General features: G+C 33.3%; 5 protein-coding genes and 1 pseudogene across 9 annotated transcripts in view; 1 reads left to right on the top strand and 5 right to left on the bottom strand.

Moving 5' to 3' along the window:
- Positions 1-2,993, bottom strand: part of LOC143080462 (uncharacterized) — a 9,261-nt gene extending 6,268 nt beyond the window's left edge. Inside the window, exon 1 of one of the 2 annotated variants that reach the window (XM_076256320.1) lies at positions 2,893-2,993. The gene's annotated coding sequence lies outside the window, so the exon portion shown is untranslated. The remainder of the gene's footprint in view (positions 1-2,892) is intronic. The other variant, XM_076256326.1, reaches the window with a different exon arrangement.
- A 55,740-nt stretch (positions 2,994-58,733) lies between these two features.
- LOC143080435 (universal stress protein in QAH/OAS sulfhydrylase 3'region-like) lies at positions 58,734-71,551 on the bottom strand. 3 transcript variants are annotated; one of them, XM_076256283.1, is made up of 4 exons: positions 71,363-71,551; positions 64,804-64,899; positions 60,490-60,596; positions 58,734-59,854 (listed from the first exon to the last, which is right to left on the bottom strand). In XM_076256283.1, the coding sequence occupies exons 1-4, from the start codon at positions 71,442-71,444 to the stop codon at positions 59,600-59,602; spliced, it is 540 nt and encodes a 179-aa protein (XP_076112398.1). In that variant the 5' UTR covers positions 71,445-71,551; the 3' UTR covers positions 58,734-59,599. The 3 variants fall into 3 exon arrangements, with proteins under 3 accessions (XP_076112398.1, XP_076112405.1, XP_076112414.1); XM_076256290.1 differs by lacking the exon at positions 64,804-64,899 and adding an exon at positions 64,970-65,065 and having other exon boundaries at positions 71,363-71,549; XM_076256299.1 differs by lacking the exon at positions 64,804-64,899 and having other exon boundaries at positions 71,363-71,549.
- Positions 71,552-76,536: 4,985 nt separating this feature from the next.
- Positions 76,537-81,556, bottom strand: LOC143080424 (uncharacterized). The gene is made up of 4 exons (XM_076256271.1): positions 81,357-81,556; positions 80,823-80,918; positions 77,485-77,594; positions 76,537-76,862 (listed from the first exon to the last, which is right to left on the bottom strand). Exons 1-4 carry the CDS (start codon positions 81,448-81,450, stop codon positions 76,662-76,664), a joined length of 501 nt encoding a protein of 166 aa, XP_076112386.1. The 5' UTR covers positions 81,451-81,556; the 3' UTR covers positions 76,537-76,661.
- Positions 81,557-85,907: 4,351 nt separating this feature from the next.
- On the bottom strand, positions 85,908-94,460 carry LOC143080417 (uncharacterized). The gene is made up of 4 exons (XM_076256260.1): positions 94,241-94,460; positions 90,089-90,184; positions 89,390-89,496; positions 85,908-86,275 (listed from the first exon to the last, which is right to left on the bottom strand). The coding sequence occupies exons 1-4, from the start codon at positions 94,320-94,322 to the stop codon at positions 86,066-86,068; spliced, it is 495 nt and encodes a 164-aa protein (XP_076112375.1). The 5' UTR covers positions 94,323-94,460; the 3' UTR covers positions 85,908-86,065.
- An 11,819-nt stretch (positions 94,461-106,279) lies between these two features.
- On the bottom strand, positions 106,280-130,050 carry LOC143080403 (uncharacterized). 2 transcript variants are annotated; one of them, XM_076256247.1, is made up of 5 exons: positions 129,962-130,050; positions 113,694-113,819; positions 111,291-111,386; positions 107,269-107,375; positions 106,280-106,791 (listed from the first exon to the last, which is right to left on the bottom strand). In XM_076256247.1, exons 2-5 carry the CDS (start codon positions 113,815-113,817, stop codon positions 106,582-106,584), a joined length of 537 nt encoding a protein of 178 aa, XP_076112362.1. In that variant the 5' UTR covers positions 113,818-113,819; positions 129,962-130,050; the 3' UTR covers positions 106,280-106,581. The 2 variants fall into 2 exon arrangements, with proteins under 2 accessions (XP_076112362.1, XP_076112354.1); XM_076256239.1 differs by lacking the exon at positions 129,962-130,050 and having other exon boundaries at positions 113,694-114,093.
- A 3,492-nt stretch (positions 130,051-133,542) lies between these two features.
- LOC143061482 (uncharacterized) lies at positions 133,543-135,273 on the top strand (annotated as a pseudogene).
- The last annotated feature ends 8,906 nt before the right edge of the window (positions 135,274-144,179 follow it).

Here is a 144,179-nt window from a genome sequence, read left to right as displayed (position 1 = left end):
CGACGACGACGCCAACGTCATACCAATATACGACCAAAAAATTTTCAATTTTTGCGGTCGTATAAAAATGATTCAGACCAATAAGGATATATATATATATATATATATTATAAGTACATCTGAGTCAGTGACAACTCTACAACAGATTTATCCATCGGATCATCAGCAGTCATGGTGATACATGGCTGTGTACATTATGTATATACAACTCGTCTAAACATCAACCCAACAATGTTAGATCTGTAAATGCGAAAGCAAATTTACAGATCTAACATTGTTGGGTTGATGTTTAGACGAGTTATATATATATATATATATATTATATATATAAAATGGATAGCCAATTAAACATATTTGCAGCAATTTTGACCCCCACCCCCAAACTATTTGAATTAAGTTTTTTATCCTTCATTGGTTTTTTTATGTTGTCCCTAAGTGAAAAAGTCTTCCCATCTTCTTTTCTTAAATTCTTAGGATTTCTTTGCTCTAATAGAATTTTAAATTGTCTGCCCTTTGCAGATGTCTTTTCTTATCATTGAAGTGTATTATTTCATGGACAAAGAAAACCCCATTTGTCTGTTATCTTCAGAACACTGGAGCAATTTTTGAAGGCCTTGTGCAAATACTTAAGATGGAAGCAGGACAAGTCGCCCCACTGGCAAATCGCCCACACCTAATCGCCCCACTTTTTCACCAACTCGCCCCACTTTTAAAAAATCCGCCCCAAACTGATTTACCAAATCGCCCCACTTTTAAAAAAATCGCCCCACATGTGAAATTGGTTAAATCATGTTTAATATTACCCCTGCCAACTCTCCCCACTTAATGGAAAACGGTAATATTTAGATTAATATAAAATTAAAATTAAAAACTCGCCCTACTTTAATGAAAACTAATCTACACAGAATACAAACAAATTGAAAATTATTAAGGATAATTCAACACAAACGAGCAATCAGAGAAAGGCAAATGTTACTTTCAAGTAAATATCAAAGAGAATGCCTATTCATTCATTTACCATAATTAGCGTGTGTCGTGTTTTTGTTAGTAAATTGGAAAGCCAACACGCATTACAGTTTAATTATTTTATTCGTAAGTCAGGGCTAGTTGGTAGCCTTTAACTCTCTTCATACTTGTACTTTTCATAATTGGGGCTAGTTGACATTCACGTTACCGAAATATTAATACTCACTTCTTACTGCTATTTAAAAAAAAGGAATAACATAAGATGTTTCTATAAGGTTTTCAATGGGATAGCATCTTTTTTCCATAAGTGGGTCGAGTTGGCAGGAGTAATATTCACGGAATTTAACTTATATACAACGGGATAACATCTTTTCCCATAAGTGGGGCGATTTGGCATTACTAAATTCATCCTGGTTAACAATATATTTATCTAGATATTATCGTTTTCTTTTAAGTGGGGCGAGTTGGCAGGAGTAATATTCACGGAATTTTACTTATATACAATGGGATAACAATCTTTTTCCATAAGTGGGGCGAGTTGGCATTACTAAATTCATCCTGGTTAATAATACATGTATATTAATCTAGATTTTATCGTTTTCCATTAAGTGGGGCGAGTTGGCAGGGGAATAATAACGGAATTTAACACATTTCGCAAGTGGGGCGATTTTTTAAATAGTAGGGCGATTTGGTAATCCAGGTTTGGGTGGTATTTTTAAAAGTGGGGCGAGTTGGTGAAAAAGTGGGGCGATTAGGAGTGGGGCGATTTGCCAGTGGGGCGATTTTTCATGGATTCCTTAAGATCTTTGCGCAATCAGCTTCTTTGTTGAATAAATGAGATGAAACATTGAACCCTTATAAAAAATTATGAGCTAACTTGGGAAAAATCATTAAAGGCATGTTTTTACATTTCAAAACTTGAGAACTTTTGTGGGATTGTAATTCTTTTTTACTTCAACAAGTAATTTTTTGAGAAAATTAAGGGGAGATTATTTCAACATTATAATTCACTTACATGTATATAAGTATTTTTTTTTTTTACCTCTTCAAGTAAATAAAAATCACTTGTCTCTATACTTATGTACCAGACGATGACAAATATAGAACTATATCTATACGTCTGATCTTTGATAGTTGATATATATGACTAAGTATATATTTTTGCATCTTCGCCAGCCAAGGGTTACGTAAACTGGACCCCTGTTGTGTTCACTTATCGCTACACTGACAACAGGTATGGCCTAAATCCCGTGGTCAGAATTCTGACCACGGGATTCAATAATTCGACGAGACTAGTACATCATGGGCTATGTTTAATTATTGTTTAATTTAATTATATACTTATAGCAAATCAAAAAAAAATTAGCACATTTATTACCCTACTGAGTTCTTAAAGGAACAAAAGATACCGGCTCAGTTTGTCAAGAACATGTTAACACGCTCGTTGGTCATTTATCTGCGCTACTACCATGGGGGTTAATCAACAGATACTTGTTTATTTTGCGGCATCGCAGTATTAATATTTAAGGTCAATTTCCTATCACTTTAATTGGCCAATTTTATTAGCGAATCGTTGAATTTGTAAGACTCGTCCAATTAATGCCAATGTGACAGTGGCACCAACCCGTTCCTTCAGTGCAAAGCTATAGATGGAACGGCGGACCAGTTTAAGGGTTACGATCCACTCCCCTTCTGTGAAGAGAACGGGAGTGGATCGTAACCCTTGGCTAGCGAAGATGAAGAGAACGGGAGTGGATCGTTACCCTTGGCTAGCGAAGATGATATTTTTGATAAACAAATTATATGAAAAAGAGTGGCCGGGGTACTTCAACTATTTGAGGTCTCAGCTGCTCACCCCACCCAAAAAAAAGCTTGAAGTGTGTTTTCGATTATTATGACATAAAACATTTGCATTCTTAGACTAACAATTTTCTGTTGACTATTTTACTTGTCTTTGCTCTGTTTACCTGCACTGTGTACAAATAAAGGACTATAAACACACTAAAAGCGGGAGAGTATAAGTAAAGGGGAGAGAAACATTCCGTCGTCTGTCATCTGTAATCGTAATTCTACCAATCAAGGCACACCTCCATTCACATAGAGGAAACGATGTCAGTACAACAGAAAAAAGGTGAATAATTTACAATACAATGCGCATCACTTTATAATTTTTATATATTAAAATATAAACATTTCCGACACCTAAAAAATTATTATATTACGAAATTAAGCACATATAAAACAATAAAATATTTTCATTGATAGTTTTAAATAAATTAAAAAGTTCTTTCAATGCTGATTCTGGCACCATGTGTGCCCAGTTTATCATGTTTATGTCATAACAGGTCCAAACTACATGTACCTATACGACACTAGTTAGTATTTTTTAAAAAAGTTAGATTTCCTACTGCCTGTCATGGGTTATCTAGATTAGCCAGAGACATTTATATGTCTCTGATTAAGCTAATAAAGCATAGCGCTGGTTGTGCAAATTATAAAGCAACTGTCTACACAGGGTTTCTAAAATATTACTCTGTCGGTTTCCTCAAAAGCAGTTCTGTTAACATCAATGTCTACATAACAGAACGGTTGATAATGAGTTGGATAAGCTCAACTGGAAACAAAGTTATAATTTTAGCTATCACCAAGCTGGATCCATTATTTAGGATTTTTGACATAAGTGGTATTCTTGCCTCTTCTTACTTTTCACATAACAGGATACAGTGTTCCACTGTTTCATCCGCTTTACTAAAAATTATGTATGTAGTTTACAAAGTGAACTGATGTGATTCTTGGAAAAAGAAGTTTTGTTCGACGTCACGTGTGAAATGGTTCAACCAATCAAATGTTGATTTCTCTATCAAAATCAACATGCAGTGCATGGAAGAAATTTTTAAACCTTTTATTTCATCAATAATTTCATGACACAATTCCTTAATTTTAATAAACCAGCTGTGACTATTGTGGGGTTTTATCTGTAGCTGTCTTTCGGCTAGCCGCCATACAATTGAATCACATTTCGCTCTAGATATGTTTCAAAGAAGATTGATAGCTTTGGGATGGATTTTAGCTTCAATAGGGAGAAAACTTGGGCCAGATTAGGTATAAACTGCAGAATCAGCTACATTGGAATTTAAAGACAAAATTTGTTTGATCCATTTTGTACACTGAATAGAGATATCATTTAGTATTTTTCCTTTTGGTACTGTACTTTATCAAGTAGTTCCTGTAGAATTTCAGGAGATTTCCAAAATAATATAGTATCGTCTTCAAATAGTATTAAGTATGTCATAACTTCATTAATATTAACTATGTCAGCTGAAGGACTAATATTCATGTCTTCAAGCAAGTCTTTTATAAAAAAGTAAAAACAGTTCCTTGTTTTACACCAAGAAAATTTTCGAATGAGTCGGACAGTAAATCGGTAGTTTTAACACGCATTTTTACAGATGAATATTATACTGATCTAACCATAGTTACAAACTTTGAGCTAACACCACTCCGTAATAGTTTATAAATGAGAATTCTCCTGCTAATTTTGTCGAACGCTTTATGGAAATCCACAAACGAACTATAAAGTTTTTGTTTATTTTAAAGTGTATGCGAAATTATTCCAAGTAAAATAAAAATAGCGTCAACAGTTGACTTGCCTGGTCTAAATCCAAATTTGTTATCGATCAATTTGTCTTCTTCTTCGGACCAACTAAGTAAACGATTTGTCAAAAAGTAGTATGAAGCTTCGATAAAACACTTATGATCGATTAATACCATCGGACGATAATTATTAGGATCGGATAGATCACAACTCTTTGGGTCAGCAACCACTAGACATTCTGACCATGAATCTGGGTGTATTCCCGAACTATAAAATTAATGTAATTAAATAGAGTCTTTAATATTGGCGCAAATACGTCAGGACATGCAGAAAACATTTCACTTATTAGTCCATCGTTACCTGAACTTTTACCGGACTTCATTTTTTTATTGATGCTACTACTTCGTCTACAGTTATATCAGAGACTAATTGTGTAACATTTATATCGTCAAATACCATTTACTCATCTTCGCTAGCCAAGGGTTACGATCCACTCCCGTTCTCTTCACCCTTGGCTGATTCGGAGACACAAGGTAAGGATTTTTATTGGTTGCAGTAGAAACTCGCTGCATCCAATCAAAAAGCGCCTATAACATGATCACATGTAAATGTAGAAAGTGTTTGTAAACAATTGCCACGTGTTTATTGTGCAACAAGTCTTTACATCACTAAACATACGACTATATTTAGTGACAACTCAAATGTTTTTAATCAACTAATAGAAGTTCCTGTGTATGCTTCCATGCACAAATGCATGAATGTTGATGTATATTTTCGTTTCCGGCTTTACCAAGTGTGTAGAAGATAAACTGGTCCGCCGTTCTATCTACAGCTTTGCACCGAAGGAACGGGTTGGAGCTATTGTCACATTGGCATTAATTGGACGAGTCTTACAAATTCAACGATTCGCTAATAAAATTGACCAATTAAAGTGATAGGAAATTGACCTTAAATGTTAATACTGCGATGCCGCAAAATAAACAAGTATCTGTTAACCCCATGGTAGTAGCGCAGATAAATGATCAACGAGCGTGTTAACATGTTCTTGACAAACTGAGCCAGTATCTTTTGTTCCTTTAAGAACTCAGTAGGGTAATAAATGTTCTAATTTTTCTTTGATTTGCTATCAGTATAATACATAATTAAACATAGCCCATGATGACTAGTCTCGTCGAATTATTAAATCCCGTGGTCAGAGAATTCTGACCACGAGATTTAGGCCATACCTGTTGTCAGTGTAGCAATAAGTGAACACAACAGGGGTCCAGTTTATGTAGAAGATAGACGCTTCCTTGTTTTTACCTCCAAATTGAAGAGTTCAAGTGCTACCATTGGTCAAGAATAATGTATTCGGAATGGGCGTGATTTTAATCTTCCGATAGATGGCGCAACATTGATATCACAAATGTTAGCTCAATCCGCCAAGGGTGAATATAACGGGAGTGGATCGTAACCCTTGGCTAGCGAAGATGCCATTTACTATGAGATTACGAACTTCGTCACATAGATCCTGCGAATTATCTCCTATAGTATTGACTCAAAATGTTTCATCATGGTTTCGTTATTAACTAATCATTTACTAATGTACTGTGTATATATACATTTCAGGTATCAGTCATCCTTATAAGTAAAGATATTAACTAGAAAGATGTTGACTCTCATTTATGACTGATACTCAACTAACAGCTGAAAACAGTGAATTGATCAATATGCCAGTTCTACAGTGCCCTATAGACGACTGTAACTGGAAATCTCAGGACCTGGATGAAGCATTTGCCGCTGCTCTAACCACTGCTCTACAGATTCATGACCGTCCATCCACCTCTGGCTCAACCGTCAACGCACAAGTTAAAATTGGAATCACCTACTACATGTATAGCTGCAGGATGTGATCCAGACCAATGTTCAGCATTCAACAGACATGCAGTGGAAAATGCATAAAACAGGGATGACAATCAGAGACATTGTCTTGCCCACCGCCCTTTTCTACTGATGTGACACTAATCTTCGTACTGACATTATGCGTGACCTTCAAGGTGATGTTGCGAGTATGATAGAGACAGATCTTCTAAAAGCTATCAAAAGACTGGCCGTCAAAGAAGAAAGCACACTTGTCCAACGTATAAAATTAAACAGAATGACTCAATCACCTGGGTCAAATATCCGGACTTTTTTTGCCAGTCTCAGAGGCCAAGAATCACTCTGCCAGTATATATAAAGCCACGTGCAAAGAACTAGGCTGCAACCACATATTTGATTATAGTGATGAGATCATAAAGGAAAATTTATTGAGAGGTATTGCAGACACAGAAATTATGTCTGACCTGTTAGGTGACTCCAAGACTGATAGAACACTAGAAGAGACGGTGTCATTTATTGCTCAGAAAGAACAGGGTAAAGTCACAAGGAGTGCAGTAGGAGATTCAGCTAGTGCAATGAGTGCTTTATGTAATACTAGTAATCCAAAACGACCCCAAGCAGCTGGAGCAAATGTTGGGCTGGTGGTGGTCCTGCTCATTGACAGAAGAATTATCGCAAGGCCAGGTCTAGATACTGTGAGGCGTGGATATTCACATGTGCTAAATGCACAGTTAAAGGTCATTACACCAAATCATGCAGCAAATGCACTACATGTGGAGTATGGTGCCACCGTGTTGCATCTTCTAGAATCTGCGCTCAAGGTAAGGGCAACAGGAACCCGCCCAATCAAGGTAGATCAAATAAAGATAGAGACCAGGAACAAGTTGGTTATATATATGAGCAGCTGTGCACTACATCAGAACAGACAAACCAAGCATCACGTCTCGAACATCACATATTTGATGGACAGTGGGTGGCTAGACCCTCAAAACCCCATCCAATGCTTCTGGTGAACATGGCATCTCTGCCTGAGGACCATGCATTATTTGGGCATCCCATGCAAGACACCTCTCAGCTTAAGACAATCACTATGTCCATGGTGGCTGATACAGGGTGCCAAGGTTCAATCATACCGTCGTGACGATCTGCAAACAACCTTGGAATAAATGAAGAGGATCTTCTTCCAGTCAAGCTGGTCATGCTTGGAGCTATAAAGGAAGACATAGATGTAATTTGGGCAGTTGCAGTAAACGTTACATCAAAAGACAGTACCAGCAATGCCATGTCAACACGTTTATTGTGTTATGTCTCTGATACCATGGAGCTTTCATTTGCAGAGAAGCACTCATATCTCTGGGGATTATTCATACTTACTTTCCTAATGTGTCAACAGTTACATTTCCAAACATTGCTGCATCTATGGAAAACTAAAGAAGTAACCTGCTCTTGTCCTAGGCGTCGATCTTAACCACCACCTGTTCCCACAACTTTACCTCAAGGTTTGAAGGCCACAGAGAAACATGTGGAGTCTCTAAAAGAGTGACTTCTTGATTACTATGGTGCTACAACATTTAATGTCTGTGAACATCAACCTTTTTCCGCTTATGAGTTGTGAGCCTCTACAACTCCATGTTGATCTTAATGCCATCCACAAACCAGCACTTGTTCCTATCCATTGGCAGGATAAAGTTTATGCTGATCTAGAGAGGAATGTTCGAATTGGCGTACTGGAACGAGTAAGTCAAAACACACCTACAACTTGGTGCTCAAGGATGGTGGTAACCAGCAAGGCTGATGGCACTCCAAGGCGGACAGTAGACCTACAACCACAAAATCGACATTCTGTTCAGCAAACACATCATGTTCCAATTACCTTTCATCTGACTGACCGCGTCCCTCGAGGCATGAAAAAAACAGTGACAGACGCTAGGAATGGGTACCACTCAGTGCCTATTCGTGAAGAAGATCGACATTTCACAATATTCATAACACCATGTGGACGCTACAGGTACAAAGTTGCTCCACATGGGTTAATGGCCAGCGGTGACGCAATCAACGATTTGATGCTATAATATCAACTTTCAACGACAAGGTTAAATGCGTAGATGACACATGTATGTGGGCGAACTCTATTGAAGCAGCATTCTTTCAAGCATATGAATGGCTTGACCTGTGTGCACGTAACGGTATTACATTAAACCCAAATCAGTTTCAATTTGCTCAAGACAATGTCAATTTTGCAGGACTTACTTTAACCAAAACAAATATACGACCAAGTACCAAATTCCTAGATGCAATTAGCAACTTCCCAACACCAACTGACATTACTGGTGCAAGAGCTTGGTTTGGACTTATAAACCAAGAAGCATATGCATTTGCCATGGCAAGACAGATGAAAACTTTTTGTGCTTTATTGAAACCAACCACAACGTTCTGCTGGACATATGAACTAGATGAGGTATTTCATAAATCTAAAGAGATAATTATACAGGAGATGAAAGAAGGTGTTCGTCTTTTTTACCCTTCTCGTATGACATGCTTAGCTACCGACTGCAACTGTCGATGGAATTGGATTCTTCTTGATGCAAAAGTACTGTCAGTGCTCCAATAACACGCCTACATGCTGTAATGATGGTTGGAAATGTCTGGTTGGCAGCAGATTCACGCATCCAGCTGAAAGCAGGTATGAGGCCTTGGCTGTTGTGTATGCACTTCACCAAACACGCTACTATGTTCTTGGTTGTGAAGATCTTCTTGTTGCAACTGACCATAAGCCACTACTTCAGATTCTGAATGATCGATCACTCACAGACATCGACAACAGACGACTCCTCAACCTCAAAGAGAAAACTGTATGGTACAGGTTCACAATCATTCATGTTCCAGGTAGAAAGAACCTTGAACCAGATGCAGCTTCAAGGTATCCTGTTGGACCACCAGATCGTCTGAACTTATCCGGTGAAGCACCTGAACTTGATTCCCTTGTTAACATGACTGCTCATTGTTATGATACACTCACCAGTTTATGTCTACATACAGAGGATAATGATACAGCTAATGACACCTCCACAGTCGATGCTAAAACCTGTGCCTTGAATGCTGTTATCACAGTTGTTACTTGGAACATGGTCCGTGAGGCACAGCATCAGACTCTACATTTGTTAATCTCATCAGACAGCTGGAGGCAGGGTTCCCAGAAGACTGCAAGGAGCTACCAACAGACTTGCTTCCTTACCATCGCTTTGCATCCAGTTTATGCACCGTGGATGGTGTAGTTCTTATGGCCCAACGAATTGTTATACCACCAGCTTTTCGAAAACCAGTACTTTTAAAAAATGCTCTACGTATATACATGCACCCCACCAAGGAGTCAGTGCTATGCGTATTAAGGCCATGGACTCTGTGTATTGGACTGATATCACAGTAGACATTTCCCGAGTGAGAGACCAGTGTGTTCACTGCCATCAGATGGTTAAGTCAAACCATATGCAGCCACAATCTGACATAACACCTCCAGCTTATCCGGATCCGTTCCAGATGATTTGTAGCGACTACTTCACTTATAACAGTAATGACTATGTAGTTATTGTTGACAGGTATTCAAACTGGCCAATGGTATACAATATAAAAAAAGAAGATGTGGTATGATTGCCAATGAGACAACTGTCCAAGAGACCAAAATGACACAGACATTAACAACTATAGGTCTCCGTACGGCCTTCAACAATGAGCAAAGCCCATACCGCATAGTCAGCTATAAAAGGCCCCGATAAGACTATGTAAAACAATTCAAACTAGAAAAATAACGGCCTTATTTAAATTAAAAAACGAACGAAAAACAAATATGTAACACATAAACAAACGACAACCACTGAATTACAGGCTCCTGACTTGGGACAGGCACATACATAAATAATGTGGCGGGGTTAGACATGTTAGCGGGATACCAACCCTCCCCCTAACCTGGGACAGTGGTATAACAGTACAACATAAGAACGAACTATAAATTAAAAATCAGTTGAAAAAGGCTTAACTCATCAGATGGACAAAAATACAAGTGGACGTGGCCGGGTACATCAGGTGCATAGGGACTTGTCAAGAGACTTTGTGAGACAAATGAAGCAGGCTAAAGCCGCTACAAGGCAGCACTCGCACCCGCAAAGTGGAAGTTCCCTTAATATAAGTTGCAATAACTTGTTTCCCAATCCACTATAAATAAATATGTTTAAACTAATTACACTAGTCAATGATAATTGAAGCAGCCGGCGCTAGCTAGGTGTGTGGCACTCTTGTTTATGTATTTGCCTGAAACAACAACATTTTCAAGACGGGATCAGACCCATAATCCGACAGTCCCACAATCCGACAGTCCTATACTCCGACAGACCGATAGTCCGACAGTCCTATAATCCGATAGTCCGACGCGCAGTCAATTGTCTCTGAAAAGCATGCCTATAAATACATGGAACGGTTTTAAATTGATTTATTTTTTACACAAAAAAAAATCATGTGTCGATCAGTACGACGTCTTCATACCTGTAAACTGATCCGTATCCTGCGTGTTTGACCTGAGAAAAATAAATAACCCGGCAATTCTGAAAATGACCCGTTTTCACCTGGATTCAAAGCCTTCAGACTGATTTCATAAATGATTGCGATACCGGTAAATTCGTAATTCTCCTTGGACAAGGAGTTCAACTAGCTGTGTAAACTCAAATTAACTGACCCATTTCAGTGCATGGGTTCACTATTTTAAAATAACTTACATGATAGCTGAATAATGATCCCCAGTCAATATAAGCTCCAGATAATTTAAAGTCAAAGGTACGAACCATTTGATTTGAGAAGGCAGTCTACGACTTAGGTATTTGAGAGAGAAAAAAATCTGACTTTTGATTTTTGCATTAAATAAAAATTCTGGCCGTATCTGGATTGAAAACAATTACCCAAACAAAAAAAATTGAGGAACAAATCATGGTAACAAATGATAAACAAATCGTATGATTTCTTTGTGATTTGAAAGTGATAAAATTTCACATGCAAATGAGCTAACAAATCACAATAACAAATCACGAACAAATTGCTTACAAATCATAAGCAAATCATAAACAAATTGCCAAGAAATTGTTTTGAAATCATTTACAAATCATAAGCAAATTGTTTTCAAATCGTTAAGAAATTGTTATCAAATCTGTAACAGATCAGAAGTAAATCATATTCCTACCTCAAGCAAATCACAAGCAAATCGTAAATAAATTGGCATCAATCATCAATTCACAGATTATATCATTAACATCCAGATCAAAAATAAGTTCTACTTAAAACTTTGAAGCGCAAGTGTCTTCATTTTACCTTTAATAGCTACTCCACTAATTGTAAAAAGAAGTACTATCTTTGGTTGCGATGAGGGACAAATTGTTCTTTGTGAAGTTTCTCTTACTTTTTACCCGAAATTGGAAAAAAAAACCATAGGCAACCACGTGTACTTAGTAGAATAATGTCGAATAGGTGATGGGTCTTAGTCCTGGTCCAAATCTGCTACATTGTAATATATATAGCTTTGTCCATTTTGCCCGGGACCTTGTCAGTAAACAACAATTAAAACATTAAACTTGCCAGTGAATTTTATTTGCTGGCGCGGGAAGCTAGTCTTGAAATGTTTTGATCTGTTTACACATCTTTTACACATTTTTATTTTTAAAATTAATCCTAACATCACTAAACTATCATGAGTATAACGAGATACTTAAATGCACAGTTTCTGAATTTTAAAGGTTAACATTTGAATAGTATTAGTTAAATATGTGAACTTATAAATATAAAGATTCCTTACCACCGTCATCTTTCATAGACTGAATAAAACTCCCCATCTTGCAACCTTCTTTGTTCAGTTCATATAGAACAGTATTTGAAATTTGAATTTGACCTCAACCGGAAGTCAGAGAGATAGATAAACAAAGAAACCTGGAATGCATTAACATTTTATTCATTGTAGCAAATCATCAATGAATCACACCAAGATAGCTAAGAAAGTTAACAAATCATTTTCAAATCATTTCATATGATATTCAAAGTTAACAAATCATAACGAAATCACACCGTTCTAGCTAACAAAGTTAACAAATCTCTTTCAAATCATTTCATACGATATTCTAAGTAAACAAATCATAAAGAAATAACACAAAAACAGAAACAAATGGCTTACAAATCATACCAAAGAAAGAAATCAGATTTAGGGAATTTGGAAAATTCTGATTTGTCTATGATTTGTTTAATGAATCGCAAGTAAATGGTATTAACAAATCGCAGAATCACGATTTGAAAGAGATTTGAATACGATTTGAAAGCAATTTGTTCATTTGTTTTTCTGTTTGGGTATCTTGTCCACTTTTTTGCTATTAGAAACGAAAATTTCCAACAGAATTATTAAGCATTAAATGAACATGTTGAATAAAAAACGGGCGTATTTTTTTAGGCCGGGGTGTGCATGTCTGACCGGAATGTCTCGTTTCGCCGAACTGATATATTGAATACTTATTTCAAGACCAGACTGCAGCCTGACTGCTGAGTGTGGCCTTTACATCTGCATGTGTCGATCGTCATTCATAAATTCGTTGTCATTTAGACTCATTCGTATCCTTTGGTTGATTTGGAACCCCTAACCTCCCTTATTTTGTTGGGTGAAACATATCAGCCAAACATTTGGAAACAAATCGCTTGTTTGACTTTTTTTTTAACTCGTGTCGGTCGTATTGTAAATTTCATCGAATAGCCATGATATATGACGATATCAATATCCTTTGCAGCAGAAGATCGAGCCCCCTCCCTCTCAGCAGAAGTGATTCGTGTCGGACCATCGGACTGTCGGATTAACGGACGGTCGATCGGTTTATAGGACCGTCGGACTATCGGACTGTCGGCCTACTGGACTGTCGGAATTTAGGGGTGTCGGATTAAAGCTACGCCCTGACTTCAGTGGTACAGGCATTTTCCTATGTAGAAAATGTTGGATTGAACCTGGTTTTATAGCTAGCTAAACCTCTCATGTGTATGACACTTGTATGGAAATTATTCTTATAAGAAATTAACCTTTCTCCTGGTGACAGTTTTTTGCACTTAACACAGTTTCTCTTTGTCTTTTCTTATAAGAATAATTTCCATACAAGTGTCATACACATGAGAGGTTTAGCTAGCTATAAAGGTTAAACCAGGTTCAATCCAACATTTTCTACATAAGAAAATGTCTGTACCACTGAAGTCAGGAATATGACAGTTGTTATCCATTCGTTTGATGTGTTTGAACTATTGATTTAGACATTTGATTACGGACTTTTCGTTTTGAATTTTTCTCGGAGTTCAGTATTTTTGTGATATATGATCATTTACTGTATTGTGACGGCTTTTCCATTGAAATCGTGTTTTATTAATTTTGAATAAATTGTTGATCTTCACCTTTGATTTAACTCAAACATGTCAGAAGAAAATCATCGGAACATGAAAAAAATGTTGTAATTTGAATAGAATCTAATCATATATTTTGCAGGCCCACGATCATGGTTTTAGTTTAACACTGATTTATGTCTATTCTGCGCTCCATAGGTAAATCCTTAATTATCTCCCTTTGTATTTTGTTTACTGTTTAGTGTGTTTATACACCTCAGAGTTCAATATACATATACCCCCTTTTACTAGGTATGGCAAACCAATGGGAGATAACTCCAAATTACCCTAAATAATTGTTCCCAGATGTGTGTAAAAATAAAATCTTTGGGTGACCTCCGATTACGGCCTTCTATTAACTTGTTAAGTCTCAGAAGGTTTTGATTGCTTTTGATAGATATTATATGAATATTCATGATTCTGTATATTATAATTTTCGGGAATATGATGAAATATTTGAGGTACAAACAAGGGTTTGAAAGTTACATTCGTTTCAAAAAAATACAAGGGAATGTTATACAGCCATAAATGTACTTTTTTATTAAGTTTAATATATTAATTAAATAATTAGGTCCAATAAATAAATCTAGAAAGCTGTGTTCATATCAAAATTAATTTTTATAAATAACCCTCCTTTTTGTGTATACAGAGTTATTTCCCTTGCATGGACAACTTTTGGTTTAGTTTTGATTGGAAATCAGCAGAGATAGTTTTTTTTGCATTATACAGCCAGTTTACTGCGATTTAAAGATAGTTCAACCACTTGCCATTGCACACGAGATAGTAAGGATAATGAATAATGTGATTTAACAACAATCAATATATGTATTTTCAACGGGGTTAGACCTATTATCCGACAGTCCCATAATCCGACAGTCCTTTAATCCGACAGCCCGATAGTCCGACAGTCCTATAATCCGACAGCCCGATAGTCCGACGCACGGTCACTTGTCTCTGAAAAGTATGCCTATATAGACATGGAACGTTCATAAATTGGTATATTTTTTCACACAGAAAATTAACAAATCAGTCAGTATGACGTCTTGTACAGGACCGCAATAATCCCATACGAATCGGAAATGAACGGAATCCGAGTCCGTTCACCTTAAAAAATGATCGCTCTCATTCAAATTCGCCCTCTTTCACTTTCACACCCTACACGTTCTTACTAAAAGTCCTGTTTGCACCATATACGTTTGCTTTTGTTTATTAGGAAAACAATGATAAACATATTTATAGCAATACTCTTACTGCCCAATTAATATACTAACCAAAACTCGATTTTTATTCATTATTTCATAATAAATTGACATTCTAAAAACATTTTTTTGTGTTGATGGTTTGGTTAGAGACTTGCAATGACTATATATGTTTTTCATTGTTTCAAAATGAAGAGGCATTCTGGCAACGGTTTTGTGTTGAATAAATCTAAATCATGTTTTGGTTAGTGTATTTGTATAGCTATAAAAAAAATCATTATTTCTTAATAAAGTGCCTTTCTTATTTCGTGCTGTCATTTTAAAAACTTCAGCACTGCAGTCATAGGTCTTAACCGCTATCTGCTTTGTCTGCTGTGTGTGAATAAGTACTGTCTTGATGTCATTGCCCATCTTCATTCCAATCTTTTTCACATAATTAGTGTCATGTCGTGATGATTCTATGACTAGGGATGCTTTCTTATAATAATTTACATATAAATGTTATCCTTTATCAGCAAAGAGTTCAGGTTTTGGCAATCAGTAAACCAAAAAAATACTAGATAGTACAGCGGTTTATATTGCCATACAAGCTAGAGCAATGATAAGGTATTATAAATAGACGCAATTTAAGTTAAGATTTCATTCCAAATCATTAACTATGAAACCGTTCTGAAAGTGGTTTTGCATCTTGACTGAAATTTGAGATAATGACACTATTCCTATTTTATCAAAACTAATTGCTCTTTTTTAGAAAACAAAAGAAAAGATGAAATAAAATATTGATACTTTTATGTTATTCTATCCGAAGTAGTCGTTTCAGATCTTCGGGGCGAAACCCCTCAGATATAAAAGCATACATCTAATACTTGTGACATATCACATTCAACCAGATTATACGTTACATCTTGGAACAGTATATTTAACAATATATGTGGTCCTGGTTACACGCATGCGTTTGCGTATGTACAAAATGTATGTAACCAGACATTCTCGTTATCAACATCGACATGATGATATAAGGAATCTTATATTAATTGTTCAAACAAGAAGGGGGGAGCAATACCTTTTTGTGTTAACCTGTTATGGCCCTTTTCAAGGTGTTGTTAACTGTTATCTGAGATCAATTTAAGCTGTTAACTGTTTTCAACCCACTTTGTTAACTGTTATCAGCATTTCTGCATTTTTTGTTCACTGTTTTTGCCAAAATCGAGGTGTTTATATTAACATGTTAACGGACCCCCTATTGCCCTCCCTCAAGAAGGGATTTAATTTAGTACGGCTTCGTGTCGGACCATCGGATTGTCGGATTAACCGACTGTCGGACTATTGGACTGTCGGACTACTGGACTGTCGGAATTTCGGGGTGTCGGATTATAGCTACGCTCCCATTTTCAACATGTTCAACTAAAAACATACATAGGAATCCATGCAGTAGCGGCAGTTCACTGGGAATACTATTCACATTCAATACTGTATTGCATTTTGAACTTCAGTCCTGAATGAGATTGGTTTACAGATTTCACTGTATAAATATTGTAACTGATATACAGTTATGAATTTACTTTACTTGTATACATACAAGTATTTACAGTGATCTGACATAATTATTTTGTTTGAAATTTCTCGAATAAAAATAATGTTATATTATTTTCATTGTTTTTCAGTGCAACAGGTATTTTAGTCCTGTAAAATAATTGTTAGAAGGTTGTTGTTTATTTTTATTTATATTAGCATTCACTATACATGCTATATATAAGAATAAGAATATTTCATTAAATAGAATGTTAATGAAAAGGGAACATTCTAAAACCATTATGACTATACAAAGACAGATGACATATTTCAAAACTTTCTGGTCTCTCACGGTACAACTGATTTTTATAGTTCGTTCTTATGTTGTACTGTCACAGGTCAGGGGGAGGATTGGGCACCCGCTAACATGTTTAACCCCGCCACATTCTATATGTACATGTATGTGCCTGTCCAAAGTCAGGAGCCTGTAATTCAGTGGTTGTCGTTTGTTGATGTGTTAAATATTTGTTTTTCTTTCATTTTTTGTACATATATTAGGCTGTTAGTTCTCTCGTTTAAATTGATTTACATTTGTCATTTCGGGGCCTTTTATAGCTGACTATGCGGTATGAGGTTTGCTCATCGTTGAAGGCCGTACGGTGACCTATAGTTGTTAATTTCTGTGTCATTTGGTCTCTTGTGGAGAGTTGTCTCATTGGCAATCATACCACATCTTCTTTTTTATACACACACACAAACATATACATTTGTATATAAAGAGTAATATTCATATTTAAATTTTGTTTCTTTACATTCAAATGTTTATAAAGTTTTCTTTACATTTTCAATATACCAACTGATGCTCTGAAAAAAGGAAAATATAAAGGTATCATCATGTGACTTTGGACGATAGAATTTCATGCGAGTGGTTGACATTTTCATGCTTTATGTATCTATTTTGACCAAAAAACTTAATATTGAGGATTGAAATCGACCAACAAAATGTAAAAGAAGCAATATAAACAAAATTATAACCCAAATGATTCAAAAAATATATTTTATTATTTTTTAAAGAGAGGAAACAGTTTTTCCAGAATAGTAAAAAATTATCATTTTGAAAATTTGCTATTTCTTCGTTGTTATTATGTGTATTGATAAAAGTGAAACTGTTTTGAAAATGTCTTCACAATGCCTTTAAAATGAGGTAAAGTTTTCTTAGATCAGTTAATTTTAAAAAAATCACTTTCCGTACCTACTTTTACTTATCTTTTGCGTTTTTCATTTAAAATTAAAATATTCAATGTTTTACTCATACCAAGCTATAAATACATTCAGTATTTTCATCAAAGCAATTTTAAAAAACAACAATCATGATTTCCAATTGGTCGTTTCAGAATCTAAAGCATCATGGGTAATTTCATTGTTCGTACCCCAAAGTGAAAATAACGTTACGTCATTGGTTGAATTTCCATTGTTTATAACGTTTTAAACCAATCAAAACGCTTTGGTGTACGCTTTTGAAAATATTACCCAGGATGCATTAGATTCTGAAACGGCGAATTATTCAACTGGAATTTGAATTAAAATTGGGCGCGAACGTGTAGTATCCTACAAATTAACTTATATGTATATATCTATTTTTACTTCCTCAAGTAAATGAAAAGGCAATGGCTATTTGACCGGCACCGGTTAATTAGCAAAGGAGTACCCATTTTGGCCCCAAAATATAACAGTTTTGCAAAATTGTAAAAATGTAATCTTTTAGCTATTTATTGGAAAGTAGAATGCTTCTGCTACTAAAATATGGGCTGTTGTTGACAATACAATGCACATATATCGGGTACTAACATCATTAAGTCAGGCTAAATTACTGAAATCTTCACAATTTTAGCATTTTAGTTAAATTTTAGACGGTTTCCGTCTTAAATGAAAGTGGCCGCATTCGTGTTCATTCACAATATTGAAATGTTAGTTGCATTTGATGATAATACATAACATATATAAAGGTTGAGGATGAACACGGATGCGGCCACTTTCATTTTTGACAAAAACCATCTGTAAAATGACGATTTTTTGCATATTTGATAGATTTTTCATATTTTAGCTTGAATCGGAGGGTTTTTAATGACTTAATCAATTAAAATATTTCACATAAACCAATTGAATCAATTGAAATAGACATTTAAGTCTTTAAAAAGTGACGAAAATCTTTCGTTAGATGAACTTGAAATTTGAGGCCAAAATCGGCCCTTACCGGACCTACTCCTTTGCTATTTAGCCGGCACCGGCAAAATAGAAAAAAATGCTGTTTTGCCTGCACTGAATAAACTGTTGATTGATCATGTTGATGTGATTAATAGAGAATAAAAATGCTAGATAATAATTGAAAATCATTGTATTACAATATCAAGCAAAAACATGAAAAAAAATACAGTACAATTAAAAATAAGATATTGAAGATTTTTATAAATAAATAATTGATAGCATTTTGATATAGAATTAAAAGCATGAAAAAACATTTGTATATAAATATTTTTTTTTTCAAATATTTATAGAGGGTGGTAAAGGGGGGTGCTTGCACGAAAAAAACGTGAAATAATATTTTCACGTTGAACGTGAAACAATTTCTGTAACGAACGTTGCACGAAAAATAAATAATTTTATTTGAACCTTTTGTGACTGAGCCACTGTCTTCTTGTATATATATATTAACTCTTTGTTTTACTTCATTGTACTTGATATTCCCGATTTAGCATACACATTTATGATATATTGGTTTACCATGTTTATGGCTTTTAAAAACGTATTTCTTGACGATCCTTGCCAAGTGTTTGAATTTTATTTGAAAAATACCGAGCACGCAAAATAAGACTTTGAAAATCACGATGCACGTAAAATTAAATAATCAAAACACGTCGAACGAGGCACCCGTCTTGCACGACTGAATGTCAAGTAAATAAGTAAAAACATGTTGAATGTGAAATAAAAAACGGTGATCACGTTGCACGAAAATAACCCTTTTCCAACCTCTTTATAAAAAAAGCTGATTTTCAAATTTTCAAAAATTATAGTATCCAGAAGTAAATTTTGGAAAAATAATCCTGTTTTACCGTATTTTACTTATATATGAACTTTGCTTTTTTCTGCCAGGAAACTTTACATTCAATCTGGTTAAAGTTTTTTTCAAATTTTAATAACTTTCTTAAACTATCCTGGATTTCTACCAAACTTGGAAAGAAGCTTGTTTATGAATTATGATCATAAGATAGTATCCAGAAGTGAATTTGTAAAAAAAAAAAAATCCATATTTTACATGAACTTATAAATGGACTGCTTGAAAAGTACTCACCCATATCTGAGACTTACAAATGTAACTATTAGTCTCAGCCCATATTCAGTTCATTTGGTATGTACTATTTTTCAAATTTCAATAAAAGTCATATATAGGTACATGATAGGTTTTTTTTCTAAAGGAGAGTTGTTTATCATTTTTTAGACTATATTCAATTTGAAAGTGTTTCTTCTTCTTCTTTAAGGTCAACAAGGCTTCAATACTAAAGAATACATGTTGTTGCGCATGCATGATTGACAAAAAAAATTATATTATACAAATTCATAAAAATATTTTTTAACAATTGAAGTGTTTGTATATATATACAGATTGTGATTGAAAATATGAGTAACAGTTGAGTTACAAAAGTTTTTAAATATAAATTTTAATTTTGATATTAATTATGCCAGTGAGATATAAGTTAATCAGAACCGGCAAAATAGCAAATTTGCTATTTTGCCAGTGCCGGTCAAATAGCCACTGCCAAATAAAAATTACTTGTTATGTAGTACCCCTGACTGTATTAACTTAGTCATGCTCATTATTATGCTAGTTTCACTTTTTAAATGAATCAATTCCATTTAATGATATTAGACGATATTAGTAAAAGAAAAGACCTCCGTTACAGGGGACGACCATTTGATATTCTGGGGGGAGGAAGATTTTGAAAATAAATAACTCAGCCTTGAAAAATAAATGGTTTGTTCTGTGGTAGTTTGAAAATAAATTACCTGACTTGCAATGTATTGAAAATAAATAACTCAGCAGGTCTTATCGAAAGTATGAGATGGCCCATGCAGATACTTCATAAATTCATCTTTTTTCCAAAAAAAATCTGGAAACACTTCCCAAATCTTTTAATAATAAAAGTATAAATATCATTTAAATATACTTGAAATGTATGAAAATTGGTTTCATTAATATTTAACTTGAGGTATATTGTTTCAGGAATACTTAACTCACTTTTATTACAGGGCCTTAACCACCGTGTATCATCAGTACACCGGATATAGGTACTAACCAAGCGGGCATGATCGATTTTGACCTTACACGGTAAAGAAAATCTTTGTTTTGCTTTATCAATATTCAATGTACATTTCTCAACATTTGAAATTCCTGCTCCCAAATAAATTTCGCATAAAACAACTTTGATATTCTAATAAGAACAATTAACTTGTACGTGCGCAAATAGTCAGTCAGGGGACTTACTTAAACAAGTGATATTCTAAATCACTGATTCAAGTAACATTATTTCCATAAAGGTTGGAAGTTAGAGTTGTCTTTCTTTAATAATCACCTATTTAAGTAGTACAAATTAATCACTAGAAGAAGTGATTTAATATTAGTGTACATTGTAGCTTTAAATATAGAATACTAATGATCCAGGGACTAATTATGTTTCTAAACTTATCAGAACCAACATCTGTGTTGTCTAGGATGACCAGGTCATTTCAGGTGATGACCTTGTACTGAATCTAGGATAATGACATAAAAATCACTTGTTTAAGTATCAGACCTCAATTTCCTTCCCAAAAATCACTTCTTTAAGTATCATTCTTTTAATAACCCCCACTAATTTCTACACCCCCGAACAGTGAAATTTTTATCGCGAACAGTAGAATTTTATTACATAATCTGAAAGATGAAACCTTGAACTTCACAGGAAAAATACTCCCACTGCTGTGAAAAATCTTTGAAGAAAGTATCAGTTCATTATGTAAAGCCATTATTATAGCATTTTTTCACCTAAAATAGAATTTTCAGGTAAATGATAGCATCAAAGGCATAAACCTTGCTACTTAAAAGAAGCAAAAAGTTTCATATTTTTTAATTTTACTAATTAAAAGATGTTATTTAAACCTATGTGTTTAAAATTTTGAAAAAACTACAAAATCCCAATTTGTGACAAAACCTCAAATTTGCTACTCAAATAAGTGATTTAAAAATCACTTATTTCAGTAAGTCCCCTGACTGATAGTTGTGAATGTCAACGCCAACTTTCAATTTCGATACAGTTGTTGAGACATTTACATGTTTTATCTGAAAGAAACCTAATACAGGGCAAAAGTTATAGTTACCAATCATAAACCTCCCTGTGATTACTCATTCCTTGAAACTTCTTGGGTAATAAACGAGTATGAAAATAAAGTTTTTGTGTACGGTGTACAACAACTTAACTATGCACCGTACATAAGGATTTATGTGGTCAGCTTAACACCGTACACAACGCTTCTTTTGGGATAAAATATCGAAAAATAACATATGTATGAAAGATTTCAATGCCAATTATGGAAACAGCTATACTTATTACACACACACATTGACCTTCTATCAGAAAAAGAGTTGCAATGAATAAAGAATTATATCGGATGAGACAAGGGCCAACTTCTTTTACAAGTATTTGCACATGCTTTAAGTAATCCCTCTTGTTTTGTTAAAATAATGAGACATCTCTAATGATCAAGCTACGACCAAATCACTCTTAAAACAGCAATTATGTATAGATTGAAGTACACATTGATATTACATTGTATGTGAACAAAACATATATATTTTTTGTTACCGTGTAAGATCAAAATCGCTCACGCCCGCTTGGTTAGTACCTATATCCGCTGTACGATGATACACAGTGTTAACTACATTGAGGCAAATGCCTCATATAGGAAATTTTAAAACAAAATGCTTGTCTCCATATCAAGTTGTGTTCACCATGAGTGCCTTGCAAGAAGCAAGTTCTGTTCTCCCTCAGACAAAGCCCCTGATTTTTCGAGATCAATGTTTCTTATTTATTTGTCTTTTGTTCATTGATTGCCCTTCGGTATTCTGTTAGTGTTGCATTCATTTTATGTTTAGTGATTTTTTTATTAATTTGATCATGAGCAGCCACAGACTTAACTACATGTATATATATATGTGAATTACATTTTTGCTTTATCATTAATCATGCATATTTGTCTTCTGATGTGGTCCCTAGAAACTGAATCTATACATTTTGCTTCGTCAAAAAATTATTAGACTTAAAATTCATTTCCAGATTAAGAAAGGGTCTGGGGAACATCCAGAAAGCATGCTTTTTCATCATTTGTTCTATAGCTTCTTGGGTCTTTAGCCATGTTAGCAGTTCCAAATTTAAACTCTTCAGAAAATTTTTTGCCTCGCTCCTCTTGGCGAACAAAAATTAAATGATTGCCAATACTTTTAAAAGAGGCTAGTTACAACCAAATTTAATACTGTGAACCCCGGACATCAACAGAAATGATCAGGATAGTTGTGGCCAGTGTGGCTACATGTACATGTGCCACGCTATATTTTATCAGCCTGTTCAGGCAATAAAAACACATACTCAATCTTGTAAGGGTTAAAATAATAATAATACATGTATGTGGTCTAGCGGGAGGGCTGCAGTTCAGGCGATTTGGTGTCACGATATCACAGTAGCATGGGTTCGAATCCCGGCGAGGGAAAAACCAAAAAGATCTAACATTGTTGGGTTGATGTTTAGACGAGTTGTATATACATTATGTACACAGCCATGTATTACCATCATTGATGGCGATCCGATGGATACATCTGTTGTAGAGTTGTCACTGACTCAGACGTACATGATATATATATATCTATATATAAAAAAAAAAGATTGTGACGATTATTCTTAACTGTAATTTTTCCTTATCAATTATTTGTAAATATGTATTTCAGGATAAACTCAGGTTCATCAGTATGGAGGGAAGTGATGGAGAGAAGATTAAACAGGAGGAACAAGAAAAAACATCAGGTTATATTATAATAACAATACCTTAATATATTTGTATTTTTCTGACTGTAAAGCATCCTTAAGGGAACCTCCATTCCGAAGAACAAATTATTCAAATATCATAGGAATAACTATATTTTGCGATGCAGAACAGCTTAAGGTACCAGTCTTGTATTACAACTCCAGTTTCCCATGTACAATGTATGGTTTCTTGTTGCATGTTTCTTTTTGAATTTTGATATCTGTGTGATTATCACAAGCTAGTCAAAACATTTACTTAATTTTTCCATTGAAGGACATCATTTGTAAATATAAATCTGCATGCTCACATCATATATATATACATTCAGGTATTTCACATCCAATCTTAAATGATAATATTCTATACAAAGCACTAGAATTTCGTCATTTACCTCAAAGCTAACCAATTCCCTTTCCAACATTCCATAATTTTCTAATAGCAGTTAAAATTTCCTGTCCCTTTATTTTATTATTTAGGTTGACTCCTATCTTGCAGAACATGTAGCCTATTGTATTTATTGTTAACTTGTCTTGTCCTAGAAATGAATGAAATATTGCCACTGGTAATAAAGCATACAACAACCAACTAATCAAGGTTATGTAATATACATGTATGCACTACAAGCACTTAATATAATATATTGTAACTAAGAAAATACATGTAAAGTAAAATGGTTATTATACAAATATAGCCTTTGTATGAGGTCGATACAAGGATATATTGACCTGAAAGAAGTATATTGACTGAGGACGAAGTCCGAGGTCGATATACTTCTTTGGGTCGATATATCCTGTATTGACCTCATACAAAGACTATATTTGTTATAATATTAATTTCCGACCATGTTTGTATCCAAATCGTCATTTAGGTTTGTTGGAACTTTATAGATATTACATTGTCTCCTTGACAATAACAACATATTAGTTGCTATTTCATTCACTTTTTTTTTTGGACATCTTATGTATTTGAAGATTTTTTTTCGTCAAACAATCGATCACAGATATCATTTGTTTCAAAACGTTAAACAATATCCTGAAATTCATTACATGACTTCACATAGTATATTGGTTTTTAGATATTCTAAAAATAACTGTGCATTATGCTTTTTGCCGGTCAATATGCTTTTTGCTATAATCCGCTGTTTTCTCTCTACCTTCGAAAATACAGTTTAACATGTGACTATCCCTAAACGAATCAAATATGTTAAAATATATGAATTAATAATATTAACAAATCAAAACCTGGTATATTTGAATACAAGTAACTTAGTCAGTTGCATGTATAAATGTTTTAACTGATTGGAATTAAGTTGGAAGTGTAGGATTATAAACTCTCCCAAACAAAATATTAGTGTTTAAAATCATTTACTTTTTATGTTGTCAATTGACAAGACATGTCCTTATAAATATATTATTTGATATTGTAGCTGAGGAACCAGTCATGCAGAGCCAAAGCAACACAGACAAAGAAGCAGATGATCAACAACTCACAGGAAACATGATACATGTACATGATTGTGATATATGTGGTAAACAATATACATCTAATTATCAGTTCAAGTTACACATGCGACATCATGCTGGAATGAAAGTTTACACTTGTGAAGTGTGTGATTATTCGGTTTTAAGGAAACATGTTTTGGAAATACACATGAGAACTCATACTGGTAATAAACCTTATCAGTGTGAAAAATGTGGAAAAGGGTTCAAAGAAAAAGATCATGTTTTGAGGCACATGATAACACATTCTGATGATAGACCCTTTGTTTGTGACATATGTGGTAAAACATTTAAGCATATGCAAAACTTAAAAAAACATGTAAAACAGCATACAAGTGCCAACCCTCACAAATGTGGTGTATGTTGTAAAGGGTTTAGTCAGGCTGTTGAATTAGAGGAACACATGAGTACACATCCTGTCCATGATGGTCCTTTTAAATGTAATGTGTGTTGTAAAGTGTTTAATCAGCGTTTTGATTTAGAGGAACACATGAAAACAGACCCTGACGGTGATGGTCCTTATAAATGTTATGTATGTTGTAAAGAGTTTGAACGGAGTGAGCAATTACAGATCCACTTAAGAGTGATGCATAAATGCATTAAGTGTGGAGAAGTGTTCAAAAATTCAGCACTCTTAAAGATACACAAGCAAATACATACTGGTGAAAAATGCTTTGTGTGCAGCATATGTGGTACAGCCTTTAAGGAGAAGGCAACATTAAAACACCATTTTACTAGACATTCTGATGAAAAACCTTTTAAATGTGATGTATGTGGTAGATGCTTTAGGCTGGATAAGCTCCTAAACACGCACTTGAAAGTACATACAGGTGATAGGGCTCAATTCATATGTAATGTATGTGGGAAAGTGTTTGTTAAGAGGTGTTCCTTAAAGGAGCACATGATATTACACACTGGGGATAAACCCTATAAATGTGAAATATGTGGTGAAACATTTAGTCAGAATAGAAGTTTAAAAGTACACTTGAGAATGCATAAACGTTATAAATGTGATGTATGTGGTAAAGAGTATAGTCAAAGTCAAAGTTTAGCAAAACATGTCACGACTCACACAGGTGATAGTCCTTATAGATGTGTTGTCTGTGATAAAGGTTTTATTGTAAAAGCAGCCCTTCAAAAACACATGAGAAAACACTCACAGGATTATGATGACAGACCTTACAAATGTGGAGAGTGTGGGAAGGGGTTTACAGGGCCTTATTTCTTAGAGAAACACTTGAGGTCCCATACAGGGGATAAACCTTATAATTGCGATATATGTGGTAAATATTTTATTTGTGCAAGCAGTCTTAACTCACATACACAGAGATTACATACTGCAGTCAAACCTTTAAATGCTGATACATCTGGTGAACGTTTAAGTAGTTCATCTAATCTAAACCAACAAACTACTGACAAACGTCATAAATGTGATATTTGTGGTAAAGGGTTCAGTATTCCAAGCATTTTAAAATTACACATGATTACCCACACGGGTGAGAAGCCTTATAAATGTGAAATATGTTGTAAAGGACTCTGTAGTTCAAAAAGCTTAAAAAAGCACATGATATTACATACCGATCCAACCAAGATAAAAAGGCACATGAGATTACTCAGTGATGCAGCCGACATGAGAAAGCACATGAAATTACACTTTGACCCAACCAACTTATAAAAAGCACTTGAGATAAGTAGTAGACACAACCAGCTTAAGAAAACACATGGTATTACATACTGACCCAACCAAGATAAAGGCACATGAGATTACTCATAGATGCAGCCGACATGAGAAAGCACATGAAATTACTCACTGACGCAACTAACTTAAGGAAGCACACTAGATTATTCACTGACACAACTAACTAAAGAAAGCACATAAGATTATTCACTGACACAACCAACTTTAATAAGAAAGCATGCATGATTACTCACTGACAAGACATCTTTTAGCATGTTAAGAAGAGATTTATTTGTTAAAGAGTACAGTGATTTAGGCAACTCATATTTTAGACCACTAAGACCCCAACAATGAACTATACGATATCATTATGATTTTCGTTGTAAGGATTAACTGAAACATTACAAACACTACCAAATTCCAAGATTGCATAATGATCACAACACCGAAAAAACTGTCCTGCATCATTTTCAGCATAATAGATTCCACCTCATATGCTTTCTTGGATCCTCTCGTCTTGTTCATAAAATTGGATCCACCCCTGAATAACCATGATAACATTAAGCAGCTTGTACTTCTTCGTACAACACTATATGTATTATTCATGTAAATAAATGATGTTCTTACATTTTTTGTCGTAACATTGATTGTTTGAAAATAAATGTATACAAGTCATTTCTTAATTAAAATTACTACGCATCGATACATATGGTAGTTATGTAGTATTTCAGATTCTTGTGTAATTTCATGTGCATTTAGAATTAGCTGTACTGAATTGAATATATAACTTGGCGCAGCTGAATACGATCGTAAACGTCTAACCATGAACATGTGGTGCAAGTATGGCAGGGGCGGATCCAGCCATTTTAAAAAGGGGGGGTTCCTAACCCAGGACAAAGGGGGGGGGGGGGGTTCCAACTACATGTCCCCATTCAAATGCATTGATCGTCAAAAAAAAGGGGGGTTCCAACCCCCGGAACCCCCCCCCCCCCCCCCTGCATCCGCGCCTGTATGGACACTTCATTAAAGCTTGATACAGCAGTCTAATATATATATACCTCTGATTTCGTTATACTACATACCGTAGCTAGTAAATATGTTAATTATACTACAAAATGTATCCATATCATTTAATGTAATATTCGGATATGAATTGATGACGATTTTCTCTCCATTAGGAACCCAACTTTTCTGATAATGAGTTTCATTAATATATCCTTCAGAACAAGAAATTAAAGAAACAGCAAAAACAAGCTTTTTAGACTTATACTCTGTACCTAGAATTTGAGATAAGCGGTCATATCAGTAACCTGAGAATCACAAACGAGACGATTTTGATTTTGTAATTATCAATCCCCCACCTAAGAAGCAATATAACAACTTCTCTTGCAAATGGGATAAACATTAATTTTCTTAGATCATTCGGCGTTTAATAGCTTGCAGCTGCTACCCGAGACTTTCTTCAACGTCACAAGTGTCTGACAAGTGTTACGAATTTAATTTAGTTTAAGACATACGAAAGTTAAAGTAGTTTAAATTTGTTTCATATACTACTTTTAAAATAGGTTTCATACATTAAGGCTTCAGCCCAGTTTCATTCACTACTTTTATAATAGGTTCCATACATTTAGGTTCCAGCCCAGTTTCATACATTTAGGTTTAAGCACATTTTCATACATTGAGGTTTCAGGCAGATCTAGATCAGTTCAATAACATTGAACTGATGTAAAGTAGTTGTCGTTTGTTTATGTAAGTAATTTATACGTGTTTCTCGTTTCTCTTTTTTTATATAGATTAGAGCGTTGGTTTTCCCGTTTGAATGGTTTTACACGTCTAGTAATTTTGGGGCCCTTTATAGCTTGTTGTTCGGTGTGAGCCAAGGCTCTGTGTTGAAGGCCGGACATTGACCTATAATGGTTTACTTTTATAAATTGTTATTTGGATGGAGAGTTGTCTCATTGGCACTCACACCACATCTTCCTATATCTATTGACGTTTAAGCCTATAGTTGGTTTAATCATGTATCGGACTGAAAGGGTTTTAAACAGGTTTTTTTAAGTTTGCAGGTTCAGGTTAGGTTGATAGGTGTTGAAATTCATTGCATGTAGTATTTGTTTTATATTTGTTTTTGATAGTGTAAACTGTTTGACATTAGAATTTTTGACTCAATGATTGCTCTTCAAATCCCAGGAAACTGGTACGAACCCGTGGATAAAATTATGAAAATGTCCCCGCCTGGTTACACGTTACAAATGGTGACAGCTGCGGGATTTGTCGAGCATTTCTATGGAGTATTTAGTACGTAATTGTATTTTATCATGAATTCAAATAGGAACGATAGTGTTTTATATGATCCCGACATAAGATTAACTGAATAACAGTTAATTCAGGAAATAGACATTTTAACTGCTGAATTGGGAAAATATTGGCATGTTAAAGATAACAGACCCCCCCCCCCCCCATACAAATATATCCCGCAAAACTTTTAGACAGGATTCGGAGATAGTTTCAGACAGGCGTTCCGAAAAGAGCTCACAACTAACAAACTCCCCGATTTATGAAAATAAAACTGCTATTGGTAGTGTTAACAGAGGTTTGGAGCAAGAGTTAGATCTTCAGTCAGGTTTGAAACATCAACACCTGCTGCGGAAATATAGACTTCGAAATCTTCAGACAAATTACAATCACCAATTAGTGACACATCTGTCACAAAAAGAGCAAGTTAAACTTGTTTAACTCGTTGTACTGGGTTTTATAGATATAAACCATCCTATATCTTTCGAATGGATACAAAAATAAAAACATAGTTAAGACTGCTACCTATGAAGGGAAAGGCCCTTGGCTTGACTTGAGGTCACATGTTGATGCATGTTCTCAAATTAATAATTGGACAGACAAAGAGAACGGTCAGTATTTTGCCGTTTCTCTCAGGGGTCAGGCTCAAGATGTTTCGGGAAATTTAACCCAGGAGTCTAGACAAGATTTCAAAGAACTGGTAAAGGCATTGGAAGATTGTAAGCGTTTTTCTTCGTGTAGCCAAACAGAGCTGTACAGAACACAGCTCAAAGCGAGACACAAGAGAGCTGTCGAGACCTTGCCTCAGTTAGGTCAAGACATACGAAGATTATTTTACCTTGTGTATGTAACTTCACCAAATGAAGTGCTGGAGAATTTGGCAAAAAAATAGTATATAGACTCGTTAATCGATTCGTATATGAGGCTCCGAATAAATAAGGCAAGACCTACTAATCCCAATGACGCTATCAGACATGCATTTTAGCTAGAGGCTTTCAACAAAGTAGAAAGCAAAATCATCGAAGGTCAGGGATTTCTACGAACTGCGTTTGGAAATACAGTGCTCACAGCATGACAAGTCAACTTCGTTTTGAAAACCATGTCGGAGACATTAATAGAATTGCAAAAAGAAATGAGAGATTGGGGAAGGGGGGTATGATAAAGGTTGGAAGCGGGGTGGAGCCCCACAACCGTTTCCATTTAGGTGTTGTGCTTGTGTACCTGCCCTACTATCCAAACTTTCAATATAATTAACAGCACCTAGAGGTATCAGAACAAACCTAAAACAAGGTATAAAAATCAAAACTATAAAAAATCCGATTCGACACTAATGAAGTTCCTGACGCATTGGTAGAGGGGCTTGTTGAACACACATATGACTATAAGAGAACTGATAAAGCAATAGTATAGGTAAGGCTCGTGTTGCAAAAAGTAAAAATCATTTACTTCTCTGTGCAGAAGGAAAGTCTGAGATAAGATGTGAAGACTTAGGATTTACTAAACAGGAGTATCTTGAAAGGCACGTGAAAAACATTCATGGAGTAAAGACTGGCACAAGGAGTTGCAAAATTGTTGAAAAGAAGGTAGGTGTTTCAGATAGGTGACACGATGATATTGCTCATTATGATCTTGAGAACCTTATAGAAAATATGTCGGATGACAGTACTACTTAGCAGTTCAAACTTGGATACCTCGGATGATTCAGATAACAATGGGCAGTTTTATGAACCGAAGGCATACTATAGTGAAGAAGGTACAGACGGATCAGTTAAAAATGAGGATGAGGAGAAGAAAGCGGATTTCATATAAGATATATTTTTAAAAAGACACATCACAAAAGAAAGAAGATGAGAAGGTAGATCATACGCCGGAGTACACTAAGAGTGACCCTACAACAGGGAAAAGGTGTTTCCCATTACCAGTGGTCACCAACAAAGATAAAGTCTTAGTCCTTCATACGAGGGGACAATATTGAGAAAGAACCGAGTAGAGAAATTGAACATCATCAAACACAGAGTATGTAACAAAAGAACAGACCACACAAACCAACGTAGCAAAAGAAAGGAAAATGGTTGTTCTGCATTGATGATTTTCGTTGTATCTTTTCTTGTATAATGGAAAGAAAACGTAAAAGAAACATAATAGAACAAAGGTGTATGGACAATATCCGATATGGAAACCAGGGAACTACAATACATAGCCGTTTTGGATGTTTCTACTGGCCATACACCTGATTTTCCAAGATATCACTGATATCATTTACTAAATTACACCTCAACCAGAACAGTTCCTTGAGATACCCCAGAATCACTGCAACGGCCTGTTGGACCTGTTTGAAGTTGTTCAATTTACCACGACTCTTTGCTTGCGGAAGCAATGAGTAAATCCAACAGTGTGTTTTACCTGGTTTCCTGTTACTGTTTAATTATGATTTAATATATAGTTTATATGGGGCTTTTTCAAAATATGAAATAAATATATCTGTAACGATTTTTTGGCGCAATCCTTGGCAACAGCACATAGTTGCAACTGCGACATTTACGTAAATATATAAAATGAAGATGTGGTATGATTGCCAATGAGACAACTCTCCACAAGAGACCAAAAAGACACAGACACAGGTTACATCTTCTGACATTAGACTCGGACTTCTCTTGAACTGAATTTTAATGTGCGTATTGTTATGCGTTTACTTCTACATTGGCTAGAGGTATAGGGGGAGGGTTGAGATTTCATAAACATATTTAACCCCGCCGCATTTTTGCGCCTGTCCCAAGTCAGGACCCTCTAGCCTTTGTTAGTCTTGTATTATTTTTAATTTTAGTTTCTTGTGTACAATTTGCGGTTTAGTATATTATTCCATCTGTGACATGCTTGTAAAAGATATAAGATCTTAATACCGCCTTAAACCAAAAATATATATGAACCAAAGTATATGGCGTTCGTTATCACTGAACTAGTATATATATTTATTTAGGGGCCAGCTGAAGGACTCCTCCGGGTGCGGGAATTTCTCGCTGCATTGAAAACCTGTTGGTGACCTTCTGCTGTTGTCTGTTCTATGGTCGGTTTGTTGTCTCTTTGACACATCTCCTATTTCCATTCTCAATTTTATCATTCAATGTTTTTGCTCTTTCATAGTCGTTTTCTGCTGGTACTAAGACCTTCTTTAGTCTTTAGTGGTATACTTTGAGACAGTTCTTTTTTATTTGATCTGGTCCTGCTAAGTGAGCTTTTCTCATCACTTGGCGTTCGTCGTCCGATTTCGTCTTTGTTATTTTTTACAAAATTCCTCAGTCTCTGAAACTACTGGGCCAAATGTTATTGAAAATATGTCTTTTAGGGAGTCGCCTAATAGTTTTGGTTAAATTTTTGCAACAATTATCATTGGTGTATCTAGTTTAAAAACTGTGTTGGATAACCCTGCCTGTCAGCCAAATTAGCCGACATGGCTAAAATTAAAACATAGGGATAAAATGCAAGTGCTGTCTATTAACGAAAACCTGATGTGAAAAAACATGCATAATCTGACATCGGACTTCTTTTAAAATTAGGTTTAATGTGTGTATTTAGACAATATACGTTTAGTGTCTTGAAATATGAAATTTATTTGTATGAGGCTTAGAAACGGGGGAAATGCGAGGTTGTACCGAGCATTTTCCCGTTTCGTGCCGAATACAAATAAATTTCATATTTCAACACACTATACGTTTATTGTCTTTATACTGAAATCGATAAAAAATTAAATAAAATAAAAAAAGTATGTAACAAATATTGTTAAATAAAAGTGTATGGAATTTCCCTCATGGGGTACCATTTTTGGGTATTTCCCTATGAGCGTAGTCCAGGGGGTAAGACATTGACATTTTAAGGAATTAGAAAGGGAAAATGAACTTAATTAATAACATTTAATAAACATGGTATATAAATTACAAATTTGAAGACATAACAAGTTTAAATTCATAAAAGTTTGACCATTGTTACTACACGTTGTCATGGTTGTGACGTGACGTTGTTGATTAAATACAGTAGTTCCGGTAAGTAGGCGGGGCTTATAGGTTAGTTGAGGTCATTGACCCATAAAGCTAACGTTTATACTTAGACAATATACGTATAGTGTCTTGAAATATGAAATTTATTTGTATGAGGCTTAGAAACGGGAAAATGCGAGGTTCTACCGAGCATTTTCCCGTTTCGTGCCGAATACAAATAAATTTCATATTTCAAGACACTATACGTATATTGTTTTTATACTGAAATCGATAAAAAAATAAAAAAAAATAATAAAAATATAAAACAAATATTATTAAAAAGAAGTGTTAGGAATTTCCCCCTTGGGGTACCATTTTGGGGTATTTCCCTATGAGCGTAGTCTAGGCGGTAAGCATTGACAATTTAAGGAATTAGAAAGGGAAAATGAATTTAATTAATACCATTTGATAAACATGGTATATAAATTACCAATTTGAAGACATAACAGGTTTAAATTCATAAAAGTTAGACCATTGTTACTACACGTTGTCATGGTTGTGACGTGACGTTGTAAGTAGGCGGGGCGTTATAGGTGAGTTGAGGTCATTGACGTATAAAGCTAACGTTTATACGTATAGCTTTATCTGTATAGTAAAATAGCTGATTGCAGTATAAGTAAGCTTTATCTGTACTAGAACATACCCGTGATATCACGGGTCCGTGACTGAATTAAAGTATATAACTATGCGCAAGCCTTATTTTAGTATTAGTATTGTCATCTGATAAAGTCATGCCGATTATAAGATCCACAGTTTTTCTCTGCTTTCAAGTCTTTCTGTTTGAACCCGTCGAACTGAAACAATAATATTAATTATTTGGAAAACAAAAGGTCCTGGAATGGAGTATTTTTTAATCAACAGCATTGTCCTATATAAATTATAAATAAAGTTGAATTCTTTGCTTCGCTGTTTTACGTCATGCCCACTAACAAATTGAAAACTGTACCTATGCGCCTTATTTGTAGTCCAGATTTTTAGTATTCGTATTGTTATCTTAGAAAGTTTTACTGATTAAAATACTACAATAGGTAACAATTTGACAATTTAGTAGTGTCAACCCTGTGGTTATGATCCGTGTATATAGCATATTAATCCTGAATACAACGTTTGGTGGTGCGCCTGTCAGATGCGGAACGTACAGATAAGGTAATAGGTAACAGGTGAATATACTATTGGTATCGGTAGCGGACTCGACCCGGAACTTCTTAATTATTGGCAATATTAATTACGTGGAAAACAAAAGGGCCTGGAGTGGTGTAATTTTTAATCTACACCTTTGTACTATATTAGTTATGTATAAAGTTGAATTCTGTGATTCGTCGTTTTTACGTGATGACGGCTGACAAATTGGACCTCGTAATTTTAGTATTATAGATAGTAAAATAGCTGATTGCAGTATAATGCTTCATATGTGTTTCTTTATTCTACATTGGCTAGAGGTATAGGAGAAGGGTTGGGATATCACACAACATGTTTAACCCCGCCGCATGTTTTCGCCTGTCCCAAGTCAGGAACATCTGGCCTTTGTTAGTCTTGTATATTTTTTTTAATTTAATCTCATTAATATGCTTTGGAGTTTAGTTTGACGCCCATTTTCACTGACCAAGTACACAATTTATTTTATGGGCCAGCTGATACCACCTCCGGTGCGGAATTTTTTCGCTGCGTGAAGGGTGTAGGAGGGGACCTGATCCCGAAATCCCGTTTCGAAAAAGGAATTCCCGTATCCCAAAAGGATTAATCCCTAAATCCCGAGCTTAAAAACACCCGATCCCGGAGTCCCGATAAAGGTCCCCCTCGATGTTGTATGCTCTTTCGTCGAGTTGATGCCTCTTTGCCATATTCCCCGTTTTCATTCTCAATTTTATTAGAATGTTGAGCTCTACCTAAGGTAGCAATAAACAGTTAGGAAAAAATACTAAAATTTGCCCTTATGAATTTTACCATCCCCTTTTCATTGCTTTCTTGCAATATCAAGCTTACTGTTTGTGTCATATATGGGCATATGTATGTAATCAGAACCTTCCATAGATTATATATCCAGTATATAAAATGGTAAAATATATTTTCTTTTTGGTGTATCCATGGCAACAATCTGCATTTATTTGTTATAAAATATTGCAAAAAGGGGGGGGGGGAAAGATGTCACATATTTCCCCAAAATTTGGCTAAAAGTAGAATTTCAATCGCTTGAAGTAGTACCTTTTCTGAAACTGTGTACATATATCATTCAGCAAATCCAATGAAAATCATATGTCTTTCGTCTCATTTTTTTGTAAAATTGCGTCAAAAACTTCGTGTAGAAAAACAGTGTTTGTAAACAGTACATTAATTTCTGGACCGATGGCCGGTCTAGCTATGAAAATACGGATTGTCAAAAAGAAAACAGCCCATAAAACATGTAAAAAATAATCTTGATGGTCTTATAAACCATCTTTGAAGGCTAAATTAGCACTCATCTGTCTAAAAATGAATTTTATTACACAATAACTTTCCTATTTGAAAAATTCACAGGGGCCAAAATGCGAAACTAAACTGCTAACTGTGTATTGCTACCTTAATAGTAAATATTTTTTTCAAATTCTCACTTTTAACTTATTTTCTGAGTTCTGCTAGCTAATACGAGTAAAATGGCCTTTTATTTTTGAAAATTGGTTGAGTAATGAATATTTTATGAAGGTTAGCAGTTGACACTGAAACGCGACAAAAACTGATTTTAAAGAAAGGTGCCAAGTCAAAGTGTAAATTCTTGCCTCTACCTCAATTTTTGGCCAAATCTTAAAAACTGTACCTCTTTTGTCAGTTTTTTAATGTTGAATATCTTAATAAGATCTCTGATGATGCAACATTGTATAAAATTTAACAATTTCAAGCATAAAAATGTTAATCTTTATGCTTATTGCATACCAAACACTTGATTAAAGAACTTGGTGATAGGGAATCAATTTCTTACATCTGATTTAACTATACATTTAATATATGCCAAAATGTAACATGAAATCTTGATAAAAACAATAATTTGATATATTCGCAAGAAAAAAACCAACGCGTTCAATACTTAGCTTACTACATGCAGCCCAATCCACCAGAAGCAAGAGTTAAGCCGATAGAGTACAAATATAAGCCTTGTGTCAAAATGTCTAATTTTGGTTGCTAAGGACTGTAAACAATAAAATTGACATATATTGTCATTCTTAAACACTTAATTTAATCAGAAGTTGATTTAGAATCTAAATATCAATAGATTTGTGGCATGAAAAGTCTTAAAATATACAATTCTGAGCTTGGTAAGTATGCCATAAGGTAGCAATAAACAGTTAGGAAAAAATACTAAAATTTGCCCTTATGAATTTTACCATCCCCTTTTCATTGCTTTCTTGCAATATCAAGCTTACTGTTTGTGTCATATATGGGCATATGTATGTAATCAGAACCTTCCATAGATTATATATCCAGTATATAAAATGGTAAAATATATTTTCTTTTTGGTGTATCCATGGCAACAATCTGCATTTATTTGTTATAAAATATTGCAAAAAGGGGGGGGGGGGGAAAGATGTCACATATTTCCCCAAAATTTGGCTAAAAGTAGAATTTCAATCGCTTGAAGTAGTACCTTTTCTGAAACTGTGTACATATATCATTCAGCAAATCCAATGAAAATCATATGTCTTTCGTCTCATTTTTTTGTAAAATTGCGTCAAAAACTTCGTGTAGAAAAACAGTGTTTGTAAACAGTACATTAATTTCTGGACCGATGGCCGGTCTAGCTATGAAAATACGGATTGTCAAAAAGAAAACAGCCCATAAAACATGTAAAAAATAATCTTGATGGTCTTATAAACCATCTTTGAAGGCTAAATTAGCACTCATCTGTCTAAAAATGAATTTTATTACACAATAACTTTCCTATTTGAAAAATTCACAGGGGCCAAAATGCGAAACTAAACTGCTAACTGTGTATTGCTACCTTAATAGTAAATATTTTTTTCAAATTCTCACTTTTAACTTATTTTCTGAGTTCTGCTAGCTAATACGAGTAAAATGGCCTTTTATTTTTGAAAATTGGTTGAGTAATGAATATTTTATGAAGGTTAGCAGTTGACACTGAAACGCGACAAAAACTGATTTTAAAGAAAGGTGCCAAGTCAAAGTGTAAATTCTTGCCTCTACCTCAATTTTTGGCCAAATCTTAAAAACTGTACCTCTTTTGTCAGTTTTTTAATGTTGAATATCTTAATAAGATCTCTGATGATGCAACATTGTATAAAATTTAACAATTTCAAGCATAAAAATGTTAATCTTTATGCTTATTGCATACCAAAGACTTGATTAAAGAACTTGGTGATAGGGAATCAATTTCTTACATCTGATTTAACTATACATTTAATATATGCCAAAATGTAACATGAAATCTTGATAAAAACAATAATTTGATATATTCGCAAGAAAAAAACCAACGCGTTCAATACTTAGCTTACTACATGCAGCCCAATCCACCAGAAGCAAGAGTTAAGCCGATAGAGTACAAATATAAGCCTTGTGTCAAAATGTCTAATTTTGGTTGCTAAGGACTGTAAACAATAAAATTGACATATATTGTCATTCTTAAACACTTAATTTAATCAGAAGTTGATTTAGAATCTAAATATCAATAGATTTGTGGCATGAAAAGTCTTAAAATATACAATTCTGAGCTTGGTAAGTATGCCATAAGGTAGCAATAAACAGTTAGGAAAAAATACTAAAATTTGCCCTTATGAATTTTACCATCCCCTTTTCATTGCTTTCTTGCAATATCAAGCTTACTGTTTGTGTCATATATGGGCATATGTATGTAATCAGAACCTTCCATAGATTATATATCCAGTATATAAAATGGTAAAATATATTTTCTTTTTGGTGTATCCATGGCAACAATCTGCATTTATTTGTTATAAAATATTGCAAAAAGGGGGGGGGGGGGAAAGATGTCACATATTTCCCCAAAATTTGGCTAAAAGTAGAATTTCAATCGCTTGAAGTAGTACCTTTTCTGAAACTGTGTACATATATCATTCAGCAAATCCAATGAAAATCATATGTCTTTCGTCTCATTTTTTGGTAAAATTGCGTCAAAAACTTCGTGTAGAAAAACAGTGTTTGTAAACAGTACATTAATTTCTGGACCGATGGCCGGTCTAGCTATGAAAATACGGATTGTCAAAAAGAAAACAGCCCATAAAACATGTAAAAAATAATCTTGATGGTCTTATAAACCATCTTTGAAGGCTAAATTAGCACTCATCTGTCTAAAAATGAATTTTATTACACAATAACTTTCCTATTTGAAAAATTCACAGGGGCCAAAATGCGAAACTAAACTGCTAACTGTGTATTGCTACCTTAATAGTAAATATTTTTTTCAAATTCTCACTTTTAACTTATTTTCTGAGTTCTGCTAGCTAATACGAGTAAAATGGCCTTTTATTTTTGAAAATTGGTTGAGTAATGAATATTTTATGAAGGTTAGCAGTTGACACTGAAACGCGACAAAAACTGATTTTAAAGAAAGGTGCCAAGTCAAAGTGTAAATTCTTGCCTCTACCTCAATTTTTGGCCAAATCTTAAAAACTGTACCTCTTTTGTCAGTTTTTTAATGTTGAATATCTTAATAAGATCTCTGATGATGCAACATTGTATAAAATTTAACAATTTCAAGCATAAAAATGTTAATCTTTATGCTTATTGCATACCAAAGACTTGATTAAAGAACTTGGTGATAGGGAATCAATTTCTTACATCTGATTTAACTATACATTTAATATATGCCAAAATGTAACATGAAATCTTGATAAAAACAATAATTTGATATATTCGCAAGAAAAAAACCAACGCGTTCAATACTTAGCTTACTACATGCAGCCCAATCCACCAGAAGCAAGAGTTAAGCCGATAGAGTACAAATATAAGCCTTGTGTCAAAATGTCTAATTTTGGTTGCTAAGGACTGTAAACAATAAAATTGACATATATTGTCATTCTTAAACACTTAATTTACTCAGAAGTTGATTTAGAATCTAAATATCAATAGATTTGTGGCATGAAAAGTCTTAAAATATACAATTCTGAGCTTGGTAAGTATGCCATAAGGTAGCAATAAACAGTTAGGAAAAAATACTAAAATTTGCCCTTATGAATTTTACCATCCCCTTTTCATTGCTTTCTTGCAATATCAAGCTTACTGTTTGTGTCATATATGGGCATATGTATGTAATCAGAACCTTCCATAGATTATATATCCAGTATATAAAATGGTAAAATATATTTTCTTTTTGGTGTATCCATGGCAACAATCTGCATTTATTTGTTATAAAATATTGCAAAAAGGGGGGGGGGGAAAGATGTCACATATTTCCCCAAAATTTGGCTAAAAGTAGAATTTCAATCGCTTGAAGTAGTACCTTTTCTGAAACTGTGTACATATATCATTCAGCAAATCCAATGAAAATCATATGTCTTTCGTCTCATTTTTTTGTAAAATTGCGTCAAAAACTTCGTGTAGAAAAACAGTGTTTGTAAACAGTACATTAATTTCTGGACCGATGGCCGGTCTAGCTATGAAAATACGGATTGTCAAAAAGAAAACAGCCCATAAAACATGTAAAAAATAATCTTGATGGTCTTATAAACCATCTTTGAAGGCTAAATTAGCACTCATCTGTCTAAAAATGAATTTTATTACACAATAACTTTCCTATTTGAAAAATTCACAGGGGCCAAAATGCGAAACTAAACTGCTAACTGTGTATTGCTACCTTAATAGTAAATATTTTTTTCAAATTCTCACTTTTAACTTATTTTCTGAGTTCTGCTAGCTAATACGAGTAAAATGGCCTTTTATTTTTGAAAATTGGTTGAGTAATGAATATTTTATGAAGGTTAGCAGTTGACACTGAAACGCGACAAAAACTGATTTTAAAGAAAGGTGCCAAGTCAAAGTGTAAATTCTTGCCTCTACCTCAATTTTTGGCCAAATCTTAAAAACTGTACCTCTTTTGTCAGTTTTTTAATGTTGAATATCTTAATAAGATCTCTGATGATGCAACATTGTATAAAATTTAACAATTTCAAGCATAAAAATGTTAATCTTTATGCTTATTGCATACCAAAGACTTGATTAAAGAACTTGGTGATAGGGAATCAATTTCTTACATCTGATTTAACTATACATTTAATATATGCCAAAATGTAACATGAAATCTTGATAAAAACAATAATTTGATATATTCGCAAGAAAAAAACCAACGCGTTCAATACTTAGCTTACTACATGCAGCCCAATCCACCAGAAGCAAGAGTTAAGCCGATAGAGTACAAATATAAGCCTTGTGTCAAAATGTCTAATTTTGGTTGCTAAGGACTGTAAACAATAAAATTGACATATATTGTCATTCTTAAACACTTAATTTACTCAGAAGTTGATTTAGAATCTAAATATCAATAGATTTGTGGCATGAAAAGTCTTAAAATATACAATTCTGAGCTTGGTAAGTATGCCATAAGGTAGCAATAAACAGTTAGGAAAAAATACTAAAATTTGCCCTTATGAATTTTACCATCCCCTTTTCATTGCTTTCTTGCAATATCAAGCTTACTGTTTGTGTCATATATGGGCATATGTATGTAATCAGAACCTTCCATAGATTATATATCCAGTATATAAAATGGTAAAATATATTTTCTTTTTGGTGTATCCATGGCAACAATCTGCATTTATTTGTTATAAAATATTGCAAAAAGGGGGGGGGGGAAAGATGTCACATATTTCCCCAAAATTTGGCTAAAAGTAGAATTTCAATCGCTTGAAGTAGTACCTTTTCTGAAACTGTGTACATATATCATTCAGCAAATCCAATGAAAATCATATGTCTTTCGTCTCATTTTTTTGTAAAATTGCGTCAAAAACTTCGTGTAGAAAAACAGTGTTTGTAAACAGTACATTAATTTCTGGACCGATGGCCGGTCTAGCTATGAAAATACGGATTGTCAAAAAGAAAACAGCCCATAAAACATGTAAAAAATAATCTTGATGGTCTTATAAACCATCTTTGAAGGCTAAATTAGCACTCATCTGTCTAAAAATGAATTTTATTACACAATAACTTTCCTATTTGAAAAATTCACAGGGGCCAAAATGCGAAACTAAACTGCTAACTGTGTATTGCTACCTTAATAGTAAATATTTTTTTCAAATTCTCACTTTTAACTTATTTTCTGAGTTCTGCTAGCTAATACGAGTAAAATGGCCTTTTATTTTTGAAAATTGGTTGAGTAATGAATATTTTATGAAGGTTAGCAGTTGACACTGAAACGCGACAAAAACTGATTTTAAAGAAAGGTGCCAAGTCAAAGTGTAAATTCTTGCCTCTACCTCAATTTTTGGCCAAATCTTAAAAACTGTACCTCTTTTGTCAGTTTTTTAATGTTGAATATCTTAATAAGATCTCTGATGATGCAACATTGTATAAAATTTAACAATTTCAAGCATAAAAATGTTAATCTTTATGCTTATTGCATACCAAAGACTTGATTAAAGAACTTGGTGATAGGGAATCAATTTCTTACATCTGATTTAACTATACATTTAATATATGCCAAAATGTAACATGAAATCTTGATAAAAACAATAATTTGATATATTCGCAAGAAAAAAACCAACGCGTTCAATACTTAGCTTACTACATGCAGCCCAATCCACCAGAAGCAAGAGTTAAGCCGATAGAGTACAAATATAAGCCTTGTGTCAAAATGTCTAATTTTGGTTGCTAAGGACTGTAAACAATAAAATTGACATATATTGTCATTCTTAAACACTTAATTTACTCAGAAGTTGATTTAGAATCTAAATATCAATAGATTTGTGGCATGAAAAGTCTTAAAATATACAATTCTGAGCTTGGTAAGTATGCCATAAGGTAGCAATAAACAGTTAGGAAAAAATACTAAAATTTGCCCTTATGAATTTTACCATCCCCTTTTCATTGCTTTCTTGCAATATCAAGCTTACTGTTTGTGTCATATATGGGCATATGTATGTAATCAGAACCTTCCATAGATTATATATCCAGTATATAAAATGGTAAAATATATTTTCTTTTTGGTGTATCCATGGCAACAATCTGCATTTATTTGTTATAAAATATTGCAAAAAGGGGGGGGGGAAAGATGTCACATATTTCCCCAAAATTTGGCTAAAAGTAGAATTTCAATCGCTTGAAGTAGTACCTTTTCTGAAACTGTGTACATATATCATTCAGCAAATCCAATGAAAATCATATGTCTTTCGTCTCATTTTTTTGTAAAATTGCGTCAAAAACTTCGTGTAGAAAAACAGTGTTTGTAAACAGTACATTAATTTCTGGACCGATGGCCGGTCTAGCTATGAAAATACGGATTGTCAAAAAGAAAACAGCCCATAAAACATGTAAAAAATAATCTTGATGGTCTTATAAACCATCTTTGAAGGCTAAATTAGCACTCATCTGTCTAAAAATGAATTTTATTACACAATAACTTTCCTATTTGAAAAATTCACAGGGGCCAAAATGCGAAACTAAACTGCTAACTGTGTATTGCTACCTTAATAGTAAATATTTTTTTCAAATTCTCACTTTTAACTTATTTTCTGAGTTCTGCTAGCTAATACGAGTAAAATGGCCTTTTATTTTTGAAAATTGGTTGAGTAATGAATATTTTATGAAGGTTAGCAGTTGACACTGAAACGCGACAAAAACTGATTTTAAAGAAAGGTGCCAAGTCAAAGTGTAAATTCTTGCCTCTACTTCAATTTTTGGCCAAATCTTAAAAACTGTACCTCTTTTGTCAGTTTTTTAATGTTGAATATCTTAATAAGATCTCTGATGATGCAACATTGTATAAAATTTAACAATTTCAAGCATAAAAATGTTAATCTTTATGCTTATTGCATACCAAAGACTTGATTAAAGAACTTGGTGATAGGGAATCAATTTCTTACATCTGATTTAACTATACATTTAATATATGCCAAAATGTAACATGAAATCTTGATAAAAACAATAATTTGATATATTCGCAAGAAAAAAACCAACGCGTTCAATACTTAGCTTACTACATGCAGCCCAATCCACCAGAAGCAAGAGTTAAGCCGATAGAGTACAAATATAAGCCTTGTGTCAAAATGTCTAATTTTGGTTGCTAAGGACTGTAAACAATAAAATTGACATATATTGTCATTCTTAAACACTTAATTTACTCAGAAGTTGATTTAGAATCTAAATATCAATAGATTTGTGGCATGAAAAGTCTTAAAATATACAATTCTGAGCTTGGTAAGTATGCCATAAGGTAGCAATAAACAGTTAGGAAAAAATACTAAAATTTGCCCTTATGAATTTTACCATCCCCTTTTCATTGCTTTCTTGCAATATCAAGCTTACTGTTTGTGTCATATATGGGCATATGTATGTAATCAGAACCTTCCATAGATTATATATCCAGTATATAAAATGGTAAAATATATTTTCTTTTTGGTGTATCCATGGCAACAATCTGCATTTATTTGTTATAAAATATTGCAAAAAGGGGGGGGGGGAAAGATGTCACATATTTCCCCAAAATTTGGCTAAAAGTAGAATTTCAATCGCTTGAAGTAGTACCTTTTCTGAAACTGTGTACATATATCATTCAGCAAATCCAATGAAAATCATATGTCTTTCGTCTCATTTTTTTGTAAAATTGCGTCAAAAACTTCGTGTAGAAAAACAGTGTTTGTAAACAGTACATTAATTTCTGGACCGATGGCCGGTCTAGCTATGAAAATACGGATTGTCAAAAAGAAAACAGCCCATAAAACATGTAAAAAATAATCTTGATGGTCTTATAAACCATCTTTGAAGGCTAAATTAGCACTCATCTGTCTAAAAATGAATTTTATTACACAATAACTTTCCTATTTGAAAAATTCACAGGGGCCAAAATGCGAAACTAAACTGCTAACTGTGTATTGCTACCTTAATAGTAAATATTTTTTTTCAAATTCTCACTTTTAACTTATTTTCTGAGTTCTGCTAGCTAATACGAGTAAAATGGCCTTTTATTTTTGAAAATTGGTTGAGTAATGAATATTTTATGAAGGTTAGCAGTTGACACTGAAACGCGACAAAAACTGATTTTAAAGAAAGGTGCCAAGTCAAAGTGTAAATTCTTGCCTCTACCTCAATTTTTGGCCAAATCTTAAAAACTGTACCTCTTTTGTCAGTTTTTTAATGTTGAATATCTTAATAAGATCTCTGATGATGCAACATTGTATAAAATTTAACAATTTCAAGCATAAAAATGTTAATCTTTATGCTTATTGCATACCAAAGACTTGATTAAAGAACTTGGTGATAGGGAATCAATTTCTTACATCTGATTTAACTATACATTTAATATATGCCAAAATGTAACATGAAATCTTGATAAAAACAATAATTTGATATATTCGCAAGAAAAAAACCAACGCGTTCAATACTTAGCTTACTACATGCAGCCCAATCCACCAGAAGCAAGAGTTAAGCCGATAGAGTACAAATATAAGCCTTGTGTCAAAATGTCTAATTTTGGTTGCTAAGGACTGTAAACAATAAAATTGACATATATTGTCATTCTTAAACACTTAATTTACTCAGAAGTTGATTTAGAATCTAAATATCAATAGATTTGTGGCATGAAAAGTCTTAAAATATACAATTCTGAGCTTGGTAAGTATGCCATAAGGTAGCAATAAACAGTTAGGAAAAAATACTAAAATTTGCCCTTATGAATTTTACCACCCCCTTTTCATTGCTTTCTTGCAATATCAAGCTTACTGTTTGTGTCATATATGGGCATATGTATGTAATCAGAACCTTCCATAGATTATATATCCAGTATATAAAATGGTAAAATATATATTTTCTTTTTGGTGTATCCATGGCAACAATCTGCATTTATTTGTTATAAAATATTGCAAAAAGGGGAGGGGGAAAGATGTCACATATTTCCCCAAAATTTGGCTAAAAGTAGAATTTCAATCGCTTGAAGTAGTACCTTTTCTGAAACTGTGTACATATATCATTCAGCAAATCCAATGAAAATCATATGTCTTTCGTCTCATTTTTTTGTAAAATTGCGTCAAAAACTTCGTGTAGAAAAACAGTGTTTGTAAACAGTACATTAATTTCTGGACCGATGGCCGGTCTAGCTATGAAAATACGGATTGTCAAAAAGAAAACAGCCCATAAAACATGTAAAAAATAATCTTGATGGTCTTATAAACCATCTTTGAAGGCTAAATTAGCACTCATCTGTCTAAAAATGAATTTTATTACACAATAACTTTCCTATTTGAAAAATTCACAGGGGCCAAAATGCGAAACTAAACTGCTAACTGTGTATTGCTACCTTAATAGTAAATATTTTTTTTCAAATTCTCACTTTTAACTTATTTTCTGAGTTCTGCTAGCTAATACGAGTAAAATGGCCTTTTATTTTTGAAAATTGGTTGAGTAATGAATATTTTATGAAGGTTAGCAGTTGACACTGAAACGCGACAAAAACTGATTTTAAAGAAAGGTGCCAAGTCAAAGTGTAAATTCTTGCCTCTACCTCAATTTTTGGCCAAATCTTAAAAACTGTACCTCTTTTGTCAGTTTTTTAATGTTGAATATCTTAATAAGATCTCTGATGATGCAACATTGTATAAAATTTAACAATTTCAAGCATAAAAATGTTAATCTTTATGCTTATTGCATACCAAAGACTTGATTAAAGAACTTGGTGATAGGGAATCAATTTCTTACATCTGATTTAACTATACATTTAATATATGCCAAAATGTAACATGAAATCTTGATAAAAACAATAATTTGATATATTCGCAAGAAAAAAACCAACGCGTTCAATACTTAGCTTACTACATGCAGCCCAATCCACCAGAAGCAAGAGTTAAGCCGATAGAGTACAAATATAAGCCTTGTGTCAAAATGTCTAATTTTGGTTGCTAAGGACTGTAAACAATAAAATTGACATATATTGTCATTCTTAAACACTTAATTTACTCAGAAGTTGATTTAGAATCTAAATATCAATAGATTTGTGGCATGAAAAGTCTTAAAATATACAATTCTGAGCTTGGTAAGTATGCCATAAGGTAGCAATAAACAGTTAGGAAAAAATACTAAAATTTGCCCTTATGAATTTTACCACCCCCTTTTCATTGCTTTCTTGCAATATCAAGCTTACTGTTTGTGTCATATATGGGCATATGTATGTAATCAGAACCTTCCATAGATTATATATCCAGTATATAAAATGGTAAAATATATTTTCTTTTTGGTGTATCCATGGCAACAATCTGCATTTATTTGTTATAAAATATTGCAAAAAGGGGGGGGGGGGGGAAAGATGTCACATATTTCCCCAAAATTTGGCTAAAAGTAGAATTTCAATCGCTTGAAGTAGTACCTTTTCTGAAACTGTGTACATATATCATTCAGCAAATCCAATGAAAATCATATGTCTTTCGTCTCATTTTTTTGTAAAATTGCGTCAAAAACTTCGTGTAGAAAAACAGTGTTTGTAAACAGTACATTAATTTCTGGACCGATGGCCGGTCTAGCTATGAAAATACGGATTGTCAAAAAGAAAACAGCCCATAAAACATGTAAAAAATAATCTTGATGGTCTTATAAACCATCTTTGAAGGCTAAATTAGCACTCATCTGTCTAAAAATGAATTTTATTACACAATAACTTTCCTATTTGAAAAATTCACAGGGGCCAAAATGCGAAACTAAACTGCTAACTGTGTATTGCTACCTTAATAGTAAATATTTTTTTCAAATTCTCACTTTTAACTTATTTTCTGAGTTCTGCTAGCTAATACGAGTAAAATGGCCTTTTATTTTTGAAAATTGGTTGAGTAATGAATATTTTATGAAGGTTAGCAGTTGACACTGAAACGCGACAAAAACTGATTTTAAAGAAAGGTGCCAAGTCAAAGTGTAAATTCTTGCCTCTACCTCAATTTTTGGCCAAATCTTAAAAACTGTACCTCTTTTGTCAGTTTTTTAATGTTGAATATCTTAATAAGATCTCTGATGATGCAACATTGTATAAAATTTAACAATTTCAAGCATAAAAATGTTAATCTTTATGCTTATTGCATACCAAAGACTTGATTAAAGAACTTGGTGATAGGGAATCAATTTCTTACATCTGATTTAACTATACATTTAATATATGCCAAAATGTAACATGAAATCTTGATAAAAACAATAATTTGATATATTCGCAAGAAAAAAACCAACGCGTTCAATACTTAGCTTACTACATGCAGCCCAATCCACCAGAAGCAAGAGTTAAGCCGATAGAGTACAAATATAAGCCTTGTGTCAAAATGTCTAATTTTGGTTGCTAAGGACTGTAAACAATAAAATTGACATATATTGTCATTCTTAAACACTTAATTTACTCAGAAGTTGATTTAGAATCTAAATATCAATAGATTTGTGGCATGAAAAGTCTTAAAATATACAATTCTGAGCTTGGTAAGTATGCCATAAGGTAGCAATAAACAGTTAGGAAAAAATACTAAAATTTGCCCTTATGAATTTTACCATCCCCTTTTCATTGCTTTCTTGCAATATCAAGCTTACTGTTTGTGTCATATATGGGCATATGTATGTAATCAGAACCTTCCATAGATTATATATCCAGTATATAAAATGGTAAAATATATTTTCTTTTTGGTGTATCCATGGCAACAATCTGCATTTATTTGTTATAAAATATTGCAAAAAGGGGGGGGGGGGAAAGATGTCACATATTTCCCCAAAATTTGGCTAAAAGTAGAATTTCAATCGCTTGAAGTAGTACCTTTTCTGAAACTGTGTACATATATCATTCAGCAAATCCAATGAAAATCATATGTCTTTCGTCTCGTTTTTTTGTAAAATTGCGTCAAAAACTTCGTGTAGAAAAACAGTGTTTGTAAACAGTACATTAATTTCTGGACCGATGGCCGGTCTAGCTATGAAAATACGGATTGTCAAAAAGAAAACAGCCCATAAAACATGTAAAAAATAATCTTGATGGTCTTATAAACCATCTTTGAAGGCTAAATTAGCACTCATCTGTCTAAAAATGAATTTTATTACACAATAACTTTCCTATTTGAAAAATTCACAGGGGCCAAAATGCGAAACTAAACTGCTAACTGTGTATTGCTACCTTAATAGTAAATATTTTTTTCAAATTCTCACTTTTAACTTATTTTCTGAGTTCTGCTAGCTAATACGAGTAAAATGGCCTTTTATTTTTGAAAATTGGTTGAGTAATGAATATTTTATGAAGGTTAGCAGTTGACACTGAAACGCGACAAAAACTGATTTTAAAGAAAGGTGCCAAGTCAAAGTGTAAATTCTTGCCTCTACCTCAATTTTTGGCCAAATCTTAAAAACTGTACCTCTTTTGTCAGTTTTTTAATGTTGAATATCTTAATAAGATCTCTGATGATGCAACATTGTATAAAATTTAACAATTTCAAGCATAAAAATGTTAATCTTTATGCTTATTGCATACCAAAGACTTGATTAAAGAACTTGGTGATAGGGAATCAATTTCTTACATCTGATTTAACTATACATTTAATATATGCCAAAATGTAACATGAAATCTTGATAAAAACAATAATTTGATATATTCGCAAGAAAAAAACCAACGCGTTCAATACTTAGCTTACTACATGCAGCCCAATCCACCAGAAGCAAGAGTTAAGCCGATAGAGTACAAATATAAGCCTTGTGTCAAAATGTCTAATTTTGGTTGCTAAGGACTGTAAACAATAAAATTGACATATATTGTCATTCTTAAACACTTAATTTACTCAGAAGTTGATTTAGAATCTAAATATCAATAGATTTGTGGCATGAAAAGTCTTAAAATATACAATTCTGAGCTTGGTAAGTATGCCATAAGGTAGCAATAAACAGTTAGGAAAAAATACTAAAATTTGCCCTTATGAATTTTACCATCCCCTTTTCATTGCTTTCTTGCAATATCAAGCTTACTGTTTGTGTCATATATGGGCATATGTATGTAATCAGAACCTTCCATAGATTATATATCCAGTATATAAAATGGTAAAATATATTTTCTTTTTGGTGTATCCATGGCAACAATCTGCATTTATTTGTTATAAAATATTGCAAAAAGGGGGGGGGGAAAGATGTCACATATTTCCCCAAAATTTGGCTAAAAGTAGAATTTCAATCGCTTGAAGTAGTACCTTTTCTGAAACTGTGTACATATATCATTCAGCAAATCCAATGAAAATCATATGTCTTTCGTCTCGTTTTTTTGTAAAATTGCGTCAAAAACTTCGTGTAGAAAAACAGTGTTTGTAAACAGTACATTAATTTCTGGACCGATGGCCGGTCTAGCTATGAAAATACGGATTGTCAAAAAGAAAACAGCCCATAAAACATGTAAAAAATAATCTTGATGGTCTTATAAACCATCTTTGAAGGCTAAATTAGCACTCATCTGTCTAAAAATGAATTTTATTACACAATAACTTTCCTATTTGAAAAATTCACAGGGGCCAAAATGCGAAACTAAACTGCTAACTGTGTATTGCTACCTTAATAGTAAATATTTTTTTTCAAATTCTCACTTTTAACTTATTTTCTGAGTTCTGCTAGCTAATACGAGTAAAATGGCCTTTTATTTTTGAAAATTGGTTGAGTAATGAATATTTTATGAAGGTTAGCAGTTGACACTGAAACGCGACAAAAACTGATTTTAAAGAAAGGTGCCAAGTCAAAGTGTAAATTCTTGCCTCTACCTCAATTTTTGGCCAAATCTTAAAAACTGTACCTCTTTTGTCAGTTTTTTAATGTTGAATATCTTAATAAGATCTCTGATGATGCAACATTGTATAAAATTTAACAATTTCAAGCATAAAAATGTTAATCTTTATGCTTATTGCATACCAAAGACTTGATTAAAGAACTTGGTGATAGGGAATCAATTTCTTACATCTGATTTAACTATACATTTAATATATGCCAAAATGTAACATGAAATCTTGATAAAAACAATAATTTGATATATTCGCAAGAAAAAAACCAACGCGTTCAATACTTAGCTTACTACATGCAGCCCAATCCACCAGAAGCAAGAGTTAAGCCGATAGAGTACAAATATAAGCCTTGTGTCAAAATGTCTAATTTTGGTTGCTAAGGACTGTAAACAATAAAATTGACATATATTGTCATTCTTAAACACTTAATTTACTCAGAAGTTGATTTAGAATCTAAATATCAATAGATTTGTGGCATGAAAAGTCTTAAAATATACAATTCTGAGCTTGGTAAGTATGCCATAAGGTAGCAATAAACAGTTAGGAAAAAATACTAAAATTTGCCCTTATGAATTTTACCACCCCCTTTTCATTGCTTTCTTGCAATATCAAGCTTACTGTTTGTGTCATATATGGGCATATGTATGTAATCAGAACCTTCCATAGATTATATATCCAGTATATAAAATGGTAAAATATATTTTCTTTTTGGTGTATCCATGGCAACAATCTGCATTTATTTGTTATAAAATATTGCAAAAAGGGGAGGGGGAAAGATGTCACATATTTCCCCAAAATTTGGCTAAAAGTAGAATTTCAATCGCTTGAAGTAGTACCTTTTCTGAAACTGTGTACATATATCATTCAGCAAATCCAATGAAAATCATATGTCTTTCGTCTCATTTTTTTGTAAAATTGCGTCAAAAACTTCGTGTAGAAAAACAGTGTTTGTAAACAGTACATTAATTTCTGGACCGATGGCCGGTCTAGCTATGAAAATACGGATTGTCAAAAAGAAAACAGCCCATAAAACATGTAAAAAATAATCTTGATGGTCTTATAAACCATCTTTGAAGGCTAAATTAGCACTCATCTGTCTAAAAATGAATTTTATTACACAATAACTTTCCTATTTGAAAAATTCACAGGGGCCAAAATGCGAAACTAAACTGCTAACTGTGTATTGCTACCTTAATAGTAAATATTTTTTTCAAATTCTCACTTTTAACTTATTTTCTGAGTTCTGCTAGCTAATACGAGTAAAATGGCCTTTTATTTTTGAAAATTGGTTGAGTAATGAATATTTTATGAAGGTTAGCAGTTGACACTGAAACGCGACAAAAACTGATTTTAAAGAAAGGTGCCAAGTCAAAGTGTAAATTCTTGCCTCTACCTCAATTTTTGGCCAAATCTTAAAAACTGTACCTCTTTTGTCAGTTTTTTAATGTTGAATATCTTAATAAGATCTCTGATGATGCAACATTGTATAAAATTTAACAATTTCAAGCATAAAAATGTTAATCTTTATGCTTATTGCATACCAAAGACTTGATTAAAGAACTTGGTGATAGGGAATCAATTTCTTACATCTGATTTAACTATACATTTAATATATGCCAAAATGTAACATGAAATCTTGATAAAAACAATAATTTGATATATTCGCAAGAAAAAAACCAACGCGTTCAATACTTAGCTTACTACATGCAGCCCAATCCACCAGAAGCAAGAGTTAAGCCGATAGAGTACAAATATAAGCCTTGTGTCAAAATGTCTAATTTTGGTTGCTAAGGACTGTAAACAATAAAATTGACATATATTGTCATTCTTAAACACTTAATTTACTCAGAAGTTGATTTAGAATCTAAATATCAATAGATTTGTGGCATGAAAAGTCTTAAAATATACAATTCTGAGCTTGGTAAGTATGCCATAAGGTAGCAATAAACAGTTAGGAAAAAATACTAAAATTTGCCCTTATGAATTTTACCATCCCCTTTTCATTGCTTTCTTGCAATATCAAGCTTACTGTTTGTGTCATATATGGGCATATGTATGTAATCAGAACCTTCCATAGATTATATATCCAGTATATAAAATGGTAAAATATATTTTCTTTTTGGTGTATCCATGGCAACAATCTGCATTTATTTGTTATAAAATATTGCAAAAAGGGGGGGGGGAAAGATGTCACATATTTCCCCAAAATTTGGCTAAAAGTAGAATTTCAATCGCTTGAAGTAGTACCTTTTCTGAAACTGTGTACATATATCATTCAGCAAATCCAATGAAAATCATATGTCTTTCGTCTCGTTTTTTTGTAAAATTGCGTCAAAAACTTCGTGTAGAAAAACAGTGTTTGTAAACAGTACATTAATTTCTGGACCGATGGCCGGTCTAGCTATGAAAATACGGATTGTCAAAAAGAAAACAGCCCATAAAACATGTAAAAAATAATCTTGATGGTCTTATAAACCATCTTTGAAGGCTAAATTAGCACTCATCTGTCTAAAAATGAATTTTATTACACAATAACTTTCCTATTTGAAAAATTCACAGGGGCCAAAATGCGAAACTAAACTGCTAACTGTGTATTGCTACCTTAATGTCCATTCACGTCAAAACGGTCAAATGACTTTTTTATGGGAGTTATCGACCTTATATATAACGAATTTTCTAACTTGCATGTTCGCCTGTTATATTGAAATATATGATAAATGGATAGAAACTTTTAATAGCAAAAATTACCAGCAAGACAAGATCTATTGATTTTCATAGTTCTGTATCCCTCCTTAAATTCCGTCTATATAAAAATTTCTTTCCGTTTCCGTTTCCGTTTCCGTTCCGTTTCCCGTTTCCGCCGTTTAGAAACACCCGGTCACCAGATATAGAAAAGGTTGATAATGTCATGGTTGTTTATTGATGCAGGAAGTGTCATATATATATTAAAACTGAATCATAAAACTTGTTTTTTTTTTTATTTCAGTTGTTATATATGTACATGTTTTTGTAAATGGCCGTCCGTCGGATGGGGACGTTAAATCCGAGATCCCGTGTTCAGGGAGCACCACGCCCTGTGCACGCTAAAGAACCCTTTACAACAACTCTTATCGAAGGGTTCGTAATTGGCCTGTTGTGAGGCAAATTGGTTTTAAACCGGTTTTTGGTAACGCAACTTTTCAAGGGGTATTCAAAAAAGAATATTTGAAATGGTTGTCTGGTCAAAATTTGATTTACTGAGGCAAAGGTACCCCTTGGTCCGCCGCTAGTAGAAGGATTGTTGTAAGACAGACATTAGTTGGTTATCATGGCATAATCCGGTGTACAAACATTTGCTGGGAGAGGTATTCTGTGGAATGAATGGAAAATTTGAGGTTAGAAGTAGGACCTTGGTATGGTGTCAGGTAAAGTTAATGTGAAAGATTTTGATAGTGTTATGATTTATTGAGTATAAAATTTTAAACTCACGAGAGGACGCATGAAGTCGGAAGCGTGGGTAGTTACGAATTTACAGTTTAAGAATGTTATAATATTTCTACAGTTATATATTTTTTGATAACTCTATGAGTTATTACTATATGATCTTTTTATAGTTGAAAACGGCATAAAAAATCATCCCTTTATCCTTGGTTGCTATAAGACGCTGTGTACAATACAATATTTTTATTTTCCAAATTAAAGGGCCCATTAAGAGCATAACATTAATTACAACATGACATAAACATTACAGAGTGATTAAAGAAACATAAAATAATAATTGAAAGTCAAATGCATGAAGAAAGGATCAGTGGTCAAGGGGAGATAATTTTGATATATTTTAGAGTATCTAACTAATTTTCTGATTAATTTTTCTTAGTTGCAGGCCTTTATCGAGGTATGCACATAAAATAGATAAAAATCTGTTATCTTCATTAATCATGATCCATGAAAAAAGGTCATTTATATTTAAACTATCTAAACTGGGGTATTTTTTTTATATAATCAGTGATATCTCTTCTGAGGTTATTGTAAATAGGGCATTCCAGAAGAAAGTGCATTTCATTTTCAATACAATTTGTATTAGGCCCTACAATATAAACATATCCTCTCATGTCGAGGTAATATTTCATATTTACCACATACATTGGTAATTCGTTCATGTCTGCCAGTTTCTATTCTTAAACAGTGATTGCTAAGTCTGTATTTTGTTAACAAATGTTTTTGTGGGTGCTTTAAATCTAAATAATTTTCATAGTCAAATGACTTTTTGAATGAAAAATAAGTGTCCAATTTGCCTTGATTCTGTAAATAAAAATCTCGCATTTTCTCCCAATCATTTTGAAAATTTAATTTGAGCTGTTTTTTCAATAAGTTTTTAAATTTATTTTTTCCTAGATTTTTACATATATTTAGGTCAATACCCAATTTTTCACTGTAGAAAATGATATTAGAGAGCCATGAATTATTGGAACTGGTTTGACCTTTACTTTCTATCATTTTTAACTCAGCATAAGCATTTTTCAATAAATCAGATGGAGAATTCTCTAGTCTATGCCAATACATAAACATATGTGTTAGCAAATTTATATAAAGAGGATATCTACCCAATTCAGACAGGACTGCTACATTTGTGCACATCTTTGTAACACCAATAATATACTTACAAAATTTTAAATTTAGCTTCTCAAACTCCCAATCTTTAAATATGTCATAAAGGGACAAATTTTTCCTTTTAGAAGTAATGTTAATAACACCCCAATTTTCACAACCATAAGTTACAATTGGCTGTATACAGTGATCAAATAAATGCAAAAGAGTTTTAATAGGAGGATTAGATGATTTCAAATCTTTATAAAGTTTAAAACTGGCCTTTTGACCTTTTTGGAATAATTGTTTCCTGGCTTCATTAAAGTTTCCAGTATTTTGGATGACTATGCCAAGATATTTACATGTACAGTTGTTTCTTGGGTGCGCTCTTCGAGGTCCGCGCTCTCAGTATAAATAGTGGGTAGCTATTCAGTTCAAGTTGTCATTTGTACCATACACAGCATACATGTGAAGGAAGTAGTTTTCTTTATTATTATGAGGCTGACTTCATACAGGAACTTCTTAGGAAGAAATATCCTTTAACTGTACTTTCCGCTATAAAGATGACGTTCTTTCACTAAATAATTCAAAATTTGGTGACTTTGTTGAACGCATCTATCCACTCGAACTAGAGATAAAGGATACAACAGATACAGTTAAGTCGGCCTCATATCTTGACTTGCATCTATAAATTGACAATGAGGGTCGGTTGAAAACAAAACTTACGACAAAAGAGATGATTTCAGCTTTCAAATTGTGAACTTTCCATTTCTATGTAGCAACATTCCAACAGCACCTGCATACGGGGTAAATATCTCCCAATTGATACGATATTCCCGTGTTTGCATTTCCTATCATGATTTTCTTGATAGAGGGTCGCTGCTCACAAGGAAACTATTAAACCAAGAGTTCCAAATGGGGAAGTTATAATCATCCCTTCGTAAATTTTACGGACGCCATCACGAGTTGGTTGACCGTTATTGAATAACCGTTTTACAAATGATATCGGATATGTTCCTTACGTCGTGACTACAATCCCCTTCCCTTTCATGAATGTGACTACCGAATTAGACTATTTACCGGATATATATTTGTTATAACATAAGCAACATGACGGGTGCCACATGTGGAGCAGGATCTGCTTACCCTTCCAGAGCACCTGAGATCACCCCTATTTTTTGGTGGGGTTCGTGTTGCTTTCTATGTTGTGTCATGTGTTCTATTATTTGTCTGTTTGTCTTCTTTTATTTTTATCCAGGCGTTGTCAGTTTATTTTTGATTTATGAGTTTGACTGTCCCTCTGGTACCTTTCGTCCCTCTTTTACAGCAGGCAAAAGGTTTAGTTCAAGTGAAGTGAAGTGCTTGGAACCTGTTGACAGTATATAGAAAGGCTGAGACAATTTGTTGGTCACAGATTGTCCAAACATTGCTGGTGCTAAGGTTTTGCGTCTCGCATCTCTCACTATTGCAGTGAGTGTTTGCTGACATACCACGCCTTAGTGCCACCCTGTTGTTCCGACAGTTATAGTCATGTTTGTTTAACAAAGTTTCATACGAAAGTTAAAGTAGTTTAAATTTGATTCATACACTACTTTTAAAAAAGGTTCCATACATTAAGGTTTCAACCCAGTTTCATATATTTAGGGTTCAGCGCAGTTTCGTACATTTAGGTTTCAGACTAGTTCCATACATTGACGTTTCAGATCAGTTCCATACATTGACGTTTCAGACCAGTTCCATACATTGAAGTTTAAACCTATAGTTCCAAACAGTTGGTTTAAACATGTATCAGAAAGGGTTTTTAAAAGTTTTAATTTATCAGGCTCGGATTAGGTTGATAGGTGTTGAAATATATATTCATTTCATGTAGTATTTGTTTTATATTTGGAGTGGTAGCATGAACTGTTTGACTTAAGAATTTTTTAATTGCTCTAAAACAATTGTCCTTTTTCTTAATAAACCGTTCATTGGAAACCAGATTCAAGAACTCTATCGATAAATAAAGTATTCCGTATTAACTTCATAAATAATACACGATGGTCTTGGGATATAGATTGTATGTACTGATGTTGTTTATCTAAGTAACGCTTATTATGTGTAATAGTGTTCTTTTTAATTCAGACTTTCATCCTTTACTGTTTAGTCCTTTTTGTGGTTATACAACTTTGTTGTTGCTCGGTATTTATACAACTCGTCATTGTGTCATTGTGCTTATAAATGTACTTTGGTTTTTTTTATATAAATAAGGCCGTTAGTTTTCTCGTTTGAATTGTTTTGCATTGTCTTATCGGGGCCTTTTATAGCTGACTATGCGGTATGGGCTTTGCTCATTGTTGAAGGCCGTACGGTGACCTATAGTTGTTAATGTCTCTGTCATTTTGGTCTTCTGTGGACAGTTGTCTCATTGGCAATCATACCACATCTTCTTTTTTATATTTTGTCTCCAAGTGTCTTTATGTCAATTTTGTTTTTCCATTTTGCCGGAATATTTCTTTGTTTTCATAGTGATGACGTTTATATATATCACATTATGTTGACTACTGTACCACAATTTTTGACATTTTTATCTGTTATGCCTTGGGTTTGTATCTTTTGGCTCTCACAATGTTGTCAATATGATGTCATTCGATGCGACTGTCATACTAGTAAGAGGTAAACCAGGTTACATTCACCACCATTTTCTATAAAAGAAAATGCAAATACCAAGTAAGGAATATGACAGATGTTTTCCATTTCTTTGATGTGTTAGTGCTGTTGCCATATGACATAGGAATTTCCGTTTTAACTTTTTCTCAGAGTTCGGTAATTTTGTTATCTTCTTTTTGATTGATTGATTGATGTTTATCGCAACCAGCATAGTGCTATGTGCTATATTTCGTTGAGGAATTTATATACGGGTGGAAAAGGCCAGAGTGCCATGAGAGAACCAACACAACCTTTGGTAAGAAAACGGATAATCCTAGACAGTAGTCAAGATTTGGGGTCGATCTACCCCGTGCGAGATTCGGATTCAACCTCAATTTTGACAGACTACGTAGTGATACATGTACGTATCAGTATTTCTACTACATGTACATATAATATGACCCTTATACACCGAGGCCACTGAAACACATGAAAACTCACACTGGTTATAAACAGAAGAAGAAATGTGAATACAGAAACAAATCTTCAAACCGGGGGCACTAAGCGCCGTGATTGAAACCAATGAAAAATAACCGAACGTAACAAATTAGAAGGCTTCAAGTATTGAGATTGTAGAAACTCAAGTATTTCATAACAAACCTTAAGTATTTTCCAGTAAAGATTTCAAATAATGTGTATTAAATGGATTTACTGTTGTTTCTTATCAATGACCAACGTTCAATAGCAAACATGTCATAATTGAACTGAGATGATAACAATTTACAAAATACCAGTTATCAGTTTCAACAGAGTATTAAATTTGACCAGCATGAAGGGGCGAACATTAGCCTAGGTTAAATTAAGAATTGAATGCTTCTTTTTGTAACTTCATAGGGGTGTAAAAGCGTTGACCGAAGTACATTTTGTATTAAGCGCGGAAGCGCTTCATTCTAAAAATGTGCGCAAGGTCAACGCTTTTACAACCCTATGAAGTTACAAAAAGAAGCATTCAATACTTATAATTACATTTATTAGCTAGGATCATGAAAACACGAATTTTATCAATTTTTTTATTTAATTTACTTCTGCACTTTATTGTGGGACCTCGTGTTATCATGAATGAAAAGTTTTATTGAGTACTTTTTTAGTAATGAAATTGCTTAAGGAATAACACGTGATGTGTAGTTAGCCAATAAGAATAACGTATTATAGTGAAACTTACATCTAATGTAACTATTGATGTATAATATAGACCACCAACAATCATACAGACCGTTGTTGCAAAGGTGTTACATACACATACAAGGCGAGGCATTTTGACTACTACACACGACACCGTGTTAAACGTCACCATTTCGTCCGGGATTATTCATCCTGTACAGCATCAACCAAACGGGACCCTTTTCCAGGAGTCGCACACGATATTAGTGCAATTATGAAAGTCAAAAACAGCTTACATTGCAATTATATATTTGGTCATAAGTACATATCTAGTATAAATATATACACACAAAATATATTTTGTTTTACATACAAATTTTCTATAGCATCAAAAGCAGTAAAACTGATATATCTGATTTATAAAGTATACATGATTCGTTGCCATAAAAATGTTCCAATTATTAAACAAATATGCCATCAACAAATGTTCCAACTATTAAAAAAATACTTAACTAAGGATAAAATATTTTTGCTCTGAAAGGGGTCATTTAAGTGTGTTTGACGTTATTGAACCTTCGGTTAATTCAAAGACGTTTTATAGAGTTAAACTAAAAATAAGGCACAGTCAAATTGTTAAGTATGCATTTTTTTTCTTAAATGTAAAACAGCAGTATTCGAGTTCTAAGACACAGAACCTATTACGAACCTTGCATCTATAGTTGAGCATGTATACTGAAAATGTAACTATGTGTTCTGAAATAGTTAACATGGCCAATTTCGTATTGTCTGAGGAGACGAGGAAGATGCATGGTATATTGTCCAAATATTTGACCTTTAGTAACATATGAAAATAAATGAAGAAATGAACATAGCACGGTGATGCATCCAATTAGACCATTATAATTTTTTTATTATTAAGTTTTCTTTTTTTTAAGAATTTCAATGCTTGACATAAATAAATAAAAATGCTTTCATGCGGATACATATTGCATTTACATAAGAAAATAGAAAAAAAATCAAGGAATTACAAAAAAAACGTTTTGTCACTATAATGGTTTCGCGTTAAGTAATAAAACGCATTACTGAATATATCAAATACTGAGCCATTTCCCACAACCCCTACAGAGGTAAATTCGTATAATACTAAAATATTCCATGTTAGTGTTTGTGTTCTTCAGTGTGTTCTTTATCATGGTGTCCGTGGTGATGGTGATCATCTTTATGACGGCAGACGATAACTGGCACGTGCGAATGGTGTAATACATAGTCACTAACGCTTCCTAGTAAGGTTCTTCTGACTTTGCCATGACCTCTACTTCCAACAATGACGAGATCAGCATGGGCCTCCTCCGCTGCTTTCACAATGCCTTCTCCTGGTCTCTCGGCATGGATGCTTTTGACCGTACCATGCACCTGAAATGTAGAACGAGTAGATATGCAAGATTTCTATTTTATATAACAAAATATCAATAAGGAGGCGTGGTTTGGTTGTCATTCAAACAACCACCAATCAGAATTCAAATAACGTGGATTTCAGAAGCTTAACGTCAACCTTTATCAGTCACCGTATGGCCTTCAACAATGATCAAAACTCATACAGTATATTCAGAATAAGATTTTGCATTATCCAGTTAAAACTAAACTCGGGGTAGATGAGTGGTCACTGACAAATAGTTATCGTAAAATAAATCTATAGTTGTAAAAAGTACTTCAAAACTTGTTTTCGCCAAAATGAAAATAGTTTTCACAGCGCTCTGGCATCTTTAATTTAGACATATTTATTTATAGTGGTTTGGGAAACAAGTTATTAACCGCTTTCTTCTATGCGGGTGCGAAATCTACGAGAATATCTTTAACGTGCAAGAGATATCGTCTCTCTCTCTTAACACGGGCCATCCATTTATTGTCCCCTTCCGGCGGACTCTCATCGTTTTTCAACACCATACTCGCAAGTGGTGTCAAGGGAGAGCCGAAAATTAAGTCTGCATCTGTACAACAACTTTGAAGAATTCAAACTTACTTATTCCTATAAAGGCTAGTATAAATACCTTTGTTTCTCTCATCATCTGAGCATATTCCTCTAATTTATGCCTTAAAGTTTGAGCTTCTTGATCTAATAAGTTAGCAAGTGTGTCCCTGTCGAAGGCATATGGTGCTGGAATGAAATACAAAATAAACTCACAATATAAGAGGGATAACTCAATCTGGAGTATGCTAGTCTAGGTTGAAATACTAACTTATTTCCTATACCTTGGAACAGTATATCTAACATATGTTCCTGCCTATACTTATATAATACGATCAAAGTAAAAGTTTTTAAAATTGATAATATCTTAAACAAATATATATGCATTTTAATATACACTAATCTTATTAAATTCTTTGTTATTTATGTGGCATGTCATTTTGGGTTGTTTTATGATACTCTTTAGTTCGTATTTATATATACAACAGAAAAAAAAACTTACGAAATATATGTCTAGAAAAAAATACACAAATAGTGTTAAAACTTTTAATAAAAATACAAACATTAACGACATAAACACCAATTTATATCGTAAACTATGATATTACACCACAGGCACGTGTCGATGATTTTTTTTACCTATACACATACCTGATGTTATGTAAATAGGTATGATAGGTATTTATTTCAGAGACAAGTGCCTGTGTACATGTATTGCACAAATATTAACTGTGTCCTCTATTTGATACATGGATTTGCCTGTAAAGTTCATAATTTTACTACACCTTATTACAAAATAAACAACAGGTAGATTATAAACAAATAAAATTTTCCATGTACATGTACCTGTATAACTTTTATTGGTGTGATGATCGAACACCGATTAACCATGTTAACGTCCAGTGGCAAATTAAATGCATATTCAGGACGAGAACCTGTTATAGTAAAATGCATATTTTAAAACAAAAAGACCAATTAGGAAGGACTTTTTAAAACTAGCTAGTTTACAAGGTACCCTTCAACAGGAAGGCACTTTACCCTACTCGGAAATATTATTCAGAATCTGAGCCGACCACTGGTTGCATGTTCTTTAATAGTTATCCCATAAGGACGCGGTGTGTCAGTGTAAGATCATCCCGATGGCCGGAGGCCAGAGGGTGATCTTACACTGACATACCAAGTCCGAATGGGATAACTATTTTACATCCCAGCTGATTAAAAATAGACGAAAAACCATTTACAATTCATAAAATCTAGTTTAGAACGCCACACAACCATTATAATATACTTTATATATTACTATATGATGTATACCCTTTATGACCCCCAAACACGATGAGTAGATATCAAATAATGTCAACTCGTCCCACTGGCCAATCGGCCCACACTATATCGCCACTTTATGAAAAAATCGCCCCACTCTTGTAACCGACTTGCCCAACTTTAAAAAAGTGTAAAATCAAATTGAACAATCAGTCTGACAACTCATTTTTTTAACGAAAAGGGTTTAAACCCCACTGAGTAAAGGTCTACCAACTAGCCCCAGTTATAAAAATATCTTGCTTCCTTTAAGTATGTTAAATTTCTGATAGTTCGTATCCAGTAGTCCTGGTGTAGTGGTATGTGTCGTGGCTTGATATGCTAAAGGTCTTGAGTTCGAACCCCAGCATATACACTGGATTTTTTCTACGTGAATTTTGATAGATAGTCTTCTCCGTATAATTAATTATAAGTTTTATACTGGATTTGTCATTCCCGCCAAAATGTTACAGAACAAAGGAAAGCATGCATAACAAAGAAACTTAAACTGGGGTGATCTGGTAGGGGTGATCCGGCTCAGATCACCCCAGTTAGAACAAAGGAGCTGGGATGTAAAACTTCTTACTGCCGCGTGTTTCAATAGCGGAAAAGCAGGTAATATAAATCTGAAAGTCTTTGGTTTGACAACAACCGGTTAAAACCCATGAAATCCCGAACTCGAGGTGAGAACACAAAATAAACCAAATTCCTTTCGATCACATGAAGGGCACACTGCAAAGTTGAACATAGTGGAAGGTTCAATGGAAGGGTAGACATATACTGGCTGTCCTTATACTTTTCTTGCCCAGAAGTATCTTCTAAATTAGGTCATCTTTTACACGGATGATTAGTAAAGTAACATGCAGGGCTTCGTGTAGACAGATGCGTGTAGCAACGCTTTCTGCACGTTAACCAAACTTTACAACAACTACTCGAAGGATCAGTACAATGGTCTGTTGCATGGTAAGATGTTTCCGCCTATTATTATGCCACGTACTTCTCTTTTCTGGTGTCAGTCGCAATGTTTGTCTTTTATCCTAGTCGACCTAATTTGCCGAATTGTCATATTTCTTAAACTGACCTGTAACTTGTAGGTTCAGTACCAAGTAGTTACGTTTTTTACATCTTAAATCGTAAAATTTGTTCAAATGAATACTATAGAAAATCGAATATATTATATGTACATAAAGACGTTTTGACTCTCTATACGAACTTATTCACATTTCATGATATTAACTTTCATAAGAATTTTTAAACGTATAAGGTTTGAAGGTGTTATTCAAAAATGTTTTGCAACAGGAAAATAATACACTGTTTAATACGAAGGCCACAAATATTTAAACAAGACTTAAGTGGCTGTCAAACTTGAATATTTAATGTATATTTCACGATATACATGCAATTGAAACATCACATTATAAACTAAAGTGGTATGAAAAGCACATGCTATAAATTAATGAAAATGAACGTAATATTTACGCAGCATTGGCTTTCCATATAATACATTAATGTGCAGTGATTGCTCGAGAGTGATTGTGGTGTAAGCTTTTATCTCAAGTAAAAGAAAAGAAGTTTGAAGAAATCAATTGTCGATATTTATAAAAAAAAAAAAAAAAAAAAAATTGTTTTCAAATTATCGCCATACAGGTCAAGCAAAAAAAAAAGAACTGCTCAGTAGCACATATATAGCACAACAGCCAGAGATTACAAGAATGAACATATAAATAACATAACATAGTTGTATTGAAGACAAAATGTTCAACTTCCTTGGTTTCATCGATTTTTATTTATCATTAGCTTAAAAATGAATACATTGATCCATCTCTTTAATCAAAGTGCTTGAAAGCACTGAACGGTAAAGCATTTGCTTTAATTTATCAGTGAGAAGTAAAATTAATTATTGCATTGGTTGTAGTTGATTTGACAGCTATTCTGGACAAAGGAAGATAACTCCAAATTTTTCAAAGATTTAATTTATTTTAACAATGACATCATTCTATTTTATAGACAGATATTAGATTCCTGCACCTTGCAAAAAGTTATATAATTTTCTTGACAAGAATGTTATGATCAATGCACTATATTTTGTGTATCAAAAAAGGTAGACGTGATAAACCTTGGAACATTTAGATATCAAGTCAGTCCCATAAGGTTTTGATTGCATTTCGTGTAATCTTCACCTAAAAATGACATTTGACTTGATTATGTATAATTTTTTATGAACACATCATCAGATACAAAATGGTATTCATCATCTAGCCATATACAAAATTTACATAACCTGTCGTTTGGGCATATTTCTATCTTCAAATTTCAGCTTCTAGTTATGGACACTAACCAAATATTTAGGTATGAACTTTTGGGTTTAGATTTTAATTCTTTTAATAAGCTGTCCTTTAAGTTTATTTTTCAGATTAAATTTTGCTATAAAGAATAATTTAGTTAACAAATAAGGGTTTTTCAATATTATTATTCTCCGATTACGTTTTTGTGGCTTTTGATAGTTTTTGTAGGTGTATGCTTACCTACCAGACATTTGTCCCCATTTTTAGTCATAACAATACGTTAATTTATGTATTGAAAGAATTTTACTTATCACCTTGGATATTATGTGAAACTATGTTATAAAGTGTAGCATGTGTAGGTCACCCCTATTTTTTTTAAGTATACTGACAACACACATTAAAATTCGTCGATTGATGCAAAGTGAAGTCATTACAATATACTATAGGAAAAAAAAAGTGAAATAAAATATTAAAAAGCTACATTTAAGCATAAAGCAAATGAAATTAATATGCAGAAGCACACTCCACAATCTGATTAAAATGTAGATCACATGTCCGAGCTTTACTTACAAAGATCTTACAACCCTTCATTTTACTTTCAATTCTTTTAATCATTACAGCAGCCAATGAAATTTCAGCCTTCAAATTTGTGATGGTGCGTAATAATCCGACAAAACCAGATGATCCCGAAATGTTTTGAAAATAGAAAGTAGTACAAAGCGTGTTCAGACAGATTATTGTAAGCAAAGATTGTAAACACGATCTTTATTCTAATCAGCTTGGACACTCCATGAAAAGCGTTCGGAACATACCGTAATACCATTGAGAACTATGTAATACGTCATGGAATTCTACCGAGTTTACCATGACAACATTATCATCGTCTTTGTGTATTTGGTCTAAATACCCTGAAAATAAAACGACATACAATTTACATATTAGTAAGTAACATTATAAGATAGTGCATCCATTACATACCATACATCCAAGATGTAACCTGGGCGCTATGTGTAAACTCTGCAGAATATAACATTGTTATGTTATCATCGTCCTTGTGAATGTGATCCAAGTACCCTGAAACGAGAGTCTTGTAGAGTGAAAGATGAAGAAAGGAAAGAAAGAAAAATATAGATGAAGAAAGGAAAGAAAGAAAAAATATAGATGATTAAAAGATAAAGAATGCATGATGATTGCTTATAAGTTTATGTTAATTAGACTGCATTGTATGCTATTCCATAATAAGGCGTAGTGGGAGTTCGCCCCTTTTTTGATCGCAAACAAAAAGTATAATGTTTTTACAATATTTATGTTTTTATAGCATTTAATAATCCAAATTGTTTTTCGCATGCTCCGCTCGACAGAATCTGTTACGTTTTGTTGGTTCTTCCCTTTATAAATATTCCGGATCCGCCCTTTGATATCATACATGTAAGTCTGATTTGGAACTTGTTATTCAACCAGGCATAGTCCGAGGCAAAACACATCCTTATCCTTATCCTTATACTAGGGGGAGATCCAAATGGAGAAAAGGGATAGAGGCTTGTACGTGTAATTAAATCATGTGAATAATAGGCAGTGAAATCAAGGTTAAAATATATTTAAACTTTAATCTTTATGTATGTGTCAGTTTATATGAATTAATGAATTTGATATGTTATATTCATTTATAACACTTATTCCTACTGATTTAGTCATAATGAATTATGATATTCATATATTTTTAATTCAAAATGTATGATTAGCCCCCAATAAATGTTGACAAAACATGGTTGAAAAGTAATAAAAGTGTTATTTGAAGACTCCTTTAAACAATAAAATATTTCCTGTTTATTAACTGTGAGAAAAAAAACCTTCTGCATGCTGGAAATGGAAAGTTTTTTTGCAGGGACAAAACAGTTTTTATCTTACACTATAGTTTTATGTACTCATTAATTAATGTCGATCACTGCATGTATATAAAGAATTTACATGTAATAGTAGAAATAGAAATGAAGGCTTTAACACTAATTTGAACACTTTCTATATTTCATAGTTAATTATGAATAGTTATTGACTATGTAGAGAGTGTTTTTTAGAGTAATGACCACGCAAATTTCAATCGATCAGTATTTCCCGATATCAGTTGCCAGTATTTCCCGGTATTTACCACTGGCATGGTCAATACTACGGAAGCGTATTAGCGCCACACATTTTTTTTTTATTTTTCTTCCTATGTTTGCGTTATAACGCAAACCTTTGCGTTGTAACGCAAACCTTTGCGATATAACGCAAACCTTTGCGTTAAAACGCAAACCTTTGCGTTAAACGCAAACCGGGCCTTTGCGTTATAACGCAAACATTTGCCAGGTTTGCGTTATAGCGTTATAACGCAAACATTTGTTTTATCTTATTTCTTATTTAAGATTCAAAGGAAACAGTAGTTATTAATGGAGGAGGCTGGATATAATAAAATGTATCACCTTTGTAGTAATTGCAAAGTAAACTGCTTGAATAATTAGATCATATCAATGACTAATAATGAGCAGAATAATATAAGAAGATGTGGTATGAGTGCCAATAAGAAAACTCTCCATCTAAGTCACTATTCGTAAAAGTAAACCATCATAGGCCGAATTACGGTCTTCAACACGGAGCATTGGCTCACACTAAACAACAAACTATAAAAATCCCCAAAAACGATATCCAAGTTACTACTAGTATATATATTACAAAGAAAATTGAGTAAATTGAGGTTATACCTAAGAAAAAAATCAACCCTGCTAATATAGCTATAACCGAATATAAATATACTTCCAAAGTAAGCTCTCGTTTGAGAACTGTGTAAAGTAGGTTACATTCAAACAAGCTACCCTTTGGCAATAAATGTATAGAATGAAGATGTTTTATTAATAAAATTATGTTCTCTCTATTCAAATTGCTACCTACGTATCTTAAAAATACTTCATTATATTGAAATGAAAATTCAATGACTTTCTATCAAAGAATCTTGATCATATTCTGAGATTTAAAAAAAATGTTTCCTTATTAATAATTCATTTTAAAGCAGAAAGATCATTTTGTCTATTTGACTTGGAGGTTTCACAATTGTATGACATTATTTTTGTTCTTTCAATTTTAATATGACTATATACTATATCTATTTTCTTGTTAAATTATATACTTTTCTGATGCACAAATCAGTCTGAATTTATGTATAATTGCACTTCAATTATTCCATTATTCCTATGCATATTTATTATAATGATTTGGCCTTGTATGTATGTTTCTTTTTTTTTTATCTACTAGTAAATCACATCCGAAATGAATGACAGACGGACATATATACAACACTTAATGAATAATTGAAATAAAGATGTTTGCGTTATAACGCAAAATGTTTACGTTATAACGCAAATGTTTGCGTTATATAACGCAAAGGTTTGCGTTATATCGCAAAGGTTTGCGTTTTAACTAACGTAAAGGTTTGCGTTATATCGCAAAGGTTTGCGTTATAACGCAAAGGTTTGCGTTGTAACGCAAACATAATAAGAAAAATTTAAAAAAAAAAATGTGTGGCGCTAATACGCTTCCGTACAATACTATTATTGACCCACTTTTTTGCCAACCTTGTCAGAGTGAAATTGTTGCAAAAAAATCATGTAAAGGGCACTATGATCATTTAAGATTATCGACAAGTTTAGTTTTTATTACAAATGCAGATTTTTAAGGTGTGATTATGGTGATAACACACATATACTTGGGATTTGAATCTCACTGCGTACAAGATAAAAACTATCATCTTGCCATGAACTTTGACTTCTGACAAACGTACATATTGCACTATTTATATTTACTGTAATAGATCAAACAGAAATGCGAGGAAAACAGTGATTAGTAAACAGTTTTAAATAATGACAATATGTTTGCACTTATTGCTTAGTAATATTTTTGACCTTGTTTTGAGTACCTCACTGATATAACTAACATTAATGATGGCATAATTTGGTTACTTTATAACGTCTAGTGGCACACATTTCTTCAGAAATATGGTGCGCATTTGTAGCAATTCTGATAATTTTTTTTATAACAGTGGAAACAAACACAAAATGATGCTATAAAAGGGATGAAAGAAATTAGATGTTGGACCATCGAACAGAAAATGCGAACACCATGCAAGACATGCCTCCTCGACAGGCAAACATAATGAAAGACGTATAACAACGAAAAACATGCATGGTAATGATATGATAACCTGACCACGCACTAACTTGTGTGCCCAAAAACCGTCCTCCATGCCTATGCATAAACCTTATAATATATGTCTCAACAGAATAAACATGGAATGACATGCTTAATGAAAGATCCAGCTATATTCAACGTGCATATTGCCAGGAACCTGTTTTTCAGTGGTTGTCGTATGTTGATGTGGTTCATAAGTGTTTCTCATTTCTCGTTTATATTCATTATATATAGACTAGACCGTTGGTTTCCCGTTTGAATGGTTTTACACTAGTAATCTTGGGGCACTTTATAGCTTGCTGTTCGATGTATCATGTGCAAGCCTAGGCTTTGTGTTGATGGCCGTACTCTGTCCTATATTGGTTTACTTTTTACAAATTGTGTCTAGGATCGAGAGTTCTCTCATTGACACTCATACCACACCTTCTTATATATCTATACAGCATGCTGCATTAAGTCTTCTTCAAATCAACTTTACATATCATACAGTCTAGACGTGCAAGCATCTTAGAATCGCACAATTGTAAGCAAAATAATCATTCAACATGGCGCAATTTTTATTTTTTTGGTCTTTGCGGTCCACTGAGAAACCATACACATCGTTTGACAGAAACATTTCCGAAACAAATTGAACTGTGAGGTATCACCCATTATACATTAATGATTAATCTTTAAACTGGAAGTTGACGAGCAAGGGATGTGAAATGTTTTATACGGGTATGGCAATGCACGCTCAAATGGACATAAACTTATAAGCTTGATTTGAAAATTCAGAAATCCCAGCTTTGAACTTCATGAGAATAACGCGGTGAATTTTCGCACATGGCTTTTAAAATACTATACACCTGACACGAAATTGTTGAGCAATGAAATTGGTGAAAAAGGGGCTGAATAAACTGTAACCCTTGGCTAGCTAAAAATACTATGTTTGTCGTTATCGATAAAGGTATAAATAGAGCTAAGTCTAAATGTTTTGTTTTCACTCTTGTCCGCGCAATAAAAAAAATGATGACATTCTTATTTCGTAAAAAAACGTCTAAATACCCATAATTTGAAAATTTGTAAAATTTGGTCCTTTTAAGAATCAAATTATGATGATATTGGTGATAATATCATTGGAAACGGAATTGATATGAAATTCTTCCCCAATCGAATATTCATATCTGATAGACATGTTATATAGGATGACCTTGATTAGATTATTATTACGACTCGATATGATTTCCTTTCAAATTAATTCAGTGCATGTACTTGAATAACAAATATACATAAATATATACGTAATTTATAGTGGATAATTTATATGAAGTGCGCAGAAGTTGCCTATATCAGTAAAATAATGTCTGCTGTAACCTCAGTCCGGCGTGCATAACTATATATATATTTTTTTAAAGTATGAAAAAGTATGTGAAAGTATAGCAGTTTTATGCCTTTAAATTTTGCTGACCATAACTATCAATCAAATCTAGCATACGAAAATGTGAAAAGTACCAACTTAGCTATAGCTGCTAGTTTTCTCATTTGACTTTTAACATTTAATCACATGTGTTTATGAATAGTTGAAATACATTAAATACATTAACATTTACGTGACTTTTAATGTTAATAATAAGGAAATAAATCATGAGTCGCAATGCAATGCATTTATACGAATGCTTAAAACTTGGTGCTCACGGACTCCAAAGTTAACAAAAAGGTCATCTCGACCTATAGCCCGACATAGACTTCTCCAATCTAAAAGTAGAACCTTGTAAAAGATGAGCATCTGTTAGGCTGCGTGGGGTGGGTACATACATAGTCCCTTCCTATTTGAGTAAAGATGTTAAATTTGATGTCTGGTGTTGGGATAAAACAATGCACTCTATCATGTCTATATATTTAAATATGCATGTTATTAAAAGATATTAATGAACCCATCTAGTTCAACTTTTTGATGGGCCCGACACTGAACTGTTGCTAGACATAATGTTTCCCCGATTCCAACATTTTGCAGTGGCTATCGTCTGAGGCCACTCACTTTGCAGACCTATCAGATTTATTTTTTATTACTAGTTACATACAACCTTCATCTGAGGCCACCCACTTTGCAGACCTATCAGATTTATTTCGTATTACTAGTAAAATTGAGAATGGAAATAGGGAATGTGTCAAAGAGACAACAACCCGACCATAGAAAAAACAACAGCAGAAGATCACCAACAGGTCTTCAATGTAGCGAGAAATTCCCGCACCCGGAGGCGTCCTTCAGCTGGCCCCTAAACAAATATATACTAGTTCAGTGATAATGAACGCCATACTAATTTCCAAATTGTACACAAGAAACTAAAATTAAAATAATACAAGACTAAAAAAGGCCAGAGGCTCCTGACTTTGGACAGGCACAAAAATGCGGCGGGGTTAAACATGTTTATGAGATCTCAACCCTCCCCCTATATCATACAACTTGTCTGATAAAATGCAATTTCGTATCATGATTGTGTATGCATGAAATATTTGACGTTGGACGTTTATCAAACAACAATCAGTGTCTGGTGACTTGTGTATTTCAAGACAGTAAATGTCTCCCTCGTAAAATTCAACACGAATACTTGATATATATTTACATAATTAATCTACTTTTAAATAATCCTGTATATCAACGAAGTTGACCCCTTGAAACGGTCAACGCTACAATTTACCTGGCCACCAACATGGTATATTGAATTACTGTACCTGTTTTATGCTTTTTGATATTATTTGTAGTATGACGGCATCTTTCAGACTACACTGAATTATTAAATATGACCCATATGAATAAATTAACAAATAGTTTTCAAAAGTCCACGACCAGCGTGAGTCAAAAATAAATGTATGTTTTTCATCTGCATTTATTTGTTTCAACTTTATTTTTATGAAGATGAAAAATGCATAGATGTATAATCTATGACCATTTATTTTGATGCCTATAGATATGGACTGCGTAATTAAAATTATTGTAACGTTAGTGTGAAGACGAAAACAGAGAAGCACGTTTCTCGATGACATGCATACCTCTCCGAGTTCATTCGGAGTGTGTAAACATGGTAAACTATAACTTTAAACACAGAACATATCCGAATTTTCGCGATTTGACAGAATCACACATCATGTAATGAAACGTATATATATACTTACATTGATATGCGTATTTAGCATAATCACTGCCATCCATCGCTATCAACACTACTCTTGCTTTGGGTTTTGCTTCTTCTGCCATTTTTGTCGATAAACTTAGCTACAAACGTAATGACATGTGTGTCAAAATTTCTCCAGGCTCGATGACCTAGTTGTTGACTGTAAACATTGAACCCGAGTCAATAAGTGGTTAATACACATATCTTCATGTCACATGACTGCACACAAATTGTTATCAGCCCGCGACTTTTTGAAATATAATTATGTTTACATGAGCATGCAGCCCATTGGCGGATCCAGGGGGGGGGGGGGGGGTCCGGGGGTTAGACCCCCTTTTTTGGACGAGCAATGCAATTGAATGGGAGCATATAGTTGGACCCCCCCCCCTTTTACTCTGGGTTGGCAACCCCCTTTTTAAAATGGCTGGATCCTCCCCTGCAGCCCGTAGTGACACATACTAACATACTATATTTATATATTATGTTAGCCTTATTATAATTGACCTTCCAAATTTTGTCATATATTTTTTTTTTTTTTTTTTTTTTCTTCCCCACCGTATCAGTTTATGAAGAGAGAGAAACGAGAGGGGGGGGGCGTTAGTGATTATTATTCTCTAACATACTTAGAGGGGGGGGGCTGCACAACTTAAATTATCCTATCCCTAATTATCTACACATCGACGTGATCATGAATATAATTCAGTTTTATCCATTTGCATTCTTCCTGAAAAAGGTGTTTTTCACATTTTCCAAAATTTGACTTTTAAAAAACACATACGTTACCTTTAATTTGTTGTTCAATAGTTAAATCATAACTACATGTAGGCGGATCCATGTGGAGGGGCTAGGGGGCCGAGCCTACACTTTTGTGCAAAAAAACTGGTTGATTATATATAGGGAATCGGAATCACTGAATCCTTTTCTCCTTTTTAGCTCACCTGGCGGAAAAGCCAAGTTAGCTTTTCTCATCACTTGGCGTCCGGCGTCCGTCGTCGTCCGTCGTCGTCGTCCCTCGTCCGTCGTCGTCCTGCGTTAACTTTTACAAAAATCTTCTCCTCTGAAAATACTGGGCCAAATTTAACCAAACTTGGCCACAATCATCATTGGGGTATCTAGTTTAAAAAATATGTCCGGTGACCCGGCCAACCAACCAAAATGGCTGCCATGGCTAAAAATAGAACATAGGGGTAAAATGCAGTTTTTGGCTTATAACTCAAAAACCAAAGCATTTAGAGCAAATCTGATATTGGCTATTATTGTTCATCAGGTCAAGATCTATCTGCCCTGAAATTTTCGGATGAATCGGACATTTCGTTGTTGGGTTGCTGCCCCTGAAATGGTAATTTTAAGGAAATTTTGCTGTTTTTGGTTATTAGCTTGAATATTATTACAGATAGAGATAAACTTTAAACAGCAATAATGTTCAGCAAAGTAAGATCTACAAATAAGTCAACATGACCAAAATGGTCAGTTGACCACTTTAGGAGTTATTGCCCTTTATAGTCAATTTTTAACCATTTTTCGTAAATCTTAGTTATCTTTTAGAAAAATCTTCTCCTCTGAAACTACTTGGCCAAATTTATCCAATCTTAGCCATAATCATCATTGGGGTATCTAGTTAAAAAAAATGTGTCCGGTAACTCGGCCAACAAACCAAGATGGCCGCCATGGCTAAAAATAGAACATGGGGGTAAAATGCAGTTTTTGGCTTATAACTCAAAAACCAAAGCATTAAGAGCAAATCTGACAGGAAGTAAAATTGTTGATCAGGTCACGATCTATCTGCCCTGGAATTTTCAGATGAATCGGATAATCGGTTGTTAGGTTGCTGCCCCTGAATTGGTAATTTGGAGGAAATTTTGCTGTTTTTTTGTTATTATTTTGAATATTATTATAGATGGAGATAAACTGTAAACAGCAATAATGTACAGCAAAGTAAGAACTAAAAATAAGTCAGTATGACCAAAATAGTCAATTGACCCCCTAAGGAGTTATTGCCCTTCATAGTCAATTTTTAACAATTTTCTTAAAATTTGAAGATTTTCAATAACATTTTCCACAGAAAGTACTGTTATAGATAGAGATAATTGTAAGCAGCAAGAATGTTTAGTAAAGTAAGATCTACAAACACATCACCATCACCAAAACACAATTTTGTCATGAATCCATCTGTGTCCATTGTTTAATATTCACATAGACCAAGGTGAGCGACACAGGCTCTTTAGAGCCTCTAGTTTAGATCAGCCAGCGTACTCTTATAAAAAGTTCTGTATCCACCACTTATTGTTCTGAAATTTAATGTCTTGATTTTCATTCAAGCTAATGATATTTCGAAACCATGATAGTGAGGATGATCGATAAAAAAAAATATTTATTTATATTTTTGGACATTATTTTTGACGATTTTTTTGTTTAAACAGAACACACGATCAAAACGAACAAGCGTGAACAAATATGCATCCCTTTGATGCTTTTGTTTCTGAATCGTTATTGCTCTTTACCTACATTCTTTTCCCGAATCAGTTTCCGGCGTATTTTGTTAACTCTTTTTTTTCTTCTCTATATCAAACATTGAATACAAACCAATAAGAAAAGGATCGAGCAATGCATCACTGTAAAATGTAAGGCTGTCCAGTGTTGAACTAACTAGAATACCCATTCGATAAAAAGCAAAGAGAAGCTGGCATATATACAAAATTAAACGTCTCAAAAACACCATCTTCGCTTGCTTTAGGGTTACAATATACCGTCTTCTCCATCCTTGGTGGATTACGATGCATCCTTGCTAGCAAAAGTTTACGGTCCAGTGGAGAGTAGAGGGGAATGGATCGCATCCATTGGCTATCGAAGATGGCAAAGAAATGAAGATAGTTCAATTTACACATAAAACTAGTTATGATCCATTTTCTAATAAACGCTTACCAGGAATTCTCGATTGGTTATTTGTATCGTAGTTATCGCCCTTTTATCAGTAGCTTAGAACTAAGGTATTCAATTTGCATTTATGTACACTGAATAACCATCAATATGAGTGATGATAAAACTTGGCTTCTAACATTACACGTCTTTAACTTTAAGAGCTACATGGAATGTATTGCAAACAAATGTGACTTTTCCAGAAAAAAATAGTGCAAACAATATGTTTCACTTTGATAAAATATCATTTTCAGCATAAATATAAATAACATAGACAAGCATTCATTTACTTAACCTTTTAAATTATCATATTCTTAATGTTTCAAAGTGTGTTTATGATGTAAATGGTTTTTTTACCATAGATTGACGGATTATATTTGACACGCGACTTTTTTTTCTAGTAAGAGTTCGTGTATGTGTGTCTTTAAAACATGCACATTATACACGCAGAAGTACACATATAATTTATAAATAAATACCAACGTGCGCTATCTCAACCTTTCTTACGTTTTATATGGATTTATGATTTTTTCTTATCTATTTTCTGTTATCTGCATGTAAAGTGAAGATATTTATTGAATAATCAGGTATGCACCTAAATCGAGATTATGAGAGAACTATTGAGATCTCAAAAACTAGATATTATTCACGAGTCTGTCCCTTACCAGGAATGTTGACTTTAAGTCATACATGTACCTTACTGTTATACTAGTATCTTATTTTTATTTTTTTGTGTTTTGTGTTTGATTCTAGAAGATTTGTTTTGATGGCGGATACTCAAAAGCATCTCGTTAATTTAATCATAGCTTTATTTGACTAGCGTTTTTCCAGATCTTAAAAAAATGCCTTTTCGAAGACTATCGCCCTTTGAAAAAAAAGGTCATTATTTGACGAATTACAATTTCTTCAAAGTGCAACAGTCTTCAACAACTAAACATATTCTCTGATAAATTACTGGGCTATCTACAGTTTGATATTTGGTTGGTGTTCGGTAAGGTTACATGTTTGTTTAGAAATAGACTATATAGCGGGCTATATATTATCCTTTAGAGGTTTTAGTCTGTATTGATAACTTTTTGTCTTATAATGTTTGTGAGATTCTCTACCTCTCCCTTACATTTTGGAGTATTTCAATGTGACGTGTGGAATCATTCTGACACAGATATATAAGCACAGGCACTTGTCTCAGAATTGTGTTTTCATTTATACCTTAATATATTAAGGCATATAGGGAAAAAACCAATCTGACCGTGAATTCAAGTGCCTGCATGTGCAGCTAATGTACTTGTAAGCGTATGTAGTAGGTATAGGCTAGCCTTCCAAGTCAAATGATGGTATCAGTGTTAGACGTTTAACAAGGAAGTAAAGTAAAAATCTGCTTTAAAAGAAATAATCGAATAAGCTTTTATAGGCATTGATATTATAACCCGAGTTTCAGTAGCATAACTCGATTGAATGGTTGTGAATTGTCTTTGGACGGTCCATTTCCCTTTCGTAGAGAGGCTGTGTATGTTAAATTGAAATTGTATAATAATGATATATTGTTTGTTGTGATTGATTGCTTGATCTGCAGATATCCTGAATTATTCCAGATTTTGTAGGTCAAATCGAATTTTTAACATAAATGGACTAGCTAACAGGGCTTCATACCATAGAAAAACACCACTGTCCCAGGTTAGAAGGATCGTTGGGATCCCGTCTATTTTGGAGAGTTGTTTCATTGGCAATTACACCACATCTACTCTTCTTTATAATCATCACTATACACACTATTCCTATTTCGAGTTGTACGTCTTCGTTTTTATTGTTGATTCCCGTGTGCTTAGTACAACAGGAGCAAACACACATTTACTGTTTTGACCCAACCGGAGTTCGGACAAACGATACTACGACGTCCTCCTGCAAGCATATTCATGCACTACAATTAGACTATTAGAAGTTTCTTTTAACAAGTTTGATGTATAATATGTACTTGTCGTTTTAGTCATAGAAATAAGAATTTGTGGTTTATTGTCAATGAGACAGCTCGTCATCCAAGTCGCAATGTATAAAAATTGAACATTTATAGATTAAAGTACGGCCTTAAACAACGGAGTCTTCTTGGCTCACATCGAACAGCAAGCTAAACTGAAAGGGCCCCAAAATGACTTAATTTTATCATAGTTGTTATAACGTCATCTGGATTATAATTTTTATTTTCTGCGTCTGATTCTTTGGATAGTAGTATAGTGCCCATAAAGTTATTTGTTAAAACAGATGCACGGTTTTATTTTTATTTTTGAAAATAAAAATTTATGAGGGTTTGCTATAATACAAAATATAACATGCATTGAGGTTTGAAGCATACGCATATGCAATATAACAGTCATTTGTACAATTAATTGTTAAACTCTCTGATGACAAACTGCAACAGGGACAACTGAGTGATGGAGAATATAGTCGCTAACACTTCCGAGTATCGTCCTCCGGATAGCTCCTAAACCACGTGATCCAGTAACAATCATGGCTGCCCCTTCATCTTTTGCTGTCTGTATAATTCCTTCTCCTGGATTTTTTGAATGGACGGCTTTAACCTCACCTGCAATCTGATTGAACGAGAGAGGTTAATGCAAATTGATTTTTTTTTATTACAGTATACAAAAGAGATAACATAAATAGCTTTAAAACATATTTTGAATAGAAATTTAAACGGTAGATACTTTTTTTGACCTGTAGAATTCCATTTCATCAGTTAGTTTTACAAATAAATCATGAATATTTGGAATGTCATATCATTTGATAAAATATTTACTTACCAAATCGAAGAGATATAAAAAAAAAATAAGCAATACTTTAAAAAAAATCTATAGTGAAATAATTAAGTCTTCCGCATTTTGAATCACAAATGTATTCATATATATATATACAAGTACTAAATTACTAAAGATATTAACATTTATAAGTCATTGTAAAATTTTATGAAGTTTTCAATACGCTGCCTAGTATTTATAACCTTAAGCAAAAATGTGTAACAACTTTAAAAGACCATTCATATTACAACAAGTTTTGTGCGCAGAAGTGAGCAGTAATTATAAGAGTTATCACCCATTTCCCACTTTTCATTTTTACCCTTTCCAAACAACAACAAACTAGCTGTAGATGTACTCATAGACCATCTTTTTATATAAGCATATATTTTTTTGACATATTAAACAATTGACATCGTACCTTTGAATCAAGCAACATTCTTGCAAATATTTCTAATTTATCTTTTAGTATTTTACGTTCAGCTGACATGGACTCTGCCAGTTCTGACGTCGCTCTGTCACCATCTGCATCTATAATACATAGTAAAAGTTGGATAAGATAAACAAACATATCACATATTAGTAGTACATGTTCTACAAAATTAGATATCAGAAAAAGTCCTATACATAAGTACAATCAATAACTATGCGTCTTTACTGACGTCGCGGACCTTTCATGTGTGCTATATTTCTAATTGATATGTGTAAAGTCTTCCTGGATTACTTCTATATTTATATAATAGTTCTTGAAAAACTGGTCATTATCGTGATATATGGACTGCCCACAGGACAGTGGTATTGACTAAGATAGTGATAATGACTGAGCCGGTCCATATCATGTAAAAGTTCATTAACGACCGGTTTTCTGGTCCGTTTTGTTCTGTTAATGACCGATGGAATTTATTACTGAAGATTAATGAATGTCATGTGACCCCTTTTTATCCAATAAGAAAATCTTATTCTCAACCGATATGAAATAAATACTATTAGACGTCGGACGTTAAATATAACTCAACATGCAGACATCTTATACGTTCAGGTATTTCACATCCAATCTGTTATGGTAATATTCTTTACAAAGCACAAAAATGTCAGTATTCACCTCAAAGGATTACAAAACCTTTAAACAGACTTATTAAGAAGGGATATAGTTACGATACTGTTGTCAGGTCATTAAAGATTGCATATTTTGGCTTTAATATTGATTCACTTATAGGGTCTTTGAATCGGAACTAAACACATTTATTTAAAAAAAAAAAAAAAAAAAAAAAAAACAGTTATTGGCATGACACGGGTTATGTTCTTCAGAATCTCATATATTTTATGATAGTATGATACCAAACCCCCAACGGGAGGGATTGTGCCTGATATTCATATGATGAAGACATAATCTTTCAATCAGTTTAATTGTCAGAGGTCTGGAGCTGGCATGTCAGTTAACTGCTAGTAGTCTGTTGTTATTTATGTATTATTGTCATCTTATTTATTTTCTTTTGTTACATCTTTTGACATCGGACTCGGACTTCTCTTGAACTGAATTTTCTTGTGCGTATTGTTATGCGTTTACTTTTCTACATTGGCTAGAGGTATAGGGGAGGGTTGAGATCTCATAAACATGTTTAACCCCGCCGCAATTTTGCGCCTGTCCCAAGTCAGGAGCCTCTGGCCTTTGTTAGTCTTGTATGATTTTTAATTTTAGTTTCTTGTGTGTAATTCGGAGTTTAGTATGACGTCCATTATCATTGTACTAGTATACATATTTTTAGGGGCCAGCTGAAGGACACCTACGGGTGCGGGAATTCTCGCTACATTGAAGACCCATTGGTGGCCTTCGGCTGTTGTCTGCTCTATGGTCGGGTTGTTGTCGCTTTGACACATTACCCATTTCCTTTCTTAATATTATACTGTATATATATATATATATATATATATATATATATATATATATATATATATATATATATATATATCTAACCCTTTGTTCTTGTGATGTTTGTTTTCTGTGTGTGTTTGATTTTCTGTACTGGAGTATAAAATTGTAAACGTGTATCTGTGTGTTTTTGTAGTTTTTTAATACAGTACATTTTATCTTATTATGTCACCCGATCGACAATGTCGGGTGACATATTGCTTTTTCTCTGTTTCTTTTTCTGTATTATTATTATACTTCCACCTATTTTGTCCGGCAGTTTTCTCGGAGCCAATGAAACCAAATTGAATCTTAATGAAAGTTAACTATAATGAGGAACACAAAATTTCGGGTTACAATAGGTCTTAAGAACATAAAAAAATGGCTGTCGTTACCATGGAAACGGAACAAATGTGAAAAATTCCACTTTTTGGTTTTGGTGGATTATTTGGATATGCTTAACATCAGAATCATTATATTTTAATACAATGTAGGTGCCAGTCATATTCTGGTTTTGGATGATTTTGGCAATCATTGGAACTACTATGTTGCCATGGAAACTACATGTACACCAAAAATTTCAAAAATATCAAAATGCTCCAAATTTCACGAAACTTCACAGTAACGATGAGCAACATTGGTAGATGTGGAATTTGGCGTTGGAATTTCCAAAATGGCTGCCGTTACCATGGAAACAATGCAAAAATGGTCAAATTGCTCTAAAACACCTTAAAGTGGCATTTACTTTCTTAAAAGGGAAGGTCAAATCCATTGAAACTTTGATGGTATGGTCCCTCCCATGTACCAATGTGGCATCTGTCATAAAATTTTGGGAATGGTCTCTGTTACCATAGGAACCATCACAAATGTCAAAAGTTTTAAAAATTTAAAAATGCTCCAAAATTGATGAAACTTTAAATCATTGTTGACTGGCAAGTCTGGATGAGACTTTTGACGATGGAATTTTCAAAATGGCCACCGTTGCCTTGGAAACTGCAAAAATGTCAAAAATTTCAAAATGCTCCAAATTTGATGAAACTTAATATTATTGTTGACTGGCAAGTAAAAATGAGACTTTTGACTTTGAAATTTTCAAAATGGCTGCTGTTGCCATGGAAACGGCAGAAATGGAAGAAGTTTTAAATGCTCTGAATGTACTCAAAATTTACAGAAAGAGATATACCAATGCATTTATCTGCATTCACTGTAAATATTTTTTGAAATGGCTGCCACTTAGTGACAATGGGGGAAGGGTGACATCCGCTATTGCTTGCAATGACAATTCTAGTTGCTTGTTGCGGTTTTTTTTTATATATATATATATTAATGCATTTCTCGTTGCGTCATTCTTTTAAGTACTTTTTTTTTTTTTTTTTAAGATTATTAATAATTCAAGGAGTAAACGCAACGAATATGATGTAATCAGTAGCCTGCCATACTGTATATGTCGAGGTCAAATAATTGCTATACTTAAAGGGCCACAAATGAACAATTGTCTCATTCGGTTTTTCGGAAACACATGACACTTTTTACAACTTATCCTTTTTAGATCCAAAAATGTATAGTCATGCATACATGCAAAACTGTCCCCAGATTAGATTATTCAGATGAACCTTAAAGATCATGTCAGGTAGTACCTTATGTCGATTAAATATTGCATCGGTTCTTATGAAAATGTAATGCCTATTTATAAGAAATAAGAATGGTTGCCTATGAGACAACTGTCCATCCGAAACAAAATGACATTGAAGTTATCAACTGCAGGTCACCGTATGGCTTTCAACAATTAGCAAAACCAATACCACATAGTCAGATATAAATCGAAGCTGTTTGCGGTTTGAATCACTTACGATATACCCATTTTGTTGATTCAAGCTTAGTTCCTAGTTCGACTGTATACACCAAGACCACGTGATCATGTGGTTTATGGACATTGTCTTTGTACCCTGAAAATCAAAATAAGGAAAATAGAATAAAATCATTAGAGTAAAAATTGCAATGTGGAAATTTTGGCAAATCGAGTGTACTTTTGTATGTGTTAAGAGTTGCAAGATTTACAATAATTTATAGTAAATGACATAGTTCAAAATGTATCATAACCCTCTTATTAACATGTTTTTAATTTTCGAAATCCGAAATATTGTAGCACTCAAATTGACAAAAAATATTTGAAGGGAAGTTCAATTGCACTAAATAAATAAATATAACAGTATTCTTTAGCCTGGCGAAACATCTATAGATAAAAGGATGGCATTAATGGAAACTAAAGAGATAAAGGTTAAAATTAATGTCTAGTTATTTTTTTTACTCTGTACTGAACGCTCTGTTTACAATATAACCTATCACAGTACGAAGCTAGCAATTAGATAATACTAAATACTTACACGTTAAAGCATATTTTGCATGAACACTACCATCCATAGCAATAACAATAATTCTCTTTCCTTCATTTGTCGTTCCTTCCACAACTGAAGCCATAGTTATATAACAGTTTTAGTTAGCACACAAGACAACATATAATTGAATTCTTCTCCGTCATTCTACATAGCAGCAGCAGATATTTTTGTAAACTTCTTGGCTCGCAGCCCGACAATATTTACTTGAAGAGAGGTTTCATAGATCGTATAATGTTACTTTGTATATCTTTATCTTACTAGCCTTTTAACACTTTCGATGAAAAAAGAACTAGGCTTTGGATAGTTAATTGCGTCACACTTCATTGACAAAAAATGCGTTATGCAGTAACCTTGAATAGATTCGGATTGTTAAAGACTCTGTTTACCGGACTTAAAATGTTTCAGTATTTTTTACCAATCAGTGCCCCTCTCGCAGCGGAAAAAAATCGTATTTAGTTCAGTGTAAATAAACTAATGGTTTCCAAGGACACACATCTTTGATGAACTGGAAGACATTTAATGTGTGTTTTAAGGAAGATATATTAATCTATCATGATCATCTTACTTTATTTCTTTCCAGGAGTAAGTTCATCAAATATAGCTATATATTCACCCGGCTTCTATGATGTTATGATAATCAATATCTGTTCTGTACGAATCAACGGAAGAAAACGGGCGAATCCAATTTTTTTTTGTGCATCAATTTTGCTTTCAAAGTTTCTCTCAATCGGTTATATATATTTTTTTAAAGGGGGCTTTGTCTCCATATCAATTAATTGTGTTCAGGGCCTTGCAAGAAGCAAGTTCTGTTTTCCCTCAGACTTATAGCCCTGATTTTTCGGGATCAATGTTTCTTATTTATTTGTCTTTTGTTCATTGATTGCCCTTCTGTATTCTGTTTGTGTTGCATTCCTTTTGTAATCTAGTAATTTTGTTATGATCATGAGTTTAAAACAAAAACAGCAGCCACACGCTTAACTATGTGAATTCCATTTTTGCTTTATCATGCACATTGGTCTTTTGATGTTGTCCCTAGAAACTTCAGTCTTACACTGAATTTATACATTTTGCTTTGAGACCAAAATATTGTCAAAAAATTATTAAAACAAAACTTCATTTTCAGATTATGAAAGGGTCTTCGGAACATCCAGAAAGCATGATTTTGCATCATTTGTTCTATAGCTTCTTGGGCCTTCAGTGGCTCCAAAACCCTTAAAAAAAAAATTTCAGCTCGGCGTAGCATGCAGTGGCGGATCCAGAATTTTTCATAAGTGGGGGCCCACTGACTGACCTAAGAGGGGGCCGCTCCAGTCACGCTTCAGTGATTGCCTATATAAGCAACCAATTTTTTTCCCAAAAAGGGGGGCCCGGGCCCCCCTCTAAATCCGCCTCTGGCATGTTTTGCCAATACATTTAGAAGTGCCTAGTTTATAACTAAGCTTTAATACTATGTATGTATGCAATACATGTATATGCAGTTGGGAATTTAAAAGATTCATTTCTGCAGAGGGGGATGGTTAATCTAATTAAATGATGACTTGACTATACTATATGTATTATTTATAATAAACACATCATTTAAAAAATTGTATGTTTTCGAATATCAAAACTATAGTTGTGAAAATGAATAATCAGTCCCTTGCTTTAATGAAAATGAAAAATCTTGCTTCAACAGTGCAGATAACCGATCAAAAACAAATCCTCCTGCCCCCCTCCCAGAATATCAAATGGTCGTCCCCTAAGCAATAACGCCCCCAAAAAGTTATAACAATCGTTGACGGTTTAATTAAGTGCACTATCTCCTATAATAAGGACCCAACTGACGAATATGGCCATGTTTGATTAATTAGTAGATCTTGCATGCCTTGTTGATAATTAATTTATCGGCGATTTGAAGTTTCTGTCTATTTGCTATAATAGTTTTCAAGATAATAGCAAAAATTTAATTCACGCAATACAATGATACAAATCGTCGTTAAAGAAGAATATGATACACTAATAAAGACTCGTCAGCTTATTTCCGGCCGCCGTCTCCGACCTAAATTTTTAATCATGATCTCATTATACAGCTACAATCTAATTAAAAACCGATCTCTCATCGCTCCTGTTTCTGATATGTCGCGTGGGAGCAATCTAATTAAAAACCGATCTCTCATCGCTCCTGTTTCTGATATGTCGCGTGGGAGATCTAACGAAACCCGCTTTGAGGTCACATGTGAGTGACCTCGTAGGTGTGTCTTTTTCGACCAATGAAATTGAGTCTTCCACGATCTTGGAAGTTTAACGTAAGGCAAAGGGATGTAACTCATTTTATTTACGACGAAATCGTCAGTCAAAATAATTCATAAACTTTTTTGATTGGCTTATTAATAATGACCTTGCAATAGATAATCCTATGTTTTCAAATCTATCTGATACTGAAAAACTAGTAGTCCTACTAAATCCTTTTAATATAAACCAAGTGAAAAAAACAGGTTCCTTTATAAAACAGTCTTTAGAGCTGAGGACAGGGGACTCTTAGTTACTTTTACTTGTATATATATAGATATGTGTGTGTTTAACTCAGTTATTTTATTGTTGCTGTTACTTTTGTTTATGTCACAAGTATAATGTTACTTATATGACAAATAAAGATTATATTAATAGGTCGTCAACTTATTTGCATATCTTTATAAATTCATAACTTTTAGTTCACTCACATGTGACCTCAAAGCCGGTTTCGTTAGATCTCCCACGCGACATATCAGAAACAGGAGCGATGAGAGATCGGTTTTTAATTAGATTCCCACGCGACATATCAGAAACAGGAGCGATGAGAGATCGGTTTTTAATTAGATTGATACAGCTAGTACCAAAAACTTTTTATTTTTCAGAATATTTCACAGAAATCAAAACATTGCGGTCATGCACACCCCTATTATGTGTATGAACATCCTACAAAATATTAAAGCTGCATCTCCAAAACTGTAGGAGGAGATAGATGGAGAAACCACGATCTCTAAATTTAGTTAACACAAAAAAAAAAAAATAACAAAATGTCTAACATCCTGTCATTTTCAGAATATTTGAAAATAAATCAAAAGACTGTGGTCATGCAAACCTTCATTTATATGTGTATGAACATCCTATAAAATATTTAAATTGTAACCTCTAAAACTGTAGGAGGAGATAGCTGTACAAATAATGTATCATTATCTGGACGGACGGACGAACGGACAGGGGTAAATTAATATGCGGGGGAATAAAAATACATTATGGGATGGGAAGTGAAAAGCTTCAAAAACATTTTGAGGGATAAAAACTGTAAGACCAGTTTATGTAAAAATTTGGTACTGTCTTTTGTAAATTTTGTAGAAAAATCTAAAAGTTTGCATATGTCATGCTACTGGTGAGAACTCCTCAAACAATTATGTATTAGCATGCAGGTGCACAAGTTCTATATGTGTACAATCTGCTAATGAAGTTTCAAAGAACAAGCAAGATAGTATGATGAGAAATTGATTACACAAAATTGCTACCATCTTAACAAAATTGTTAATTTTGCTGACTAATAATTATAAGTAATTTTAATTTGAGACCATTTTAATTCTTATTTGTAAATATATGCAGTTGTTTCTTAACATTTTCTTACAAGCCAGCACATATGAATTATTATATATATTTAAAACTTTATGATGACAATCCTATGAATTAATTATGATATTTATCATTTAGTGATTATTATAACCAAATTCAGTCATCTGTATATAATTATTTGTTTCCTTATGTTTTAAGATGTACATAGTTGCTAAAACTATACCCTTTGTGTAGTGCTCCACAATTAATGGAGGAATATACAAGACTGAACTGAACTGAACTGAACTGACAAAATGACAAACATTTCTGTAACAGTATGTGTTCAATGACAATATGTAAACAATCTGCCTATGAGATTTTAAGGATCTAAGATGAGTTTGATTTCATAAAATTGATACAAACTTCTATAAATTTTGCTGAAAACATGACAAAGTCTGGATAACTGGGGGAATAATCAATTATAGCTATAACAGGTGCATGCACAAATCCAATATGTGTGCAGTTTTTCCATGAAGTTATAAGTATCTAGGATGAAACCTATAACACAAAAAAAAATACAATAATTGTCAGTCTACCAAAGAACATGAAAACTCATGAACGACACACATGAAAATCGCCAATATCAAACTTGACCACAATTTGTCATCAATAACAGCATATCAAAATTATTGTAGATCATTCATAAAAAACAACATAAAGTGCCATTTTCCAATAGACCAAGGACCATAACTCTTTTATAAAAAGTGATCATCGTAAAAATTGAATTTGACCTCCATATTGTCATTAGTATCAACATATTAAAATTTGAAAAATCATAGTTACATTGTACAACCTCTTGCCTTTGTTAGTTTTGTATGGCTTGGTTCCTTTATATGAAACTATTGACAGCCGCACAATTTACCCGCCACCAAATTATTTACCTTTTTTTTCTTCAGAAAACTCAGTTGAAAAGTAGACGAAATGAGATTTAATATTTTATTTCAATATTCCATGCATAATAATTGTCGGAAATAATAAAAATACAGTCGTTGTCATAAATGAATGTCTTGTTCTTTGGCCAAAAAATAAAATAAAAATGTAATTTGTCTCAATACAACCGTTCAAAACAATCCCATGAACATTCAATGTTTTTCCTTGTGTTTATGACAAACAATTACTGGTACTTCAGCATGGTGTAAGACGTAGTCACTAACACTTCCTAGGATTGTACGGCGAATAGTTCCCATACCCCTGGTACCAGTCACGATAAACTCCGCCCCCACCTCTGCTGCTGCTTTAACGATACCTTCTCCTGGGTTTTTTGACTCGCTAGGTTTTACTTCACCTTCCATCTGTAAGAAAACAAAAAAAGATTAAAATTTCTCCAGTTAGTCATTTTTTTTCTTTGCAAAATATTTTTGATTTCTGTTCATAAATCAGGAATTATTCTACTTTCTAGTACACTTGGTACAATCAAAAACCCTAATAATAAATTATTCAAATAAGGCCTTTGGAAATAGTGGAATTAATTAGTTTTGGCATGTCAAAAATTCGTTGGAAGTACTTTATAAATTACATGCTTATATTGGTGATTTAAAATCTATTTAGATTTTTCTACCCTATATACCACTTTGTCTCATATTCTTATTATGAAAAAAATTGAATACTTGTTTAAACTCTTTTAGGTCATTGTTTAGTAGTGACACCAAACAAAAGAACTATGTCAATTGGACATACTGCCAATGATTTTTTATCAGATAACTTTTTTGTTCGCTTAGGAGATTCCGTCTATCGTCAAGTGATCGGAATTCCAATGGGGACCAATTGTGCACCACTTATTGCGGACCTGTTTCTGTATTGGCCCTCAATAATGACGACTTCAGTATGTATACTAAAGAAATGTATCGTGTTGAACTAACTTTAAATAAATCTAATACTAATAATAATCACTGCAGTTTCCTCGATCTAGATATCTATATCTTTAACGGGAAATTCAATACCAAAATTTATGATAAAAGATATTTTTCATTTCCTCTCGTTAATTATCCATTTTAGATGGTGACATTCACTTGTCACAATCTTATGGTGTTTATATATCTCAATTTGTACGATTCGCTCGTGTATGTAACAACGTATTAGGTTTTAACGAGAGAAATTCGTGTATTACACCAGGGTTTTCGATATCACAAACTAGTCAAAACATTTACTAAATTTCATCATCGGTACAAGGACATCACTAGTAAATATAATTTAATATGCAGACATCTTATATGTTGAGGTATTTCACATCCAATCTTTTTACTTTACGAAGCACAAAAATGTCGGCATACACCTCAAAAGCTAAAAAAAAACCGTTTGAACAGACATATTAAGAAGGGATACAGTTACGATACTGTTGTCAGATCATTAAAGATTGCACAGTTTGGCTTTAATAATGATTCAATTATAGGGCATTTGCATCGGAAATAAACACATTTATTCTGAAACCAGTTGTTGGAATGTTACGGGTTATGTTCTTCCCATATATTTTATGATAGTATATTACGTAACCTCTAACGGGAGGGATTGTACTTGATATTCATATGATGAGGACAATCTTTCAATCAGTTTACATGTAATTGAGGTCTACAACTGGCATGTCAGTAACTGCTATAGAGTTATTTTGTTTGGTTTCTTTTGTTACCTATTCTGACATGGACTAGGACTTCTTATGAACTGAGTTTTACTGTGCGTATTGTTGTGCGTTTGTTTTCTACATTGGCTAGAGGTAAAGGGGGAGGGTTGAGATCTAAACAAAACATGTTTAACCCCGCCGCATTTTTGCGCCTGACCCAAGCCAGGAGCCTCTGGCGTTTGTAAGTATTGTATGCTTTTTAATTTTAGTTTCTTGTGTATAATTCGGAGTTTAGTATGACGTCCATTACCACTGAACTATTATACATGTACATTTTTGTTTAGGGCTATATGAAGCACGCCTCCGGGTGCGGGAGTTTCTCGCTGCATTGAAGACCCATTGGTGGCCTTCGGTTTGCTCTTTGGTCGGTTTGGGGTCTTTTTGACACATTCCCCAATTCCATTGTCAATTTTATCAATAAATAAATTTCCGAATAAAACAAAGCGATTTTCAAAACTTGCTTCGGATTTATTTACAGCTGTTCTATTCATTTTGTTAAAAAAAAAAGATGTAAACAAAAAATCCACTCAAAAATTCTAAAGGGATGTTTACTCACTCGACGTTTTTGAGCGTTCCCGGCGAAGGTAAAACGAGGGAAGCGCTTCGGACGCATGATATTTACAACGTGTTGAGTTCATATTTTATGCATGTGATGCTTCCTAAACTTCTTTGTACAACGACAAATCTTGTGGACGGGATGGGATGGGATGTAATCACTCTTTCATTCATTTGTGCTATAATTATTTCTTTTATATTTATATACATGAAATATAAACGAGTGTCTATGATGGTTTAGATGAATACGCCAGCAAGAAATGGATGCATATTCAAACAAAACTATCGGCGTTTTGCATTTGCGCCGATTTTTTCTTTGTACAACGACAAATCTTGTGGACGGGATGGGATGGGATGTAATCACTCTTTCATTCATTTGTGCTATAATTATTTCTTTTATATTTATATACATGAAATATAAACGAGTGTCTATGATGGTTTAGATGAATACGCCAGCAAGAAATGGATGCATATTCAAACAAAACTATCGGCGTTTTGCATTTGCGCCGATTTTTTCTTTCATTTGCGCCGATTTTTGTTTTCATTTGCGCCGATTTTATTACAGGTAAATTACAGGTGAATAGATATAAGAAGATGTGAGTGTCAATGAGAGAACTCTCCATCCAAGTCATGTTATTTTTCATTTATCATTATTGACCTCTTCCATTCGCCACTTGTACAAATGTAATTAATTGTCAATCACAACATGTATATAACTGTTGTCCCCTGCTCAAAGGCCTACAAGATACATCTCCAGACTTTTTTCCTTGTTGACCGTATCCGTAGTTCTTTAGCATCTGTCTTTCGGACATTTACCACATGGTTATGCTCGATCTGTGTTTTGACAATAGAATCCGTGGTAACTCTGGCTTTACACGATTTTATGGTACATTAGTAAGATATGTAGTTATGTTTGAGAACACTGACCTTCCGATATGTATGGCCCTCGATGATTGCGAAATTTACTTCTCGGTCCGTTTCAATGTGCAATATAACCATCAAGTTACAACGAAGTTCCAGAACAATATGAATCAAAATTAACTTAAACATGGATGAAAAACAATTATAACCAGATTTTACCAATGGTATAGCACAGTACATGTACAAGTTTTAACTTACCTGTAAATCTAATTAGGAGCAAATATAAAATCGGCGCAAATGAAAAAATGAAATCGGCGCAAATGAAAGAATGCAAATTTTCAAAATCGGCGCAAATGTCATACGCCCAAAACTATACCTGTAAATCTACGAGATGCTTTCCTAACATATCCATTTTGGTTTTGATAATGGCTCTTTCTTCTCGAATCAATGGTCCTAAGGTGTCAACATCGGTTGCTTGAGGTTCTGTAAAATATAAAAAAAATTGAAAATGAAAAAAGTTTATAATTAATATTTATATATCAAAATAATTATTAAAGGTAATCGCTGCTTATATTAAACTGCGTAAGCGTCTTTTTGAAAAATATGAAGCACCGCCTTGAATAAAAAAAACCATTTTCTGATCATTTTTTTTCAAGTCATTTTATCAGATTAAAAACATTTCATATATTTTAAACCCGTAAACACCAATAAATATAAAACCCGATCTGTTATTTTTATGATTTATGTTTTTATACTGTTTTCATACCTTTATTGTTTGTGACGACCTTGACTTGTTTTATTAGTTTATTGACAGTAAAGATTTAAACTGAAGTTAAAAAAAATCTTTATGCGTTATAAAAATTCCATTTGTATAATGTATAATTCGTAATTATGAATGTTTTATAAGTCAAATTGTTATAGCGAAGATCTACAAAAATATATTCAAAATGTGTTTTTATATGTCAAAAACAGGCGGTCGAAACCAACAAACTTCGTTCTTTTTATTAGCGTTTAAACAATAACCCGGACCACTTTTGCTCACACCTCTTCTCTAGTTATGAATCCCTAAACTTACCATAAAGCCATTTTGAGTTATGTAGTGCATGTTGTAGCTCTATAGAATGAACAAGGTACACATAATCATTAGGTTTGTGTGCATTTTCTTTAAACCCTGAAAACAAAGCAGATTATTTTTTATTATAAATGTGTAGATATTGAGTTCGGGAATATATATGCAAGTCCCATTACCCGTGAATAGTATAGAGTGGTGTTAATACTCTTAGTACATGTTCGTCTTTCTGTTACTTAACATTTGTCTGGACTTTTTCTTGCACATGGTTTTTAAAATTGAGTACCCTTGTTTACCTTACTTAGGCCGTTCTCGGACTTAAATGAGATGTTGTTTCATATCAGCTAGGAATGATACATTTCAAGTTTCATTTTAAAATCGTTTAGGTGTCACTTATTTTTTAATACTTTTTTCTCAAGTTTTACCAATTATAGGAGTTAATAAGAATCCGTGAAGATTCACGAACAAATTGAAATTCTTTGAATAGTATAAACTCCTTAGACTTAGATTTTGTAATGATACAGAACAGAAAATCTTAAAATACGAAATGCAATTAAACCTGAAGATAACATTTCACTTCTTTCAACGCGTGTTAATTTTGTAATCGGTGCATCTACCTTGTCAGCTGACAATGTGAATTTTTGACAGTAAACATGATAACACACTTTCGCTGGTGGTCTATAGTATAGTATATTGTATAATTCTTGTATTGAACTAACATATACGTTTGGTAACACTGTTTAATTATCTGAAATCAATTTGTTTTATATTTTTCTCGTGCTAAACAACACCAAAAAGGCAAAGAACAACCAACCAAACATATATCTTATAAGTTGATAAAGCCCCAGTCCCACTAGACCACGATCGCACCACGCTCACCGCGATCTAAATTAAATTCAGATCGTGGTGAGGTCGCGGTATGAGCGGCATGAAAATGTAAATTTTCGTTGCTTTCACGATGCAACTACGTCCTCATTACGCTTCTACAACGATAACTCTACGATTATAACACGTTCTCACCACGCTTATTCTGCGATCTTACTACGCTTATTAAGATCTTTCTACGCTCATCACGTTATCACTACGACCATACCACGAGTTATCCGATTGCAACACGATCTTCCCACGCTTCTACTGCGATTATAGCACGTTCTTACCACGATTACACTACGTTCTTACCACGATTATATACACTACGTTCAAACCGCGATCTTACTACGCTCTCAGCAATAACGTCAACATCGTGTTCCATATAAATACAGTATCATTCCTTCAGTTCTATTTCTGATACGTAGATTTCTCGAAAAAAATACAGTCATGCCACCAAAATCTACGAGAACACGTGGGCGTGGTGTTAGGGTTGATGTAGAGGCAAATGGAGCTCTGATAGTAACGAATCATGATCAAGTAGAGATGTCAGACGGACCAATCCGACCTAAATTACAACCTATTGCTGGTCCATAAAGCTGAAATGACGATATTTTAGTGAACGATAGCAGATATGAAACAGATGTGTCAATAGATATAGGAAGATGTGGTATGAGTGCCAATGAGACAACTCTCAATCCAAGTAACAATTTTTAAAAGTAACAATTATAGGCCAAGATATGGCCTTCAACACGGAGCCTTGGCTTACACCGAACAGCAAGATATAAAAGGCCCCCAAAATTACTAGTGTAAAACCATTCAAACGGGAAAACCAACGGTCTAATCTATATGAAAACAAGAAGCATGGCTGAGCCGTTAGAGAAAATAGACAAGACGTCCCAGTTACATACAGACAAACAAAACCTGGAGAGCGTTAATATATTTTATGGGAAAATGACAATGAGAATAATCGTCGTAGTATGAACGTAGTCAGGTCGTAAGAAGAGCGTGATGAGGACGGCAAGGGCGTGCTAGAATCGTACTATGGTCGTAAACAGCGTGGTATAGTCGTAGCGGAAGCGTAGTTTGGTCGCGGTGAGAACGTGATGGTCGTAGTGAGGTCAAAATAACGTCGCAATGATCACGTAGCGCAGTTTCTCCGAATAGAATCACGCTTTCGATACGCTCTCACTGCGATGGTACAGCGACCTTTGCGATCTTACTACGATCTTAGTGCGCTCTCACTACGCTTCTACTACGACCTGATTTCGCCACGACCGCACCACGATTGTTTTGAACATGTTCAAAGTTTGCCACGCTCATCACGATCTTGAAGACCTCACCACGACCGTGATACGACCTTATACTGCGATCTACACGATCGTACTACGATCATTAAAATTTGCATTTTTTTCACAGATGGTAGTGCGAACGTGGCCAAGTGGGACTGGGGTATAAGAGTTTAAGACTAGAAAAAAACTGTTGGTGTCAAAGTCTCCGTCCTTGCTTTATTTTCCATGCCCTACTGTATATTTTACGTCTTTTGGCTAAGGAAAAGTGCAAACACTTCTAAATATTTATCACTTTGACCAATTTTTTCACGTGTTTACTATTTCCGGAACTCAATTTCGCAGTATCACAATTAATTGTGGGAATACTGAATGCGGTTCAAAATATATAATATTGCGTGGAATTAATAACTACAAGAAGTGAATACAAAACTGAAACTTCGACAGACATTGACATATACATGTATCTAAATCAGGAATGTACCAGAAACTTTCGTCATACGTGCTTGCCCGTTACTTCAGTACAGTTCCCACATACATATGAGTCCGTATAGAGGCCATCACGTTTAAACTCCGACAAAACCCAGATTTGGTCTCTTGTGGAGAGTTGTCTCGTTGGCAAACATATCACATGTTCTTTTTTTTATTTATTTCACATGTAATAGGCTTCTCAAATACTAGTCAACTTTAAACTTCTTCCAAAAAATTGTTGATCTGAGAGTCTTAAGAATTGAATTCTGACCTTTCCTTTTTACAATGTTTTTGTTTATACCATGGAAGTATTATATTGACAATAATAATTGAATAATACTTCCATGTTTACGAGTCTAAATTGAAAACTACGTTCAAACCTATGATTGCGTTGTATGAAAACCGCAACTTTTATACGTGTGCATGTAAAACAAATTTTGTTGTAGAAGGGTCTAACTACAGCACAAATAACATTTTCCGAAAGACAAAAAAAAGTGAAGAAGTATATTTAAACAACTGATGTTCTTTAACCCTGCTGACTGCCATTGGCGATTGCCAAATAAAATTGATCACAAGATGTAACAAAATGGATCTTAATATAAATTCAATACTAAACAGAAATACTTCCATGTTTATACATAGTTAATTAATACATATACAGACATGACAGAGTGTACATTAAAACATCATTACTGGTCATTACTGTGAAATTCTGTATGACTATTCCTATTTTAAAGCTACTTGATCTTGGAAAATTTGGTAGAATCGTAACCGTTTCAAGGAGATTGGATTAGGCTCAAGGTTTAAAACATATTATCGTATCTATCAATTAAAATAACTGCATGACTGTAAAACATATCGTGACATAATGTGCATGCAGAACTCGTGCACTCTAAAACTCACTAAAAGGCTGGCTTTTCGAGGTTTTTGTAATTTGGTTGATACCTTGTTGATATGAACATTCCACTTCTCATTTTATTCATGTATAATTATCTTGGCAGTGGCGGATCCAGACAGACATAAAAATCATTATTCAGTGATTCCCTATATAGGCAACCTGCACCCCAACCCCCCTTGGATCCGCCTATGCCAATCGGAACTACTCGGCCTTTCTGGTTGCACTGCATAGCGAGAATGGCCGAGTAGTTACGTTTGCCGGCTATGCTTGCCCTAATTTGAGTGCCACAAGTTACACTTCAATCTATATAGATACGAAACTTCTTTATTTATGATAAAAACATCTATTTTGATGCATTACACATTTACATGAAATTTGCACAGGTACACAAAAACATGTATATGTGTTGACACATAGCTTAGCCCTAAAACGATCAATATTTATAAGCAGTTAGATGTGGAAAGAATGTTTATAAAAACAACTTAATCAATAAATTATAAACATAAATTTGTGAATAAAATTTGACTTCCTGTTTTTTGTTTCCGTTTTATCGTAAATAGTTCATTTGCAAGTCAACTGTATTATTGACCTACTTTTAAGAATTATCACTTATTTGTAGTGTACAGTACTCACAATTCAATGCATACAAAGCATGCTGGCTCCCATCCATAGCTATAACAACTTTCCTCTTGCCTTCCATCGCTGCAGCCTCCATCGATTACGTGTTTTGTCAGTCTTCAGTCGAATCAATATGTGTTTTGTGGAAACGCTAAAAATAGACCGAAAGTTTCCTGATTTTTCCAGATCAACCTCAGAGATCAACTTTCAATCACGCAGGAATTTAAATTTAATTGGTATTTCCGGACACTTGATATACCAGCAGTTATCGTTGTATTACACACATATATATATCATGTATATGATATGGTTTTTAATCTGTCAAAGGTTAAATTCTTTTTTAATAAAATACATAAAAAAGGAGGATTTAGGGACTTATCATTTTTTATCTGGGAGGGTGGGGTGGTCAAAATACAGGGGGGGGGGGGTAAAAAAAATTAGTTTGTGGAAAAGGGGGCTTCAAATTTGTTTTTATAGTCAAATGGAAATATATTTTACCTCCAAACATATACAATTAAGTAAGATATATCCCATAACTTTGGTGATGTAGTAAGCTGCCATTTTGTGTCATTTTATCTCATTCAGAATGCATAGGTGCTTCATAACCCGAATAATCCAGTCGTTATATTTCAATCACTGCATTCACTACACTATTAGTCTAACGAGCATTGGTTCCAATTTATGTTATAATCAGCCTAAAAGTTTGAGAAAACATATATATTATAAGTATAAATTAAAATGAAATGTACAACGATTTGTGCGAAATTTTGTCCAAAAATTCAAATCACACTTCATCAGGAAAGAATATAGCGTAGAGCCATAAATTCTCCAATAAATGGTCAAATATTCTGCATAAAAAAACAGTTGAATATTGATACAATAGATGATTCTGAGATGAGGAACACACTAATGTGCCTTTTTGTTTTCATTTATATCAGATTCCTATGGGTCCATTTATACCTATAGCTCTCATTCCCTTAAACTTTGTACCTTTTAGGCTAATAAATAAAAAAATTGGGTTACTATCACACATTTATAAATGAAATATGACAAAAAATGAGTAATTGAATTGTTCAAGATGAAAGAGAGGAGGGACATTCAATAGATCCCTCTTAGTAAATAATGTGCTTTTACAGTTTTAAAAAGTTTTCTTTAATAGCCCAATAGATAGAGAAAATTAGAAAAAAATCAGAAAATTTAGCCTCCCAAAGCACTTGCTTGCCCTACCCATTAGTATTCGTACGAAGAGTCCTACGTGTATGTCAAGGCAATTTTCCCTCAAATATGGTTTTGGACTGAATCCACTGAGAATATTTCATGTTTGCAATATTTCTGTGAAATACCATGATACAAGTGTTTTGCATGCTAAAATTTTGGCATGTTTATTAGAGGGGAGATCACATTTTTTAAATGTTTTACAGGGGGGGGGGGTCAAATAAAAATAGATAAATTTTATGGGGGATCAAGAAAATTTTATACGTTTGATTTCAAAATGACCGTCCCCCCTCCCAGGTAAATAATGATAAGTCCCTTATGGGCCACTTTTATTCCACTAATCTGCCGAAAATAAATATGAATCATTCATAGCTATTAAAGGCATTTAAGACTATTACTGGGAGTCAATGTCGTCAATTGAAAGTGTTATTTTAAAATTGTTATTTTTAGATCTTGAATTTCTGCAATATATACACTAGTATAATAAACAAAATCTCATACGGCGAGATTGAGTTAATAAAACATGTCGCAAAATCTATATAAATGATCATAAATTGAGGATTCAGAGAAATTTGTCTCGCCTGTCGGGTAGAAATTTAAGCGGAAAAAGACAATCTGATGGACAACAACGTTGCTAACAAATTAAAAACTGCTGGACGATGACATAGAAGGCAGTGCGTTAAAATGATAGATTGTCATACTGCATGAGGTGTAATTGGAACCCTTATTCCAACTACTTGGTAATTTTAATAACATCACCGAAATGGGGTAGTGTAAGAAATGAACAGTTGCAATGCAATTCGTGTGGATGCAAGAAAATTGAATTTATAAAAAAAAAATTAAAACTTGTGACAATAAATAAGTAGAACTATTCGTCAAACTGATATATGTTCTCTTAGAAATGCAGCATTATAGAAAATATCTCTGATCAGTGGCTGATCCAGGGGGAGGGCCGGTTCACGGAGTTGAAACCCCCCTTTTTGGACCATCAATGTATTCTAATTGGCACATTAATAGTTGCAACCCCCCCCCCCCCTTTTATCTTGGGTCTGGACCCCCTCCTTTTGCAAATGGCTAGATCTACCACTGCTGATCTTTCATAAGCAGTTCATATAAAACTGAATTAAGCAATGATAACTTTACATTGAAAACATTATTTATTGTTGACCGTGACTATATATTGCCTAGAAATAGTCGTCAAACTGATTGAAACTTTATAGAAAATATCATTGATTTATCACCAGTTGTGCTGATCCTTTCAAACTAACGTAAACAGAAAACTTAACACTGAAAATTGTTTATTAATTGAACGTCGTTTGACCGCGACCTATCGAGCAGGGCCAAGAAAAAGTCGTCAAACTGACACTTACAACGTATAACCAATTTATTTTTTTCATGAAACGGTCCTGAAGTTTTGATTTAAACAGCTCTTAAAAATCATTGTCATTTTCATTTATTTTGTACATTTTCAGTCTTCTTCACTGCGCGTTCATTCGATGAAGATCTTTATATTATTGTAATTTACTTGTATAAATATTAATGGCATAATGATTAATTACAGTACTGAATTTGTCTTAATAATGTATTGTTCGCTGTTTTAGGAGGTTGTCAAGAAAATTTAATTAAGACTCAACATTCATTTAAATGTTCGATATGTACCGATAGTAACGTAATTTTTCACAAGTTGTTCCTAAATATTATATCAAACTGACTTCATATAGGCAAAAAACTAAAAAGATGTTGATGGCACCGACAATTTCGTCGCTACCGGAAAAAAAACTAAATGGCTGGAATATCCTCGCAGACGATACTAGTACAATGACAATCAATGTTGCAATCATATAGGGATTTTTTAGATTTTGTATTGCTGATCAGTTTTTCTGTTTAAAGTATTCTCTTTAATTAAAAGTCAGAATGAAAAAGTTTCTGAATTTTCTTCTTTTTTGATAAGTGCTACAACAAAAAGTAACAAGAGTGCACACGTTGAAATGTCTCGCCTTCTTTACTAATCATTGATATTATGTTGATAGTCCTAAGTATAAAGCTAAGCTTTATAACAACTATCACACAAACAGAACATTAACCAAGACAACTAAACAAAGACCAATGAACCTTGAAAATGAGGTCAAGGTCAGATGAACCATGCCAGGCAGACATGTACAGCTAACAATGCTTCTATACAACATATATAGTTGACCTATTACTTATAGTTTAAAAAAAATAGACCAAAACACAAAAACTTAACACTGTGCAATGAACCGTGAAAATGAGGTCACGGTCAAATAAAACCTGCGCAACTGACATAAAGATCATAAAATATTTCCATACACCAAATATAGTTGACCTATGGCATATAGAATTAGATAAAAAGACCAAAACTCAAAAACTTAACTTTGACCACTAAACCATGAAAATGAGGTCAAGGTCACATGATGACATCTGCCCGCTAGACACATACACCTTACAATCATTCCATACAATAAATATAGTAGACCTATTGCATATAGTATGAGAAAAACAGACCAAAACACAAAAATTTAACTATAACCACTGAACCATGAAAATGAGGTCAAGTTCAGATGACACCTGCCAGTTGGACATGTACACCTTACAGTCCTTCCATACACCGAATATACTAGCCATATTGCTTATAGTATCTGAGATATGGACTTGACCACCAAAACTTAACCTTGTTCACTGATCCATGAAATTAGGTCGAGGTCAAGTGAAAACTGTCTGACAGACATGAGGACCTTGCAAGGTAAGCACATATCAAATATAGTTATCCTATTACTTATAATAAGAGAGAATTCAACATTACAAAAAATCTGAACTTTTTTTTCAAGTGGTCACTAAACCATGAAAATGAGGTCAAGGACATTGGACATGTGACTGACGGAAACTTCGTAACATGAGGCATCTATATACAAAGTATGAAGCATCCAGGTCGGCCACCTTCTAAAATATAAAGCTTTTAAGAAGTTAGCTAACGCCGCCGCCGCCGTAGCCGCCGCCGGATCACTATCCCTATGTCGAGCTTTCTGCAACAAAAGTTGCAGGCTCGACAAAAATGATATAAAAAATATGTCAAATAAATCAGATTTTCAGAAAAGAAGAAAAAAGAAAAAATTGTGGTATGATGATGAATGTGAAGTTAAGTACAGACATGTGAAACAATTGGCAAGGAATTTAAGTAATAATCCTTGGGACAAAAATTTGAGACAAAAAGTTGCTTTAAATAAAAAGGAATTTAATAAATTAACCAGAAAAAACATAGACTTTTTAAAAATAAATTATTAAAAAACATTTTAGAATCTGAAGACAAGATTCCATCACAATTTTGGAAGTCAGTAAATCAATTAAAAGAAAAAGCAAGTAATGACCCCAGTTGTAATATATCCCCAAAGGAATGGTTGAATTATTTTAATAAATTAATTAATATAGATCATATAAATAGTTATGAAAATGAAGATACTCACACATCTTCTTACAAAAATCAAAACATTGAAATTTTAAATTCTGAGGTTACAACTGAGGAGGTACAGAAGGCAGCAAAGAAGCTGAAGTTTGGAAAGGCAAGTGAGCCTGATGGTATATTGAATGAAATGTTAAAAATTACATGTAATATTAATCCTAAGGTGTTTGTCTGTTTTTTTCAATGCTATATTAAAATGTGAAACCTACCCTGATTTATGGAGAGAAAATTTTATAAAACCAATCTTTAAAGGTGGTTGTTTCAATGACCCCTCTAATTATAGAGGAGTTGCATTATCTAGTTGTTTTGGAAATTTTTTTACTAAAATATTGTCAAACAGGTTGGATGATTTTCTTGAGGAAAATAATGTTTGTAGTGAACAAATTGGATTTAAAAAACACTGTTGAACTAGTGATCATATTTTAACCTTAAAATGTCTTATTGATAAGGCCTTCAAGCTATCTAAATCATTGTATGTCTGTTTTTTTGATTTTAAGAAGGCTTTTGATACAGTTAATAGAGAAGCATTATTGTATAAATTGTCCTGTTATAATTTATCAGGCTGTTTTTTCAATATTTTGAAAAATATGTATGTTGAAGTTAAATACTCAATTAAGTTTACAGAAGGCGAAACAACGTCATTTTCATCAAAAGTGGGAGTAAAACAAGGCTGTATTTTAAGTCCAACTCTTTTTTCCTTATATGTAAATGACATGGTTAATATATTTGACAACACATGTGACCCTACTGTAATAAATAATGTAAATTTATCTTGTCTTATGTATGCAGATGATATTGTTTTGATATCAGAATCTGCAAATGGTTTGCAAAATTGTTTAAGTAAGTTATCAAATTATTGTGATACATGGAATTTATCAGTAAATATAGACAAATCAAAGGTTATTATTTTCAATAAATCTGGGAGAGTAATTAAAAAACACAATTTTAAGTACAAAGATTATGTATTAGAAATTACACCAGAATACAAATATCTTGGAGTATTATTTAAACCTTCAGGTAGCTTTACCAAGGCAAATGAATACTTATGTAAAAAAGCAAGGAAAGCATCATTTTGCATTTTTAAAACTTTGCATTCAGACAAATTAAATATACGGAGTGGCTATTTGTCCGGCTAGCCGGACGAATAGTGCTAGGCCTATTTATCCGGTCATTGAAATGCGCATGTCGTTTATATGCTGGCGGAAGTAAATGTAATTTATTATCTTCAGCAGCACCAGGGGGTCGCGTGTAATCCGATCACTGATGCGATCATGGCTGAAAAATTAATATTTTTGATAAATTTGCTAGTTTTCATAATTTGAGACGTGTATGATAGAATGAACTTCCAACTTCTGAGAAAGATTTAATTTTATGAAAGAGACTTAAAAATCACAAGAAAAAGGGAAACTTAAAGGTAATTAAGCGAAGAACTAAACTTTTACCAAATTCGACACGCAGTATAACTATAAATGGAGGACAATATTATCGAAGCAAGAGTAGTGGTAGAAGGACTTTACAAAAGCATGTCTTACTAATAAAATTACTGGTTATATTCTGAAAATTAATCTTTTGAAGTGGCCGGATATAGGGGTTACAAAAAGAGGGGATATGGGATATATAGTCTGTAAAAAATGGGGATATGACATATAGGGGACAACAAAAGTTGGATCTAAGGAGAAAAAGAAGGATTTGGGAAAAGAGAACCCCGTTGTCACCCATACCCCTCACCTTATGAATTTCTTTAGAACAATAAATGCATTAAAGAAACTCCACTTTGTATTTCGTAATAATATTTTTATAGTGTTGTTTAATTTTTTGGGGACAAATTATAGAAAAATCTACCACCTCTCACTAAACATGTGTATAATTCTATGTTAAGGAGGTCTATAATTCTATTTGACAGCTTCAGACATATCAATGTTGTACCTTTTTTTGACATAAGACTCAATAATTTCAAGACAGTTGACCAAGTGTCATGGCGATAGAATTTTTCATTTTTAACAATATGGCCATTTTTATACGTAGACTTATTTTTTTAGACAGTAAAGTTTATAAGAGCTTGTGTCTGCAAGAAAGTAGAGATTTTCTAATGAAGGATGACCGTTAGAGGAATATAATTTTTCCGTTTTCCTGAACTTGTTTTGAATTTTTTTTTTATTATGAATAATTCTATACATATGTAATTACTTTGTACTTAAAATAGGAAGAAAGAGTATACACATAGCCTTCCCACATGAGTATAAAATGGTCACATGTCATGCAAGTCTGGAAATTATTTTTGACATTTCAATTTAACCATTAAGCTAGCAGTATAACTTTGACAAGATTGAGGCTTTACAATTTCACATTGCAAAAAAATATCTTTTAAATCTACTTATATATGTATAATTTGCGGCCCCTGCATGGTGCTAACGAAGATAACATTACACGCACAAACGCAAATTGGTATTTGTGACCTGCGCATTGCATTGGCCGGACAAATAGCAACTGCCTTAAATATATTACCAAATCTTAAATTATTTGATTCATGTGTTAAACCTATACTTCTTTATTGTAGTGAAGTTTTATGTTTAGATACTTTGTTGAAAAATAATGTTTCCATGGAGTCAAGATATTTTTTATATCAACCTGTTAAAGTACAAATTAAATTTGCTAAATATGTCTTAGGAGTTAACAAAACTGCTTCAAATTTAGCAGTTTTGGGAGAATTGGGTATGATCCCATGCTCTGTTGATGCTACTAAACTTTGTGTAGGTTACTGGCATCATATAGTCAATTCAAATCCGGATAGCTTAATAAATAAAATTTATTCATCAAACCTTAATAATAAGTCAGACTGGTATAGAATTAAAATGAAACTGTTATTTGAAAAAGTTGGATTTGACCATGTCTGGGAAAATCAAAATTCATTTAGTAAAAATCGTTTGACTGTTATTATATATAAAAAATTGAAAAATGATTTCATAAAATTTTGGGACCATTCTATTTCAAAAAATATTATTGATAAAAGAGGAAATAAATTAAGAACTTACAAAGATTTGAAAAAGAAATTTGAAATGGAAGTCTTTTTAAAATTAGATATAGACAGAGCTGATATTTCAAACTTTGTGAGAATTAGAATAAGTAATAGTATCCTTATGATTGAAAAGGGCAGACACAGAAAGATGGATTTAGAAAACAGAATATGCCCTCTATGTAAATTTGAAGTTGAGGATGAATTACACTTCATCATAAAATGTACCAAACTCAATGAGTTGAGAATTATTTTTTTTCAGAATATTTCAGATATTTCACCATCTTTCAATAATCTTTCAGACATAGAAAAATTTCACCTCATTTTTCGAAGTAACGATTATGATGTCAGTAAATGTTGCATAAAAGGTATTAGTGAGATGTACAAGTTCAGACGTTCACTAACTTGAGCTATTTTACGTTATTTAGTATATAAATTGTATAACTATGATGTAAAACTGTACCTCCTCAGTCAAATAGATAGATAAGAAAGAAAATATATATTACCATTTTATCAATCTAATTAAAAACCGATCTCTCATCGCTCCTGTTTCTGATATGTCGCGTGGGAGATCTAACGAAACCGGCTTTGAGGTCACATGTGAGTGAACTAAAAGTCATGAATTTATAAAGATATGCAAATGAGTTGACGACCTATTAATAAGCCAATCAAAAAAGTTTATGAATTATTAAGACTGACGATTTCGTCGTAAATAAAATGAGTTACATCCCTTTGTAGTACGTTAAACTTCCAAGATCGTGGAAGACTCAATTTCATTGGTCGAAAAAGACACACCTACGAGGTCACTCACATGTGACCTCAAAGCGGGTTTCGTTAGATCTCCCACGCGATATATCAGAAACAGGAGCGATGAGAGATCGGTTTTTAATTAGATTGCCATTTTATGTACATATAATTGATTGTAATGATTACTGTTTGTTTGTTCTTTGTGCATGTGTTGATGACAATCCAGATTTTGGATTTTTATATCAATAAAATCTTATATCTTATATATCTTAAGAAACGAGTGACTGGTGAAAAATAATGTTCATCCAATTCTTGAACCAATGCATGTATATATCATAAACAAAGTCCTCTGTGCACGATTTTATCATTTTTTACGCAAATATATCGTATAATCGTCAATTTTTTTTTATATCTGTCTGTTATGATTAAACAAATATGGCTACTCATTAAATGCCGTGTTTTGAAGCCGAAGTTTACTTATTCTCACCATATATAAGTGTGTGATAACATTGTGTGAGGGAATTCGACGTTTGATGTACCTATGTTCACTCCAGGGCAATTTATGACAATACCACTGCATCAATCAGAATTAATTTTTTTGCAGTGTTTTAAGAAATGATTTTGCTTTGTTGTCGCGTTTATTTGTGAAACATTCAATGTTTTAAAAAGGCGAATTTTCTTTTTAAAGTCCATGATTATGTTGACTTTTGAAGGCCAAACTTTCTACAGCCTTAAATACGCTAATGAAAGATCCAAAAACTATACCAATACATAACGACATGATTATGAAATTATAACAAATCTATCGGTTAACAAATTTTTACTCGTTATTGCAAAATAATGAACTTAATATATCTGACATTTTCTCCCTACCCAGTTTACCCCTATACATTTTTATGATGTGGACTGGTCATTGTTATTGAATCGTAGGCAATTTGATTGGATTAAGTTGTTATTAGTTTACCTTCAAACTTGTTTATGCTTTTCATACATGACTATTGATTAATTAGAACGTGCATGAATGTGACCGGTAACTAAAATGACCTTCAAACTGGACACTGGACGAGTCAATATTATGTTTTATCAATGAAAGTTAAGGTATGAAATGTAAGAATTGCCACTTATTCGATTTTCACAAAATTTTTGGAATATACAGTTGGAAAGGTTATTTTTTAAAAGCCTATTGTGAAGAGTAAAGAGAAGTTTACAAATAATACGTTTTGTTCCATTAAACAAGTCATTTTCGTAAGAGAAATACCGAAATATATTTTACGCACGACTACGGCAGGTAAAATTATTATTTATCATAATAAAAAAAAGCATTTTTCAGTCTCATTGGAATATGTTGATTACAATTAATCCCAAACTTAAGAAGTAAGTAACCAAAGTCAAAATATGTCCGATCTGCCTATTTCTGCACATCAAAAGTCAATACGATCGTTTTAAAGTCAATTTCGTCTACCTCACAAAATCTTGTTAGGCACTTTTTTTATAGTAAATAATCAACAAAAAGCATGGGTATTTAGCACGTGTTTAACATATACAATCAGGTAATTGTTTATTTTAATGACAGATTCATGCGTATTGCTATCACCGGATTTTAACGAGGAGGGTCACGCTTAGGTCACTATGCATACGGAAAATATGTCGGTGAATTGCTTCCTGGCAGCAAGCAATTAAAAATAAGCAAACTTCTTCTAAATATGGACAAATTAAAGAATTTTCCTCAGAAAAAAGTATATGTACATAAGTTGTATAATGAAAACTATCCATTTAGTTTTAAAAAAACATATGCATATTTTTTTAATTTGAGGTTTCATATGACTTTAATTATTAAGAAATATAAGGATATATTTCATTATGTCTTCTTACACAGGTTTAATGAATTTCAGCGGAGACTTTATAGTAGCCTTAGATTCCAGTCAAGAATATTTACCAACCCAAGTATATTTTTTATGTTAAAAAGGGAATGGCATTCTAAATCTTTTATAATGACAATAAACGACAGACAACCGATAAAAACATAAAAATCCAAGAAAACAGGAACCGGTAAAACAGGACGATAGACAGTGAACGCTTATCCTAAATCACTTTGACACTATGGACTTCAATCAAACAAAAAACGATGTAAAACTGGGTATACTGAACAGCGAGCAATCGGTACCGGTGTTAAATATATAAATCGAACAGGTTTTCTGGTGTTGTGACCAATCAACTGCAGATTAAATACAAGTAATAGCTTTTGAAAAAAGCTAGCCGTCTCTTAGCTGATAAAAGTGGAAAGTGTTCTCACTTTGTAGATTAATTCATTCAGAATAGCTTTGCATATTAATCAACAATTTTTTACCACACATTGTTATAAAGCCGTAGTATGTCGTTTAATGTTGTGTGTCAAATAATGTCCTTATCGTACTAATCCTTCAAATCATGGTTGTAAATGCTTTACATGTTTGTCAAACAATTCATTCTCTCATCATGGAATAGCATAACCCTGTTCAAGTTTTCTTGTTTTTCATGTATAAAATGTACGAAACAGTGAGCGATTGGATTGAATGTGAAACAGTCATATGCGTGTTTACGTGTTTGCGATTTTTATAGATAAAGGTTACCCGTGTATCGGTCATGAATGATTTGTGACTAGCAAAATATTTATAGATAAAGGTTACCCGTGTATCTTCATGAATGATTTGTGACTAGCAAAATATAATTGCTAAAATAGTAAAAATCCGATACTCTACGGGATTGAAAGACATTAACTAGGTTTGGATTATCCAAACCAATCAACGAACTTTAATTATTCACGTCTCAGTTAGGGAGCTACCATTTGATTTTTATGGGGGAGGGGGGGGGGGGGGGCTAGGATGAAATTTGAAAAAAATAGGCAGGACAGGAGTTTTGAGTAAAAAAAAAAAGGCAGGATGAGCAACTTGGTAAAAAAAAAGCCAGGACCAAATAGAGTAAAAAATAAAAAGGCAGGACAGAGATTACAACTAAAAAAAAAAGCAGGACAACATTTTTCATCCTAGCCCCCCCCCCATAAAAATCAAATGGTAGCTCCCTTATATCTTCCAATCAGATAGTAAGAAGTATTCATCCCGCAGATTGTCCATCGTTCAATTCTTGATAATATCTCCGAGACCAAGACGTTAATCAGGTACATCCAAGCAGGAACATATATATTAACCGCCATTGCCGCGATGATTTACAAATTCCGAAACTATTATAAAGCACTTCACATCAAATAAATCAAACTTTTTTATAATTTTATATGACAAAATACATCTACTAAATGATTAAACATGTATTTATTTCCGATTAGAGTTATGTGGTTTATTTAATGAGCAGTTCCTATAAAATTTCAGTCAGACGCTATCAAAATCCATAAATCTCGGGAAGTCTCGGAGTGTCCGAGATTTTATCAACTTTATACTGAAAAGCGTATCAGATTCATTTCCCGTTAAATATACTGTTCCCAGATCCAAGTACTTCTTGAGAATGTTTTAAAAGGGAAAAAACACGATTCTTATCATTATATGTGCCTTTTATTGTATCCATAATATTCGAGAGTTAATATATTGGGATTTCATTTGATACACCACATATATTATAAATAGTTAGATCTTATTTTATTTTCGAGAATCATGAACAAGTCGATACAACTCACCAAGGATTCATTTGATACATCGGACAATTATCGGACAATTGTATACAGTAAATGTTTAACAGGACAATGGCGTAAAAAAATTGTAAGTTATATTTCATTACATTCAAAAATCACTTTCAAAACATGGCATTTTAAAGTTCAGATTTAATGCCAAATGTTATGGACTATATTCCGATGCAGTTTTATGTTAGTAACACGGTCCTGTTAATTCTTGGAAACAAACTGGATTCCTACTATACGTTTCAATGTTTTTCTTTCTTTTTATGACAAACAATAACAGGCACTGAAGAATGGTGTATGATATAGTCACTAACACTTCCCAGAATTGTGCGACGAACTTTCCCGTATCCTCGGGTACCAGTAATGATTACATTGGCTCCCAGTTCATTTGCTTCGTGCACAACACCTTCTCCCGCGCTTTTGGCTTCAACTGGTTTAGCCTCGCCATCAATCTAAAAATAAAAAAAGGAAAACTTATAACTAAATCAAAAGTGCAATTTAGGGATGTCATCAATCTAGGAAAGTTTAGAAACTGGATCCAGAATCTCGACAATTGACTGCCATGAGATAGAAGTTTCAATATGATTTATAAGACCCAAAAATAAAAGAAAAAATCTAGAATATTATTTCCAATATAACCTAAACAAATTTCTATCGACAAAAACGGTATATACACCATCATGATGTCCTCCATTAGGAACAAGTGTTATGGTGTTGTTTATAACAACAAAGTTTCAAGAGGAATTTCTGTCAGATGAAACAAACATGACGTTAACAATTGAGTGAAAGAACTTCGCTCTCAAGAATTTCAACTTATTTTCGGATTTGTTTTTCTAATCGTCATGTCCAGTTTACTTTTGTTTAATGGTTGTTATGCCACTAGATGTTGCACCAATAAAACAAAGTCAACTAAGAAGCTGAAACCTTACCTGGAGATCTTTAAGATGCTGTGAGAATTTTTCCAATTTATTTTGGATGATAACATGTTCTTCTTTTATTAATGGTCCAACAGTTTCAATGTTGTTATGTTGTGGAGCTGAAAATTCGAATAATATAATGGATATATTTATGATCTTTCTATGTACGGTAAATGGACATATATTCATTCTTATTTTAGGGACATCTCGAGGTGACATAATTCTTTAATAATTATAAGACACACCAAAATAACATAGAATTCATTTTTTTTGTATATTTCATATCAAACGGGAGATAACTCAAATTCGAAAACTGGTTAGTCGCCTATTACATTGCATTATTTGTATGTATGTGTCAAGTCCGATACTTCGTTAATAAATCCAAGCAGAATGTGTTTTTATTTTAACAGGTGTAGATGCCCGGATCTTATTGGGAGGAAGCGGGGGGCAATCCTTACACTCATTAGAATTGGAAGTGAGAGGACCATGTTTTTACAAATGGAAAAATGGGCCCCTTGAATCAACGCCTGTTAAATGAATAAATGAATTATACTTTATTTTCTTAAAATAATTGTTACAGAGAACATAATACATATCATCATTATACAAATTCATATAGCATGTGTAAATTACATATACATGTATAAAGTAATATTAAAAATTTCTAACCTAAACGAACGATCATCTCTTGGACGTTTTTTTATAAATTTACACATTGTTGGAAGCAAATATAGCTGTCCAAACTTATGAATGCGCTTCTCTTGGTTTCTATTACCTAAAGGTTGCTATTGCAGTCATAACAAACATGTACAAAATAGAGATTGGTATTATATTTATTCTTCATTATTTATTACTGTAATTAATTAGCTTTTACTCAAACATTTTAAAACTAGTATAATATTATACATAATTTCAAAGAAAATTTTCACACGACGCGTAATTTGCTGGATTCAATGTTTTCTGTTTCCTTACAAGAATAGATCATATAATATTTCCATACACCAAATATAATTGACTTTTGCATACAGTTTTAGAAAAAAAGACAAAAACTCAAAAACTTAACATTGACCACTGAACCATGAAAATAAGGTCAAGGTCAGATGACACCTGCCAGCTAGACATGTACACCTTACAATCATTCCATACACCAAATATAGCACACCTATTGCATACAGTATAAGAAAAACAGACCAAAACACAAAAACTTAACTACAACCACTGAACCATGAAAATGAGGTCAAGGTCAGATGACACCTGTCAGTAGGACATGTACACCTTACAGTCCTTCTATACACCGAATATCCTAGACCTATTGCTTATAGTATCTGAGATATGGACTTGACCACCAAAACTTAACCTTGTTCACTGATCCATGAAATGAGGTCGAGGTCAAGTAAAAACTGTCTGACGGGCATGAGGACCTTGCAAGGTACGCACATATCAAATATAGTTATCCTTTTACTTATAATAAGAGAGAATTTAACATTACAAAAAATTTGAACTTTTTTTTCAAGTAGTCACTGAACCATGAAAATGTGGTAAAGGACATTGGACATATGACTGACGGAAACTTCGTAACGTGAGGCATCTATATACAAAGTATGAAGAATCCTTGTCTTCCACCTTCTAAAATATAAAGCTTTTAAGAAGTAAGCTAACGCCGCCGCCGCCGCCGTCACCGGATCACTATCCCTATGTCGAGCTTTCTGCGACAAAAGTCCCAGGCTCGACAAAAACTAGTTTTGACTTCAAGGTTTCGAAGTTGGTTTATTTCGTGGCATGAGGCGATCATCACAAATTCATATTACTATATTCATGAAATTTCCATGGAAAATGTTTCCTATGAATAGCATTTTTATTTTCCAAAAATTCAAAGAACAGCTGTTTTGAATGTAAGCCTGTGGCGCAGTCAATTAAAGGATAGCATGCTGGATATATTAACTATTTTTCACGAAAACAGCTTTCGGAACAACATGCTAAGTAAATAATTGTCCGCTAATATTACTTGTGGTTATTAATGGACAGTCACCAGACAATAATTCTATATAGTTAATTGGTATCAAATTAATCAAATGGTTATTTTTATTGACTTATGAGCATTTATATGAGTATCATGTCAACCATTCCCTATAAATGCATAATCTATTTTAGAAAATCGAATAAAAGTAGAAATTCAGTCTGTTTGATACAAAAGCGGTCATAACAAGTGTGGAATATGAAGACGATCAGACACTATAACGACTTGTATAAATATAATATTACCATGGTGAATTTAATTTGAATTCATTCTAAAATCAAACAAATTTCAATATTTTGTTTATATGGATAAAACGATAAACCTCGGATGGTGTTTGGTTCTTTTTTGCGTCGTCAGGTTGCTGTAATTTTGTGAATTTAATCTCAAGGACTTCGAGAATGAACATCCATTTTTCCCTTTTTAATTTAATTTTTAGTAAATTTGTTTTTAATATTTTTCATTTTATTTTCAATAAGGCCGAGCTTACTCTGCTCGACTGTTATGTCCATGAGACAATCTGGGGCTATTGGACGACAGAGCTCGTCCCATATCAAAAAGTTGATATTTTCCCGTCAAAAATGGACCCTTCGTTGCTACTGAAGTCGAATGACGACCTTGGATCCGAATAAATTGGGCTTCAATTTCTTCTTTTGCATGTATCTCTTTATATATATAAGTTTCATTTACCTGCCACCCTTTATTGTTTCATATTAAATAATTTGGGCAGTTTTTATAACAACCCATCGATTCCGGCACTTTTTCATGAACTTACTTACATGTAACAATATTGAGCTATGTAATATTAGGACAAAAAATAATTGTAAGACTTACAATATTGCCATTTTGAATTAGTACGTCACATGTAGTACTCAGACGAGAAAGAACTTAGTAAGACTTACAATGTGGCCATTTTGGATAAGTACGTCACATGTAGTATTCAGACGACAAAGAACTGAGTAAGACTTACTTATGCCATTTTGAGTAATGTATGTCACGTGTGGTATTCAGACGACAAAGAACTGAGTAAGACTTACAATACTTTCATTTTGAGTAATGTATGTCACGTGTGGTATTCAGACGACAAAGAACTGAATAAGACTTACAATACTGCCATTTTGAGTTAGTATGTCACTTGTGGTATTCAGACCACATATTCAGACCACAAATTACTGAGAAAGACTTACAAAAATGACATTTTGAGTTACATTGTAGTATGTCACATGTAGTATTCAGACGACAGAGAAATGAGTAAGACTTACAATACTTCCATTTTGAGTAATGTATGTCACGTGTGGTATTCAGACGACAAAAAACTGAGTAAGACTTACACTTGCTATTTTGAGTTAGTATGTCACGTGTGGTATTCAGACCACAAATTACTGAGAAAGACTTACAATAATGAGTTTTGAGACATTTTGAGTAAGACTTACAATACTGTCATTTTGAGTAATGTATGTCACGTGTAGACGACATTGAACTGAGTAAGAATTACAATACTGCCATTTTGAGTTAGTATGTCACGTGTGGTATTCAGACCACATATTCAGACCACAAATTACTGAGAAGACTTACAAAAATGACATTTTGAGTTACATTGTAGTATGTCACATGTAGTATTCAGACGACAGAGAAATGAGTAAGACTTACAATACTGCCATTTTGAGTAATGTATGTCACATGTAGTATTCAGACGACAAAGAACTGAGTAAGACTTACAATACTGCCATTTTCAGTAATGTATGTCACGTGTGGTATTCAGACGACAAAGAACTGAGTAAGACTTACACTTGCTATTTTGAGTTAGTATGTCACGTGTGGTATTCAGACCACAAATTACTGAGAAAGACTTACAATAATGAGTTTTGAGACATTTTGAGTAAGACTTACAATACTGTCATTTTGAGTAATGTATGTCACGTGTAGACGACATAGAACTGAGTAAGACTTACAATACTGCCATTTTGAGTTAGTATGTCACATGAAGTATTTGGACGACAAAGAACTGAGTAAGACTTACAATACTGCCATTTTGAATTATGAAGCACGTGGTGAAGTTCTATGGAATGTATCAGGTACACGTAATCAGTTGATCTGTGGACGTTTTCTTTGTACCCTGAAAAATACATTTTAAAATAGTTAGTTCTTTTGATAGAATTGTGCATGTTAATTTGGTTGTTGTAATACAATGTTCAAATATCTCTCTTCTTTGATGCTACTACAAAGGTTGAACAGGATATATAAAACAAAAAATAAAAAGAAGTGGTATTGTTGTAAATGAGACAAATCTCCACAAGAGACCAAATGGCATGCATAGAAGTTAACAAACCCTTGCATCAACTCTTAAACTTGGTTCAAATGTGGCCTGCTGCACGGCTAACTTATTTCCAAAAGTTCTGGTTTTCCAACTCTGCAATCTCGTATAAATAATGGATATTTTGTAAACTTTTGTAAAGGGATGAAGTATTTTTTACCGGACGTTAAGAAAGCGACAACTGTAATCCTTTATGAATGCCGTTTTATAAATATAATTTGGTTTTTTTCCCTATTCATCATAGTGTTTATAAATTTTATACCAACATGACTGTGGACGGCAAATAATTACAAAAAGAAATTAATTTCCATAGACGAGGTGTCAAGACAAAACTTATTGTCACAGAGAGTACGTAGGACAGCAAACAAAATATTTCATTTTGAGTATATTGATAGAAGACATGTACATTTTCATGTAATTATATTGGGCTCAAATCTGCTCCATTCGGCGAATTTTATCATTTTTGAAATCTTATCTGAATACCTGTTTCCATGCATCGTAGAAAATACTGACTTTATTGTGACTGATTGTATTCGGATTATAAAACGATTGGTGCATTTTTCTGTAAAAATCCTTTATCATGTTTGCACCACCAATATACGAACGTCTTATCAAATACAAATCGAAAAGTTTAAGCAGACGAAAAACTCACGTGGAGAAAGAAAGACTAATGGCATTTTGTTCGTTAAGAATTATGGTAGAAGATTAGATGATTGCACTAAAATGTTTTAAATACAATGTATGATCAATATTTTATTTGTAAATTAGACATGGAATTACATGTAGGGTGGTTTCGAAGTACAGTTCACGAAAATTACCAGAGAACGCTAGGGTAAAAATAATCTCCTAGCTGACTTCAAGCCACGCAGTCGTTCGTCTTCAATCCAAATTCCTACTCTATTGGTTAAGAAGCGAATATTAAGCAGCATATGCTAATTTCTAAGTCTGTGTTTGGTTCGGCCGGAGATCCAACCTAACATGACCTTCCACACTAATGGCGAGCACGTCACCATGTGACTAACGAGGCAGTTATTAACAGCTACATACATATATTATACTTCAATTATAGTATTGCCTGCATTGGCGGATCCAGGGGGAGGGGGTGTCCAGGTGTTGGAACCCCCCTTTTTTTCGCCGATCAATATATTTGAATGGGGACATATAGCAATCCCCCCTTTTTTAAATGGCTGGATCCGCCCCTGGCCTGCTATGCACAATAAACAGAGATTGTATGTAATCAAAATGAAATAAAGTGTATGAACTGCATTTATGTAAAATAACGTTAATTAAATACGGAATCAGTTATTTAGACTAATTAATTAATTGTTGTTTGCTTAACATCCAGTGGAAAATATTTCAAGCATATTCAGTACGGGAATCTCAAGGAAGAGGCCGGTTCTACAAAAAATAGTCAATTAAGATGGATATAAAGGGATTAAAATGTGCCTTGAAATAGGTCGACCACCGACACGTCGGATATAGTTATTCATGGGACCAGATATTTCAATGTGCAAAAAGCAGCAAAACAAAAAGAAAGATACCAATTAAGGGGGGCATTCGAAAATCATAATTCCAAAGAAACAGATAATACATTGTACCATGGATAAAACTAAAAAAAAAAAGACAAATTGCAATCCACAGGAACAAATACACAACGAAAACATAATTGAATTTCAACGTCGTCTGTGACAGGAAATAACTTAGCCTCTATAGACCTTAGCCATATTTTACATTTAATGAAAAATTCTAATCGCTAGGATATAAATGGATTTCATTTATATGTTTATGTCCTCAACACGCACATCTACTTAAATATGTAAAATGATAAAAGTATTGATCGCGTTGAGAGCAAAGTGCATACATTTATAATAATTAACAAAATGACAATACAGTATTTATTTAAAACCCCATGGCTACGTTTGTTTACATACTGCACATCTATAGTGCATTATGAATACGATGCACAGTTAATTTCCTTCCGCTTATAATCCAATGTTCAAAAATCAATTATATGTTAAATAAGAATTATATTTACAATTTCATCACTGATGTTTTCATAATAATCCTGTAAAAAATATTGCGACTATATATGTCAAGTAAATTACTTACATTGTAATGCATACATAGCATGCTCACTCCCATCCATTGCTATAACTACTTTCCTCTTGTTTTCCATCACTGTTTCTTCTTCTGTGGACCCCATGTTAAATGAACAAAGAGTCAATGTTGACATTTCTGCAAAAAGGTTTTAAATTTTTGTGTCACTACACTGCATTAAAATAAAAGCTGAATATACATTATCAAAACATCACAAAAACTTTTGTCAACTTGTTAACATAATCGCTTTACACCATTATCCTCTTGTAATTATATATAAACACTTTTATAACTCTATATTATGTCTAGGTCGTTATTGTTGTATTAGCTGAGCTTTGATCAAAGGAAGTTCAGCTCTTCGTCGAATTTGAATCTAGGATCATCTAGTGTCTTCTGTCGGGTCTTTGTTGTTATCGGTATATCAAAATTTACAATCGATTAACAAGGGCGAAACGAAACTTAAATTCTGAGGTAAGCGTAATATATGACACAATTTACAATGTCAACAGGCCATTCAATTCATGTATATACACAAGGAACTATTCTTTTATTATGCACTTCTTTCTATTTTCGGGTTCATGATTAAATTATCAAAATATATTGCATGTAGGCTGTCAATTTGTATTTTTTCAAATTTAGAATTTAGAATGAGAAATAGAATAATTAAAGGACTTATTTAAATTAACAATGCATGCTCATCTCCCATCATAAAAGAAATTGAAAAAAAAACATTGAAAGTAAAAAAAAAACGTGTGTATATTTCAGACAAGCTTATGATTGTGTTTTATACATAAATTTATAATTGAACTTTTAAGATATGTTCTATTATATTGTATTGTATTGCATCGTATTTAAAATATATATTTGTTTGTTTGTATTGCTTGACCCTTATGGGTGTAATTTTGCAATAAAGATTATAATTATTTTGTTGACAAGGCCAAGAGCCTAAACTTGTGCGTAGAAATTATAATGTTTCACAAAACCGATATAGTGCCACCCTAAGATACCCGCTGCCTAATCGACACATTCGTGTTTTGCCGTTCAGTTAAAAATCGGAGTTTCAAAAACAAAATCCCTGGTCCTCCAACTTGACAATGCAAAAACTTAAGGACACATGTAATATGCAAGTACAATTCAAATAGACAGAAGAAGATAGAAGGTATGAGTGCCAATGAGACTTCTCAATGCAAGTCATAATTTGTAAAAGTAACCCATAAAAGATAAAAGTACGATCTTCAACAAGGAGCATTACTTGTCTCATTGGCACTCATACCACATCTTCTTTTATTTATAATTTACCATAAAATAAAATAAAATTTTCGAAAGACCCATTCCTAATTTATCTTAAGCTTTTATTTTTGCATTAATCTTGATGTTTAAAAATAAGTTACAACCAATCGGACTAACGCCCTAACGAGTGGTATCTAATAATGTCTAACATTTTTGTTTTTGGTCACTGAATAGCGTCCTGATTTCACGATTGTAATGTTTCAATAAGGACTCATGGTATTGATTTCGTCCACTGGATGATTTATTATCATCATGATAGTTTGAAGATGACCCCGACAGCCCACTAAAGGACACACTTCTAATGAATAACAGGTTGGTTATCTTTTAAACGTACTATCAATAAGGACATCTTACAAAAAAAACCCACTTATGTTTACATTAAAAATATGTCAGATTTATGTTTTCTTTTTGTTTTACATATCATTGAATTATAATTCAAACAAGCTTGGCCTTTCATCTTAAAGTTCAGATACATGTTCAACTTTGTACAAATACTATATAATTATGTAAAACTTCCTTTAACGTTGTTGCGGTTTGTTTCGATAGCCTGTGACCAATTTCATGTTACACATGTAATATTCTGAGGTATGGGTTAGTGAGGTGGGGCATCAGGAATGATGCAATGATTATTCTGACCTGGGAAAATTATAACATCGGAAATCTCGCGCATTTCATTTTTTTTTTTTTAGGTTTTTAACAGCATGTACTAGAACAGTAAATCTCATGTCCTGATACCCCTAGCTATTTCCGGTTTCGATATGGAGCGAAAACATTCTAATTTACATATATATAAATATATATATATATATATGTATGTTAAGACGTTCAAACCATTTTTGTCTACTAGTATACATGAACCATATGGAAATGTTCTTACCTTCGTTTGTAGGAGATAAATGATTTTAAAAAAACTAAAGTCCTATGCAATTACAAGTTGGTGTCAAACACGTAACACGACCTTAAGGTTCTAATTATGTATACATGGCAATTGTTTAGAGTTATTTGTAGTCAAAGTAGTCTTAATTCATAAATGACTAGCTGTTTTATTGTAACATAAATAAATTATGCACTTCCTATGCAATCGATCATTCAATGTGCAATTTTATCTTTCACAATTATTTTGCTTTTATGATGCACAAATAATGCGCCATCAATGATGCAGCTCAAAACATTGGAAAAAGGTCCAATATTGTAGATTCGTATTTAATGAAAAAAAGTGTATACATATGTATACATTGACCTAAATTTTCTTATAATAATTAAACTGTCAAAAAGGTTATTAATCGAAAACATCAAAATTAATATTTTGCTGGTATGCTACTTAATATTATTCTTGAATTTTGACTGATGTTTATATTAAACTATGTATTATTGATTCGTAATGCATTTGTTATTGTTTAGACTACGGGACCGGAGAAAGAGGGGGGGGGATGTTAAAACATATTTTTTTTACCAGTTTGCAGTTTTTATTGCAGAAAATAAAATAACAATTTTTACTGGAAAGAGCGAAAATTGTCTACGAAAACTTCGAAAGAGGAGAAAACTGTCATTTTAGATTCCAGTTACATTAGAGACAAATCTCTATTGGTATAGTCTTACTGGTAAAGTCCAAATCAAGAACAAAATGATAATTTTTTCGAAGTCCTCTCAAATTAGAATCTCTGAAGATGATCTTGTGAGAAAAAGAAGTGTTCCGTGTTGTCATAAGCTACAATGATACCAACACCCTTTAAGTTTACTTACAAACATATCATACTAGTAACTGGAGAGAAAAGTCTTCATTTAGAAAATAGATGTTCAAGTAAATATATATTTATAATTTTATTTAAAAGATCGATGGTGCTGTTATTGAAAAAATACGGTTAACAAAACAGTAGCAACTTAACAACTTCAAGCAATCTAGATCATTTATAAAATTCAATTCGCACAAATTCATTCATATTTGATTGCTTGAATTTTGCTTCCCTAACGTCTAGGGGCAAATATTTCATGCATATTAGGTTTACGACAAAAACAAATTACAACAAAAGGAAGGTTCTAGAATGTTATCCAACCGGGTATGAAAAACGGGATGGATTGCTTCTTGTTTTAGGTTAAGTTGGACAGTGCCGATATTTCCTTTCAAACAAGTCAACAACGTACTACATGTATGGTCCATCAGAGAGTGTTTTCTAGCGGTCGTTAGTTACTTTTAGATATAGGGTGTCACTCCCTCTGCAAGGGATATTAGATATAACATTCCCGATTTATTTCCCAAGGTTGAGAAATTCAATGATATATGCCAGTCACCCTATGAGGGTAATCGATGTTGGGTGACTGGCTTCGCGACAAATCCTCATTGATGACAATTATTAGGAGAAAAGGCTTCGCGACAAATCCGCATTGATGACAATTATTAGGAGAAAAACCTATAGATAATTTATATCTGTATACATGTATTTGGAAGATTAAAGACCAGATAGGATATTACATGGCTCATTATTTCAAAGAAAAAAGGTGGAAACAGATCAGAAGAAGTGATTTTTCTCCATCAGTATAGAACTAGCAATAATCAGGATCCCTGATTTATCCTTTTATGTAATAATAAAATGTAATATAATTATTGTTTAAACAGTCCTCTATATCTCACGCGTTGCCTTGTAAAACCAATTGAAGAACTACGTTGCTGATTTATCATTAAACCATGGAAGTATTATATTGACAATATGATGATTAAATTGAACATCGACTGATAATTACAGACCTTTTATCAACACATAGTTCATTCCACTTATTAGTATAGTTCTTTGTTTAAGCTTTGTCATGCCAAAACAAGCAAACGTCTAATTCTGATTATTCAGATTCAACTTGTGAGGGGGTTACCATATCGTATTTCCTTTATTAACTGTTTTGTACCTTTTGGAAACCGAATACATTTGATTACCATATCTAAACGTAAAGAAACCAATAGCTAGCAAAAAAATTCGAGTGATGTCCTTCAACGGAAAGTTTCGCGTCAATATGGCTTGCCTATATGACGTATTCACCAGATATAAAGTACCATGGGTACTTTTCACAATTCCTCAAGGATGTTAGTGCTGATTATATCAATTACAAGAATTTAATTTGCCAAAAGAAATCGTGTAATATAGTATTGTAACGGATTTCGGCCTCGTTGTTCAACAGTTTTAGTCCCCTCCCCCTTTTCACTTTTATCAGATTAAATCTCTGTTTAACCGTATTGGATACTTATAAATTTTTGAATATGTTTCTTTTTATTAGAATAAGTTATCTTGGATATTTATTATGAACAGTAACTTGAGCAAAGATAAAAATAACGTCAAGTCCTCCCTGAAACTGAGTCGCCTTTCTATTTATTTTTGTACAGTGTAAATACAGAATTTCCTTATGCTGGACCTACCTTTATATATTTGTTGATGATTGTATTATGTTGTTTTAATCTCTATATATATTTATATTGAGTGAATTAGTTAACCTGGTCAAGTTTCTAGAGACTCAGAGTCTCTCTTTTTCCTTGTAATGTCCGCCATGTTTACTTGAGTCGCTTTACCGTAAACCGTCAAAGTGCACTGTCGTGAACGGCAATATTACGTTGAAATAGAGTCTTTCGAGTCGCTTTTGACGTCAATATGAAGTCTTTCAAGTCTTTTTGTTGTATATATACTGCACTACCATTGAACGCGTTAGTCGTGATCGGACTACCGTGGCAAAAGGTTGCTTACAATCACAAGCCTAATAATAAATCCTTTCTGCACTGTAACTTACAATTTGAGTCTTGCACTTTTTAAAAAAGGTTAGGAAATATTTTGTCAGAGTTTTACTTTATGTAAAACATAGCTTTATAAATTTATATTATAAGGGACTCTAGAGATTAGAGATCATTAGACGTACAAAAAGTACAGAAAAGTCAGAAAATATAAAATATTCCATATTTTATACAGAGACTCACCGACGCAGTCTCGAGTCTTAAGGTCGCTTTTAATAAGACGTCAATAGAGTTTTTCTTCAGAGAAAGTAACAGTTAAAGTTATTCTTGTATTATTTACTCGATATACCAACAGTATAGAAACTGCAATTATTAACGATTCTTTACATATATATTACGAATTCGAATATTCACAAAAAGTACAGTAAAACCCGGAGTCGCAACTTATACATTTGAGAAGTCGGCATCACTTATATAATTATAGAGATTTCTATAATTACTTGTTAATAAGATTGTTTATTTAATACATGTGTATATAGAACTTGACCAGAGTACTCACTAGCTTGCATACTATTTAAGTGTTATTTATTGTGTTGATCTAATGTAAAAAGATATACAATATTGAAATTGTTTGAATGACATATATATATAACTGATCATAGTAACACTTCATTAAATCATTAACTTGAAACGAATTATTTATTTCTGTCTTCTGAAACAACGCATCTTTAAATATACCTATTGGATTACAGGGTTGAGTTAACCCAAGGGAGCAGTCATTTGAAACAGTATTTATTGTGGAGAATTAGTTTGTCTGGCTAATTGTCTAGTTTTGTCAGTGGGTCAGAGTTTCACTTCAGAGTAACGAAAACGCTATAGCAACACCGAGCGAAAACGTTACATTTGGTGGCCAATGTGGGGAGTCCCAAATTCTAAGGGGCTCTCCGAACTAAGCTGAAGTGAAATTCATATAAATATTTAAATAAATATATTTAATTCCGTTTTATAAATAAATATGTCAAAAACAAATGTCAGACAACCCAGTTTTGTTGTTATAGAAGAAGATGAAAATAGTGCAAGTCCGTTTGGGGTTCGATCACGGCTCCCCGCAATGTCCGTGAACCTGGACTCAGATATGAACAGGAGTCTTATTGATTTGACACCATCAGGGGAGGTTCAAATGCGGGTCAATAGGGAAAAGCATGATGAATTCACTAGTCCACGAGCTCAAGCGGGAGCTACTGAAAATTCAATTCAGACTTCAACAGAAAATATAGATGTACCTAAACTTAAACAAGAGTTAAATGAAATAAGGGAGAGGGAAAGCATGTTAATGGGTTTATTGGAGAGTCATTCAGGCGACGAGTGTCGCAAATCACGGGAATCCTATGGAGGGGGAGATAGTTTTTGTAATAAGGTTTTCCCTGGTCTCCTAAATGACAGGAGGCGGCAACAGGCAGATCTCCGCGGTCTAAGTAGTGACCAGTGCTATGGGCCCAGCACTAACTCTCTATGGCAGGCACCTCACAACATAACTGATGAGGGGTGCAGTACTGTCCGAGTGGACAGAAACGGGTGTGTAGACACCATGACTCCTCCTGTAAGAAGGACTACTACTGCAGTAGCAGGGAATGGAAATTATAGTGAGAACTCCCATCCAATTTTTAATATAAATGATAACACAGTCAATAATTGTGTACCTCAAATAAATGAACCGTCAGTTCATTTCAAAAATAAGAAAACAATTACGTTTGACGGAACAGGTAGTTGGCAAGACTTTTTAGTTCAATTTGAACTAATATCTACTGTGAATAAGTGGGATAACGGCATGAAAGCCTATGAACTTGCAACTAGTTTACGTGGAGTTGCACAAGGAATAGTGACCGATATTGAGCCTGCTAAAAGGTTAAATTATGACTATCTTGTATCTGCTTTGGCATCTCGTTTTGAGCCTGCAAATCAAGTAAATATGTACAAAGTACAAATGAATTCTATTTATAGAAAGCCTAGTCAAACTTTGCCAGAAATGGCACAAGAAATTCGTAGGGTAACTAGACAAGCTTATCCGACTGCACCTATTGAAATAAGGGATCAACTAGCCAAAGACTGTTTTGTTCGTGCAATTAATGATCCAAAAATACAATTATCAATATTTCAAAGAGAACCAAAGACAATTGATGATTGTGTAAGGTTTGGTCTTGAATATGAAGCTTTCACTGTTGATCAAAAGAGATTAAATAATGCCAAACCGGCAACACGCATGTTGTCCGAAAATGATGATTCTGCCGAATATGATGTAGTTACTCGCTTGGCAAAGATAAGTGAACAAATGGAGAAATTGACAAATAAAGAAAGTCAAAACTTTAGTAGGATGACGTGTTTTTATTGTGGGAATAAGGGTCACATTAAGAAAGAATGCAGAAAATTTGAATGGGACAAAAGACACAATTGTGTCAAAAGTAACAAATTTGTTCCAAATTATAATAATCAAAATTCACAGTCTAACAGTACAAATAACAGTTTTCAAAGACAGGGAAACTGGTAAATGCTGGGGATAAGGACCGTTCACCAGCAGTTGAAGAAAGGGACTCGAGGTCCATTAGTTTAATTAAGTCAAATAAACAAGACAGTTTGTTTGTTAAATGTTTTATTGTTGATGTTGTTGTTAATTGTTTAATTGATACAGGGTCCACAATTTGTGTAATACACCCTAGAAAGTTTGAAAAACTTTCAAATGAGTTTAAACCGGAAATTCAAAGAAATAACCAGCGGCTTTGTTTGGCCGATGGTAGTTTTGTAAATACAATGGGTCATGTAGATTTACCTATTACAATAGGAAATTATACCATTATTCAAAAATTTACTGTTGCAGAGATTGATGTGCCAGCAGTAATTGGTTACGATTTTTTACATAAAAATAACTGTACCATAGACATGGGCAAAGGGGTACTATTATTGAAGGACTCAAAAATAGATTGTATAAAAGAGAGTCAAATGAGTTCAACTTTTAAAATAAAACTTAGTGACAAACTTACTATTCCACCAAATACAGAAGTTATCATATCAGGAATTGTTGAAGGTGATTCAAGTAGTATAATGAATGCTATAGTTGAACCATTACCATCAAAACATACTGAGACTTTACTAGTTGCTAAAGCACTAGTGGACCCTAGTTGTGGTCAAGTACCTATACGAATGGTTAACTTAAGTAAATATGAACAAATAATGCAGCCTTTCACACATGTTGCCACATGTGAACTTATTGACACAGGTTCAGTCTCAAATGAACCAAGGTCAGAAAAACTCAGGCGGTTGAGTTCATCATCATGTGACGAAGTAAATGAATTACCGAGTCTTTTGCAAGATTTGAAATTAAGGAGTAGTGAACTTTTGAGTGAGGGTCAAATTGATCAGTTAGAGTCTCTTTTAAAAAGACACAATCAAACATTTTCTAAAAATAAAGATGATTTAGGAAGGGCTACTGCCATTAAACATAAAATTGACACTGGTAATGCCAAACCAGTAAAGCAACCCCCTAGGCGTTTACCTCTAACAAAAAGGGATGAAGTCGATAAAGAAATTCAACGTCTTTTGGACGGTAAAATAATTGAGCCTTCAAAAAGTCCCTGGGCATCTTGTATAGTGCCTGTGACTAAGAAAGATGGCTCCACGAGAATTTGTATAGATTTTAGACCCATAAATAGCCTTACAATTAAGGACTCATATCCATTATGCCGCATTGACGACTCTCTGGATGCTCTGAGAGGCTCTAAATGGCTGAGTGTACTTGATCTTTCAAGTGGATATTGGCAAGTTGAGATGGACGAAAATGATAAGGAGAAAACAGCTTTTACGAGTACAAAAGGGCTATTTCATTTTAATGTAATGCCTATGGGTCTGTGTAATGGGGTTGCCACTTTTCAACGCCTAATGGAGTATACTTTGGCTGGCCTTAATTGGCAGACATGTCTCATTTATATTGATGACATAATAGTGTTTTCAGATTCATTTGAATCTCATTTATCCAGACTAAGTGATGTATTAGATAGAATAGCACTACAAGGACTAAAAGTCTCACCTAAAAAATGTAGTTTGTTTCAGAAACAGGTTTCTTTCCTTGGACATATTGTCTCAAGTGAGGGTATAGCAACAGACCCTGATAAAATTGCTAGTGTAAAAACATGGCCATTGCCAAAATCAATGACAGATGTTCGAAGTTTTCTAGGAACATGTTCATATTACCGCAAATTTATTAAAAATTTTGCTGAAATTGCAAGACCACTTCATAAATTAACAGAAAAAAATTGTACTTTTAATTGGACCAATGAATGTAATGAAGCTTTTGAGAAACTTCAAATGACTTTAATGTCTGCACCAATTTTAGGCTACCCTGATATGATAAAACAATTCATACTAGATACGGATGCTAGTGGTTTCGGAATTGGCGCAGTCCTTTCTCAACTTCATGAAGGCAAAGAGGTTGTAGTAGCCTATTACAGTAAATCCCTCAGTAAAGCGCAACGACAATACTGTGTAACAAGACGAGAACTTCTGGCTGTAATATTAAGCATTAAACATTTTCATCACTATCTCTATGGTACACATTTTAAAGTACGAACAGATCATGGAGCTTTAACCTGGCTTCTCAGGTTCAAAAATCCTGAAGGTCAAATGGCCAGATGGCTTGAGACTTTAAACACATATAATTTTGAAATTCGTCACCGCCCTGGTAAACAACATGGTAATGCAGACGGTTTGTCTCGCAGACAATGTTTTCCTTGTGATCATTGTTCAAAACAGGATCAAAAAGAAATTGATAATTCTGATGAAACTTTTGAAACGGTTGACTTTTTAAGAATGGCAAAAGTGCAGGACTCTCAAGAGGCCTCTTGTTCAAATAAAACAGACTCAGCTATGTGGTATGAGCATAAAACAAATGAAGAAATGTTTGAAGCTCAAAAGAGCGACAATGTGTTGTTCAATTTATTCTGTCTCAAGTCTGATAATGATAACAGACCTGAATGGGCCGATGTGGCTTTACACGATGTAAAACTTAAGAAATACTGGTCTCAGTGGGATCGCATTGTACTAATAAACAATGTGTTGTACCGAAAGTGGATAAACAGTACCACTGAAGAAAGTAATTTACAATTCGTAGTCCCTGAAATCTGGAAAGAAAATATTATGAAAATGTTACATGATGACATACAAGTTGGCCATTTTGGCATACACAAAACTGTGGCACGAGCACAGAATAGATTTTATTGGGTAAATAACCAAATGGGTGCAAAACTGTATTGTTTGCAATTCACGCAAACAGCCCCCCAGAAAAGCTAAAAGCAAAATGAAACAATACAATGTGGGTGCTCCCATGGAAAGAGTTGCCTTGGATATAATAGGACCCTTACCGATTTCATATAAAAATAACAAATATGCTTTGATTGTAACAGATTATTTTACTAAATGGGTAGAAGGTTTTCCCATGCCAGATATGGAAACTACTACCATAGTTGATAACTTAGTTAACCATTTCTTCTGTAGATTTGGAATACCTTGTCAAATGCACTCAGATCAAGGGAGACAATTTGAGTCTGGTTTATTTAAGGAACTGTGTGCTAAGTTAAAAATTGACAAAACAAGGACTACATCATTTAGGCCACAAAGTAATGGTCTTGTGGAGCGTTACAATAGAACTCTTGAAAATACCATTAGTAAATACATCAGCAAAAATCAAAGGGATTGGGATGAGCAACTTCCCTGGGCTTTAATGGCTTACAACTCATCAGAACATGAAACGACTAAGTTTAGTCCTAGTATGCTTATGCTAGGCAGAGAACTACAATTGCCAGTTGATTTAATATATGGTCCCCACCCCCAAGAAATTGAATATCCCGACGAAACAGTATCACACAATGATTATGTTAAAAGTATGCAGGAAAGCATATGGAAAGTGTCTGCTAAAGCACGACAAAATATTTCTAAAAATAGTGATAAACAAAAACGTCAGTATGATGTTAAGGCACATGAGAACACATACAAGACAGGCGATGTAGTATGGCTTTATACTTTTAATCGAAAGCCAAAACTGAGTCCAAAGTTACAAAGGAATTGGGATGGACCGTACTTTGTTATAGAAGTTATATCGGATTTGATATATAAAATTAAAAAGACAGCAACGTCTAAAATGCAAATTGTGCATCATGATAGGCTTAAACCATTCTTTGGTGATGTTCAAAACTGGGTCAACGAACAAGAAAATCAAAGAACTGACAATACTGTTAACACTGTGGTTGCCTCTGGAATCTGAAAAATAAATAAAATGTGTTTCAAATTCGTATTTGAAATTTGAAAGCTAGTAAATGTGTTTGAATAAATGAAGAACGCATTTTGTGTGTTCATATATATATATTAATCATAGCGAGGTTTATTGCTGTGTGTTAATAAAAAGTAATGTGTTTCATTTTTTTTTTAAATAAAATGAAAAACAGAAATTTAAGTATAAATACTTACCAAAGTATGCAAGCAAAATTATGGGTACTGGTCAACTGTGCTGTATGTTGAAATTGAATATATTCTCAAAACAGTATTTTTATACTTCAGATGGTTTTCTTTTGCTTTCACTGTGGTGCTCAGTACAACCTAAGAAGCCAATTAACAAGACATGTAAGGGACAAACATCCTAAGAAGATGCTTCAGTGCAGATTTTGCACTTACATGGTACCAACAAGTAAGAGGTTCCGCCTGAATGAGCATGAAAAGAATGTCCATAGACATATTCTGAATCCAAGAACCAACAACAGAGAACTTATTATCCCAGAAACTCCAACAAGAAAACCAGTGACAACCTCTAATTTTAATACAAGACAAAGTTGCACAGTCACTAGACCAAGAGAAGTAACACCACCAACAACACCTATATTAACAAGGTCTATTAAACCCATTTCTCCATTGTCAGAAATATCTCCTTGTAGCATTTCCTTGGGAATTGAGGATTACAGCTCCGTGTCACCTGTCAAGAAGAACTTAGTAGATCTTTTTGACTCTCCTACAAGACAGGCTGTGGAAGAGCCCAGAGAAGAAACTAGTATTGTACCTGAGAAACCAACACCAGAACCCTCCATAGTTACTACTTTGAGGGATAGTAGGCATTTGGCTTTGCCAGCTATTGGAGATGAAGTCTGTCCTGAAGACAGATTTCAGGCTCCACCCTCCCGCTTCCAGTGTTCATATGAAGCTTCAAAGTGCATGCTAGTGGCCGAGAAGGCAAAGAAGACAGGGAAATATACAGGCAGTGTATTGCCAGTAGGTTATGGATGTGTGAAGAAGGAAGAAATATGTATTCTGCCAGATGGGACAGTTTACAAACTGTTTGCAACATGGGTACCAGATCCATCTTTCCAAATATTAAGGTCGAAGGACATACAGACAGACGAGCGTCAAGTGCAACAAACCAGTACACAAACAGTGGATAAGCGGGTTGTGCTTACAACAACAGCCACCCAGACGAGGAGAGTTATTAAGAAAGAGAGAGAAGTCCAAACAGAAGATTGTAGAGTGGTAATGGAAAAAGGCACAGAAGAAGAACTAGAGCTGGACATAGAGGAAGAATACATGGATTTTGACTTTTATCATTAGAACAGTTTTATATTTGGACAATTATAGGCTTTTAAGAAATTAGTTATTATGTAAAAATTTATATTTAAGGTAGAGTAATTAGGAAAATTTTTGGGTTGGGTAAAGTTTTTGATAGTTTGGGAAGGGATTGGTTATTACGAACATATATATTTATGAAACTTAGATGTTTCATTCCAGTTAGAGTGTTGTGTGTTGAGAATATGCATAGTTGTATATAAAATGCATTTATTTATTGTATTTATTGAATCAATTTTGAAGAAATGTGTATTATAAAGGTATTATATTTATAAATGCTAAAAAAAAAAAAAAAAAAAATATTTTAGTAAATCAACTTGTCCGAGGTCGGACAATTTTTTAAAGAAGGGGGCAATGTAACGGATTTCGGCCTCGTTGTTCAACAGTTTTAGTCCCCTCCCCCTTTTCACTTTTATCAGATTAAATCTCTGTTTAACCGTATTGGATACTTATAAATTTTTGAATATGTTTCTTTTTATTAGAATAAGTTATCTTGGATATTTATTATGAACAGTAACTTGAGCAAAGATAAAAATAACGTCAAGTCCTCCCTGAAACTGAGTCGCCTTTCTATTTATTTTTGTACAGTGTAAATACAGAATTTCCTTATGCTGGACCTACCTTTATATATTTGTTGATGATTGTATTATGTTGTTTTAATCTCTATATATATTTATATTGAGTGAATTAGTTAACCTGGTCAAGTTTCTAGAGACTCAGAGTCTCTCTTTTTCCTTGTAATGTCCGCCATGTTTACTTGAGTCGCTTTACCGTAAACCGTCAAAGTGCACTGTCGTGAACGGCAATATTACGTTGAAATAGAGTCTTTCGAGTCGCTTTTGACGTCAATATGAAGTCTTTCAAGTCTTTTTGTTGTATATATACTGCACTACCATTGAACGCGTTAGTCGTGATCGGACTACCGTGGCAAAAGGTTGCTTACAATCACAAGCCTAATAATAAATCCTTTCTGCACTGTAACTTACAATTTGAGTCTTGCACTTTTTAAAAAAGGTTAGGAAATATTTTGTCAGAGTTTTACTTTATGTAAAACATAGCTTTATAAATTTATATTATAAGGGACTCTAGAGATTAGAGATCATTAGACGTACAAAAAGTACAGAAAAGTCAGAAAATATAAAATATTCCATATTTTATACAGAGACTCACCGACGCAGTCTCGAGTCTTAAGGTCGCTTTTAATAAGACGTCAATAGAGTTTTTCTTCAGAGAAAGTAACAGTTAAAGTTATTCTTGTATTATTTACTCGATATACCAACAGTATAGAAACTGCAATTATTAACGATTCTTTACATATATATTACGAATTCGAATATTCACAAAAAGTACAGTAAAACCCGGAGTCGCAACTTATACATTTGAGAAGTCGGCATCACTTATATAATTATAGAGATTTCTATAATTACTTGTTAATAAGATTGTTTATTTAATACATGTGTATATAGAACTTGACCAGAGTACTCACTAGCTTGCATACTATTTAAGTGTTATTTATTGTGTTGATCTAATGTAAAAAGATATACAATATTGAAATTGTTTGAATGACATATATATATAACTGATCATAGTAACACTTCATTAAATCATTAACTTGAAACGAATTATTTATTTCTGTCTTCTGAAACAACGCATCTTTAAATATACCTATTGGATTACAGGGTTGAGTTAACCCAAGGGAGCAGTCATTTGAAACAGTATTTATTGTGGAGAATTAGTTTGTCTGGCTAATTGTCTAGTTTTGTCAGTGGGTCAGAGTTTCACTTCAGAGTAACGAAAACGCTATAGCAACACCGAGCGAAAACGTTACAGTATCATAATATTTATAACCACTCGCTCAACATGGGAACGGACGTGACGATGCTTCTAAACGCAAAAAGACTACGAATCACGGGCCAATTGTAGTAGAACTCTTCTGCAAGCGGTAAACTTATGTTCTAATTAAAAAAAAAAAAAAGAAGATGTGGTATTGGTATGATTACCAATGAGACAACTCTCAACAAGTGACCAAAATAACACAGAAATTAACAACTATAGATCACCGTACGGCCTTCAACAATGAGCAAAGCCCATACCGCATATTCGGCTTTAAAAGGCTCCGAAATGACCATGTAAAACAATTCAAACGAGAAAAATTACGGCCTAATTTATGTAGAAATGAACGAAAAACAAATGGGTAACACATAAACAAATGACAACCACTGAATTACAGGTTCCTAACTTGGGACAGGCACATACATACATAATATGGCGGGGTTAAACAAGGGGGGGGGGGGGGTACTTCCTATGTTTTTAGTGGTACAAGCGTGCCGCACAGCAGGGTTGCTTTTTCATGCCCTGCTGGTTAGAACAGGGTCACTTTTTTCATGTACTGCTGATGAGAACAGGGTCTCTTTTTAAAAAAAGTATTTGTCTAGAACAGAATCGCTAATTTTTACTTTTACGATACTGTTTAGAACCCGGCGGGTCTAGAACAGCATCTTATTTATTATCTGCGAAAACGTAGAGCTAGCTCTCTTAAGGTCCTTTTGATGATTTTGATATTTGCGGACCAAAAAAAAAAATAAATCAAAAGACAATAGAGATTTGTTTTTACAGCTACTTATTTATACGGTCTAACACAGAATATACATTTTCTGAGCGTATCTAGAACAGGGTATGTTTTTCGATAATTCTGTTTAGAACAGGGTTTGTTTTTCGATGTTTTCTGGTTAGAACAGGGTATGATTTGGCAAGTGCTGTCGTCACAGTTATACCCGAAAGGATAGTCAATACCCCCCTTTTTTTGTTAAACATGTTAGCGGGATCCCAACCATCCCCTTAACATAGGAGGGTCATTTCTTATATACAAGGTGATAGGACGTGCCATACCGCTTGAATAGGTCGCATTTTCAAGCTTGAATATATGTGAATAGGTCGGGTAAAACTATCAGAATTATATTATTTAATAGGTCAATAAAGTTCCCTTAAATTCTTCGGCTGTCATGTTTCTTAGTGTTCCTAGCTGTTTTCTAGGGAAAAGGTTACATTCTTACCTTCACTGTGAAAGTATATACATTTTAAAAATCTAAATTATATGAAAATGATGGGAAAACAGAACCCACACAGAAGTTAGAACCCCTGCGACACTTCCTATCAATTAAGGCAGCAACCATTTAATTTTCTGGGGGGGGGGGGGGGGGGGGGGCTATGGTTTTTTTTGGAAAAAAAAGTTTGTTTCCAGTTTTTGGAGAAAAAAATAATTTGTTTTTGATTCTGAGAAAAAAAAAATTGTTTGTTTCACCCTCAGCTGCCACTATATGTAATGCTAAAATTGAAAGAAAAAAATTGTTTTCGACTTGTCGCGAAAAAAATAGATTGTTTTTCGCCACAGGCGAAAAAAAAAGTTTGTACAGAAAAATAAACCATAGCCCCCCCCCCCCCCAGAAAATCAAATGGTTGCTGCCTAAGTATTAATTCAGAAGTGCACCCCTGCCCTTCCCCCTACCCGAGATTCAATCACATGCGACATTTTACTGTTTTTCGCTTTAAACACCGGCGTAGCCCAGACCTGATCATTCGTATGATTTTATTTCGTGACAGGTTATCAAGGTCATGTGAATATGTATACAGTTACCTGATGATTATAATTTATAGCAATTCTTTAAGTTTGTTTACAAAGACAATGGAGGACGAGGACGTCACAATAAAATTCATAACAACAAGACCAACATCGGAAACGTTTCCGTATTTTTATTTCTTTTCTTTTTTAATATATTCTGAAGTTAAAATATTCTGGAAAAGATTATTTTTTAAAACATCTGACCACAGATTTGAATTGTAGATGTTATTGAATGGTTACCTAAAGTCCTTCTTTTGGTTAGACATACTGGTACAATAACTCTGTTACAATGTAGGAAAGAATAAAAAAACGTATATTGGTGTATATTAGGGAAAAGTTTACTGTTTTACTGATAATTTTGCCGTCTATATAAAACAGGACGATATCTCTATAATTTAGCCGCCATTTTCAACTTCCCAATGATCAATTGATAAATAATTCTTTCTTGCCATGCTCTATACACGTGGCTCTATATGGATATAGGAATATGTGGTGTGAGTGCCAATGAGACAAGTGAACTCTCAATCCAAATATCAATTTATAAAAGTAAACCATAATGATTATAGGTCAATGTATAGTCTTCCACACAAAGCCTTGGCTCAAACCGAACAACAAGCTATAAGGGCCCCAAAATTACTAGTGTAAAACCATTCAAACGGGAAAACCAACGGTCTAATCTATATAAAAAACGAGAAACGAGAAACACGTATAAATTACATAAACAAACGACAACTACTGTACTTCAGATTTCTGACTTTGGACAGGTGCAAACATTTGCAGCGGGATAAACGTTTTAATGGTACCAAACCTTCTCCTTTTTTTCTGAAACAATAGCATAACATCACAACATAGAAAAACAAACGGTAAAATATCAATAAAAAAAAGTATATTAACACACTATGAACGAATAAATTTGATCTGTGCAATTTAGTAATAATTCTATCATGCCATGCTCTATGCTCATCTTAACATGAGTAGGCATTATATTTGTCAATATCTTAAATGTCTACAAATATAATGCCTATCCATGTTAAAATGAGCATAGAGCATAGCATGATAGAATTATTTCGATTCTAAAAGGAATATTTTGAACTTTTGTACTTCAAAGCGGACTTATAATACACGCTCGAAGTGTCGCCATTTTGATTTGATGAACCAAAAATCAACAGTTTAACAATAAAAATAAAACCAGAAACATTTAAACTCACTTTTAGAATGTTTTTATTTAATTTCCTAGCGAGCAACACCAACAAAAGAGTCTATTTTGATCTCCGTTGTTGTTTAAGATACGTAAGATTCAGATTATCCGTTCCGTATTTGAGGTTACCGTTAGTCTCGCCCTAGCGATAACGTTTACGGCGAGATTTTGCGTTATTATGGTCATGTTTTGTTGTGTCAAAACACATGTATAAAATGTACGTCATGATAGTTTTTGAGCGGTAAAGCTTCGAAAAGAAGCATGGTGAATTTTCACTGCATAGCGGAGGGTTGCTCCAACGATTCACGAAAGAAACATAATGCTCTAAAGTATCCTGATATGATTTTAAATGAATGTATCGTCGACTTTCATGTACTTCCTTCAGTCATAAAGAATCCTAAACTAAGGAAGCTCTGGTTGTCTCAGATAAGAAGGAAAGGGTTTAATCCCGACCCAAATTGTCACTGGCATGCACTTTGCTCCCGTCATTTTATTGAAGGAAGACCTACGAAGGAAAATGCAGTCCCAACCCTATTTGCCTACAACAACTACAAAACTGGAACACCAAGAGACACCAAGAACAGTACTTTACGTCCCATTGAACAATTTATATTGACAACACAGTAAGTAACAAATAGTTGAAATTAGTGTCCTTTTTCTTTTTCATTCTTCAATTTATTTTTCTCTTGTTTGCCTATTATAATGAAACAGTAAAAGAAAAGTTGTGTGTTTTTTTTGGGGGGGGGGGGCAGATGTTTGTCCTTTTTATCTGTTTATAAGAGGCGGAAATTACCCCTCTTAGACTTATGTTCACGAGGCTCCAAGATAATAAGCTTTAGCAACTTAAAACAAGTTTTCATGATGAACTTCATGAAAAGTGTTTTTTAAATGTTGGACTGTATGCACATGAAGATATGTAATATTTATTTTTTTAATATATTTTACAGGCCAGCAAACATTGTTACAGTTTCACAACTGCCAAAAGTACCAAGACAAAAGAAATGCCTACCAGATATTCCAGGTAATTTTAAGTAAAATTTATAAAAATTGATGTTATGACTGAAAAGTCAGTGTGCCACCATGGTACTGTTAAATCAGAGGGGACTACATGTAACTGAACCAAGGAACATAGAGGTCAGTCTATTGTATGACTGCATGTTCTGATAGACATATATATATAAAAGTCTATAAAAAGGACCAACTAGCAAATTTACTACGTACCGGATCGTCTAGAATAGGCGATACTATGCAGATAAGGAAAAAATTACATCAGTCTAAAAATTTGCACAACGGTACTGATATAAGATGTTATAATACGAAATGTTGTTATTAAATCGTGTTGACAAATATTTCGGCTCAACAAATGGCCTTCTTCTGTGTCATAAGTTTTAACAATACTGATACCAGTATTGTTAAAACTTATAATACCAGTATTGTTAAAACTTATGACACAGAAGAAGCCCATTTGTTGAGCCGATTATATTAAGATCCATTTTGTTACATCTTGTGATCAAATTTATTTGGCAATCGCCAATGGCAGTCAGCAGGGTTAAAGAACATCAGTTGTTCGACCTGTTAGTCAAATGCGTTTTGTTTAAATATACTTTTTCACTTTTTTGGTCTTTTGGAAAATGTTGTTTGTGCTGTTTTTAGATCCTTCTACAACGAAATTTGTTTTACATGCACACGCATAAAAATTGCGGTTTTTATCCAACGCAATCATAGGTTTGAACGTAGTTTTCAATTTAGACTCGTTTATATTTTTTCGTTTGGGCTTGTATCATATTTTCCCTCCGGTTTATATGATCCGTTCATCCTATATTGACTCTTAAAACTCAAGAGTCTATCTAAAAATGAGGGTACTTTTTATATGGCCTTCCAAATACCGTTTCGATCCCTAACATCACTGAAGAGACATTTATTGTCGAAATCCGGCCAGATCTGGTGTACTAAAAAAATATTGACACCGTATGTTTGTGGCATAACATCGTGGCCACAAGTTAAATTTTTTTTTCTATTTAGTATTAAATTTATATTAAGATCTATTTTGTTACATCTTGTGATCAAATTTATTTGGCAATCGCCAATGACAGTCAGCAGGGTTAAAGAACATCAGTTGTTCGACCTATTAGTCAAATGCGTTTTGTTTAAATATACTTTTTCGGTCTTTTGGAAAATGTTGTTTGTGCTGTTTTTAGATCCTTCTACAACAAAATTTGTTTTACATGCACACGCATAAAAATTGCGGTTTTTATCCAACGCAATCATAGGTTTGAACGTAGTTTTCAATTTAGACTCGTATATATAGTTAAAATGCATGGACGGTTTTCATAATTTAATTTAACAATAAGAATTGTGATTAATCAGTCAATGACGACATAAAATCAATTAGTAAACAATGGCAAGTAAATAATAAGAAAAAACCTGGTGCTTCAAGGAAGTTGACTTTTTTTGAAGAATTTGTTATAATTCTTTTGAGGTTGAGGTTAGGACTAAACACATATGTGTTGTCTCTTTTGTTTGGTGTCTTACAGTCAACAATTAGCAGTGTTTTCACGACTTGAATATCTTTAATGGCACAATGTTTAGGACCACTTATTAAATGGCCATCTAAGGAAATTAAAGATTAAAAAACACATGCCTCTATCATTTCGTAGAAAATATCCTAACACTCGTGTAATCATCGATGCTACTGAATTTTATGTGCAGAGACCAAGAAACCCAACAGCACAGTCAAAAAAGTGGTCAAATTACAAGTCAAAGAACACTTTTAAAACACTTGTGGTTTTATATGGCCTTCCAAATACCGTTTCGATCCCTAACATCACTGAAGAGACATTTATTGTCGAAATCCGGCCAGATCTGGTGTACTAAAAAAATATTGACACCGTATGTTTGTGGCATAACATCGTGGCCACAAGTTAAATTTTTTTTTCTATTTAGTATTAAATTTATATTAAGATCTATTTTGTTACATCTTGTGATCAAATTTATTTGGCAATCGCCAATGACAGTCAGCAGGGTTAAAGAACATCAGTTGTTCGACCTATTAGTCAAATGCGTTTTGTTTAAATATACTTTTTCGGTCTTTTGGAAAATGTTGTTTGTGCTGTTTTTAGATCCTTCTACAACAAAATTTGTTTTACATGCACACGCATAAAAATTGCGGTTTTTATCCAACGCAATCATAGGTTTGAACGTAGTTTTCAATTTAGACTCGTATATATAGTTAAAATGCATGGACGGTTTTCATAATTTAATTTAACAATAAGAATTGTGATTAATCAGTCAATGACGACATAAAATCAATTAGTAAACAATGGCAAGTAAATAATAAGAAAAAACCTGGTGCTTCAAGGAAGTTGACTTTTTTTGAAGAATTTGTTATAATTCTTTTGAGGTTGAGGTTAGGACTAAACACATATGTGTTGTCTCTTTTGTTTGGTGTCTCACAGTCAACAATTAGCAGGGTTTTCACGACTTGAATATCTTTAATGGCACAATGTTTAGGACCACTTATTAAATGGCCATCTAAGGAAATTAAAGATTAAAAAACACATGCCTCTATCATTTCGTAGAAAATATCCTAACACTCGTGTAATCATCGATGCTACTGAATTTTATGTGCAGAGACCAAGAAACCCAACAGCACAGTCAAAAACGTGGTCAAATTACAAGTCAAAGAACACTTTTAAAACACTTGTAGGTATAACACCAAATGGAGCTTTTTCGTTTATATCTGACTTATAGACTGGTAACATTTCTGATAGGAGCATTACTGAAAGAAGTGGATTCATTGATCTGATTGAAAAGGGGGATCATGTTATGGCTGACAGACGGTTTTTAATCAAAGACTTATTATTATCAAAAGGTGCTACCTTAAATATGCCACCATTTACCAGAATATGTAAACATGGAAAAGGACGATGTCTTACGGCAAAGGAGATTAAGGAATCAAAATCCATAGCTTCTTTGACAATACATGTAGAAAGATCAATCCAGGGACTGAAATCTTATAAATTCTTAAGTGGTTTTATGCCAATAAATTCAATTTCTGTTGCTAATGACGCTCTTAAGGTTGCAGCATTTTTTTTGTAACCTGATTAAACCATTAGTTCAAAAGTTATAAAACGTGTTTTTTTTTTAAATCATTTGAAATTTATTTGACAAATATATTAATTAAAGGAGCAATGAATGGCAATTTTTTTTCCAATGTTTCTTTTTTTCTTTTATTATTCATGTTAATACTACAAATTATATTCCTTGATTAAAAAAGAACAACAGCTTAATAAGAAAATTATTCTGTTCTAAAATTTTCTTTCAAAAACTGGAAATATGGCTTCATCATGTATTCAAAATTAAAATTTGGTCAAAACTAACAGATGTACACGTCTGTGCAAAATAGTAGGTTATCTCCCATTTGAAAGAGTTGTCTTTTATAAATTAAGAAGAATAGAGACAATTTACATTATCAGCTGATAATGTTTTAAATAATGAAAGCGACATAGATCTGAGTTGTCTTAAAATAAAAGATGATATTTATTATGTTTAATATTGTTTATTTTAGTTATGTTTAACACATTAAATTATATAAACAAACATTATCACTTTTTTATATTGTGAATTGTAATAAACTTCAAACAAAGTATTTCAACTGGTACATGTGTAATTCTGACCTCTATAGCAGAATTTTTGGTAGAACATATGAACTGTAGAATGATGAAAGTTTTGGTAAAACATTAGACCAAAATTGTTCATCAAATGGTATCCTCTCATGATGTACACCTTTAAGAGTAAATAATACAAAATCACACCATTTTCTTTTAGTAACTGCAAGCTGACATTGAATTTGACAGTAATACGGAGATGTGTCATTTCTCTTCATAAGTGGAGTATCATTTTCTATGTGAAAGTTTGTTTTGTCTAAACAAGCAGCATTGACTGGAGTTTCTTCTGAAAATTTATATGAACATTTTATTTCCAAACAACCTTGTCCACAGCATTTACACTCTAGTAAACCATCAGGAGAGCAACCTAAGTAAGGACTGTTGTTGTCAATTACAAACCCAGATAATTTACATTCTAAACTATCATGCAAGTTTTTTTTTGTCATGAAGATAAGACTCTCTATAGCAACATGTTCAAATTTTTCCCATGTCTTAAAGCAGGCAAGTCTGAATTTACACTGTTTGCAAGACCTAAAAGGAGTTTGACTAGATGGCCATCAGGGTTTCTTCCTGAAAAATGAAGTCAACTATATAAAATGGAAGCTGTTATTCTGCCATGTCTCTGATAAAACCACAAATCACTATCACTCTGACTGATAGTCTTTTCGAATATATCAGTGAAATATTTATCACGGATATTTCTATGTATGTGCTCAATAAAAGATTCAAGTGAATCATCTGATGAATCATCATTATTAAATTGTGTTGCTAGATCTAGTATGTTGACAGGCAGACACTCAAAATTATACTCTGAACCAGAGCTATCTGACAAAACATATGCTGCACATACTGGTAAGTTTTCTGATTTTATTAACCGAAGCATTTTTTTTCTACAGCATGTGGTGACATATGACAAGAAGGCCTATAATGGTCACTTGTTGGATTGATTGGTGGTTGTCCTGTAGGCTCACCCCTCAGGTCTAAGGAGGTTAGTTTTACTGGAGCTGATGTTCGGACTGGGTTAACCCATTTCGCAGCCTTGTCAGTAACAGAAATAACCGATCTATCGGACAAATCCTGACAAAATCTTTGCATCCCGAACAGGAGTGCTGCCACATGCTTACATGTTCCATCACCACTGTAAAATAATTATATACACTCAAGTATTCATTTTTTAGAAGTGCTCAAGGGTTTAAACATTTTCAAAATAACAATGTTTCCCTATATTTAAAAAGTAAAAACAAATTTATGTTGCTTGAAAAAAATCTTTCGTCTCTGAAAAATCAACATTGACTATGCACCCCGCCCCCGCTTGTTTGCATCTCTTTTTTGAAGGTGATAATTCTGAGAAAAAAAATGGAAATTAATTTTATGTGCCCTTTAAAGTTCATTTGGAGTGAACTGATAATATGGTACATGTAGGTTAAAAATCAAAAACAGATGACATAATAAAAATACACTTTTTTGGGGCAATTCTTGATGGGATTATTCATCTTTTTTAATCTTTATTTTTTTTTTCGCTCATTGTTTTCATTTTTATCTTAAAAAGATAATGGCTTATCAGAATTCTACAATTACATGTACTTAATAACTTTATTCTTGATACTATTATTCTTTTCTGTAACCAGCATATTTTTTAACCAATCTATTCATTATTTTCTTGAGTTATTCTTTATATTTTAACACCCCATTATTCTCTACTCTGTAAACCCCATCGGCACCCACACCCTCGGACTCTGATTATTCATGTAAAAACTTACGCCACACATGTACATTCTGCTGAATATATTGACCCATCAAATAGGACCACTATCCAAACTTTGTACTGGTCAGCAGACTGTCTCCTTCTGGTGCACATGCTGCTTTTACATAGTGTATATCGCTGTGAAATTTAGACTGCCTAACATCACGGATATGTCCATTAGAACGAAGACGGTAACTGCTGTCATTTTTATAGCCTTTCAAACGTTCATTTGTCCAGTTACAAATGTTTTTTTAAATAATGATTAACATCAAATGCTTCAATTATTGGAATTGCATTTAAATCTTCAGACCAATCATTAACAGTCTTGGGATGTGGCAACTCAACACCATCTACAGTCCGCCGTATTTTATTTGCGAATATGTAATTATCGAGTTCAAAAGCGGGAATCTTTTGTAATTCCGCTTCTTCAGCTAGTTTAACTAATTTACTCTTTTTATATCCCGTTGTTTTAACACCTCTGTTTTTTAAGAACTGCTTGATTTCCGGGACGTTTTTATTTTTAAAATCAGAGTCCATCGTCGTCAATGTAAACAAATAGTTGCCCGACGTCACACGACTTTCGTACCTTCATGTACAAAAGAGTTCTTGACGTTCGGTAATCTGAATCAGTTCGTTGTAATTTTGATTGTGACGTCAATCACGTGCAGCCAATGTTTTATTGGAATTAGCAATAACACACCCTCTGCCCCTTCGTATGGTGTTATCATATCTCAGTTGATACGTTATGCTCGTGCATATTCACACTACACGGATTTCATACAGGAGTTTGCTCCTAACGCAGAAACTGCCACAACAAAGATATGAGGAGCACATATTAGAAATCACACTTCGTAAATTTTACGGACACCATCATGAATTGGTTGATTCATACGATGTGTCTTCGTCCAAACTAACTAAGGGCAGTTTTTACAACGTGTTAATTGTGGTGTCATTACGTCGTCTGATCTTTTAATTACCGAACGTGACATATTCCCGATTGTGACTTCGCATGGCTATAAGACGTGTCACGATACTTTTCTATCCAAAATTCATGTATTTAGTTTTGATATCATATAAATAAATATTTGTTATTCTCATCGGATTTTGTCAAATGTCTTATCGTTTGTAGTTGTAAATCTTTTTTTCTGTTGTATTCGTGTGTTATGGCAAAGATAGTTAACCACCCAGTTCATTTATTAGATTTAAGTTAGGTTAACAGTTTGATTTAGAAGAAACACAGACATACACTATCTATTTACTATCACAATTTTATATCAATAAGTATTGTAATTTTCATTATTATTGATAAATGTTATATCAGTATTACAAATCTAATCTTGAATTCGATCCCAATTCAATCCTATTGTTTGAAATTTTAGAAATTCAAATGTGACGTCACTTTATGCTTCGATCTCTTTGGCTAACTCGGCTGTGACTTTTTGTGTGCTGGTTTAGGTTTTTTTTATGTATTCGTTATTATTCGGTAGTTAGTCACCACTTCGGTGTTATGCATGTATTTCTATTATATAGTCATTTTTATAAATTTGCTGTTTGCAAAAGTATGAATTATTCTTAATAATAAGGAGGTTCTTATCCCAGGCGACTAGTGTATTAAATTATATACCTAGAACCTTTAGTTATTATTCGTGTTTTTCTCTGTCCTATATGTTCTCCCATTTATTTGTAGTGTAGTCCTGTCATGTAATGTTGTCATTTTAATGTTATATCTAACATTGCCATAAAAGCAGGAGGTTTTGACTAGCCACAAAACCATGTTCAACCCACCACTTTTATTAAATGCCCTGTACCAAGTCAGGAAAATGGCCATTGTTATATTATAGTTCGTTGCTGTGTGTGTTACATTTTAGTGTTGTGTTTCTGATGTGTCGTAGTTCTCCTCTTAAATTTGATGTGTTTCCCTCAGTTTAGTTTGTAACCCGGATTTGTTTTTCTCAATCGATTTAATTTATGAATATCGAACAGCGGTATACTACTGTTGCCTTTATTTACTATAAACCCCCTAAGATTTGTTCAAATTGTAAGCTTTAGTTTACTTCTTTAAGTTGCTCTTACTAGACCGAGTACCAGAATGTCCTATCGCAGAGTAGGTGACCTGTCACAAATATAAACTCAGGAGTGAAAGTCGGACGGTAATACTAATAAAATAAATGCGTTCGAATACTTTACTAATTATCGTGTGCTGTCAGTATTTATACTGAAGCCTGTTGTTCTCTCTGTACTATCTAGATTGCTCCAATAAAAACTGACTGCATCGAGATAACGCAATTATGTTTAAAGTGGCGTTAACCATCAATCAAGCTTAAGGAAGCAAACAATCAAGCAAGCTACAAAGCTAACCTTTTCCAAATTTAGTTTGAGAATGCCCATTTAAAAAAAAAGATAGACCACTATAAAACTCAAAGAAGCTCCAAGAGGAAAAAGGATAGTGACCAAAGTTCCTGACTTTAGATTTTTAAGCAGCATAAGTTATTTTAGCAACAAACATCTTGGTATAATTACTTTCTCACATGAATCAATCAATAAATAAAAATTATGGATAACGAAATGTTTATCTCCCTAACTTGAACTAATATGCATTAACACGTTGACAGCCACTAATCAAGAATCGATTTATTATTGCTAATATTCCAATATCAAGTATATGAATTATAAAATTGCTACCACACTAGCAGTCCCTTATACGAATTCATAAAAATTCTGTTTTTTTTTACTTAGAAATCGGTAATAGTCCTCTGTTAAGTTGAGTTCCTACTGTCAACACATTCATTTAATTTGATTTTTTGATTATGCAATAAATAAGAGACAAGTTTAATATGCAGTATAATTAAAACAAAAACTCTACTGTATAATTTTTTTCTCGAATGAAGCAATCAATAAATAAAGATTATGAATAATGACATTTTTATCTACCTACCTTGAACTTAAATGCATTAACACGTTAAAATCCAGTAATTAAGAATAAATGTAATATTGCTGATATTCCTATAGTATATGTATATTAAATATTGCTACCACTATAATATAGCATTCACTTTTACGAATTCATAATTCCTGTTCTTTTTTATGTATATAAATCAACTGATTAGTTGACAACACTTTTGTGAAAACTAATTTTGCAATAAATAAGACAATTGTGGCCTATTGACCTGATATATTACATAGAATCATTCAATCGATGGCAATACTCATCATTAAACATTCGTATATGTGTAAATTAAAAGTGTATTATGTAAAAAGTCGATCATCTTCGTTATCGAATGAACGATCGTGGAAAGTCATTTGAAACGAAACAAGAATGTTAACAATACTTTTTTCTTAAGGCATAGTCTAAATATTAAGTGAAAGAAAATACACAAAACACCTTGTACAATATTTTCGTGTATCATTACTTTAACGCTCTATTCGAAATCCTTTTAGATCCGGAAGAACAGAGCACCATACCAGCTTAAGTACAATCTAATAACATCAGACATATAATACAATTATATGTTTCGGATACTTTGCATTATAGCAACAAATGGAAATATTGCTTTCATTCCAAAAATAAAGACTCTATTTGTGGTTAAGTGATTCCTGGTAACTTTAAGAGAAATCTAATTAATTCCTAATTTACAATAAATAATTGGTATTAGCACACTTGTAGAGATAACAAGTTTTCTTCAATTAATATAAAAGCAAGAGACTAGTTGTTGGCTAATTGGCCGAATGTACAGAACGACAATCGATAGCAATTCCCAATACAGATCAAACAATTCCGAATAATTTTTGAATACAAAATAAGAAGTTGAAAAAGAAAGATTACAATGCAAAGATCAGACTGATATATATATATATATATGTGCACGACAGAACTAACAAGTAACGGCATGTTTGGAAAGGACACCACTTACAACTTCAGTTTTACAAAACAATTATTTGTAATATTTATGAGGTTTCCTTCCTCAAATACTAGAACAGATTCTGTAGTATCTGTTTGGTTTGCTCACATATTGTTGTCTTTGCAATTATATGAACCTGCCATACAAGTTAAGGATTTAGCTACCTATAAAATCTGGTTTTATTTATGATCCACTAATTTATATAAGGATCAATATATGCCTGTACTAAGTCAAAAATATGACTATTGTTTTCCATTCGTTAGATGTGTTTAACTTTTGATTTTCCCATATATTACTTTCCATTTTGAATCTCCCTTGGAGTTCGGTATTTTAGTTATATTACCTTTTTGTAGCTGTATATTATGATTTAGGCCAATACTATTTGCTTGAACAAAAACATTGTTGAATGAAACTATTAAAAATAAGACAAAATTGATGTTAAACTACATCTGCATTGCATGCTTTATATTTAGTTATTAGAAAATAGTTACAACTAATTGTTGAAAGTTTAATGATAATTTCCCTCCCTTTATGTAATAGTTCATTCTAAATTTTGGCATTTTTTGAAGTTACATAATGTGTTTACTTCTTGAATGAAATGGTCGACGCGTTATACGGCCATACATGTACATCAACGGAGCAAGCAAGCAAGCAAACAAAAACGCCATCTATCAATCCAGCCTTTTCCAAACTTAGTTGAGAATTCCCATTTAAGAAAGATCCATATTATGCATAAAACTTAGTCGTTCCTAAAGAAAAAAAAAAAAGACAGTGACCAAAGACAAAGTTTCTGACTTTTGATTAATAACCAGACCAACATAATTAAAACGAAAACACTTTAGTATAGATACATGACTTAAATACAAAATGTATAAACCGCTACTTAGAAATCGATTTTATCTTGTTTATATTTCAATTTTAAGTATATCAAAAAAGCCATTCTAGCATTTATTTCCAATAAGAACCCATAACAATTCCGGGTCTTTTGATGATAAATCGCTAATAGGCATCTGATTAGTTCAGTTCCTACTGTCAACAAAATGTTTGATCTGATTATGCCATACATAAGAAAGTTTTGGAATACGTATTGGCTGATATTGCACAATGTTGGTCTAGGAATTTCTACTTCAAACATCGTATCTTTCTTTTACTCAACTTGGTGCTGATAATAGCCCGTAGGAAAAAAGATCCTTGTTGATTTTAAGAGGCTAATGGGTACAGATGTCAAATGTCAATATAACAAATGCAAGATTCAGGCCTTGGTAACATTTGAATATACGGAAGATATCTTTTTAATCATGTGATAAAACCTTCCATAAAGTTAACTTGAGAATAGTAATAAATCATTGAAAAAATACTGTATAAACTGTCGTTACCTTAGGCTAAATTGGGTTAATGACCAAAGTTTCTGACTTGTAATTAAATTAAAAAAAAAATATGTAGTATAATTGAAAGAAACACTCTTCAGTATACTTATTAGAACATACTCACCCCTTCTCGTCCAATGAAAAGTCAGTTTTTTGCCCTCTAATTTTCATAGTACATGGTTTTCCATGCACTATGAAATGCTTTACATGAATGACTTTTCATTGTCAGTTAATTATGAAAGTGAACTCTTAATAGCTGCACTAACGAAGTGTACAATCCCCTAAGGCATTTTCCTTGGGAAAATAGCCTACTGATTAAAGATGAAAGAGTAAAGATTAAAATAAAAACATTTTCAATTTTGCAAAATTTCATGCATTTTCTAATGGTACCCATAGTACATTCAATATAGCCAGCTTAGTCTTAATACTTATTTGTAGTGGATTGGGAAACAAGTTATTGAAACTTATATTAATCCCTTTCTACTTAGCAGGTGCAAACGCTTCTTTGTAGTGGGAAAAAGGGTCTTTTTCGAAATTTACTAGGGTGTCTGTTACGTGCAAGAGAATACACAAACAAAAAATTGGTAAGGATAAAATGACATTTATTTAATTTATATACCTTACATTTGAGGGAATTATTTTCCCTTTCTTTCAAAAAAACACAATGCCAGACTGTTGATATATATAGCAAAGGATTGTTTTCGGAGACACACAATACATTTAAATTTATCAATAAAAAGTAAGCATTTAATGTTGAATGGTCTGATTTCAAATATTCATACAGAGAGTTTTATATTTATAAAAAAACATCAAATTTCAAAAAGGGGATTTATGTAACATCGTGTTGCTTTTTAGAATAAAAAAATCTAAAGATATATAAGTATCAAATTTTACCTGAAGCAGAAGAAAAACAGTTTATCCTTCACAAACTATGTCGGTGCTATTTCATTTCATCCATTGAAATGATTATTACCTAAGTTTTTTTATATTTAGTTCATTATCAAAAGTGAACTCTTGTTTAGGTTTGAATATTACAATGGGAAAGGATAGTTTTGTTAGGTCACTCGAAAGTGTGAATATGTTCTAAATTGGTCAGACAATACTTGGTCATGTTTTATGAAGATTTAAGCCTTTGGCTTCGCCTTGGGCTTAAATCTTCATAAAACACGACCAAGTATTGTCTAACCTATAATTCTCTCGCATCAATCAATCAATTAATAAAAATTATGTATAATGAAATTTTTATCTTCTTACCTTCCGCTGAGAATAATTAACACATAAAAAAGCCACTAATTAAAGATCGATTAATTCTAATATTTCAATATTAAGTATATAGACATTGCATCCACACTATCACT

Source organism: Mytilus galloprovincialis, chromosome 1 (genome assembly GCF_965363235.1).
Source record: "Mytilus galloprovincialis chromosome 1, xbMytGall1.hap1.1, whole genome shotgun sequence".
NCBI lineage: Eukaryota > Metazoa > Mollusca > Bivalvia > Mytilida > Mytilidae > Mytilus > Mytilus galloprovincialis.
The sequence above is the reverse complement of the archived record's forward strand: the minus strand, read 5'-3'. Positions and strand labels throughout refer to the sequence as shown.

Excerpts from the sequence above, each read along its gene's own strand:
- LOC143080417 (XM_076256260.1), bottom strand. The coding sequence starts at position 94,322 with ATGGAGGCTGCAGCGATGGAAGGCAAGAGGAAAGTTGTTATAGCTATG. Across the intron at positions 90,185-94,240 it reads TGCTTTGTATGCATTGAATT|GGTTTAAAGAAAATGCACAC; the intron begins GTGAGTACTGTA and ends CTTTGTTTTCAG. Across the intron at positions 89,497-90,088 it reads TAACTCAAAATGGCTTTATG|AACCTCAAGCAACCGATGTT; the intron begins GTAAGTTTAGGG and ends TATATTTTACAG.
- LOC143080403 (XM_076256247.1), bottom strand. The coding sequence starts at position 113,817 with ATGTCAACATTGACTCTTTGTTCATTTAACATGGGGTCCACAGAAGAA. Across the intron at positions 107,376-111,290 it reads TAATTCAAAATGGCAGTATT|CTCCACAACATAACAACATT; the intron begins GTAAGTCTTACT and ends TCGAATTTTCAG. Across the intron at positions 106,792-107,268 it reads AGCATCTTAAAGATCTCCAG|ATTGATGGCGAGGCTAAACC; the intron begins GTAAGGTTTCAG and ends TTTTATTTTTAG.
- LOC143080435 (XM_076256283.1), bottom strand. The coding sequence starts at position 71,444 with ATGGCAGAAGAAGCAAAACCCAAAGCAAGAGTAGTGTTGATAGCGATG. Across the intron at positions 60,597-64,803 it reads TAGTTCTCAATGGTATTACG|CACCATATGCCTTCGACAGG; the intron begins GTATGTTCCGAA and ends ATTTCATTCCAG. Across the intron at positions 59,855-60,489 it reads AGATGATGAGAGAAACAAAG|GTGCATGGTACGGTCAAAAG; the intron begins GTATTTATACTA and ends TCTACATTTCAG.
- LOC143080424 (XM_076256271.1), bottom strand. The coding sequence starts at position 81,450 with ATGGCTTCAGTTGTGGAAGGAACGACAAATGAAGGAAAGAGAATTATT. Across the intron at positions 80,919-81,356 it reads TGCAAAATATGCTTTAACGT|GGTACAAAGACAATGTCCAT; the intron begins GTAAGTATTTAG and ends TTTGATTTTCAG. Across the intron at positions 77,595-80,822 it reads ATCAACAAAATGGGTATATC|ATGCAGATGGTGACAGAGCG; the intron begins GTAAGTGATTCA and ends TATGTATTATAG.